The sequence below is a fragment of the Natator depressus genome, chromosome 1, assembly GCF_965152275.1.
Source record: "Natator depressus isolate rNatDep1 chromosome 1, rNatDep2.hap1, whole genome shotgun sequence".
Classification (NCBI taxonomy): Eukaryota; Metazoa; Chordata; order Testudines; family Cheloniidae; genus Natator; species Natator depressus.
In genome coordinates this window covers 133,027,313-133,171,491 of record NC_134234.1, presented here as the reverse complement: position 1 = coordinate 133,171,491, position 144,179 = coordinate 133,027,313, and the positions used below count along the sequence as shown (strand labels likewise).

Here is a 144,179-nt window from a genome sequence, read left to right as displayed (position 1 = left end):
TTGGTCAAACTGGACAGTCTCTACATAAAAGAATAAATGGACACAACACACTAGAAACCTCCTTCCAACTTAATCCTTTGTATTTATCATAACTATTTTATAAACCCTTCAGTAAACATAAACCCAAGCCAATCTGAACAACTTGTAAAGTATGGCTGCCAAAATTTGTTATAGATCTATGCTGCTAACATCCATCATTTAATTATACTGTAGATACCGATTCCTTTTAAAGGTATAGACCAATGTGTTAATAAAAAAATTGTTCAAATAAATAGATTCGGCTACTTTTGGACTAGTTTTTAAGTGATTTCGGAGTATTGATGCAGTATAAAGTAGCCCCTCGTGGCTAAAGTTATTCCCCCCCCCAAAACTGAAATGGTGCTCCTGGATGAACTGGGGGGAAAAGATATCAAGAGCAGGCTGTATTTACATACACACCTACTCTGTCTAGATCAGGGGTCCCCAACGCAGTGCCCGCTGGTGCAATGGTGCCCGCCAGGGAAGTTGTGGGCACCCACCAGGGAAGTTGTGTGCACCCGCAGGACACTGCGCCGCTGAAATGCCGCCGCCGAGCAAAGCCACCTGAGAACCGCCCGCCGTTGCCGCTTCTCGGTGGCATTTTGGCAGTGAGGCTTCTTTCCACTGCCACTTCTCGGTGGCGTTTCGGCAGCGGGGTGTTCGGCGCCCACCACAGTCTGTTGGGAATACAAATGTTCTATTCCCACAGAAAAGTTGGGGACTACTGGTGTAGGTGATCAGCAGACAGGTTTGCTTTGCTACAGTGATCAATTTTGGCTGTTTTGGATTAAAATTTATTTATGAGTGGGGAAGTATTGCTTCTTAGAGGCACCTAGGGGAGGTGTTTAGTGTTCCAAGATTTTTGGGTGGGGGCTCAAGCTGGTTCTGTTTTCCAATGTTAAGAAAATCTCTATGATATTGAACGTGGTTTCCTGGCCCTTGTGGCTGCTGACACCACCTGGCAGAAGGCTCACACAAGAATGAGTATAAGGGAAAATACACTGTTTTGCCCATGTTAAATTTTTCCCCCAGCAGTCTTGATGAGACGATCTATGCTTCCATGCTTTGTAGCAGCGACTTAAAATTTACAGGGGGGCGGGGGAAGGGGTCAGCCTCGTGTCCATTACTACCCTTGTGAAAACCTGGCCAAGTTACCTTTGAAGAATCCCCATGTGCACATGCTCAGAAGAGACTTGTTGAGGGGCATCTAAATTCTCCAAAGATTTCACCTGCCCTGGGCATGCTCCATTCCCTCACCACTCCTATGACCAGGCTGTACATGCATCATCCGTAAGGTTAAGATTTTGTCACAGTTATTTTTAGTAAAAGTCACTGACAGGTCACGGTGTTATACCAATAAAATAAAAACTAGCAGGATCTTATTAAAGGGGGAAAGGCAAAATGCCACATTTATTGTGAATACAGAAAGAATCATAGCAAGCAGTTAGTTATAGCTATAACATTCCATTCAATTTCATATTTATTCACACATTCATTCATACACACACAGGTTCTGCAAGGTTGTTATCATCGTTGCAAGCCTTAGAGTTGCTCATGCCAAGCCACTGGCCAGGTGGCCTGGACATGAGGAGGGAGCAGAGCCTTGTCAGATGCACATCTAATGCTCCTGGAAGTTGGTTTGCAGAATCAGACCCCAGAGTTCTCACTTTCTAGAGTCCATTTTTATAGGAATTTCTTCCTATGCCAGTCTATGGGAATTGCTTCATCATGCTGTTGCTGAATCAATCAGCAGATGGCACATTCCTGACGGCTCCGTGTTGTTCTTCGGTTCTCCCATCCTTGAGGCTGTTGGGTGGATTCCAGTCTACCCTCCAGGGGTCCTCTGGTTGTTTCCATTTGACGCCTTCTTCGACCCATGGACACTGGATTCTTAGGCTGGCACCTCCCTGATCATTCAGTTATTATCCACACCAAGCATCCATCCACATACATCCTCTATCTCTATTTTAATCACAATTGTTAACAAAGCGAGATAAATACAACAAAAGGGCGGGGAGTCTCTGGGTGCTGCTTCTGTTGTTACAAAGAATTGCTTTGAGAACAGACTCTGTCTTAGGATGTACTAACACAATTAGCAGCTTGCAAGTTTCACACACAGAGGGAGAGAAAGAGTACCAAAAACCAAGAGACCTCTTAATTAGTAATACCCTGGAATTTAAACTATGGGGAATCAAACTCATTTGTGATTTTAATACAGAACTTCCTTAATATGATCCAACATAAGGAAGAAGATAATAGAAAAGCCCTTATAAGCTTTATTGGTCCATTTATTCATTTCTGTTAAAGGATCAAATTACCACTCCAAAATCACTGACTAGAGTGGAACTGCTCAGGTATAACTGAGAAAAGTATTGTTCCATTGTGTTCTGTTTTACATTCAGTAAGTTGGATTCTCCCATTTAAGTATCACTAGCTGATGACTTGTACAAACTTTGTTGATTTTGTTGTCATCTAACCTTCATGTCATTCCTCCTGATAAGACAGTTTGGTTTAGATCTTCATTGGGGCCTCTGGGAGTTAGGCACCCCAGTCTTATTGACTTGTAATGCAGTGGCTCTCAAACTTTTTTACTGGTGACCTCTTTCACATGTCAAGCCTCTGAGTGTGACCTCCTTTATAAATTAAAAACACTTTTAAATATATTTAACACCATTATAAATGCTGGAGGCAAAGTGGGGCTTGGGGTGAAGGTTGACAGCTTACGACCCCCTGAGGGGTCCTGACCCCCAGTTTGAGAGCCCCTGTTCTAATGGGATTTGGACATGAAACACCTTTGGGCATACTTGAAAATATCAGCCTATATTAATAGGTCTATCAGTGAATCAGTTTATTAGCATGATTTCCACTAATAGAGTAAAAATTTTTATTTTTATTCCCTATGGTAGATAGCCATTTGCACCCATTAAGAGGAATGCTGATGTAAGAGAAGACCCAATTCTAAGAGTGATCATGCAGTCCACAAAGCTACAGAGCCGACCCCATTATTAGACAGACCAGTGTAGTTTGGAATTTTCTGCCCCATGCCAGTAGCAAGGGCAGCTATAAGACATCTGACATTGGATCCAAGCATGGGTAATTGATGGTCAACAGCCAGAGTCAGGCAGTGAGGTCACAGTGTGTACACTTTCTATGTGTATAACAGGTGTGAAGAAACCAAAAGCTGATTTTAAAGAAGCAAACATTCTAAATCAACACAAGACTAAAACACACAACGAAGCACCACTAGACCACTTGCAAGTGTCCCTGTTAAGCCGCAACTATTGTTAGTAAGTATCATTGGACTGAAGTATAAAAACGGGTTCATTAAAAGGTAGCCAAAGGTAAGACTGTTCTTAATTCTCACTAGCAAGTTAGATAGTTTTGGAAGTTCCATGATGTTAAACATACAATTCATAATGGCTAATTACATGTGTAATTAGTGGTGATAACTGACAAGTATTGAGAAACAGTTTACACAAATCATCAGTACAGCACAGTATCTGTGTATATCATCTTCCACTTGCCTGTAGTAGCATAACTGACATTAATTTAGGCCAAAGTACTGTACTGTTCGCTTCCTTCATACTTCCTCAAACACTTTAGTAGAGAATCAACACTTCCAATGAGGCTGTTTTAACTAGATTCTAATTATGTACTCAAAACTGATAATGTCTCAATACAAAGATATCTGCTACAAGGAAGAAGACAGTCTTCTCTCTTTACCGTCATTTAATGGAATCTGTGTACAATGTATTATATCTTTTATAATTTTCTGTTAGCACTACACTTTTTAGATTTTGCCAGAAAAGGCCTTCAGCATGTGGATTCTTAGGCCAGTCAAGAACAGAGCTCTTGCAGATCTTCCTCCTCCTTTCCCTTTGGAAAGGCTGCCGACCCCTGGGCTAACCTCTTTCTATATACTGTACACCCCATCATCTCGCATGCTGTTATCAGTTAGCACTGCACTTTTTAGTCTTTGCCAGAAAAGGCCTTCAGCATGTGGATTCTTAGGCCAGTCAAGAACAGAGCTCTTGCAGATCCTCCTCCTCAGCCTCAGGTACTGGGAATGCTGTAGCACCGGCTCCAGTAGAATGAACACAATCACATCCGTATTCTCATCCATTAGCCTCTGCAGAGCGATATAAAAAGCGGTTTTAAAGTTCCCATTTTTCACATATCTTTCGGTTAGAACAAAGATGGTCTTTCTGCTGTGATGGATGCTCTGTGCAAGGTTGTCAATGACAGCCTTTCCCGGCTCCCAGTCCCTTTCCTCCAAACAAAGCAGAACTTGCTTGTCTTCACTTTCCTCTAGACGAAATCGTAGCTCATTTATTACCCAGTCAGTTACTGTTGCATCCAGAGTATCATAGGCTATGTAAGCATCATAGAGAGCTTTGGTCATGCCAAGAGATTTATATCCTTTTAGTTTTGCCGTACAAAAATAGTAAATATACCAGGCATCCCAATAAAATAAATGTTTTGTGATAGCTGTTGTCATAATGGTCAGAATAATGAAGAATGATAAACAAAAGCATATTGCTGCAACCTTATCCAAAGTACAGGCATATATGTCTAAACTTATGATGCTCTTCCCTTTTTGATCTCCAGGTGTTGCACAAATGACATCTGTTGCCAGTCGTGGGATACTAATATTAACATAATGATTTATCCAGTTTTTGAAATCAACAGTTGCACAGGTGCATTCGAAAGGGTTTCCTTTTAAGTCCAAAAGCTCTAAATAAATTAAGTTATCATACTGAGGTATTGACTGGTTTATGGAAGGCAGCTCATTGTAACTTAAATCAAGGTGCAGGAGGCTGCTGGCTTTATTAAAAAATCCATCAGCAAGCTGAGAAATCTTGTTTTGTCGAAGCACTAGTCTCTGAAGGGAAGCTGTGCAGTTGGCAAGGTTATCAGTTACAAAAGACAGATCATTTGAGCTCAGGTCCAGTAATGTGAGGTTCTGAAATTGTTGCAAGGCTGTCCATTCAAAGTCCTTTAATTCATTGTTGGTTAGGTGTAGCTCAATTAGGCTTTGTGGCAGGCCACGGAATGCGTTGGTAGGAATTTTATGAAGTCTGTTGTAGGATATGTCAAGATGAGTCAGATTGCAGAGTCTTTTAAAAATATTTATGTATCTATTATCTCCATTTTTCCATAAAATATCAAGGCGGTTTCCTTTGAACACTAACTCTTTCAGGGAGCTGCTAGTTAGATTAGGCTCTGTGAGTGTAAAAATTTCATTGTAACTTAAGTTTAAAACTTTTAGATACGGAAGATTTTCAGTAAATCCCAATCTGTGTGTTATCCCTGACACAATAAAATAGTGTACGTTGTAGCTGAGGTCCAGTACCTCTAGCCTAGGCAGTTCATAAAATGCATATTGATAAGCCAAATCAAGTTTATTAAAAGACAGATCTAAATATTTGAGATTAGGTAGAAAGATAAATTCAGTGCCATTCAAAGCTTGTCCAATGCCATTTGAGGACAAATTCAAACATGCTATATCATGGAAACCTTTAAATTGCTGTTGGTCAATGAAGAAAATACTGTTTAAGCTTAGATCTAATGATTTACCATACATGCTGCATTGGGGTTTGATTAAAGGAAAAATGGGATTATACACACTGCTACTGTCTTTGCCTTCTGCTGGTACCATACTATTTACTGATGGCTCAAGATCAGTATCTGTTGAACGACTTTGAATTACATGATTTTGGACTGATTCTCCTCTAATAACACTGTTATTGCTGCTCTCTAGTATAGGTGATATCCTGTTGTCAGACAAAGAAATTGTAGTCAGATTAGCAAAGAGCTGAAACACACTGAGATCAATTTGCTTGATAAAGTTGACTCCTAAATTGAGGATGTGTAGTTTGGTAAGATTTATGAGGGGCCGAAGGTGTTTGCTCTTAAGTTCCTTGAACACGTAACCTTTTAAGTGCAGTTGCTGGAGAGAGACCAGGTTGGAGAACTTGTCTGAAATATTTATATACCTCGGGTATGACTTCCTTGCATAGTTAAAAGATAAATCAAGCACCTCCAAATAAGGCAGCTGGAGTAAAAACTCTCCAGAGGCTATTTCCTTTATTAAGTAGTTAAATTCAAGATGCAGCACCTTTAACTGTGTTGTGTTATAAAACCAGCTGGCCGGTAAGTTAATGAGAGAGGTGCTGGAGAGGTTTAAATTCTGTAAATTTTTCAGATGCTGGAAAGCAAGAGGATGTATTTGAATGGCGGAGTCCCCAATGCAAGGTTCACATGGGTAGGGGGCATTGTAGCACCTTGGACAGTTCCCACTTAAGTCAAGGACTTCTATATTAGACAGTTCATTAAAATCATCTTGGTTGATGGTTTTGATCTTGTTGCTGCTGAGGTAAAGTTTCCTTAGAGATGAAGGCAGTTTGCTTGGAACTCGGGTCAGGTTGTTGAAGGCAAGTGACAGGACTGTCAAAACAGTGAGGTCCGAGAAAGCCCCATTGTCTGCAAGGAAAGCTTTTTCACAGGGATTGCCATAATAACAATTCCCATCCATATAGAGTTCTTTCAGTTGTGTGAGTTCTGAAAAATTTTGCCGACAGACAGAAAGTATGTTGTTATATCTCAAACTCAGTGAGGTTAAGGACAATGGCATCCCAACTGGTATTTTACATAGGTGATTTTCATCAGCTAGTAATTCCCTTAGCTTTGTTAAGTTAGCAAAAGCTCCATCTTCAATTACCATTCCTTTTTTACACAAATCATGAGCCTCTTCCTCTGCCTTAGAGTAGTGATTTCTGTTTAGATCTATTTTCATAAGATTATTCAGGCCCTGAAAAGATTCTTTAAATACCTCCTTTATAAGGTTGTCTGAGAGCTTTAATTCTGTTACATTACCATGCATTGCAGCAGGCACACTTCTCAGTTGACGGGCACTGCAGTCAAAAATGACGGAGGAGTTATTCACGCTGACATCACATGGCAGGGTTCTAGGATACTTGGTCTCAGCGAGAATTTCTGAAGTACCATAAGCCAGAAGAAGTAGCCATATTAGATTTGGGATTGTGGGATTCATGTTTCCCTTAAAAAAGAGAGTGTGCTTTTTATAATAATAAATAGGTAGCATTAGTATAGCAGTTTTGAAACTAGCATCATCAGTTCATCAATTCATAGTCCAAGGTTTGCAAAATTGGGTGCCTGAATTTCTGGTGCTTAATGTAAAACAAATTTAAAGGGCCTGATTTTTAAGAGATGGAGCTGAGTAGTTTCTGAAAAGCAGATCTTGTCAAGGTTATCTCAGCTTGAATACCCCAAAATATAGGCACCCAAAATCACTAGTCTTTTTTTGTACATTGTAGCTGTGGTTTTTAAGACATTTTAGTTTGTCTTCTTTATCCCTCCCATTACAAGTGCAACCAAAAAGTTTAGTTACAAGGTTGATAGGAAATTATACATAGTATAAAAATTAATTATAATGGCATCTTAGCATCATCCAACCTGTGCACAGAATGAGGCAGGTGTCTTGTACATAAAACAGCATGTGCTCATGTAATTAAAGATTTTGTATCAGAATGCATATGCACAAGGGAACTGAATTAAGGTTAATTAATTCTGGCATTTCCTAATTTTCAGTGATTGCCTTTGGAACCTTCATGTTCTTTTTAATGTAAGTTTTTTTCTGTCACTATCTAAAAAGTAAACTGAGCCCCTCCCCCAAAATCTTGCATCTCATAGAACCATATTGATACCCACAATGGTCATCAGAAGGATGAGACCTTTAGATCCACCACACAGTCCTCTACTGCTTGAGCTACTGGAGTAACTAGCAGTGTTAGTAGGCTGTTCTCCTCTCTGCTGCACCAACCACTGCAGGCAGATGAGAGACATATTTTGTCAGTGCATTTCTCAGGTATTTTCTAGACAGCAGAAGAATATTGGTATACAGGAATCTAGACTCCAGTTGCTGGTTCTGGAGGGGAGTATTCTCCAGTGGTTACAGACCTTTTTGCTTCTTTCCCCACCATCAGCCCCCCCACACACACTTTTGCCTCTGTACCCTAGCATGTATCCTCAGCCTGTCCTCTCTCCTTCTGTCCTATCCAGGTTGCTCCTCTTTCCCTCTACTCCCCATACAACCTGCTCCTAACCCTGCCCCTGCAACTCTGCCCTCACTCCTCTGCATTCATGTCAGGATGCTTCTCCCTTCTCTTCCATGCTGCCTGGATATCATGGGGGGTGGGGATGGGGGAGCATTGAGAACACAGGAGAAGCAATCTCCAGCTCTCAGTTCCTGTGCTCAGTACCAAAATGGCTCCCACAATTACAGGGAAAGCCTTGCTCCAGCCCTGGAGCTGGACCACATTCAGAAATGAACAGCCCCAGTCTTCTCAGTCTCTGGTCAGTGGAAGTCTCTCCATGCCATCTTTTTTGCCAGCTAGGTTTCTTTTTAAAAAAAAAGATTTAAAAAAAATGGACAGCTAAACCTGAAGCCATTTTTAAAAAGCTCTACCTAAAATCTGCATAACAGAATAAATAGGGCAAGTATTTGTCAAAACAAAAGTGGAGAGAAAGTGGCGGGAAGAGCCTGGGGGGAGTATGAATAGGAAGGCACTGGCAACCAGTTCAAAAATGCTCACCTTGCCTCAGCCAGGCTACCAGTTAGGCATATGGATCGGATTCAGACTAGGGTTCCTTATCATTCTACCAGTTCCCTTGAACCCTCCAATTCCTTCTCCCATTTTCTAGTTTTAAAATATTGTAAAATATTTGGGGCCATGCTCATACACAGTGGAGATGAGTACAACTTCCTTGATTTCAGGAGAGTTGCACCCACTTATGCCAAAGCTGCAGTAGACCCCATGAGTGTCCATGTTTTGCCAAGAACCCAGTGTTGATTAGTGCTAATTTCATGTATAAAAAGCTAGGTGGGAGAAGTATGCTTTGTGATTTTCCTATGCAACAAACTAGCTAGCTGAGCTCACATGCAGTTTATGTTAACAGGACCCTGAAATGAAGACAGTAATGCTACACATCCATGTTTAGAAGCAATAATTCAGGGCCCCCTTTCCAACAGCATGTTACGTGCATTTATTATTTGTTGTTTGATTCTTTTCTAGGGCTTAATTACAGGTGCTGAAATAAATGTATTAAAACAATTACTACAATGGCATCATTTGTTAGAAAAAACTTGAAGATACACAAGTCATGCAATTCAGTTTCAATTCAGTGGAGGTTTTGCCTGAGCAATGAGTGCAGGACGTCACTGGGCTTTCACAGCTACTGTACAGGCATCACGTGCCTCCCTGAATATGTACAAACACCATCAGCAATTCCAGTTGTGAAATAGGAAATATGATTTATTGCTAGCAGAAAACAAACAGTTTGGAATAGCTTCTTAGACTTTGAAAAAGCTGATCAGAATTGCTTATTAGGCAGCATTTTCCTTGGAATTCACTATACTACTTTTTCACTGCTTTATTTCCCTTTCTCGGCCTTATTGGATAAAAATTATTAGGGAATGAGCCAAAGCCCATTGAAGTCAATAGAAAGACACCTATTGACTTCACTGGGCTTTGGCCATGAAGGATTTTATGTGACTATTATGGTCACAAAAAGACTCATGCTTTATTTACTCTGCATTAACTGTCTCAATAGCCATGTTGGTTTGAAATCACTCCATGATAGCTGCTTGTGTCATGTTTAGAAATACCTGAAATTCTGAGGATCATTTTGACGCCCTGATCCTACTCCCAATGCAGTCAGTGGTAAAACTTCTGTTGGCTGAATTGGAAACAGGAGCAGCCTCCTTGTCAGCAACTGTGGTTTACAAATGAGATGCCCGCAAAAACCCTAAATATTTGAACCCTGTTTGGGAAACAGAGAATTGAACTTTAGGTAACAAGTCAATTTAGGTTCTCATTACAGTCTTAAGGGTATGTTCACACTGCAAGTAAAGGTGTGATTGCAGCTCGGATAGACAGAGCTGCAGTAGCCTGGCTAAAAATAGCAGTTTAGATGCAACATTGTGAGCTGTACAAGTCTGCCTGGAACCCTGGGTACCAACATGGGTTGCTACAGCCCACGCATCTACCCTGCTGTCTTTAGCCATGTTAGTACAGGCATGTAAAGCTGCTGTGTGCACGTCAGTTTGAGCCATTTGTAATGTTGTTGCAGCCAGGCTGGCCCCAGAATATTAGAGACAAGGTGGGTGAGGTCATATCTTTAATTGGGCCAGCTTTTGAAGTGAGACCTCAGATTGGAGTGTACATCTGGTTCTGATCCTGCAAACATTTAGGCAAATGAGTAACAGTTGTACACAGAAGTAGTCTTACTGAGCTCAGTGGAAATACTCAGCACCATGAATTTATTCACTTGTGTGTCTGTAGGATCAGACACATAGTTTTATCCTTCAGATGTCTTTAATTTTTTAGACAAATGCTAACGAGAGGAAAATTGATAGGAAGGAAACTCTTAACATGCTGAAGGCAAGATTCATAGTGTAACCGATAAACATATAAACAGGAAGAATGAAGGGGTAAAAGAAGTGGAAAGAAGAAAGGCAAAGAAGCCAAGGAGACCATAGTCATACAATTTTTTTATTATTATTTTGTAAAAATTGTGTTCAAGTTATAGATCAGATAAAACTAGGCACTGTATAATCAAAACACTTTACAATTTAACAAAATTACATTTAACTTAGAAAATGATGAATAAAAGCATCCAAGTTTTAGAATGATCTGTAGCAGATTGATAAGCCACAGAAAAAGTAAGACTTAATATTTAAACAAAATATAAAATTGTCTAATCAAACATTTTTTTAAAAAGATTGAAATATTTTTATTCCTTTCGACATGATAGAGTTACCAGCGCCACTTCCTAACATACAGCTGCAGCTTGCACAATAGTTAAAAGCACACATTTATTCCAAACTTCCTGCTAGTTCGAGATTTTCTAACTAGATGCTGTGGTGCTGATTCTGATCTCGTTTACTCTCACATAAATCAGGAAAAAACCCAATGTTTCTTTAAAATTCATGGCTGTATGTATGCACTTTTGCAAAATAAAAATACTTACTTTCTTTATTTTTCTGCTATACAAGATGTCAGTCCAGTGAAGAGTTTTTAAAACAGAGCAGAAGGGGTGAGCACCAGAGGCTGAAAGCACAGAAGGTAACTGAAGTACCCTGCTCAACTTCCCCAAACTGGCCACTACAGTGACAACAGAAGCTGGCTTGTGGTTTGCTATAGCCCAAGTGGGAAGAACAGAAGCCACGCCTATTTTGACAGTATAATTTATTGACTCATTTGGCACAAGAATATGCTGATAAGTTGAAATGACAAAACATGGCCAATTGAAGCATGGTTGAACAATAACTTTGTAAGCCAGGGAAAGTCCATATCAGAGAACAGAAAGCTGGCAAACTATTGGGAAGATAAAACATAAATCAGAGGAAAAATTCACAAAAGCTGAGATTTGCTTAGGCAGCACAAATTGAGGATTATTCTTTGTTGTGTCTTTTGTCCTTTAAACAATGATAATTATGGGAAGAAAGAAACCACATGGGCACAATGGGATCCAGTTTACCATGTTGACTAATGATACGCAACATGCAAGGCCTAATTAACCTATACAAATTGCTGCTTTGGCTGGTTTGTAAATGTCAAATACAGTGAGGCTACTAGATGGCTCCCAAACTACTTAAAGGGATATTGTCCTCTTCAGGGGCAGCTTTGAAAATTTACAGTGAAATACATGCTCAGCTGAAAAGCATAGCTTTCAGATAGCAAGGTGGTATGTGAGTGCTAAGTAAGATCGCTTGGCAAGGTAGTTGTAACATGCATAGAACAGTGTACATATATTCATATGTTACTGTCTTCATGGCTGGAAGAGGTATGATTTGTGTTCCCACCAACTTCACATGATTGAGGACCCCAGCAGGTCCTTCTCTTCCCTCTCCCTTACTGCCCTCCACCCCCACCCCAATCTATCAAGGGAAGGAAGAGAGCCCAGAGACTTCAAAGTGACTAGGTTTTTTGGCTGAGCACCTGTGAGCTCAGGATCATGTAATAAGCAAGGGACTGCCTGGTTTCAGTCTCAGCTCCTAGTCAGAGGCACACATGGCATGTTATCTTGGGGGTTGGACTGGATTTTGGAGAGGTGAAGATATGTTTTTCACTATCATGTCATCTCGTCCTCCACACTGAAGTCAGGACCTATCATGGTGAAAGACCAGTTTTAATTATTAGTTGGGATGCCAATTCTGAGACATTATACTGCTCCGACACACTGTTACAGGCATAGTGGAATTTTAAGGCAACTTGCTATGAACGAACATTGACAGAATGACACATAGATCCGCATGCCCCCCTCCCACTCTGTCACATCATCTTGCCAGGTCTCCAAGGTTCACAGATGACTTGTCACTGATTAAGGGTTTTGGAAACAGTCTTGAGACCGAATGCTCCAAACCAGACCAACTGCAGCCCACAGAACTTTTACATTCCCATGCTGTGGTTGTGAGAGAAACAATACCTCCATTTATGGCCACTGACACAGCTTCAGCAAAAGCTTGACAAGATGAGCTCTTCAGAATATTGAGCAGTTTCTTAAGCTTCCTTCCTGCACCTGTTGAGTCAGCTTAAGCACCTTCTCTTCAGCTCAGTGCTCCAACTTGCCTCCTTAAATACAGCTTCACCTTCTGCTGGATCCACTTTATTGTACAAAACATACCACTGCAAGTCGATCACACTCTCATTGAACTTAATGGGAGTTTTGCTAGTCAACTGGAGCATGACTGGGCCCTGTATTAACAAAAGAAGAAGATAATATGATAAATACAAAGTAGAGATCAGATCTTGCAGACATTTTTGTGCATTGGTACCCATTGCCCTAACCCTCAGATGCATCCAAGCTGCACTTTGGATGAACAGTAAATATTACTAAAAGCAGAAAATTATGTGAGCACTGAGGTTATGCATTTCACTGAATAACTTCATATTATGCGTTTTTAGCTAGAGTGCTTTAAATATGCAAGGCAGAATCTTTGGGACATAAAGCTCTGTCACAGTTACATTAGATGAAAGGCACTTCCCATAAAACAGCCCCATTCAATCAGCAAGGAAAATGATGGGGTAACCCAGGGGTTGGCAACCTATGGCACGCATGCCAAAGCCGGTACACGAGCTGATTTTTAATGGCATGCTGCTGCCTGCCGGGTCCCGGCTGCCGGCCCCGCTCAGCCCGCTGCCGAACCCAGGCCAGGACCCCGGCAGGCAGCAGCATGCCATTAAAAATCCTGCCCGCCCCGGCCCGCTCTTCTCTGCGCCCCCCCCACCCCCTTATGGGCACAGGGTGAAGAAGCTTGGTCCTGCCGTCTACTGCTGCAGGGCAGGCAAGGTTCCCCTCGTCCCCCACCATGCTGGGTTCCTGCCCCTCCTCCTCTCCCTCCCGGCCGCCAATCAGCTGATGGCCCTTGGGAGGGAGGGGGAGAAGCGGAGCCGCAGCCCACTCACTGCTTGGGGGAGGAGGTGGAGAAGAGGTGGGGACGGGGCCTTAGGGAAGAGCGGGGGGAATCAGGGCATATCCCCTCCAGCCCCCTGCCATGAGCTGCTCTGGGCAGGGTCTGGGAGCACCCCCATGCCCTCTGCCCTGGCCCCCCCCCACACCTCCAGCCCTCTGCCCTGACCCCTTCACCCCCCTCACACACACCCAGCCCTCTGCCCTGACTCCTGCACCTCCCCATGACCCCAGCCCTCTGCCCTGACCCCTGCACCCTCCTCACACACCCCCAGCCCCCTGCCCTGATCCCTGCACCCCCCCGACCCCAGACTTTACTCCAGCACCCCCCACACATACCCCCAGCCCTCTGCTCTGACCCCTGCACCTCCCCACAACCCCAGCCCTCTGCCCTGGCTCCTGCACCCTCCTCACACACCCCAGCCTCCCCACGCCCTGACTCCTGCACCCCCCTCATACACCCCCAGCCCTCTGCCCTGACCCTGCACCCCCCACAATCCCAGCCTTGACTCCAGCACCCCCCACACCCCATGCCCTGACTCCTGTACCCCCCTCACATGCCCCCAGCCCTCTGCCCTGACTCCTGCACCCTCCTCACACACCCCCAGCTCTCTGCCCTGATGCTGGCATCCCTCACCCCCCCCAGCCCTCTGCCCTGACCCCTGCACCCCCCACACACCCCAGCCTTCTGCCCTGACCCTGCACCCCCCACGACCCCAAACTTTACTCCAGCACCCCCACACCCTATGCCCTGACTCCTGCACCCTCCTCGCACACCCCCAACCCCATGCCCTGAGTCTTGCACCCCCCACATTTTCTCACTCCTCCCCCCCACATTCCTGATGGAATGGGAACTGCCCAGGTAAGCACTCCACACCCAAACCTCCTGCCCCAACCCTGAGTCCCCTCCCTCATTCCAGCTCCTGGCCAGACTGAACACTCCAACCCCCAATCTGCCCCTTCACCCCCAGCCCTGTGCTCAGTGCACTCCCACCCTCAGCTCAGTGCAGAGAGAGAGGAAGAGAATGGGCTAGAACCAGGGAGAAGGTAGGTATCCACTCTATGTGGGCAGGGCCAGGATCCCAGGCCGGCAGCGGGCTGAGCGGGGCCAACAGCCGGGACCCTGGCTGGCAGGAGCCGGTGGATGGAACCCCAGACCGGCAGCGGGCTGAGTGGTAGCAGGCTGAGCCGCTCAGCCCACTGCCGGTCTAGGGTCCCGGCCGCCGGCCCCGCTCAGCCTGCTGCCGGTCTAGGGTTCTGGCTGCCGGCCCCTTGCCAGCTGCAGGCCGCAGGCCCCCTCAGCCGGCCTAGGTGAACGGAACCCCAGGCTGGCAGCCAGCTGAGTGGGCCAGCGGCGTAAGATCAGCATTTTAATTTAATTTTAAATGAAGCTTCTTAAACATTTTGAAAACCTTGTTTACTTTACATACGACAATAGTTTAGTTATATAATATATAGACTTTTATAGAGAGAGAGACCTTCTAAAAAACATTAAAATGTATTACTGGCACGCGAAACCTTAAATTAAAGTGAATAAATGAAGACTCGGTACACCCCTTTGGAAAGAGTGTACAAGTAAGGTGCCACAAGTACTCCTTTCCCTTTGGAAAGGCTGCCGACCCCTGGGCTAACCTCTTTCTATATACTGTACACCCCATCATCTCGCATGCTGTTATCAGTTAGCACTGCACTTTTTAGTCTTTGCCAGAAAAGGCCTTCAGCATGTGGATTCTTAGGCCAGTCAAGAACAGAGCTCTTGCAGATCCTCCTCCTCAGCCTCAGGTACTGGGAATGCTGTAGCACTGGCTCCAGTAGAATGAACACAATCACATCCGTATTCTCATCCATTAGCCTCTGCAGAGCGATATAAAAAGCAGTTTTAAAGTTCCCATTTTTCACATATCTTTCGGTTAGAACAAAGATGGTCTTTCTGCTGTGATGGATGCTCTGTGCAAGGTTGTCAATGACAGCCTTTCCCGGCTCCCAGTCTCTTTCCTCCAAACAAAGCAGAACGTGCTTGTCTCCGTTTTCCTCTAGACGAAATCGTAGCTCATTTATTACCCAGTCAGTTACTGTCGCATCCTGAGTATCATAGGCGATGTAAGCATCATAGAGAGCTTTGTCTTTGGCTGTAGATTTGTATCCTTTTAATTTTGCTGCACAAATATAGTAAGTATACCAGACATCCCAGTAAAAAAAAATGTTTTGTAACAGCTATCAACATAATGTTAATAACAACAAAGAATGAAATATAAAATAATGTTGCAGCATCTTCCTCCGAAGTACAGGCATGCAGACCAGCAGAGACAACGCTCTTTTTTCTGTGCTTATCAGGGATTGCACAGTTGACTTTTGTTGCTAGCTGTGGTATATAAATATTACTTGACTGTATCCGTTTTATGAAGTCACTATTTTGGCAAGTGCAGGCAAAAGGGTTGCCTTTTAACTTTAAATATTTTACACCTTGTATTTGAACCAGTGTTGACTGGTTCATATATTTTAGCTTGTTGTGACTCAGATCAGAGAACAGAAGGCTGCCATTTGTATCTGAAAAGTCCACAGCAATCTCTGAAATCCTGTTACCCCTCAACAGCAGAGACTGCAGGGACTGTTTGAATGAAATATGAACAGTTCTGAAATTATTTTGACTCAGGTCAAGCAGCTTCAAATATTTCAGTCTGGTGAGGTTTGCAAAGATAAACACTTGCAGTCTGTTGTTGTTTAGGAATAGCTGTGTTAGGTTCAGTGGCAGGCTCAGGAATGCTTCACTAGGGATTTTTAAAAGTCTATTGTGGGATATATCAAGGTATGTTAGACTACTGAGATTCTTTAAAAAATGTATGTATCTTTCATGTTTGTCACCCCATAAAATATCAAGGCAGTTTCCTTTAAACACTAATTCCTGAAGGGAATTGCTGCTTAACTGTCTGTCTGTCAGTGTGGAAATAGCATTCCAACTTAAGTTTAAAACCTTTAGCTGAGGAAGTCTTTCAATAAATGCCAGTCTAAGTGTGACTCCTGCCAGGCGAAAATAATGCTTGTTATGGATCAGGTCTAACACTTCGAGAAGTTTCATTTCATTAAATGCAAAACCATAAGCCAAATCAATTTATTATTTGATAGATCTAAATATTTGAGTTTGGTTAGATTGAATTCAGTGCCATTGAAAGCGTGGTTAATATCATTTGAAGACAAATTCAAGCAGGCTATATCATTAAAACTTTTAAATTGATTTGGATTAATGAAGATGAGGCTGTTTGAGCTCAGATCCAATGCTTTGCCATATGAAGAACACTGGGGTCTAAGAATATAATACAAGAAATGGTCTATTTTTTTGTACTTTTGTGTTACTGAATGGCTCGGCTGGCCTTCTCGTTCCAGAGTTAGATGGCAATATGTTGGGAATGCCTTTTTTCCAACCAGTTCTAAAAGACAATTATTGTCCTCTACAAAAAGTGATATTCTGTTATCTGTTAAGTAGATTTCTGTGAGGTTACTAAAATTCTGGAATACAGCAAGCTCAATTCGTTTAATAAAATTTATCCCAAGATCAAGGATATTTAGCTTTTTTAGAGCAATTAGAGGTTTTAAGTGCTTTTCACACAGGTCTTGGAAAACATAACCTTTAAGATATAATCATTTTAAAGAGACTAGAGAAGAAAAATGTTGTGAGAGGTTTAGATACCGTAAGTATACTTTTTCCTCAAAGTTGAAAGATAAGTCACGTTCCTCTAAAGAAGTCAACTCCCGTAAGAATTTGCCAGAAGCTATTTCATTTTGTAAATAGTTAAATGCCAGGTGTAGCACCTTTAGCTGTGTCATGTTCTGAAACCAGATGGCTGGTACACTTGTAAGTGAGGTGCTGGTGAGAACCAAAGTCTTTAATTTGTTAAGATTTTGGAAAGCAAATTGGTGTATTTGAATGGAAGAGTATATAGTGCAGGGTTCACATGGAAAGGGGGCATTATAACATCTTGGACAGTTCCTGCTTAGGTCAAGAAGGTGCAAATTAACCAGTTCATTAAAATCACCCTGGCTGATTCTTGTTATCTTGTTAAAGCCAAGATAAAGTTCCCTTAGAGATGAGGGCAAATTGAGGGGCACTCGGGTCAGGTTGTTGTAGGAAAGTGACAGCACAGTCAAATTGGTGAGGGCCACAAAAGCCTGATCCTCTATTTCAAAAGTTTTTCCACAGGGATTGCTATAGAAACAGTTCCGATCCATGTAGAGTTCCTTCAAATTTTTGAGTTCTGAGAAGGTGTTGTTCTTAATAGAAACTATTTTGTTGGCATTCAGCTCTAATGAGGTTGTACTAGGTGAGAGACCTTTGGGTACTTCTTGCAGGTGATTGTGACTGTGAGCTAATTTCTCTAATTTTGTTAAGTTTCTAAACAAGCCAAGAGGCTGTACCATTGACTGACTTATTGCATTATAGTTAAGGTTGAAACTATAGTAAAAAACAAAATTGTCAGACATATAGATGAATATGATTTGTTGGGGAAGAGTGAACATAGTTTTTGTAAAGGGAAATCATGCCTCACCAATCTACCAGAATTCTTTGTGGGGTTCAACAAGCATGTGGACAAGGGGGATCCAGTGGATATAGTGTATCTAAATTTTCAGAAAGCCTTTGACAAGGTCCCTCACCAAAGGCTCTTAATCAAAGTAAGCTGTCATGGGATAAAAGGGAAGGTCCTCTCATGGATCAGTGACTGGTTAAAAGATAGGAAACAAAGGCTAGAAATAAATGGTCAGTTTTCAGAATGGAGAGAGGAGAATAGTGGTGACCCCCAGGCAGGGCCATCCCTAGACATGGTGGTACCCTACACAGCCCCAGGCCTCCCCAGGGCTGGGCAGGAGCAGGCTTGGGGGGACAGAGGGGAAACCACTCCCCAACACTTACCGGCGGTGTGGCTGGGAGCCGGCGGAGTGGAGTGGGCTGGGACTGGGTAGCTCTACTTTCCACAGCCCAGTGAGTGCAGGGTGGGCCCAACCCTGCACTCACGGGGCGGCGGGAAGTGGAGCGACCCGGCCCCAGCCTGCTCCACTCTGCTCCTTGCCTCCCAGCCTTGGGACTTGGGGTCAGGAGGGAACCACCCCCCAGCACTCACCGGCGGCGTGGCTGGGAGCCGGCAGAAAGGAGTGGGCTGGGACCGGATCACTCTACTTCCCGCTACCCAGTGAGTGCAGGGCACGCCAGACCTCTGCTGCAGTCCCCTGGGACGTAGCTCGGGGAAGGGGTGGAGTGGGGGCGGGGCTGGGGCAAAGCAGGGGTTGAGTCTTTGGGGAAAGGGTAGAGTGGCGGTGGGATGGGGGTGGAGCAGGGCTTGGGGCAGCTTTCCTGGCCAGCTCAGCCGGCTGGGGGATTGGGCTGGCTGCTGGAGCAGCACACAGCTGCGTAGGGCACCAGGAAATTTGGGGCAATTTGGTGCCCCAAATTTCCTGGTGCCCTACACAGCTGCGTAGTTTGCGTATGGGTAAATACTGCCCTGCCCCCAGGGGTCTGTACTGGGGCCAGTCCTATTCAACATATTCATAAATGATCTGGAAAAAGGGGTAAACAATGAGGTGACAAAATTTGCAGATGATACAAAACTATTCAAAATAGTTAAATCCAAAGCTGACTGCGAAGAGTTACAAAGGGATCCCACAAACCTGGGTGACTGGGCAACAAAATGGCAGATGAAATTCACTGTTGATAAATGCAAAGTAATGCACATTGGAAAATGTAATCCCAACTATACATATGAAATGATGGGACTCTAAATTAGCTGTTACCACTCAAGAAAGAGATCTTGGAGTCATTGTGGATAGTTCTCTGAAAACATCCACTCAATGTGCAGCAGCAGTCTATTATGCTAACAGAATGTTGGGAATCATTAAGAAAGGGATAGATAATAAGACAGAAAATATCATATTGCCTCTATATAAATCCATGGTACTCCCACATCTTGAATACTGTGTGCAGATGTGGTCGCCTCGTCTTAAAAAAGATCTGTTGGCCTTGGAAAGGGTTCAGAAAAGGGCAACAAAAATGATTAGGGATATGGAATGGCTGCTGTATGAGGAGAGGTTAATAAGAATGGGACTTTTCAGCTTGGAAAAGAGACAACTAAGAGGGGACATGTTAGAGGTCTATAAAATCATGACTGGTGTGGAGAAAGTAAATAAGGAAATGTTATTTACTCCTTCTCATAACAAAAGAACTAGGGACCACCAAATGAAATTAATAGGCAGCAGGTTTAAAAGAAACAAAAGGAAGTATTTCTTCACACAGTGCACAGTCAACCTGTGGAACTCCTTACCAGAGGATTTGGTGAAGGCCTAAACTATAGAAGGGTTTAAAAAAGAACTAGATAAATTCATGGAGGATAGGTCCATCAATGGCTATTAGGCAGGATGGGCAGGGAAGGTGTCCTTAGCCTCTGTTTGCCAGAAGCTGGGAATGGGCAACAGGGGATGGATCACTTGATGATTACCTGTTCTGTTCATTCCCTCTGAGGCACCTGGCATTGGGCACTGTCAGAAGACAGGATACTGGGCTAGATGGACCTTTGGTCTGACCCAGTATGGCTGTTCTTATGCTCTTAGATGAATGACTCATTAATAACAATAGTGGCATCTGATGGAGCATTTATGCTCTATTTTACCATATGCTAATTAGTGCACAAACCTACATTCATAACATAATTAAAAAAGGACCAAGTATTTCATAAATATCATGACCTGAACATCATGGATTCAAGCTGTTTGTTATTTTATAAACTTGCCATCCACAGTTAAAAAGTGTCCAGAGGGGGATGAATGTTATTTTGGATGATTTTGGTGTGCAATGATAAACACTGCCTATATCAAGTATCCTATGTTATTATGAAAGCGTCTCAGGTACTGTTTCATACTTAAAAAGCAGTCATAAGGTTACATAAGAAGCAGAACCAACTGATGTTATACAAATTACAATGACTGGAAATTAAATGACCACAGTCCTCAGCTATACCCGGTGTCCACTGGCTACAGCTGAGGGAGGCGGGTATAGTTGCAGCTCCCCAATCCTGGAAGTGGCTAGGGACCAGTTTGCTTTCAATATAGTTTACAGCAGCCCCGCTCTAAACCAGGGTTTCCCAACCCATGAGTCTCTACCCAGCATTGGGTCACCAGAATGTGTCAAAGGGTTGTGTGGGAGTCCTGGGACGGCGTTGAAAGGTAGCTCTTTGTGGCTTTGGTCCTGTGGGGCTGGCTGGGTTCAGCTCCCCACTCCGGGTGTTGTGACCTGCTGCACAGGGCTGCAGTGCTGCTCAGGTTTGACCTGGACACCCTTCCATCATGATCACAGGGGACCCAGGCCAAACCTGAGCAGCATGGCAACCCTGTAGGTCACAATGCCTAGAGCGGGGAGCTGAGCCCAGACAGCCCCACAGGTGTGGAGCCACCACTCTGGTACCTTTGGTGTATTTATTTAGTATTTTTACATGGGAGTTTGGAGGATCTGGGCCCTAGTTATTTCAGTGAACTTAGGGCCTAGTCCAATGTGCATGTGGAGCACATGATCCTGTATATGTACAACTATCTTAGCCTTTGCAAACATTGTCAGTTCTAGCTGGGTATTTATTACAGTTGTGAGTGAATTTAGTCCCTGGGGATCATTGCATTAATAGCTCTGGCGTGGGCCATGTCTAGTGCAGATGTTGGGGAAATTTCTCCATTCAGCTCAGCCACTGTTCACCCAAACTTCTGCTATACTGCCCCTATCTCTCTTGAGCAAAGACTGTTAGTCATAGCAAGTAGACTGAATTATTTGGTGGCTATGCCTTGTTCAGAAATAGGAGCTAGATTAAGATCAGTAAACATAGGGCCTGCTCTCACATCCAGTAAAGTTGAATCAATGAGCAGGGGATCAGGCCCACAAACTAAAGCTGCTGTATTACCCGACTTTACGACTGAGCTCTTTTATTTGCGTATTGCTGACTAACACCCCCAAATTACACCTTTGGTTATAAACACTCAAAAACTTCACATTCACCTCCAATAGATACCAAAAAGCAATGTGCAGCTCAACGTCATCAAATTAGCACTCTAGTACAAAGTCTTCATGGTAATTGGGTGCCCCTGTGTCAACAGATCAACTCGTCTCATTCACACGTTCAGAAAATTATTCTGCTTTAACAACACTGAGGTCATAGAATCATAGAATAACAGAGTTGGAAGGGACCTCTGGAGGCCATCTAGTCCAACCCCTTGCCCAGAGCAAGACCAATCCCAACTAAATCATCCCAGCCAGGGCTTTGTCAAGCCTGACCTTAAAAACTTCTAAGGAAGGAGATTCCACCACCTCCCTAGGTAATGCATTCCAGTGTTTCACCACCCTTCTAGTGAAAAAGTTTTTCCAAATATCCAACCTAAACCTCCCCCACTGCAACTTGAATGGTCACTGTTAATGTTTTGAGTGTGAGTTTGATAAGTTGGTGTATGCATTGCTTTTCGGTATCTGTCTGCTGGGGTGGATGTGAAAGCCTTATGGAGAGTGGTAGTGTGTTACCAACAGTGCTTTTGTGGGCAACACAAAAGTGCCAAGAAACGTAGGAGACTTTTCCCCTAACTTCTTTCCATACATTTCACATTTTCAGTTGGCTGGGAGTGTCCTGAAGCAACTTTAGCTATCATTATGTGAAGTTTTTGTGTGTTTCTTTCCTACCTTTTATATATTTGTAAAATGAGAAGGCAACTCATACCAGATTGCCTGGTAGCCTTGATGAATAATAAGGATGTGAGATGCATGGGAATATAAATTACAGTCAGTAGAGATGAAATTTGAACTCATTGTCTCTTTCCTAATTCAGGGGGCATTCAACTAGACTACAGGAATATTGTGGGGGAGCAGGGTTGCATATGTGAGTGTGTGTGTGTGTGTGTGTGTGTGTCAGTCTCTGGCATCACTGAATTAATCATACAACAAGCACAGATTAGCACATTTCTTTTCGGTTATGTAGGAAATTACAGATCATGACACAAGTTAAACTCCCTTATGTATAACTGCCATTGTATTAATCACTAAATCAACAGAAGAATGAAACACAGATCCCAGAGTGTTTTTGTTTTCTTTTAAAGAGCATCCAGAAAAAAGGTGAAACAATAAGGTGAAAAACTTCAAAAAAGAGGGGTCATTTTGGAGCTCTTATTATTCTTTCTGTATCAAACCAGTTTTCGTCAAATCCCCAGGAAAAATACAGATAGTTCCGAAAGTTTACTTTCTATATTTTGTGTGTTGCTATTTTATTGAGAATGTAATCAAATAGTTTTAATGCTCCTGTTATACTGAACACTCAATCTTAACAAAGGAGTTGCAATCGACAACTCCATCATAAAATGTTTGCCCCTAACATTTTCCCAATCTGCCTGCAAAAGTTAAAATTTAAACAATGTTGCATCTCTAACTCCTTGATCAGGCGATTCACCAACCACCAACCCAGGACTCTGATAAGAAAGAGTTAGGACCTGATTTTTAACTGAATTTAGACATCTAAAGATACAGATAGCTGCCTAGTGTGATTTTCAAAAGCACCAAGGTGCCTAACTTCCAATTCGGTGCCTGAGTGCTTTTGAAAATCCCTTTAGGTGTCTGTCTACTTTAAAAAGCTAGCTCTTAGAGTCTGATTCAAAATCCATTGAAGTCAATGGAGAGGTTCCCACTGACCTCAGTGAGCTTTGGATCAGATCAATATTGCACTGTTCCTTCGCTTTCGTTGTGAGCTCCATTCCTGTAACCTGAAATCAGCAGCATATATGCCTCTCTTTTTGTTGCCAATTAAAGAATAAAGGATAGAAATTGTAGCAGGGTGGAGTAGGAAATCAAATGTTGGAGCTGACAGCCTTGACAATGTCTGTTCAATAAAGAATAAAAGATAAGCAGCAAAAATGATTAGCAGTGATAAAATTAGAACCAAATGTTAATTTTAATACAATGGATACAATGGAGTTTTTTCTAAAAACCCTAAGAATTGCTAGATATTTACTAACTTTAAAATATATATATATATATATATATGTGAAAATGGAAAGTTCTCAACTTGTTCAAATAGAAATAGACAGTCTTATAACTATACCATTTACTTACAGAAATGAAGAATTCTCATTAGTAGAAAGAGATACATGGATAATAATGCGTTCTTGCGGTAAAGAGCATGTCCATGGAAATCAGTTGCAGAAGCCTGACTTGTACATCATTGGAGAGTAGCAGAAAGCCTGCCTTCAAAAAATCCTTTTCTCTAGCATATCAAAAATCACTGCTAGCAAGAAATTAAATGTGAAATTCTCCATCTCCATCTATGTCCGGGGTTGGAAATAAACAGTTAATTTGAGCAGATAGTGCATGCTGCTTTTTTTTTACAAACAACAGAACTGTTTCAGAGTTAATAGACACACACTTCTTACAAGTTTGCACAAAGAGCAGGAGTAGGAAGCCTTCAGAATTGGGAAGTGAAGGAGAGATAAAAGGGCAGTGTCGTGTTTTTAATGGAATCAAGAACTAAGAAACAGGAACAAGATGTTTCACGGTTTTATAATAAAGGCAATGGGAATCAGAATCATAGAATCATAGAATCATAGAATATCAGGGTTGGAAGGGACCTCAGGAGGTCATCTAGTCCAACCCCCTGCTCAAAGCAGGACCAATCCCCAATCAAATCATCCCAGCCAAGGCTTTGTCAAGCCTGACCTTAAAAACTTCCAAGGAAGGAGATTCTACCACCTCCCTAGGTAACGCATTCCAGTGTTTCACCATCCTCCTAGTGAAAAAGTTTTTCCTAATATCCAACCTAAACCTCCCCCACTGCAACTTGAGACCATTACTCCTTGTCCTGTCCTCTTCTACCACTGAGAATAGTCTAGAACCATCCTCTCTGGAACCACCTCTCAGGTAGTTGAAAGCAGCTATCAAATCCCCCCTCATTCTTCTCTTCCGCAGACTAAACAATCCCAGTTCCCTCAGCCTCTCCTCATAAGTCATGTGTTCCAGACCCCTAATCATTTTTGTTGCCCTTCGCTGGACTCTCTCCAATTTATTCACATCCTTCTTGTAGTGTGGGGCCCAGAACTGGACACAGTACTCCAGATGAGGCCTCACCAATGTCGAATAGAGGGGAACGATCACGTCCCTCGATCTGCTCGCTATGCCCCTACTTATACATCCCAAAATGCCATTGGCCTTCTTGGCAACAAGGGCACACTGCTGACTCATATCCAGCTTCTCGTCCACTGTCACCCCTAGGTCCTTTTCCGCAGAACTGCTGCCTAGCCATTCGGTCCCTAGTCTGTAGCTGTGCATTGGGTTCTTCCGTCCTAAGTGCAGGACCCTGCACTTATCCTTATTGAACCTCATCAGGTTTCTTTTGGCCCAATCCTCCAATTTGTCTAGGTCCCTCTGTATCCTATCTCTGCCCTCCAGCGTATCTACCACTCCTCCCAGTTTAGTGTCATCCGCAAATTTGCTGAGAGTGCAATCCACACCATCCTCCAGATCATTTATGAAGATATTGAACAAAACCGGCCCCAGGACCGACCCCTGGGGCACTTCACTTGACACCGGCTGCCCACTAGACATGGAGCCATTGATCACTACCCGTTGAGCCCGACAATCTAGCCAGCTTTCTACCCACCTTATAGTACATTCATCCAGCCCATACTTCTTTAACTTGCTGACAAGAATACTGTGGGAGACCGTGTCAAAAGCTTTGCTAAAGTCAAGAAACAATACATCCACTGCTTTCCCTTCATCCACAGAATCAGTAATCTCATCATAGAAGGCGATTAGATTAGTCAGGCATGACCTTCCCTTGGTGAATCCATGCTGACTGTTCCTGATCACTTTCCTCTCGTGTAAGTGCTTCAGGATTGATTCCTTGAGGACCTGCTCCATGATTTTTCCGGGGACTGAGGTGAGGCTGACTGGCCTGTAGTTCCCAGGATCCTCCTTCATCCCTTTTTTAAAGATTGGCACTACATTAGCCTTTTTCCAGTCATCTGGGACTTCCCCCGTTCGCCACGAGTTTTCAAAGATAATGGCCAATGGCTCTGCAATCACATCCGCCAATTCCTTTAGCACTCTCGGATGCAACCGTCCGGCCCCATGGACTTGTGCTCGTCCAGCTTTTCTAAATAGTCCCTAACCACCTCTTTCTCCACAGAGGGCTGGCCATCTACTCCCCATGTTGTGATGCCCAGCGCAGCAGTCTGGGAGCTGTCCTTGTTAGTGAAGACAGAGGCAAAAAAAGCACTGAGCACATTAGCTTTTTCCACATCCTCTGTCACTAGGTTGCCTCCCTCATTCAGTAAGGGGCCCACACTTTCCTTGGCTTTCTTCTTGTTGCCAACATACCTGAAGAAACCCTTCTTGTTACTCTTGACATCTCTTGCTAGCTGCAGCTCCAGGTGCGATTTGGCCCTCCTGATTTCATTCCTACATGCCCAAGCAATATTTTTATACTCTTCCCTGGTCATATGTCCAACCTTCCACTTCTTGTAAGCTTCTTTTTTATGTTTAAGATCCGCTAGGATTTCACCATTAAGCCAAGCTGGTCGCCTGCCATATTTACTATTCTTTCGACTCATCGGGATGGTTTGTCCCTGTAACCTCAACAGGGATTCCTTGAAATACAGCCAGCTCCCCTGGACTCCTTTCCCCTTCATGTTAGTCCCCCAGGGGATCCTACCGATCCGCTCCCTGAGGGAGTCGAAGTCAAAACAGAAGTGTAATGGTATTCTGTACATCGAAAGTGTGAACAATGTTAAGGATGCGGTCTTGAGTAAAAAGGGAAAGAAAAAGATATAACTTTGTAATTAACTTTAAATTTAAAGTGACATTTACATTTACGGTGAAATTAATATATTGCCGTGTGAGACAAATCCACATTAACAACCTCTGATTGTTAAAGAACAATATTGTGTGCCTAAAATTCTCCCAATCACAATTAATATAGAACCCAAACTTTTTCATAAGGGTCAGATTTGAACCTCTTACATACAGCATGAGCAGTCCAATTGAAGTCAGCTAATAATTTTATTTAAATAGAAGTCAGGGAGACTGTTCATGTGACGAACTGTGAACCCCTCCCTCACAATGGTGAGCAAGGTGACTTTTAGATATTTCTGTATCCAGATGGCTCACTTGATCACAATGTACTTAACACTCCTACAATGCTGTTCATTCAAGGACCTTTCAGTTAAGACACCTCTTAGAGTAACATTGTATGAACGCTGAAAGAATCAGCCTATTTTCTATATCAACCATAAATAACGCCCCACAAAGCTAGTAGACATCCTTAATATCTTTGAGAAAAGCCTATTTTGGGCTAAAATAGCCAGCTTTTCCTCCTCCTTCTGAAAATAAAAGGAAAAGAACAAAATATAAGTTTCAAGTTTTGTTTTTCTTTAAATGAACTAATTTGTTGGTGGATCTGGAGTAAACCCAGAGTGTCCTCCAGTAAAAGTTGCTTTGTTTAAATAAAAGCAAGTTTATTTCATTTTATTTTTTCTTTATAAGTTACTGAAAATGTTGGGCTTTATTCTCTTATTTACACCATTTTTACACCAATGGAACACCCTTGTCTTCAGTGGAATGACACCTGCATTATCCCATCCAAATACACGTTAACGATACTAGCTTGGGTGCAACTGCTCAAATTATGCCCTTTCCAGCCCTATGTCAGGCCTGTCATTTCAATAAACTTATTAGCTTCTATTATTTACAATTACAGTATCATTATCACGGAAACTTGCAAGATCCATGGAATTAATGGCCCCAGGTATCGGTATGTAGCAGGAATGGATTCCAACGGGGTGGGGGTGGGGAATCCAGGAAAACCAAGCTATTCCTGAAAACTGATAAGAACTGAAAAGGCAACAAAAAGGCCGAAGGAAATCTAAGTTTAAACCTAAAGCTTAAAAAGACACATTGTTACTCTCTGTGCAGCTCTCAACAGGTAAGTCACAGCATACACAAGTAGCACAAAAATCAGAATTTCAGGATACTGATGAAATGGCACGTGATCAGAATCTTCAAAATGCCCAAAGCACCACGCTTCTCACCCCCCCCGGAGAAAATTCTAATGGCAGCTAGTGACAGGCTGCTTTTAGCTCCCAGTGCTGACCAGCAAAATGAATTTGAATAGTTCCAAACTCTGTTGGACAGGACAGGGCAAGTCATTCCCCACAGAAATTTCTGGGCCTGGTCACCCATTCACAAACATTTACAGAAAACCTTTGACATAAACCGTAATAAAAACTAGACCTATTTTTATGTCCTGGTGGGCCTTTTCATGAACTTTCATAACAGCACAGGACAATACTCATTCAAAATATTAACAACTACAAGAAAATGCTTAAATGCAAGAAAATATTCTGGCTCATGAAGGAAAGCGCTGCAAATGAGATGTGGCTAAAGAAACTAAAAGAAATATAAGAGATGGAACAGATCACAGCTGGAATTGGGAGTCGTTTCACTGCTGTGTTAGTACAAGATATAACTCAAATGTTGCCCCAACCCAACTCTTGTCCATGCACAAAAGTCTCTCGTTCGAGTTAGGTGGTGCTTCAAACTCAAGGTAGCTGGCCATCAGGGGGGTATGGCTTGAAGCCCAAGTGCTGCTGATGCTTGAGGTAGTAATGTAGTAGAAAGTAGCTGTGTCGGTGATGCTAAATCAGTCATTCTGTGTGGCTCAAGCATTGTTTTGTAGTATAGCTGCTTTCTCTCGAGCTAGGCTAACTCAAGAGACAAAACGTAGTGTAGATCACTTGAGCTAAGGCTGCAGTGAAGACATACCCTTCGACAGTCCCAAGAGCAGTATATACACTGTTAGGCTTTACCTCACACTCTGTGAAAACCATACATGAAACAAAAAGACACGATGGCCCCACCTTAAAACCAGCCAATAATACGTCAGCTTATCATCCATATAATGATCCCCAAACTGAACAAACCCAGTTACCCACACATCTTCCTACCACAAGCAATTTGTAAAACAGCCGCTTGTGTACTTTTCCATGTATAACATTGCTACAACAAACACCTGTATAAATTTATGCTTCGCCAAATCCTACTTTCCTCCCTTGGTATAGAAATACTGCACCAGTTGTTTGTGAACCAGATGATAGCTATAACGCTGTATCAATAACACTTGCACATTCCTATTTATACATTTACCTAGATATTTATTCTTACCTCAGTATATGCACATTAACCTTTATGCCCAATTTTGAATTTACTCTTACAATCACTAGTGAACAGTTTCTAAAGAAAATATAGTTGACAACATAGAAAAAGGAAGATTGGTTATTAGGAAGCATAGGCCAGTGGCCAGAATCAGTCTATCTGTTCCTTTACATGAGGTGGTGTAACATATAAAAATTAATGTCTCATACATATATAAAAAGACATTTTACTAACAGTGTAACAGAAAAAATATGAAGCAATGGCAGATGTCTGAATGACATAACGACCCAAAGAAGGCATCAACTCCACAAAAAAATTTCTAGTGTCATTATTAAGATAGCATCATAAATGTGCACCATGCCTGACAAAGGATTAAACCTGCCATACATGCAGCAGGGCCTGGCCCCCAAATAGTTGACATTCTGAAGGCAATTAGTATGTAAACATAAATTTTATAATAGAATGTTGTATTTCATTATTAATACAAATTTATATAAATTTCAATAAATAAATGAATAAAGTTGTAATAAATGCATTGCCTATAAAGATACAGAAAAAAGTGACTGTCTGATCAAACATTGCCTTGTTAGAGAATAAACTTTCTTCCACTACTGAAAAATGTAGCACAGGAATAGAAAGAAAAAAATACTGTTTATATGCAGCAAGTTTGTGCATGTTATTAATTCTATCTCTATGATTTTATATCCGCTCTTTTACTTTAACCTCGTAAAGCACACTTTCTTCAGTACAATATAGCAGTGTAACCGGTACATTCAACTGTAAGTATTTACCATAGAGTACACCCCATAAAACTTGAAGAAAACCACCCAAAGTTTTCTAAGGTGACCAGTGATGTTGGTTGTCTAGCAAGGGAGAACCTAGAGCAGCCTGATTTTCAGAAAATGCTGAACAACCCCCCTTCCCCTCAAATTAGGACTCTTTTTAATGCATTTAAAATTTGGCACCCAAATACTGAGGCACTGAAAAGCACAAGTTACTTTTTGAGAACTGAAGCTAACTGTTGTAACCCCTTTCTATATACTGTACACCCCATCATCTCGCATGCTGTTATTCGTTAGCACTGCACTTTTTAGTCTTTGCCAGAAAAGGCCTTCAGCATGTGGATTCTTAGGCCAGTCAAGAACAGAGCTCTTGCAGATCCTCCTCCTCAGCCTCAGGTACTGGGAATGCTGTAGCACTGGCTCCAGTAGAATGAACACAATCACATCCGTATTCTCATCCATTAGCCTCTGCAGAGCGATATAAAAAGCAGTTTTAAAGTTCCCATTTTTCACATATCTTTCAGTTAGAACAAAGACGGTCTTTCTGCTGTGATGGATGCTCTGTGCAAGGTTGTCAATGACAGCCTTTCCCGGCTCCCAGTCCCTTTCCTCCAAACAAAGTAGAACGTGCTTGTCTCCGTTTTCCTCTAGACGAAATCGTAGTTCATTTATTACCCAGTCAGTTACTGTCGCATCCTGAGTATCATAGGCGATGTAAGCATCATAGAGAGCTTTGTCTGTGGTTATAGATTTGTATCCTTTTATTTTTGCCATACAAGAATGATAAGTATACCAGACATCCCAATAAAATAAATGTTTAGTAACTGCTACCATCATAATGCTAATAATAGTGGAGAAAGAAATATAAAATAATATTTTTGCAACGCTATCCAGAATGCAAGCATGCAGGTCAATTAAGAGAACGCTATGCTGCCTTTGGTCCTCAGGGTTCATGCAAATGACATTTCTGGCTACTTGTGAGATCGGAGTTTTGGTTTTCTGTATCCATCTTATGAAGTTGCTGTTTTTGCAGGTGCAGTCAAAAGGATTCCCTTTTAATTTTAAAACCTTCAAATGTTGTATAAGTCCTGATAAGACAGTTGACTGATTTAAGACTTGCAGTTTGTTATAACTCAAATCCAGGTACAGGAGGCTGCTGACTCTCTCAGGCAACCCAACAACAATCCTGGAAATCTTGTTCTCCCTCAGCAGCAGAGTCTGGAGGGACTGTGTGTAGTTGTACTGGATATCAACAGCCTTCAGTTTGTTCTGACTTAAGTCAAGCAACTTCAGAGACTTAAAGTATCTAAGATTTTCCCAGCTGAGGGTATGTATTTTGTTGTTATTTATATACAATTTAGTTAAGCTCTGAGGCAGATTTTGGAAAGCCCTAGTGGGGATATTTCGAAGTCTGTTGTACGAGATATCTAGATGTGTCAGCTTTTTTAGATGCTTAAACAATTGTATGTGATTCATTTCTCCATTTTTCCATAAGATATCAAGACGGTTTCCTCTGAAGTCTAGTTTTTGAAGGGAGTCACTCCTTAGTTCAAATTTTGTTAGTGCAGAAATGTCATTCCAGCTTAAATTTAAAATTTTTAAGTTAGGAAGGTTTTCAGTAAATAGGAGCTGATGTGCAAAACCTGTCACTAGAAAATAGTGCTTGTTATAGCTAAGATCTAATACCTCTAGGTTAGGTAGTTCTTTAAATGCAGAGGAACTGGTCAAATCCAGTTTATTAAATGAGAGATCTAAATATTTGAGATTAGATAAATAGATTAATTCAGTGCCATTGAAAGCCTGGCCAAGGGCATTTGAAGACAAATTCAAACAAGCTATATCCCCAAAACCTTTAAACTGATTTGGGTTAATGAAGAAGATATTGTTTAAACTCAAATCCAAGGCTGTGCCATATGAGGTACAAAGCTGGTGAAGGAAGTCATATGATTGCTTTTTTTTATCAGAATATATGACAGGAGGGTTCAACTTGTATTTCCACACCAAGGTACGATGATAATTGATCAAATAGTCCTCTTTCTCAAATGATTTTAAAAAAACATGCTTTTCTGTTGTTTGTGGGAATATTTTGTTTTCTTTCAAGTATATTTCCGTGAGGTTTCTAAAAGCCTGGAAGACAGACATATCAGCTCTCTTAATAAAATTTATTCCAAGGTCAAGGACATTTAGCTTTCTCAAAGCAAACAAAGGTTCCAAGTGCAGTTTATCTAATTCTTTGAAGACATAACCTTTAATATATAATCGTTTTAGAGATACTAGAGAAGAAAAGTATGTTGAGAGGTTTAGATATCGTGAGTATATTTGTTTCTGGTAGTTGAAAGATAGGTCAAGTTCCTCTAAAGAAGATAAATTCTGCAAGAATTTTCCAGTAGCTATTTCGCTCATTAAGAAGTTAGATGCAAGGTGCAGCACCTCTAGCTCTGGCATGTTTTCAAACCAAATAGCGGGTACACTAGTGAGTGACATGCTGGATAGAACCAAAGTCTTTAATTTTTTAAGATTCTGGAAAGCCAGAGGATGTATTTGAATGGCAGAGTTTCCAGTGCAGGGTTCACAAGGAAAAGGTGTATTGAAGCATTTTGGACAGTTCCCACTTAAATCAAGAACTTTTAGATGAACTAGTTTCTTAAAATCATTTTGACTGATGTTCTTTATCTTGTTATGGCTCAAATAAAGTTCTTGTAGTGACACAGGCAGTTTGGGTGGCACCCGGGTCAAGTTGTTGTAGGAAAGTGACAGCACAGTCAAACTGGTGAGGGCTGAAAGAGCCCCTTCTTCCATGTTGAAAGGTTTTTCACAGGCATTACCATAGTAACAGTTCTGGTCCATATAGAGTTCCTTCAATTTTGTGAGTTCTTTGAAAGTGTTCTTGCTAATAGTAACAATGTTATTGGACTTTAGACTTAGCGAAGTAATGCTCGGTGAAATCCCTGCAGGCACTCTGGTTAGCTGATTGCCATTAAGATGTAATTCCTGTAAGTGTCTTAAGTTTGAAAAAGTTGCATCTAGTATTTGTAAAGGTTTTGGAGACAAATCAAAATTAGATTCTTCTGGCTTAACATGCCAATTCCAGTTTAATTTAAAAAATGTAAGGTCCTTAAAGTTGTGAAAATCCTTCTTAGAAATCGCTTCAATCCAGTTGAAAGACAATATCAAGCCAGTAACATTTGTATATATTTCCTGAGGGACTGCTCTCAGCTTTTGTTTACTGCAATCAAGGAGAATGGAGGAGCTATTCTGTTTTGCTTTTATTTTACAAGGTAGAACCTTAGAAACCCATTGATGATGAGTGGAGAGACCAAACTCAGGTTGAATCAGGAGGAGTAAGAAGAACAGGTTGTGGGGCATGGTTGCCATATTTACCTAATTAAAAAGAAACAAAGATTAGTGGTTTTGGTATATTGTTGATGACAAGTGCTGTTCATGCGCATATAATATTTCACATTGTAATCTTAATAATTTTTAAATGTGTGTGTCCAAACCACAAAAATACAAACAAAACATACTGCTAGTATAGTGTACAGGTAGTTTGTGATTATTATCAAAATTGACCAGCAACATAATTTCAGTTATTTTATTACTGTTGTTACATGCACTATATGCTGCCCAAAATGGAATAAATAAATTTTTAACAGAAAGCACTATTTCTGAGGGAAATTTCTGTTAAGTTCTTTGAGCAAGAAGGACATTGTAAGATTTTGACCAGTTGTAATCATTACCCTGGTTTTGTTTAATCGCTACTATACTTTTAGTATTTTAATGAAAAGGGTTAGGGTGTGGAATGTTTAACAAATGCTTCCTTTATCCAAAAGGCTAATTAATCGTTGATGTTAAATAAGTGTTTACAAAAACAAGCAGAGAGTTTTAAACAGTCTGACTAAAAATCCCTTCAGCTTTCACTCTCTTGGCTCTTGTGATGTCTCCATTGCACTACTTCTCCTGTCATCATAAGACTTGCTTAGATGAGGATTTTGAGGGCCTTAGCTAGCACGTATTAGCTAGCATGTGTTAACAGCCTAGTATAGACATGGCAGTGTGCCTTTAGCATGTGTAAAGTGGTCAAATTAAAGTTAAACTCTACTCTAGAGATCAACTTGTAGAGTGTCTTTAAATTAATTAGGTGAGAAATGCCAAGATGATCCTGGCAGGCAACCCACACTCCATGCTGCAGAGGAAGGCAAAACAAAAAAACCAAACCCAGGTCCCCGGCAATATGACCTGGTGGGAAATTTCTTCCAGATCCAAAATCTGGTGATCAGCTTGACCCTGAGCACATGAGCAAGACACACTAGCCAGGCATCTATGAGAGAGGATTCTCTGTGCCACCTCAAAGCATCAGTCCACTCTAACCATCTCTCGCCACGGCTGATCTCTAATGCTTCAGAGGAAAGTGATAAATTATATCTATTCAGGGGACACCGTCATAGGGCCTAATCACATGAGCCACAATAGCAGAGGCTCGTTCACCTGCACATCTACCAATGTGATATATGCCATCATGTGCCAGCAGTGCCCCTCTGCCATGTACATTGGTCAAACTGGACAGTCTCTACGTAAAAGAATAAATGGACACAAATCAGACGTCAAGAATTATAACATTCAAAAACCAGTTGGAGAACACTTCAGTCTCTCTGGTCACTCGATTACAGACCTAAAAGTGGCAATACTTCAACAAAAAAACTTCAAAAACAGACTCCAACAAGAGACTGCTGAATTGGAATTAATTTGCAAACTGGATACAATTAACTTAGGCTTGAATAGAGACTGGGAGTGGATGGGTCATTACACAAAGTAAAACTAACTCCCCATGTTTATCCCCACTCCCACCCCCCACTGTTCCTCAGATGTTCTTGTCAACTGCTAGAAATGGCCCACCTTGATTATCACTACAAATGGTCCTCCCCCTCCCTCCGCTCTCCTGCTGGTAATAGCTCACCTTAAGTGATCACTCTGGTTACAGTGTTTATGGTAACACCCATTGTTTCATGTTCTCTGTGTATATAGATCTCCCCACTGTATTTTCCACTGAATGCATCCGATGAAGTGAGCTGTAGCTCACGAAAGCTTATGCTCAAATAAATTTGTTAGTCTCTAAGGTGCCACAAATCCTCCTTTTCTTTTTGCGAATACAGACTAACACGGCTGCTACTCTGAAACCTGTAATTATAACTGTGCATCTGGGAAAACAAATTCTTCCTGATCCCCGCAGGCAACCAGCTGAAGCTCTGAAGCATGAGATCAAGCCACCTCTCAGCTGTCTCTTCAATAAGCTGAAAAAGTTGATCTCTTTAAGCCTCACATTATAAGCCTTGTTTTCCAGCCCCTGGATCATTTCTGTGGCCTCCATTGAACGCTCTCTAGCATTTCTTCATCCTTCTTGAAGGGCAGACACCATGAGTACACATGTAATCTATTAGCAATCTGACCAACGCTGCATACAGAGGCAAGATCACTTCCCTACTTCTACCTGAATTTCCTCTATTTATACATCCCTGGATCACAGTACTCCTTGTTGCCACAGCATAGTCCTGAGAGCTCCTGTTGAGGCAATTCTCTGTGGTGACCTCTGAATCCTGTCCTAGTAACTGCTTTCCTCTGTCTTGGAAATGCTTCGGGGAAAGTAGGTCCATTAATTAATGAGAAGGGGAACAAAATGGTGCCTCAGCAATGGCTGAGGTTCTGAACCTTTTCTTTAACAAGAAAAATGTACTAAAAGATCATATCACACAGTACACTCTCACACACACAAATAAATGCATACATGAGATTCTAACTCAATGTATTGCGTTTTTATAGTGTTCTTAGTAACTCCTATGGGAGCCACACAAACAGGGAGCTGGGACCTGAAGTGAGTGCAGAGGCTCAAGGCAATGATCTCCAAAATAGGTGCTTAAAGTTAAGCTCCTAAATCCCATATTTACACCCATAAAAAAGTGGCTTGATTTTCAAAAGCACTAATCATTTAGCAGCTGCCTTCAATGAGAGGGGCTGAAGGCTCAGCACTTTTGAAAATCAGGCCATTTATTGAGAAGTCTAGCTTTAGGCACACAGCTCAGAAAACGTTGTCCACGTCCTTCAAGTAGATGGTTCAGCGACTCCAGCAGATCCCTTCTGCCAGTCACAGATTTGGAGGATGAACCACTCTCTAGTCTTCGGAGTCCAAACTCTGTCACCTTCCTTTGATGGCAGAATTTGGAGGCAATTCCTTGATCTCATAGAGTTTAATTCCCGTGTGTAAAAGAATCTTGCTTTGTGTAAGGCCTTCAGTACTGTCCCACCTCGTGTGTGTGTGTGTGTGTGTGTGTATATACACACACACATACATACAATACTCAACTGATATTAAAATATCTCCTGATTTCAGGTTCAGTATGGGTGTATGTAAGTGAGTGTGTGTATACACACGGACACACATTAAACAGGAGATTAGGAGATATTTTGAATACCAGTTGAGTATTGTCAAGAAAGGGCAGATACTATGCTACAAATCATATGCATTAAAAACTTGATGAGAGCATGTCCTAAGAAATAACAAGAAGTTTGGCACAATGTGTAATACTCCTGTATAAACATGTCTAGATATCACTCTGTCACACACACACACACTGGCACAAGCTCACAGAGAGAGAGAGAGAGAGAGAGAGAGAAAGTAATAGTCAAATACATTTGTGTGAAAGAAGAACTGTTGAACTGTGAGTTTCAGCAGAAGGATTGAATCACTTACTTGCGGCAATGAAGAATCAACACTAGCAGCTAATTAGATGATTCTAGTGTCGTGGTGCAGTCAAGAGAATGTGCACTTTCCTATGTGGTCTTCTACATTGTAGACTGGCACAAAATCTGCCTTCAGGGCATCTTGTTAAGCGATACAGATAAAGCATCTCACTGAGTGGTTTGCATGAAATACCTTCTCCATCTGAAAGCAGGTGCAAAAGAAGTACGGATGAGGGTTAGAGAGACTATTCCAGCGTTAGGGTTGAGGCACATGATTTTCTTTACACCAGCCCCCACAAAACAGGAAGTGAAGGGGAGGTAAAGAGGAAGGACCAAGAGTAAGTAGAATCAAAAATTAGGAAATATGAAGAGGGTGACCAGACTTCCCATTTTTAAAGGGACAGTCCCATATTTAAGCCCTCCTGCAGCTGTCCCAACTTTTTCTTAAAAGCGGTCAAATTGTCCCGTATCTTCTGTCTCCCTCCCCCATCAGTACCGGCGGGTCCTGCTGCTGGCCGGATCCCTACTCGCCAGCCGCCCGCCCACCAGCGGTGAGTGGGGTGGGGGGGTCGAGTGGCTGACGATGGGGGTGGGTGTGTAAGGCTGGTGGCGGGGAGAAGATGCAGCGCGTGGGGCCAGCCACTCCCCCTGCTGGTCCGTCAGTGCAGCCCCTGCCGCGTGCCGGCTCTCAGCCAGTAGGGCCCCGCCCCCCCGTCCCGTTTCCAGCTGGCACTGGCTGCGAGCTGCAGTGTCTGAGTGCAGGCAGGTGCCAGGCGGCCACCGGTTACGTGTCACTTCTGCTGCCCACACAGCGGCCCTTTATGTGCTCCCCCTCTCACTGTCCTCTCCCTGCTTTGCCCCTTCACCACCTCAGCCCCGTTGCTCCTCCATATCCTCCCCGGCAGGGCGTGCCGCTCCCAGCGCTGTGCGGAGAACCAGCCCCTGGTCAGAGCGCTCAGCTCACCAACACCCTGGCCATCAGGCTCCTTCCTTCCCCCACTGCCTCTGGTCCCTGCATGTGCCAAAGCCCCACACAGTGCTGGCACGGGGAAGCCTCTCCCCCCTTCAGCTAAGCTCTGGAGTCAGGGTGGGCAGGAGGGGGTGATTTCGAGCCTGTTCCTGCCCTGAACCTACAGGTTCCATAACAGTCCCTGGGGCTTAACAGACCCACCCCCACATCCCGCCCTGGGTCCTGCCCCCAGGGAGCGTGGGGCTGGCTGAAGCCCCTGCAGTCAGGTTCCCTGGGCCCTGGTACACAATGCATCCTTAGGGCTTAACCCCTTCCTACCCATGCTGTAGCCAGAGGTGGCTGGCTTATGTTGATGGCCAGCAGCAGCCTGGAGGTGTTAGCTGCCTTTCAACACTGTGTAGGCAGTAAGGGACAAGCTGCTTCCAGCCACACTGGCAGGGGATGGGGGGTGAGGGGAAAGAGAGAAACTCTGCAAAGACATGGGCCAGGTCATCCCTTCCCTCCCGCACAGTGCCAAAAGGCTGCTGCTGGCCACATTTTGGTGTGAACCCTGGCAGAAATCTGGGTTGCGGGAGGAGTGACCCTGGGTGCCCTTGCCCCCACGTGTTGCCTCAGGAAGACGTGGTGCCAGATACTAGGGGAGGTGGGTCTGTCCCAGGAGCCCAGCCAGGCATGGAGGGTGGAGAGCACTGGGCAGGGAGGGTCGGGTCGGTTGGTTGGTTACCCCCCTCACCACCCCCAACCCCCTCGCTGTGTGAAAGAGGTATACGGAAGTGTGTGTGTGTCACTTCTCTCTGTGTGCATGTGCAGGGGTGGAGAGAAATAGGGGTGTGTGTCACCCCTCCCCATGTGAACCCTAAAGCCTTAAAGAGAAGAAGGTGGATAAAAAGAATCCAACTACCCAGTATTTCTTTTTAGCAGGGACTCAGTCAACTTGATGTTAATATGAATGTTTGTATTGCATAGTTCTGATTGATCGCTTGAATACGAGTAATTTTACCAGGTGTCCCGTATTCAGCATAGGGAAATATGGTCACCCTAAGTATGAACTACATGTCTGCATGGTGAGGGGGGAAAATAAAGGCTCAGACCAGTTATGGTCAATTAAACATCACATGGAATTATTCTACAAGACTAGGGGTATATTCCTGTGGCCTGGCTGAATTCCAGTTTTGATAATTACATTCTGCTTACATAAATTCACCGTTTAGTTTTACTAGAAGTTTTTGTTCATTCCTTTCCTGTGACACTGTTGTGTAATGTTGCTAAGATAGAATAGCTACCATACTTGTAAAATTCTTTAAAGCACTTTGGGATCCTTCAGGGTAGCAGTTAACCATATTTAGAAAATGCTATTCGTTATCAGGAACTTATGAAAGCGAAAGAGTATGACTAAAGAGCAATCGTAGAAAAGACAAAACAACATTAGATGTAAAAATGAGAATAACACATTGAAACTAACAACAAAGGAGAGAGAATGACCTGGAAGTAAAAGAGAGCGGCATTAAAATTAATTATTTAGTAAGGAAGTAAAGATTTAAGTGGTTGTTTCATTTGAAGTCAAAGCTAAATGTTGGTCATAGCATGATCTGTGGGTTTTGTTCTGTTTTTTGCTGGAAAAGATTCTTTAGGGGTGCCAACATTCTATGCATTACTTAATTTGCCTTCTCCACTTATCTGTAGGCCCTATGTTATGGCAATCCTTCCTCTAGCCAAGGGAGACAGATATGGCTATGTCCAAGGCCCATCAGCATGATCTGGCCAAGAGTCATTCGACAGTGAGGTAATGTACTCCCTTTTAAACAAGAGGCTGAGCACTCTGCCTCCATAGCAGCTCAATTTATCCAAAGGTGTCCAGTCCGATTGGAAGCTCTCATCACCAGGTGTTTTTGCAAAGCTGCACTAGACCAGCTCCCAAGCATTGTTTATTATTTGTATCGCGGTGGTTCCCGGAGGCCCCACTCAGGACCCATTGTGCTAGACACCCTAAAGGCAGATAGGAAGACATTCTTAATGGAAATTGTGTACAATGCTGGGCACTGTAATGAAAAATTCTACCAGACCTGTTAACCAAACTCTTCGGTAGAGCAAGACAACAATTCAGGATAAATAATATAGTTGGGAAATGTAGTTCCCTTTTCCGTTGTCTTCTATAAATGTAGACGTTATTCATAATTGTTTGCCAAATAGGTTAAGCAAACTGATTTCAACCTATGGATTCTTTATGATTATGATGATTTGGTACTAGTCTCCTAATATGGCATTGTTTCTGTTCCCTGATTGGCAACCAAAGCTTAATACATAAAAGCAGTGCCTAATTCACACCCCTGAGCAGCATAACATATCAATTGAAGCTGTAGTATGGCCATCGCTGAAGTCAGGAGTAGGAAGGAGTGTGGAATCTGGCACATAGACTCAGTTGCTGCACTGATGCACTTATTTGAGGTCTGGAAATTCTGCGTTACGGTGAGAGAGCCTTACAAAGCTCAAGCTATGTATTTTATTAAAGTGAAGGTTAGGACACTCTCTCTCGTGCAAAAGACTTTAAACATTGGAACAACCTACATAGGGATATGGTGAATTCTCCATCATTTGAAGTCTTTAAATCGAGTTTGGATGTCTTCCTAAAAGATATACTAAAAGAGAGAGGCATTAAAATTAATTATTTAGTAAGGAAGTGAAGATTTAAGTGGTTGTTTCATTTGAAGTCAAAGCACCAGAAGCTATGGACTTTATGCAGGAATTACTGGGTGAAATTCAGTGGCCTGTGTTATGGAGGAAGTCAGATCAGGTTAGATGATCACACTGATCCCTTCTGGCACTAAAATCTATGAATGGTTTCTATTGCTCCTCTGCCTGACTGGTATTGCCCTGCTCATAGGGTTTTATGCCAGAGGAGGAAAGTATGAACTGCCAAAAGATTAACAGGACTAAAACATTGTACATAGGATATTTAAAATTTTTTGCACGAGAGAGTATGTGCTTGGATTGAATCCACAGATCTTTATATATGTCATATTAACATGTACCAACCACACACCCCTTATATACAATATATTCATGTACCTTTGTTAGTCTCAATGTATTAGCTGTCTTTATGGTAGATATCTGGTCTACAATTGGCAGGAAACACTGTCCAACTGCTTCTATGAAGTTGCCCCCACAAACGCAACCATGACAGGTTTCAGAGTAGCAGCCGTGTTAGTCTGTATCCGCAAAAAGAGAAGGAGTACTTGTGGCACCTTAGAGACTAACAAATTTACTTGAGCATAAGTCTTCATGAGCTACAGCTCACTTCATCGGATGCATGCAGTGGAAAATACAGTGGGGAGATTTATATACACAGAGAACATGAAACAGTGAGTATTACCATACACACTGTAATGACAGTGATCAGGTAAGGTGAGCTATTACCAGCAGGAGAGCCCGGGGGGGGGGGAAGGGAGGGGCGGGAAGAGAACCTTTTGTAGTGATAATCAAGGTGGGCAATTTCCAGCAGTTGTCAATTTGTTAGTCTCTAAGGTGCCACAAGTACTCCTTTTCATGTAATATCAAGTGTCAATTATCCAGTCCAGACTAGATTGTATACAACATTATTTCATATATTTGCCAAATGCATGGTTGAATTTACTGTTTTCCATTTTTCAGCTCTTCTTTTCACTACAATCACTGTAGATCATAGTAACAGTGTAGTAATTGAATGTGTTCCCAGTGTAAATAACTAATGACTGTAGAATGCTGTGAATATGTAAAGTGTTGTTAAATATTATTTAATAAAATAAATGTTATTATTAAAATATTATCAGCAAAGGATACAGTCATCAATTTTGTGCATCAAAGATAACAGCCATTTATGTGAAGTTTCACACATTTGTTTTAGAGTAACAGCCGTGTTAGTCTGTATTCGCAAAAAGAAAAGGAGTACTTGTGGCACCTTAGAGACTAACCAATTTATTTGAGCATGAGCTTTCGTGAGCTACAGCTCACTTCATCGGATGCATACTGTGGAAACTGCAGAAGACATTATATACACACAGAGACCATGAAACAATACCTCCTCCCACCCCACCCCACTCTCCTGCAAACATTTGTTTGCGTTTTGCACATATTGTTTATTTTGTTGCACATTTTGCAGTCCATATTTTTTCAAGGAATTTTCAAATTCAATCAATACATACTTTAATTATAGATACTTTTGTGTAACATTTGGTTTTGCTGTCTCCAATCTGGGAAGAGATAAAGCCAATTAATATCCATTTGGATTGTTGCATATCTATTGCTGAGTATTGGGAACACTTTGTTGAATTTTGCAGTAGTTCTCTTGACATAAAATTCATTATATAATGATAATTTAAACACAGAATCCCAAAATATGTTGAATTATTTAAAATACATGCATATGAAATGTATAACAAAAGCTACAGATTTCATTTTCAATATTCATTAATAAAATGATTCATTTGTCAAATTACTAATATCAGAAATAACGTAGGGAACTTAAAGGAACAAAAACTAGTTTGTGCAACCATTGTAGTCCAAGAAATGACTATATTTCTTTGCTCTCACATTTTTGTTATGTAATCTTACATTTCGTGTCTCTTTTGAACCATTTAAATACCTTTAGTTTGTCTTTAAAGGTCTTATTTTAAAAAAAGCTATCCAGCATGTCACTCTTTCTAATATTGTGATTATAAAAATAACATTTATTGGCTATTTTTTTTCACTCTTCTGTTTTAAAAGTTCTTGTGATGAGTTCAAGCATTGTTTTGTGTACAAGAAATAATTCTTTTGTTTATTGTATAAGTAGAGAACAATTTGGGGTAACATTGTAACACATTCGAAGTGCCTCAGTGACTTAGGTGTCTAAGTCCCATTGACTTTCAATGAGACATAGCCCTGGTCTACACTAGGAGTTGAGGTTGAATTTAGCAGCGTTAAATCGATTTAACCCTGCACCCGTCCACACGACGAAGCCCTTTTTTCGACTTAAAGGGCTCTTAAAATTGATTTCCTTACTCCACCCCCGACAAGGGGATTAGTGCTGAAATCGGCCTTGCTGGGTCGAATTTGGGGTACTGTGGACACAATTAGATGGTATTGGCCTCCGTGAGCTATCCCAGAGTGCTCCATTGTGACCGCTCTGAACAGCACTCTCAACTCAGATGCACTGGCCAGGTAGACAGGAAAAGGCCTGCGAACTTTTGAATTTCAATTTCCTGTTTGGTCAGCGTGGCAAGCTGCAGGTGACCATGCAGAGCTCATCAGCAGAGGTGACCATGATGGAGTCCCAGAATTGCAAAAGAGCTCCAGCATGGACTGAACGGGAGGTACGGGATCTGATCGCTGTATGGGGAGAGGAATCCGTGCTATCAGAACTCCGTTGCAGTTTTTGAAATGCCAAAATATTTGTCAAAATCTCCCAGGGCATGAAGGACAGAGGCCATAACAGGGACCCTTAGCAGTGCCGCATGAAACTTAAGGAGCTGAGGCAAGCCTACCAGAAAACCAGAGAGGCGAACGGCCGCTCCGGGTCAGAGCCCCAAACATGCCGCTTCTATGATGAGCTGCATGCCATTTTAGGGGGTTCAGCCACCACTACCCCAGCCGTGTTGTTTGACTCCTTCAATAGAGATGGAGGCAACATGGAAGCTGGTTTTGGGGACGAGGAAGATGATGATGAGGTTGTAGATAGCTCACAGCAAGCAAGCAGAGAAACCGGTTTTCCCAACAGCCAGGAACTGTTTCTCACCCTGGACCTGGAGCCAGTACCCCCCGAACCCACCCAAGGCTGCCTCCCGGACCCGCCAGGTGGAGAAGGGACCTCTGGTGAGTGTACCTTTTAAAATACTATACATGGTTTAAAAGCAAGCATGTTTAATGATTAATTTGCTCTGGCGTTTGCGGCTCTCCTGGATGTACTCCCAAAGCCTTTGCTGGGGAGGGCAGCCTTATTCCATCCACCATGATAGGACACTTTACCACTCCAGGCCAGTAGCATGTACTCAGGAATCATTGTAGAACAAAGCATTGCAGTGTATGTTTGCTGGCGTTCAAACAACATCCATTCTTTATCTCTCTGTGTTATCCTCAGGAGAATGATATCATTCATGGTCACCTGGTTGAAATAGGGTGCTTTTCTTAAGGGGACACTCAGAGGTGCCCATTCCTGCTGGGCTGTTTGCCTGTGGCTGAACAGAAATGTTCCCTGCTGTTAGCCACAGGGAGGGGGGAGGGGGGAGGTGCTAGCCATGCGCTGGGGGAAGGCAAAATGCGACCTTGGAATGAAAGCACATGTGCTATGTATGTAATGTTAACAGCAAGGTTTACCGTGAAAGAGTGTACCCATTGTTCTATAAAATGTGTCTTTTTAAATACCACTGTCCTTTTTTTTTTCTCCACCAGCTGCATGTGTTTCAAGGATCACAGGATCTTCTCCTTCCCAGAGGCTAGCGAAGATTAGAAGGCGAAAAAAACGCACTCGTGACGAAATGTTCTCTGAGCTCATGCTGTCCTCCCACACTGACAGAGCACAGACGAATGCTTGGAGGCAGACAATGTCAGAGTGCAGGAAAGTACAAAATGACTGGGAAGAGAGGTGGCAGGCTGAAGAGAGGGCTGAAGCTGAAAGGAGGTGGCAGCATGATGAGAGAAGGCAGGACTCAATGCTGAGGCTGCTGGAGGATCAAACTAATATGCTCCAGCGAATCGTCCCAGACCTGCAACACCATGCGGTCCCACCAGTCTGTGCTTGTTTCCCGAGCCCAGAATCGGCGTTCCACAGCATGAACCTGCCCCATTAGGCATGAACCTGCCCCACATGAACATGAACCTGCCCCATATGCAGCATGAACCTGCCCCACATTGCCAGGGCCCGTGATTTGAAAGAAGTCTGTATCCATGTCCTCATCACTCTCGTCACCGCTCTGACATTGCCTACTCTCCCAGTATCGCTTTGCCAGGTTCTGGTGCTGCATATACTGCTGGATAATGCGCGTGGTGTTTAATGTGCTCCTAATTGCCAAAGTGATCTGAGCGGGCTCCATGCTTGCCGTGGTATGGCATCTGCACAGAAAAAAAGCGCGGAATGATTGTCTGCCGTTGCCCTGACGGAGGGAGGGGCGACTGACGACATGGCTTACAGGGTTGGCTTACAGGGAATTGAAATCAACAAAGGGGGTGGCTTTGTGAGAAACTGAATGGCCCCCCTCGAGGATAGAACTCAAAACTGGGTTTAGCAGGCAGTTGATTTCACGGAGGGAGGGAGGAGAAAATGAATACAAAACAAATCTGGTCTATTTCTTGTTTTGAGCCACTTTATCTATTTTTATACATCTTGCTGACAGCAGACTGTGCAGTTCGACCGCTAGCCATCCTCATCTCCTGGGTGCTCGGCAGAAGACGGTGCAGTATGACTGCTGGCCATCGTCTTCTGCTGGCTGCTGATTAAAAGACAGTGCACTGCCGGTAGGACTCAATCGCCATGAGCCAAAACTTAAAAGGGAAATGACCTGGTTGAGTCACTCCCATGTTTGCCCAGGCACCCCGACCTCATCGAGGTTGGTTAAAAGAGCACCCAGGACTACGTCGACGACGGCTACCAGTCATACTGCACTGTCTGCTGCCAAAAGGCAATAAACTGCTGCTGCGTAGCAACGCAGTACCACGTCTGCCAGCACCCAGGAGACATACGGTGACGGTGAGCTGAGCGGGCTCCATGCTTGCCGTGGTATGGCGTCTGCGCAGGTAACTCAAGAAAAAAGGCGCAAAACGATTGTCTGCCCTTGCTTTCACGGAAGGAGGGAGGGAACGGGGCCTGACGATATGTACCCAGAACCACCCGCGACAATGTTTTAGCCCCATTAGGCAGTGGGATTTCTACCCAGAATTCAAATGGGTGGTGGAGACTGAGGGAACTGTGGGATAGGTACCCACAGTACAACGCTCCAGAAGTTGACGGTTGCCTCGGTACTGTGGACACACTCTGCCGACTACATGCACTTAGAGCATTTGTGTGGGGACGCACACAATCGACTGTATAAAAGCGCTTTCTACAAAACCGACTTCTATAAATTCGACCTAATTTCGTAGTGTAGACATACCCTTAGTTTCCTAAGTCACTTTTGAAAAAGGACTTTGCTTATTAAGTCCCTTCGGTGCTTTTGAAAATGTTTCCCTTGTTGAATCACACTTTTCTTGCAGCTCAGTGTTTGCATTAAGGAATTTGTGTCATTCTAGTAGGATTGTTTACTAAAATCACGAAATTTCCACATAGAAGAAAATGAATATATTTCTTTGTAAAGGTTAAAACAAGAATGGTGTGATATGTATTGGTTATCTGCTGCCAGCTGTGGTCCCTGCAACACATAAGAAATATTATTTCCACACTATTTGGTCTTTGGGGTACTGAAAGCAACAACAAAAGTGTCTGTATATGTTGATCTGAAATTAACAACAATGCACCTGATTGTCCCCTCATATTTCCTGTGTGGAGGGTAACCTCTACAGGGGCAGATCATAGAATATCAGGGTTGGAAAGGACCTCAGGAGGTCATCTAGTCCAATCCTCTGCTCAAAGCAGGACCAATCCCCAATTTTTGGCCCAGATCCGTAAATGGCCCCCTCAAGGATTGAACTCACAACCCTGGGTTTAGCAGGCCAATGCTCAAACCACTGAGCTATCCCTCCCTGGTCAGGTACTTCTGTGGCCTGGGCCATCACTGCCCCCATTAGCCTCCTGCAGTGTTCCATGGCTGGGGATGGAACTAGAGCAGGAGTGGGCAAACTTTTTGGCCCGAAGGCCACATCTGAATATGGAAATTGTGTGGTGGGCCATGAATACTCGTGAAATTGGGGGCTGGGGTGCAGGATGGGGCTCCATGCTGAGGTAGGAGGTTGGAGTATGAGGGGGTGAGGGCTCTGGGTGGAGGGGGGTGGGCTCTGGGGTGGGGCTGGGGATGAGGGTTGAGGGTGCAGGAGGTTGCTCCGGGCTGGGATGGAGGGGTTCTGTGGGAGGCAGATCAGGGCTGGAACAGGGGGTTGGGGCGCGGGAGGGGGTCAGGGGTGCAGGCTTCACGCGGTGCTTACCTCAAGCACCTCCCAAAAGAAGCAGAATGTCCCCCCTCCAGTTCCTATGCAGCAGCGCAGCCAGGCAGCCCCTGCAGCTCCCATTGGCCGCGGTTTCCGGCCCATGAAAGCTGCAGGGGCAGCGCTTGGGGTGGGGGCAGTGTGCGAAGCCCCCTAGCTGCCTCTACAAATAAAGCCAGAGGGAGGACATGCCGCAGCTTCCAGGAGCCAAGCAGGGCAAGCCCCAGTTCTCTCTCCCTGGCGGGAGCTCGAGGGCCAGGTTAAAATGTCTGGAGGGCTGGATGAGGCCCCCAGGCCATAGTTTGCCCACCCCTGGACTAGAGGGAAGTACAGTGTCTTACCACCACCATGACATACACACCAGTCCCAAGGCAAAGCAATGGGAAAAAATTAATGCAGCCTGCATCATTAACTTTTGTGCAGGCTTTTTTCCATGCTCGAACATCTCCTTTAAAGCAGAAGTTGAGGCTTTACTCAGTGTCTTTGACATATTTATTTATTTGTAGCAACTACAGTGTGCCAGTTGCGTTACAGACCGACACATTTCCTCCCCACCCCAGGTCCCCCTAAAGAGCATGCAATCTAACAGTAAACATAACCCATGCCTCTCCTCTTACTCCTTTGCTTGGATGGTATTACCTAACAAGACATTTTACAAGCCATGTCTGGCGAAATAGGGGGATGAGCTGATGAGGATTACAAAAATAAGGTTGCAAGGTTACTTACTTGTTATGCACGTCTTATTCCACAATATTTACAAAAATTGAGGGTGTGTGGTCCCAGCCCGCTAAAATTCCCTTCCAGGGTCCAATGCTCCTGCCTCAGCCCCCCTCCTAACACCTTCTATCCTTATTCCACATGGCAACTGTACACATGCCATTTTGTGACCATTCCTCCTCTCCCACAACTAGAAAGCTGGCAAAGCCATTCATCCAGGAGAGGAGCGTTGCCTGTTTCCTTTTCTGTCTGAGGGAGAAGGGCCCGTGTCAAGAGGTCTGCTGCAGGTGTTCAGGAATGTCATGGGCCAGTGACTGACAGGCCCTAGCTAGGACACATTCCCCACACCTATGGGCTAGGGAAAGTTTGGGCCAAACTGCCTCTGCCTGCTCTTGCAGGAGCTCTAACTGCTGATTCAATACCAAGGATGGTTAGCTCTGCCCCTGGGAGTTCTTCAGTCAGCCTGCATGACTGGCATAGGAGACTATTGGAAACCTTGTGTGACTGGGGGGCCTACTGATGTCTGGCTCGGAGGTCCTGGAGGGGGCCCCCACCTAAGCCACTGTTTTCGCCTCTCCTCCTCCCCACCCTACCTAGAAGAATAGCTTTGGTTGCAGCTGGTCTAGTTTCTCACTCCCAGTGGTGGCAGGCCCCAGCCCTGAGAGAAGCTATTCCTCCCCAGCATACCTGGCTTGAGGGGGTGGGTGTGTGGAATGACTGATTGCAAGTAGACTGTTGCCAGCACAAAGCTTAGGAAAGCTATAGAATTTGGCTTATCGTTATATATAGAGGCCCTTCTGCCTGGATGGCATTGCCATATGGGTTTCCATGCCAGTTACAGGAGGGCATAGATAACAATCAAAAGCCTACATAACACTGCATATATCACTTCTGCACAGTGCCCCTGTCCGTGTTAGTGCAAATACTGGTGCCATCTACCCTGCTTGAGATTCTCAGCTTTGACTCCTCTCTTGGTAGTAGGCACCTATACTGTTAGCAAGACGAGAGGGGAGAGGAGGACTGTCCTTGCAACTTTTAGCCCCATGGTTGGAGTATTCACCTGGGATGTAGGAGACTCTCCTCTCTCTCCCAGTTCAAATACCAGCTCTGCTCAAGGGGAGAAAGGGCTTGAAGGCTCTGCCACATCTCACGTGAGTGCCCAAACCACTGGGGCTATGCCAGACGCTCATGGAGGGCTCTCTCAGCCTCTCCTGCTGAAGATGTTCCGCAGTGAGTGACTATTGAAAGCGTTATTGGTGCAAGGGGACTGAAGCCTGGCTCGCTTGCCTCCCAGATGAATGCTCTAACCACGGGCTAGAGAGTCATTCTTCAACTTGTGCTCTCTTTCTTGTTCTTGCTCCGGCCCAGTGACTCTTTCATTATTTCATAGTGGAACAGCTTCAGTAGGCGAGAATGAGACTCCCTTGCACCAAAATATTCTATACCGCAGAGGTTAGGGCATGCCCTTGAGAAGTAACAGACCCTTGTTCAAATCCCATCTCACCAGAGGGAACTTTACTGCAAAAACTTAGATGTCAAGTGAGTTTAGGCACCTGCAGGATTAGGCAGCAGCTGAGCAGGAGTCTTGTGAATGCCGTGAGGCCTATTCTGGGTTTAGGTGCCTAAAGTGGCAGCTAATTCCTTTTTGTCACTCTACCCCCCCCAAGCTTCTCTTAGCCAACAATGACATTATGGAGATAATTATAGTCACACATTTTATTATGAACTTTGCTTCCTCATATGCAGAGCATCCAAGAGCATTACTGCTAAAGGAATTATGGGCTTTCAAATACACATTTGGGCCTGAAACACTGGAAAAGAGTGATGTTGTGGCAGTCTCATGTGACAACCAGAAAACAAAATACTTAAAATTCATACACACTCTGCTTCAGGAACTTTTTTTTTCAGTCTCGTATGTTTAAATAACTGTTTCCATTGAGTCATTTCAATGAAAAAGCAGCTCTCCAATTAGGAAAGTAAAAGTGAAAAAGAGTTTTAAGGAAAAAAGACCTATGCTTGATAGAGTGCTTACAAAAGATAATCACTCTCTTTAATGTGGAGTATAATATATGTAAGAAAAGAGCAGACCATGGATTATATTTTTTGCTATGTAAACAGCAGGTACTTTCAGATGCATTCTCACCACTGAGCTAGCTTAGTAGAAGCCTAGTAAAAAGAGGACGACTTGTGGCACCTTAGAGACTAGCAAATGTATTTGAGCATAAGCTTTTGTGAGCTACAGCTCATTTCATCAGATGCATGCAGTGGAAAATACAGTGGGGAGATTTATATACACAGAGAACGTGAAACAATGGTTGTTACCATACACACTGTAACGAGAGTGATCAGGTAAGGTGAGCTATTACCAGCAGGAGAGGGGGGGGAAAAAAAACCCCTTAGTGTAACTGATGTAATGTGTCAGGTGTGCAGCTGTTACTGAGCTGAGAATGGTGGTGATAAAGGGGATGGAACAGTCAGGAAAAAATGTTTGAGACTGAAGTTAGACCCAGTGTCTTCAGTTTTGCAAATTCACAACTTTGCAGACAGTATATGAATTGGTTGCAATTGTTTTAAAAAAATCCCAGCCATCTGCAATATAGAGATTTAAAAAAAACCAAACCCTTCATTGTCTCAATTTTTTCTGAAACTGCACTAGCAAAAAAACATATTTTTGTTTGTTTCTGTCATCTCTTCAAAAGGCCAAATCTACCAGGTTTGCTTCCACTGAGATGTTTTGCTGCCTGCAACATACCTTAGTAAGAGAGAGAACGAAAGAAAGAAAGAAAGAACCGGTGGAGAGAGAAAATCACTAATTTAGGATTAGCCGCTGCTCTGCCACCACTCCTTCATATCAGAAATTGTTATCTTGTGGGGTTAGGGAAACCCTACATTAAAACAAAAAATTCATTTTGGATTCCAAGGGTGTTTCTATTGATGAGCCCAGAAAAGACAAGAGAGGATTCAGACGTGCCTTCTTTAAGCCTCTCATATGGGTTCAATTCTCTCCTGTCCCAAATTCAGAACCTCATGCCCCCAGCTCCCAAATTTGACACAAAAAAAAAATCAGATAACTTCATAAATACACAACAATGTTTAGACATCAGTAAGTATGTACTAATGAGGTGGTAGCACAGGTTAGTGGCTAGATTACTAAACTAACAGCCAGAAGCCCTGGCTTCTGCTCTTAGGTCTGCCACTGGTTTACTGCGTGATCTTGTGGGAATCACTTGACTGAGCTGTTTCAGAGTAGCAGCCGTGTTAGTCTGTATTCGCAAAAAGAAGAGGACGACTTGTGGCACCTTAGAGACGAACAAATTTATTTGAGCATAAGCTTTCGTGAGCTATAGCTCACTTCATCGGATCGGTGCATCCGATGAAGTTAGCTGTAGCTCATGAAAGTTTATGCTCAAATAAATTTGTTAGTCTCTAAGGTGCCACAAGTACTCCTTTTCTTTTTGACTGAGCTGGATGTCAATTTCTCCATCTGTAAAAATGGGGATAATACAACTAGTAAAAGTAATTTGAGATCCCTGGATGAAAAGTGCTATTATGACTTATTATCATGAATCAATGGGCAAATTAGACTTGGGTCTCTGGTTTTTCAGATGAGTGCTCTACTACAGATCTTGTTTTGAGAGGCCTTTGAAAAGCAAGGTTCAACAAGCATTGAGGCAGGAAATGATGAGGACAAGGCAAGAAGTGCATTTTCTATTTTTGGTGTGCAATGTTGCTTAATAGCTGGTTCCGTTGGCAGCCCACACACAGCCAGCCTCCCGCCCTCCTTTTGTTTTTAGCTCTCAAATATTACTGTTATATTTCCTCATAGAACACCCTTTATGCAACATAATATGCCTGCTTTATATTTACAGTGTATCTATCGCCTGAGGGATTCCCACATGTTATTGCTGTAGAACAAAAAGCAAGATGATCTGGGGTTTCTAAGCATAGCACCAGCTGCACAACAAGATGTCTTATGTAGTCTACAACCTGCCCCTTAGTCCCACTCATGTTAGCATGGCACCAGCTAAGGCAGGATGGGTCCTGCAATTAATCAGCTGTAACCAAAGATGTATTTCCAATCAAGATGCTCATAGTATTATGATGGTCACACTATAATTAAGGTACAGAAGGGCACAGCCCTACAGCACATGTGACTGCTAGTAAAATATTGATAATTCTGTCAAAGCCATCCCATTAGATGGCTAAGAAGTGTTGAGTGTAGTCAGTATTTGGCTGGGCTCTTTCCACAGAAATAACATATTTATGAAACATGTGGGGGCTTTGTTCACCAAAATGTTGCTAACAGGCTTCCAGATTTACGCCACTCTCTATGTGCTAAATTAGGACCAAGTTGTCATTACTCCCACATGGAGGCCCACTGACTTCAAAGGATCAAAATCTAACTATCTAGGGACTAAAACAAGCTTTGCAGTGTGACCTGAAAGTAAATAGTCAGACCCTGGGAGCCAGATTCAGAAAGGGGCTGAGGCATTGTGTTGCAACACCTCATTTTTAGGCTCATAGAAAATCACTGGGATCCACAAAGCCTGAGCTAGGCCCTAGCCCAGGGGTCGGCAGCCTTTCCAAAGTGGTGGGCCGAGTCTTCATTTTTTCACTCTCATTTAAGGTTTCACGTGCCAGTAATACATTTTTAGAAGGTCTCTCTCTCTCTCTCTCTAAGTCTACAATATATAACTAAACTATTGTATGTAAAGTAAATAAGGTTTTTTAAATGTTTAAGACGCGTCATTTAAAATTAAACTAAAATGCAGAACCCCCCCGGACCGGTGGCCAGGACCCGGGCAGTGTGAGTGCCACTGAAAATCAGCTCACGTGCCGCCTTTGGCACACATGCCATAGGTTGCCTGTCCCTGCCTGATACAGTGAATGGAGAGAGACGGGCAGCTCAGAGGGGGCCCCACAAAAGTCAGTATGCAAGGCAACTCCTGGCCTAACGAGCCAAATGAAGATGTTGACAAGAGGGTGGGTCCTAACCCACACCCCCTCAGGGAATTCAGCGCTTCAGCTCACAACTGTGAACCCTCTCCGAGAGGCAGGTGCCTAAACCGTTTTGTGCAAGAAATGCCAGAGGAGATGCCCAGTAATTAGAGCACTCATCCACCCTGCAAGAGACTGAGGTTCAATGCCCCTGGCCCCCATGTCTGACTCAAATAGGGGTCACCCACAGGCCACAAGTGTGCCCATTCGACTGAGCGCTGGGATAGTTTGGTATGCAGCTCCTTCCAAGCTATGCCACTTGGACTAAGTACTGGAATAGTCACTGGAGCAGAGAGACAAAGAAAATGACTTGATCGCTTGGTGAGGATGGCACTGATAATGAGGAGATGAGGTACACTGCCCTTGCTCCAGTGAGTTAGTTATCTATAGTGCAAAAGCTTCAACACAAGAGACTGAGGGAATTTCCCATCAGAATACCCCATAGGTCAGTGGTTAGAGCACTCTCCTGAGATGGGGGAGACCTCTGTTCACCCCCTTGGGCAGAAGGAGGAAGTGAACCTGAGTCTTCTACAGTCTGGCTAAGTGCTCTAACCCTTGGCTAAAAGTTATAAGGTGGGTGTCAGAGTTTCAGTGTAACTGCACATGTATTCCCCCTCCACTTAAAGTTTCCTGTTCCCAGCCATTACCGCTCTGGCGGAGAGGTGGGGGCAGAGAGGGGTGGAGCTAGAGGTGACGCATGGGGGGGGCCGAAAGGGGTCATGTGCCACCCCACCCCAGATTTTCTGCTTGGCTTCTACTGAGCATGCTCGCACAAACTGAGCATGCTCAGGAACACCTGCTGAAGCTGCTGCCCTCATTCTGCCCCCCACTATTGGCAGGTATGGGTCAGCGTTGGGCAGAGCCACTTCGCTCTGCCTTCTATCCATGAGTTTTTAAGGCTGCACCACCCCCTGCCTTAGAGCATGTCTATACTCAGGGGGTGAAAGTAAGTTAGAAGACTTACCGGTACACCGGAGTCCTGAGCAGGGGCCTTGGCCTCAACTGGAAGAGGCGTGGCCTTAAATCCCCGGGCCCTTTAAGATTTAAAGGGCCCGGGCTCCAGCTGCAGTAGTGGCAGCTGGGAGCCTGGGGCCCTTTAAATCATCCCCAAGCTACCAGCTGCAGAGACAGCTGGGAGCCCCGGGGCTCGGGGGCGATTTAAAGGGCCCAGGACTCCAGCTGCCACCACCGCAGTGGAGTCCCGGGCCCTTTAAATCACTGAGGAGCCCTGGGGGCTCCCAGCTGCCACTGCCACCCCAGGGCTCTGGGCTCTGGCAGAGCTTTAAAGGGCCTGGGGCTCCTCTGTGGTAGCGGCTGCCGGAGCCCTTTAAATCCCCACCTGAGCCCTGCTGCCCGAGCCCTGGGGTAGCGGCGGCCGGGCTCCATCGGGGATTTAAAGAGCCCCGGGGCTCCAGCCGCCGCTACCGCCCCGGCACTTTAAATGCCCGCCGGAGCCCCATCGCCGCTACCCCAGGGCTTCGGCAGCAGGACTCCAGCGAGGATTTAAAGGGCTGGGGCAGTAGCGGTGGCTGGCACCCTGGGGCAGTAGCAGCGGCTATAGCCCCTTCGCCGCTACCCCAGGGCTTTAAATCGCCCTCTCGGAAAGCTGGTCCTGGTATGGTGCACTGGGTCTTACTGGTACGCCGTACCGGGGTGTACCGGCTTACTTTCATCTCTGTCTATACTACAGGCTTAAGTCCATCTATGTTAGGTGGCTGATGACTAGATGATGGGCGCTGACAGGACCGCGGTAGCTGATGTCCACACTACCCTCCTTCTGTTGGTGGTGGGCTAGAAGTGCTTCCACTGACTGAAGAGGTGAAGTGTGGGGGACTGAGAGCCAGGGCTCTCAGCCCCATGCAGCCCTCACAGGGAGCCCAGCTGCCCCCTGGGCTCTCAGGTCTTGCTAGCAGGGGCCAGCCCCTTGGGCTTCTCACCTCCCCGTTCCCTGCTAGGAGTGGGTGTCAGCTGCCCAGGCTTCTTGGCTCACTGACCGGGGAGCCTCCGGGCAGCAGGCCCCCTGGGAGTGGGGAGCCGGGGGCAGCCGGACTCTGGCTGCTCAGCTTTCTTGTCAATTTCACGGCTTCAGCATGGAGTTCTGAAATGGAAAAGGCAGCCAACAGCCCATGTAAGTAAGGCAGCGTCTACACAGACACTGCGTCGCCTCGTCCTAACTACACTGACACAAATGCTGCGCCTCTCATGGAAGTGGAGTTATGATGTCGGTGTAGTAGAGCGCTTACATCGGAGGGACAAGGCTGTAATGTACACGCTGAGCTTCCTTACATGGACCTAACTGCGTAGTGCAGACCAGGCCTTACACTGTGATATCCCCAGCAAGCGAGTCTGCTTAACAGCCAATGCCTGTGCTTTGCTTCCTCTCCCAGGGCTATGACCAGTGTGTTGCCAGCAGTTACCAGTAACCAGATAGCTCTTTCTACACAAGCACATTTATTCTTCAGGTTAAAAGTATTGCAAAGAAAACGTACATTAAAAACAATAAAAGTTCATGTAATCATGCTGAAAGCTTACCAGTGGTGACCCAGCCATCTTATAGAGTCCTAGTAGGCCAAAGTCCTTCCAACTCTTCTGCAAGGTTCACACCTCACCCCCGCCCTCCATTCCAACCTGGATAGAAGTTCCTGTCCGTTTCCTGGGTCACAAAAAAGGCTCAGAGTTAGTTTAAACCCAGACTGTTTATTCTTTGTCTGTAGGTCTCTGGAAAACCCAGCTTGAACTCGTATAGGCCAACCTCCCCAGGGAGTGGTACCTCTGTGGAGATGATTCATCTTAACCACCCATACTGTTTCTAGTGGAGCTGTAGCAACCCTTCCCCCTGAAGTTACATGCAATCCCTGGCCCACAGTGTTACGTAAACCATTCATATATTTACCACCAAATGGTTTCCACAGCTATTGCGTACAATTGCAATGTGTGTCACAGCATGGGAGAAGGATTGAATCTGGATCTCCCACAGCCTGGGTAAGTTCTCTAACCACTGGGATAAAAGTTATAAAATGGGCACTTCCTTCTCATGGATTCTGAATGGGCCCCGATCCAGTAGTCTTGCCCTGAGCACACCTACCAGCTCAGGCACTGCAGGTGGGTGAGGTGGAGGAATGCCTAGCTTCCCAGTGCACTTCTCAGGCACTGCACCTTTGGCATGCGGACAACCAATGTGAGGCAGCAGTGCGCATGCCCAGAGGCAGACACATAGGGGCCTAGGGAACTTTTACAGTGAAAATTTAGTCATGGAGTTAGTTTATACGCTTACAAGGTTAGGCAGCAGCCAAGCAGGTGTTCTGTGAATGCCAGTGGCACCTAAATGTTGATTTAGGGGCCTAAAGAGGCAGTTAGGTGCCTAAGTCTATTTGTGAATCTGGCTCTGGTAGACCAACAGGGTAAACAAGTTCCATGCTGAGGCCCTCTCACAGTTAAGGCAGAGGGCTCAAGCCCCTCAACTGATCTTCACTGTCATTCTCTTCTCTGAGGTATCCAAGATCTAAACAATTTAGGGCATTTACTAACAATCTGTTGCATATAATTATGTTAATTTCCTTTTTTTTCTTACAAGCAGGGGGTAGGTGGGGCTGAGATCCACCAGGACAGTGACCAGGGCCCAGACCTTCAAAGTTACCCATTGAAATCAGTGGGTAACTCCTAAATACCTTACAGCATCTGGGCCCAGGTACTTTTTTCTGGGAGTTGCTATCTTGTACTTTAACTAAACATTTTTTTAAAGTCTTTAGATCTGATGCATGCAATGATCCTCTTCAGAATGTGACCCAACTATAAACCAAGGCACAGTCTGTGGTTTAGTCCATGAGCAATCTGCAGCAATAGTTCAGAGAGAAGCATGAATTGCTGCTTCATCTGAATGGGTTGGTAGCTCGTTATGAACTCACTGTAACTTCCCAGCTGCGAGAATGGAAATGAAGAGAAGGAGGATGTGGGTTAGTTTCCTTTTTTCCTAAGTTATTCACAGCTGGTTCTCCTCCTCCACCCCCGCCACCCCCTCAGCTCAGGTTGGATAGGAGCTGTTCCCTTTCCTCAAACCCCACTTTCTTTTTTAAACATCTTCTATGGTGTAACTGAATGGAAAAATCACAACTTGTAGTAAAATGCTTGTTATCCCATGGGTGAAATGCTGTACTATTGAGAATGCAGAACATTCCACATGTGGAGATTGACGGGAGAATGGAACAACAGTTGAATACAGTAAACTACACAGGTTCAGTTACATACACAAATATTATAGGGCATCCAATAAGGAGCAGGAAGGGAATGTAAAGGTTTTGGCATTTCAGTCGTCTCTCAACCCCCATGTCTGTGTATTTGGCGCAGGGGGCGGAGGGCGAGCATGAGAGGGTGGTGACATGTGAATGCTGTTATTTGCTACTCCTGCAATGATTCACGTGTAGACAATGAGCGCTGGCTCAGTCTGTGGTTAATGCGCTGCCTGGGAGAGGCGCACTGATCACTTCTCAGAGCGGATCGTGCTGTGCCTGAACATTTCCACACCAGTCACTCCTAAGTTTTGCTTATCGCTGCTCCTGAGTTGTGTCTGGGAATCATCTATACAACCCGAATCAACACTTATGGAACATCACCCTTCTTTACGCTCATCGACATACAGACTCCACACCCTTCATGTGGCCTCCAGCTCAGTGAAATAGGGGGAGAAGCACAGGGATGTCTTCTCATTCTCTCCCTGATGTGTGACAGGGCTGAAGACGGGGCCTAGGTGCCACTAGCCCAAATCAGGTGGAAACAAAGCATTTTCTCTCACCCTCACCCTTGGCAAGTGAAAATAGGAGGCTGGAGCAAAGAGACTTCTGTTCCTGCCCCCTTCCCCTGTGCCCAGCAATGGGAGGCCATTCCACGTATATGGCATATTATGGAAAAGGGCATGGAGATGGTTGTGGGGGAAGCCAGTGAACACAGCGTCCTTTGGCAGAACAACCTCCTGCACTTCATGTTACATATTACACTTCATGTATGCATGTACTGTATGCAGTGTTGTAGCCGTGTCGGTTCCAGGATATTAGAGACAAGGTGGGTGAGGTAATTATTGTTTATTTGCCCAACTTCTGTTGACAAGAGAGACAAGCTTGCAAACATCCACTCAATGTGCAGCGGCAGTAAAAAAGGTGAACGGAATGTTGGGAATCATTAAGAAAGGGATAGATAATAGGCCAGAAAAGATCATATTGCCTCTATATAAATCCATGGTATGCCCACGTGTGTAGATGTGGTCACCCCATCTTAAAAAAGATCTATTGGCCTTGGAAAGGGTTCAGAAAAGGGCAACAAAAATGATTAGGGATATGGAACAGCTGCTGTATGAGGAGAGGTTAATAAGACTGGGACTTTTCAGCTTGGAAAAGAGACAACTAAGAGGGGACATGATAGAGGTCTATAAAAATCATGACTGGTGTGGAGAAAATAAATAAGGAAATGTTATTTATTCCTTCTCATAACAAAAGAACTAGGGACCACCAAATGAAATTAATAGGCAGCAGGTTTAAAACAAACAAAAGGAAGTATTTTTTCACCCAACGCACAGTCAACCTATGGAACTCCTTGCCAGAGGATGTTGTGAAGGCCAAGACTATAACAGGGTTCAAAAAAGAACTAGATAAATTAATGGAGGATAGCTCCATCAATGGCTATTAGCCAGGATGGGCAGGGATGGTGTTCCTAGCCTCTGTTTGGCAGAAGCTGGGAATGGGCGACAGGGGATGGATCACTTGATGATTACCTGTTCTGTTCATTCCCTCTGGGGCACCTGGCATTGGCCACAGTATCAGAAGACAGGATACTGGGCTAGATGGACCTTTGGTCTGACCCATTATGGCCATTCTTATAAGCTTACACAGAGCTCTTCTTCAGGTCTGGGAAACATACTCAGTGTCACAGTTAAATACAAGGTGGAACAGATTGTTTAGCATAAGTAGTTAACACATATTTCAAGGGACCATTCAAGGTGAAGTGCCCCATTAACACTCCTACAGTCATTGCAGAGAAGGGAGGTGAGAAGGCAGGGAGGGGAAAAAAGGCACCTGGGGGCAAGAGAAGGGGGTTGTTAGTGGCTTATAGATTGCTGTAATAAGCCATAAATACAGTGTTTTATTCAGTCCATGATTTTTAGTGTCTAGTGAAGTTATGGATTTAAGCTCCCAGGCTCATCTTTTGAAGATATTGGGCAGGTTTCCTTCGAGAATGAGGACTGAGAGGTCAGATGTAGAATGATTGTTCTGTAAAAAGTGTTCACCCACAGGCGATATGGTGTTTTTGTCATTTTTCAGTATGAGTTCATCTGAGAGCATAGCGATTGTCTGGTTTCACCCACACAGTTGTTATTGAAGCATCTAGTGCACTGGATGAGGTACATCTTGTGATAGGCATGTGTAGAACTCATGGACCTTGAAAGGTGTGTTGTGGGGGGTATTGATCATCGTAGCAGTGGAAGTATGTCTACAGGTTTTGCATCTTTTGTTCTAGCAGGGTTTGGTGCTGCTTTAGGTTGGTGAGCTACAGTTTTATATGAGAATACTATTTAATCTAACAATGATCCAAAGAGCACCAGTTTCAGACACAGCTAAACTTCTCCTTGTAGTCCATGTAATACAGTAACACAAGTAAGTGGTCTCAGAGATATTTGAGCCAACCTAGAGGAGAAGCTCTCCGCCTCCACTGAACTGAAAACTGGAAGCTATGATTCTGTTCCAAACCTGAGTCTTCCAGCTGGTAGTGCGTTTTATCTCTATGTATAGCAGTAAGTGCCTGGTAAGGTGCATGTCATTGAAACAGTCTGGTTGGCAACTGGTGATGATTAAATGTAAGGCCGTCATGTTGCAGGGAGACAAGTAAAATACTGTCTTTCCAATATTATGTGCATTTAACTTTTGATATAATGTCAGGCTTAAGTTATCTCCCATGCTTTGAAACCTTCTTCAAGTAAAATTTGAGTTTCAGTATCACCCAGTCTACTCAGCCGTGTTAGTCTGTATTTGGTGCATCCGATGAAGTGAGATGTAGCTCACGAAAGCTTATGCTCAAATAAATTGGTTAGTCTCTAAGGTGCCACAAGTACTCCTTTTCTTTTTCCAGTCTACTCAGTATCATACTAAGATTGTACAGGGCGTGGGAGAGCTACACAGTCTCTTGGAACAGTTTGTTGTAGGTCATGTCATTGTTTGTCGCCAATGCATTTTTCAGACACTGCCAGAAATAACACTGGGACTGAGGATTGGTTGGCCACTCTAGGACAGAGCTACTACACAGCCTTTTCCTCAGCCGGAGGTACCTGGACTTCTTCAGAGCTCTCTCAAGAAATATCAAGATAATCACATCTACTTTTTCATCCATAAGTCTCTGGTGTGCCATGTAAAATGCTGTCTTAAAGTTGCCACTTGTTGTGTACTTGTTAGTCAGCACAAATACGGTTTTTCGGCTCAGTTGTATGCTCTGGGAAAGGTTGTCCAAAACTGGTTGCCCCGGCAGCCAATCTCTTTCTTCCAAACATAAATTGAACTGTTTATCTTTTTGATCTTCCAGGTTTTCAACTAATTCTTTCAAGATCCATTCAGCTACAGCTGGATCTTCGTTATCGTAGGAAACGAAAGCATCATAGCAAGTTTCTGGTGAATGTAAACGCCGATAGCCCTTTATCTTGGCAGTGCAGAAATGGTAACTATACCACATATCCCAGAAATAGAGGTGACTTGTAACTGTAAACACCATCAGACACAGGATAGCTGATGCTGTCAGAGAGTACAGGATCACATGAGAGGAGTCCAGTTCGCAGGTATACAGATCCAAGAAAATCACACTCTTACCTTTATGTGCTCCTGGGCCTGCACAGGTCACATCTGTGGCCAGCAGAGGAATTGTAACCTCAGTCTGGTTGATCCACCAAACAAACCACACAGCATCACAAATGCACTTGAAAGGGTTGCCATGTAAAAGCAACATCTCCAGATTGCTGATAACATTCTCTGGGAAGCTAGATTTCTTAATTATTTGGATTTTGTTTGAGCTGAGATCCAAGTGTTTTAACTGGAAGGCATCTCTGAGAAAGTACTTAGTCAGCCGTCGGATCCTATTGTTCTGTAGTATCAGTTTGTGGAGGGTTGCAGAGCAACTGGACAGCTCCCGGGGGACAGTACTCAACAGATTGTTGCTAAGATCCAAGGTTTCCAGTTTCTCCAAAAAGTGGAGTTTCCCCCAGTTGAAAGTCTTCAGCATGTTATTGGTTAAGATGAGTACCTTGAGCCGTGGAGGCATGCCTTCAAAAGCACCAGGAGGCAAAAAACTCAGAGAGTTGTAGGAAATGTCCAGTTGCTCTAGGCTGGTCAGATTCTTGAAAAATGACAAGTATCTAGTATCCCCATCCCTCCATAAAACATCTAAGTGATTTCCTTTGAATTCCAAAGTCTGAAGAGAATGACTTTCCATCCCCATATTAGTAGAAGTGGAAATTTCATTCCCATTCATCATCAGCTTCTTCAGAAAGGTCAAATTCTTTGTAAAATCAAGCATGTGAGTAATACCTTCTGCCAGAAAATAATGTTTGTTACCGCTCAGGTCTAGAATTTCCAGATCTTTCAGTTCCTGGAAGGCAGTTGAGTACAACAAATCAATCCGATTGTTAGAAAAATCCAGATATTTCAGTCCAGACAGAGGGTAGAACTCACTTCCATTCAAAGTCTGGCTGATAGCATTACCTGACAAGTTGAGGCATTTGAGGAAAGTGAGATGCTGGAAGTCAGAGGGGTTGATAAAAAATATGTTGTTTCTGCTTAGATCCAGAGTTTCCCCATAACTGAGGCAGTCCTCATTAACAAAAGGTTGGAAGGAAGCAGCCTCTTTGTCTTTGGATTTACAACTTCGCCCATACTCATCATACCGGAAATAATGCATTTCCTGCAGCATTTGGCTTTTGTATTGGTCTACTGAAGCCATGGGGATAGAACAAAAACCATGATTATTGAATTCACCTGAAGAAGGAGATATTTTATTTACTGAGAGGTCTATCATTTTAAGAGATGGGAATTTTTTAAACATACTCAGGTTAGCGAGTTTGATAAAATTAGTTCCCAGGTCCAAAACTGTCAAGTTTCTAAGATGAAGCAATGGACGTAGGTTTTCTTGACTCAATTCTCTGAAGACATAACCCTTAACCCTCAAAATTTCCAGGTGTGTGAGAGAGGAAAATGTCTTAGACAGGTTCAAAAATGAAGAATAAACCTGAAGTTCGAAATTAAAGGACAGATCCAGCTCTACGAGGTTGGGGATAAAGTTCAAAAAACAAGCTTCTCCAATTTCTTTGGCCAGGAAATTTTGGGAAAGGTCAAGCACTTTGAGATTCTTGGTGTTCTTAAACCAGCTACTGGGTACATTGTGAAGGGAGTTACTGTGAAGGCGCAGAATTTTTAATTCTTTTAAGGCATCGAAGGCCTTGTGATGGATCCAAATTGGGGCATTATTAGGGCACGGAGTACACGGAAATGGGGCATTGTAACAGCGAGGGCAGTTGCCACTTAAATCAAGAATTTCCAAATTGTAAAGGTCATTTAAATCATGCTCCTGAACTTTTTGAATCATGTTATTGTAAAGGTACAGTTCCTTTAAAGTGGATGACAAATTATGTGGAATGTAGGTTAAATTATTGGCTTTCAGGGATAATACTGTTAAATTTCTCAAGCCCCGGAAGGCTGCTTCTTCAATTTCAAATGAAACATTGCACGGATTACGGTAATAGCAGTTCTGTCCCAGGTACAACATTTCTATGTTTCCAAGTTCTGACAGATTCTCTTTTGTGATGGAAAAAATGCTGTTTGCTTCGAGGCTCAGCAGGCGTAAATTAGAAGGAAGCCCCCGAGGTATTTCTGATAGTTGATTTCCATCCAAGTACAATGACTCTAACTTTGTAAGAGTGGCAAAGCTGCTGTTCTGGATTTGCAGTCTCCTGGTGCACACACGATCCTTTGGCCCCAGTCGAACAGGCACACAGTTGCACCTGAAATCAATCTCCAAAAGATTATCAAGATGGACAAAGGATGTTGGGTAAATGTTTGGAATATGGTTAATGGTGAGAGTCAGGTTGGTGGTGTTCAGAGGAATCCCGTGTGGGATTTCAGTGAGGCGACGATCACTGCAGTCCACTATCACATTGGCTTTTGAAGCTTCTACTTTCACATCACAGGGTAAGCTTTTAGGAAACCATCTGGCTGACAGCAGCTTGGAAAACAGGAAGAGCAAGAGGAAGCGCAATCTGTTTGAGGGCCATGTGTGAAAGGCCTGAAAAGAAGGAAAGAAACGCACAATGATTTAGTACAGCTGCAATATACATCTACAATTATTTTTCCCTTTTAACTATTAAATATTAGATCCCAAAATTCTCTATTCAACAAAGCACTAAAGAACATTAAAGAACTTACTCAAAAGTGTTGTGAAAGACAAATGAAATTCACGTGCCTGGGAATTCTCTTTGGTTAATCTCCATTTCCGTGCACAGCTACGTTATACTCATGTAGGCCCAGAGAAATCCATCTGAAAACTTGTGCGGAATTAGAACAAGGAGTCTGGTGGCACCTTAAAGGCTAACAGATTTATTTGAGCATAAGCTTTCATGGGTAAAAAAACCCCACTTCTTCAGATGCATGGAGTGAAAATTACAGATGCAGACATAAATATACTGACACATGAAGGGAAGGGAGTTACCTCACAAGTGGAGAACCAGTGTTGACAGGGCCAATTCGATCAGGGTGGATGTAGTCCACTCCCAACAATAGATGAGGAGGTGTCAATTCCAGGAGAGTCAAAGCTGCTTTTGTAATGAGCCAGCCACTCCCAGTCCCTATTCAAGCCCAAATTAATGGTGTTAAATTTGCAAATGAATTTTAGTTCTGCTGTTTCTCTTTGAAGTCTGTTTCTGAAGTTTTTTTGTTCAAGTATGGCTACTTTTAAATTTGTTTTGTGGATACAGACTAACACGGCTACCCCCTGATCCTTGACATTGTGTGGAATTAGGTAGCTCAATTTAAAAGGGTTAAATAAACCCCACATAGAAAGCTATCAAAACAGTCCAGCTGCATATGTTAACTCAGCAAGGAGAGATCTGACATTTGTTTCTTTTCATACTCATGATTTTCCCCTATATTGTACTTCTGTATATCGTTTGAGAATGCAGTAATATTACATTTAAACGTATAGGAGAAATGTTTCAGAGTTCATTTTCAATGCATGGTAAGTTGTAGCTGTACAAAAGGAAGCAGTGAAATGACTAATGCACAAATTGCTGTCAAATGCACAAAATAAACAAATGGAAAAAATAGGGTGGTTTTGTTTTTAAGATACTCGGGTTCAGTTTACAGTGGAGTAAGGGCTTGTCTATGCGGAGACTTAGTAGGTGGCAAGCTGGGGTGTACGTCTACTGCACACAAGCCTGCTGTGCGCTAACTGGCCATATGGACCCCTTGTCACACACTAAAAGTTCCCTAGCGTGCTTTGATCTGCAGCTTTGCACTATAGAACTTTCAGTGTGCGGTAGCGGATCCACTCAACAACTTCGTGTGCAGCAGGCTAGGCTAGTGTGCTACACATTCACGTCCTGGGTTGATCTCCATGTGGTCAAACTGTAAATTTTCAAAAAGTGACTAGTGACTTGGGTGCCCAACTTGACACACGTTAAAGGGGCCTGATTTTCAGCAGGTATGTGATCAGCACCCTTTAAAATCAAAACAAAATATACTATCACTATATACTTTTGAAAATTCAGGCCAGTAAACTAAGGTGCTGATGTAACAATGATAGGTTAAAAAGAATCAAGCAGAGGTGTACTTTTAAATAGGCTGTGTCCCTTTAACAAATAATAATAGCTAAATAAGAGAGCCAAAACCCACAGACATTTCAAAGTTCACAGAATCTCCCCAAATGAGCTCTCTTTTCACACCTATATTTGTGATTTTGGCTACTCTTTTTATTTATATTTGTATTGGGGAGGGAGGGGGACTGGAATGGGGAAGTAACATTTCTTAGTATTCTAGTGGATATTTCCTTCTTTCATGTGCAGTCACTATTTTTTTGTTCAAGTAATATTATTCATTGAAGTTGTCAATCACCTGAATTTCAATACAATTTTAACTATCCTTATTTATTGTGTTATTTTGGGACTGGCTTTGATCTGGATTTTTTTTGAAAACTTTAAAAAAATTCATAATTAAAATTTCTCCCTCAGTAATTTGATGTGTAAGGAATGGAGAACAAAACATTACACCCAGTGCTTTTTAATGAATCAAGTAATTACATGAGGGAATGTATTGACTGAATGTGGAAGTTCAATTAAACAGCTAATTACATTGAGAATCAGATACTTAAACAGATGCCACTAGGTATGCCCAAGTGTGTCTTCACTCCTGTTTGATCATGTGAACATCTTTTTGTTATTACAAGCCACCTGTTAAACTGAAAGTCTGGGAAAATGCTGTTGAGCACTGATTCAGACCCACTTGGTAGGTAACATAGGCATTTTGAATATTTAGGCTTTCGTGTTATATATGTTGTGCTCACTTAAGTTGCTCCCCTGCTGCTCCTCCACCCTGGCCATATTGTATTTCATTGTTACCTAAAATAGCCAGCCCAGATGTCTACAAAGGAGTTAACAAGAACTGAAAGGAGACCAACCATAAGAACTAGATGGAACGGCTCTCATGTGACACTGCATTTCTGTTCTCTAAAATCAACACTTGGTTTAAGAACTTCAGGAGATTTATTCTGTCAACTTTCCAATATAAAGCTTCAGTACTAAAGTAGGAACATAAAAAGTCATTTACCTGATCCGCATCCAATTGAAGTCAATAGGAGTTTTGCCATTGACTTCAATGGCAGCTGGATTGTTTCCTAGGAGATGTTTTATGTCAATGAGACAAATTTCATTTATTTTCACATGAGGTTCAGATCAGTTCTCTGCATTCCTGAGGAACCTCAACCTTTCACTCAAATGGGTGACTCCATCTGACAACACCAAAAGGTGCCAGAACCCTCCCACACTTCCATATAGCCTTAGAGTAAGAGAAATTGGTTGCAACCTCCAGGCTGAGGTAATGAGGTAGTCTGTAGAGGAAAAAAAAAAATCACTCCCCCAACTCAATATTTTTCATTAACAAACAACAGAGGTGGTGATGGAGGAGGAAAAAAGGGAGATAAGGGGGTGGGGACACATTTTTTTTTAAAAAAATTAACTGAAAACCAAATTAACTGGAAAAAAAAACCCTGAAAAAATTAACGGAGAACTTTGAACAAGATGAAAAATTACCCATTTAAATCTTCATTTGGTTGGAAAAGGAATTATTTTTGTTAAAAAAGTTGCAAGAGAAAAATTTCAACGATATTATGCATCACTTCATTTTAAGGAGCACATTTAGTAAACTCAATAACAGCACATAAGCGATTGGTAACTTTTATAAGGGATGAGAAAATACATAAATGATTATTAGAATAATGAAAATTGCTACCAAAAGGGTAAGCTATAAAAAGCTGCTCCTCTACTGACAGCAGGGTCTTCTCCAGAACCATGAGCAGGATACCTGAGGCTATACACCAATCATGAGAGCTGGAAGAGATGTTCACAATCTCTAGCACAAGGTTACTAAAGAAGCCTCAGGCTCCCTAGCTCCTCTCCAGAATTATTGGGTGTGTCTGCCATGGAGGTCACTCAGTGAGTGGGAGTTTCTCCACAAGCACTATTATAGGGGAAGACATGTCTAATTACAACCCATTGTGGGTAGCTCAAAGAGCCTGCTGGGAGTGGGAGCAGTGTGTTTCAAGGGGCTTACCTGGCAGAAGACCAGAGAGGCACCATCACATGTCAGGATGAAGAGAAGAACAGGGCATAAGGATGCCAGTCCTTCTCCCATTCCCCAACAAAGACCAATGTATGTGTGTTGGAACTCCAACTTTCAAGTTCAGGTTTGTACAGGTCTTGCTGTAACAGAAATGCTGTTGGATTCTTCGCTATGATAGTTCACTATGGACAATTTAGACATTTTATTCAAACCTGATCTTTGACACTTTTTAGATACATTCCTTAGAGAAGAAGGATGGTGCTGTGATTAAGGTATTGGACTGGTACTTGGGAAACCTGGGCTCAATTCTTAGCGCTGTCACAGGCACAGACTTTTGGTTTTGCTGGTAGGTGATTTTGAAGAGGGGGGGGGGGGGACAGGAGGGGAGTTCTGCCAGCTTTGGGGGAGGCTATTTTCAGCATATTTATACACGTCTTTTATATTCTAGTTATTGAATATGTGTCTATCATTGGTATCTTAATAATTTAATCATTATTAAGATAGTAATGAACTACATAATTATATTATAAATGACAATATATTAAAATCATTGCACTCACCTACAAGCTGTCTTCAGTAATAACCCAGTTTAAACACATTACATCTCACTGTAACTTTCTAGATGAAACGGTCAGCAACACTGTGGCTCGTGAGGGCAGTACTGGGTTTACAATGGCTCTATACCCACATGTAGGAGGGGCCCAGCTCCACCTGCATTCTGCCCTGAGGCCCCATCCCCACTCAGCCTCTTCCCCCTGAGGTCCCGCCCACCGCTCACTCCTCTCCACCCCCTCCACCCTATGTGAGTGGCGGCAGGAGCCCTGGGGACAACAGGCCAAGTGGGGGCGGGTCCTCAGGGCAGATCGTGAGCGGAGCACCCTCCCCCCTATTTTTTTTCAGTGGGTGCTTGAGGCCCGGTGCACCCACAGAGTCAGCGCCTATTTCACAGGCTTCCTGTGTGATCCTGGGCAAGCTACTTAGGGCCAGATTTCTAAAGGTGTATTAAGTGCTTAAAATGCAGCTAGGTACTTTTGAAAATCTCACTAGGCACCTATCTCCTATTGATTTCTGCATCTTTAGGTGCCTAAATACCTTTAAAAATCTGGCCCTTAATGTGTCTGTGCTCAGTTTCCCATCCATGAAATGGGGGAAGTGCCACTTCCTTTCTTTCCTCACCATTCATCTGTCTTATCTATTTTGATTGTAAGCTCTTTGGTTAAGAAACGGTCTCTCGAATTATTTGTCCACACCACAGACTACGATAATACAAACAAGAACAGTGTCTTTCCCAGATTGCTGTAGAAAGGAGATGGCATTAGCAATAATAATTTGTGTCAAAGTCTTCAGAGTAAAAGAAACTGAAGTTAAAACCAGTAGCCGCAACCGTTGCCGTTGTTTTCTGCATAGCCAGTTTGTTGCTATTGTAGGAAGTGCAAAAAGGGCCTCTTTCTGCCTGATTAACATTTGATCAAGTGATCTATTCTCTAGGCAAATGCAGGCATTTCACTGATACACGTAAATAAACGTATTTTTATAATCTGACCATGTGGCTGTCCATGACAATGGAAGGACCAATTATGACTTGTATAAACCCGATCGAATCCACATCTGACTTACAGTATTCATCAAATATTCAGAAACAATGCACTGGGGATATTTTCTAAATGGACTTTTATCATCCTTCTTTGAAGTTGTTCATACAGATTTTAAAGGCAAAATATAATTGGAGCAGAGAGAGAAAATAGCATCCCAAGGGATATGAACATTCTGGAAGAGGATATTGTTATTAACATGCTATCATACTAAAAACTTGCAATAAAATAGTAGGCGCAAACGTTATCTGTCCCCTGATCCGTGTTATTGTGTAATGCCAACTATGATCATTATGACAAATTATGAAATTGGTGTTGGGAAGGAAAGGGATAGTCTGAAAAACCCCTCTCTCACCCACGTTGCAGTTCCCGTTCCACAGAGCTCTAAGAATATGCTTAAAGTGGAAGCTGAACCTACCATTTCCTGTGTTCTTCCAAGACTTAGAGATGACTTTTCCCTGGCGAAAACTGCAAATCAAAGGGAGACACAACAGCTTGAAAGGAGTGCCCACTGCTTTAGCTCAGGTACAGAAGCAAGCACAAAATGGCATAACTCACTGAGACACCAGAATAACGTTCGGATACTATCGTTTCTTCAGTCAAGATGAAACTTGAGAAATCAGTTACATGTGAAACAGCTGCTGCTACTCACTTCTTCAAAGTTATATTTAAATTAAACCTTTGGGACCTCATTTATTCCAGCCCACCCTCTACCCCCTGATAAAAATAGCTCAGGGTTTTACCTGTACTTATTTCCCCCTTTGCTCATGAAGAAGAGGTGCACTGTCACAGATTCTGTATAGCAATTCATTGTCAAGTTTGCCATGTTTTTGTATAGCTTCCTTTTCAAATGGTCTATTTTATCCAAATACAATCTCTCTTTCTCTCTCAATCATACCTTGAGCGGCTGGATTGGCTATGATGACTCCTTCTCCAAGAATCTCCTAAGAAGCCCAGCTGAGGCAACATGGGTGACCACAATGGGTGCGCAATGCCAAAATACTTAAGGAGTATTTACTGGGTAGGGAGAAGAGGGTTGCTAGAAAAGAACAACATCCACTCAGATGACCCAGATTTGCACAAGTTCAACTTCCTCTTTCTAAGCTGGCAATGTTGTTAGAAGCAGCGTGAATAGAGAGAGGATCCTGACATTAAGAGAGTTAAATTTCCAGTTCTAAACTATGATTAGTTAGGGTTCAATCCTGCTCCTAGCAAAATCAACAATCAGGCCCCTTTTTGACCACCACCAGTATATATGAAGTTGTATAATAAACAGACATATTCCCAAGCCTAAAAGGCTTACAGTTTAAATAAAAAAGGTAACAGGAATCAGACGCAAAACAGACTGGCTCACCGCTGTGGATTATTTTGGATTTTTAATTTCTTGCCCTGGTGGATTAACAGTGAAAGACTTTGGGGAAGAAATGTCTTTTAAGGATGGGGGCATTGAAGGAAGGTAACTAAGATGTGGGACACTGTAGTAGCTGATGTAATTACACTGGTGCAAGCACCTAACATAGATCAATCTAGGGTACTAACATGGCTCCCATTACCATAGTATCTGAGAGCTTCACAGTTGTTTAATGCATTTAAACTCATGGTTTTACAGATTGAGATCTGAGGCATAGAGAGACTAAGGCCCAGATCATCAAAGGGAGACATCAATAGGAGTTAGGAACCCAAATACTTCGGAGGATCTGGGCCTAAGTGACTTGCCCGTGGTCACACAGGAAGTCTGTGGCAGAGCAGGGAATTAAACCTGGGTCTTCCAAGTCCAAGGCTAGCACCCTAACTACTGGATCATCCTACCTCTGAAGTCCTTTTCCCCCTCCCAAGACAGGAAGAGGCGTAATGGTATTTTGTTCTGAGCATTAAGTGACCACAATCAGGCCTATAGCTGCCTACATTCTGTACTTGATTCCTAAAGATATGTTATCAATACAATAACATTTGGTTTTGCTGATAGACCCAGGCAGCTAGACATTTCTTTTCATAGATGGTGCATTTAGTCTTTCACTTTCAGGTATTATAAATAATGCATCAGCTTTGCTAAAACTCTGCTTAGTTCTGTGAGACCTGTAAACAACATTTTTATAGAAGGAAAAATACTTTGTAAGTGGTTCCACTTAATTTATGTAGGCAGTCCAGTTAGAATACTTAACAGACTATCAGTCCTGAGCGCCTGCATATGTCTAACTCATCTTTAAAGCTCATTGCATGCCTTTAGTGCTGTGGAAATAATCTGTTTGATGCATTTATTACTACAAAATGGATGTTCATTAAGGGACTGGTCCAACACCAATGGAAGTTTAATGGGAGACTGTCCATTAAACCTGCAAGGTGTGTGTCTGGAGTGGCCCAGCTGTGAGTGCCAACTTCAGGGCAGACTGCCAAGAAGCAGAGCAGAGACCCCAAACTGGTTGTATGTTCTTGTGACAGAATGCATCCCATAGTCACACCCTACACATAATTGTAATAATCTTTGTACTAAGTATGCCTTCTAAGGTACTATTTGAAAACTCATAACTTGCTGATCAGTCATATCATGGTAAAATCCATGTAGCAACATTATGTATAAAATCAATGAACTTATGAACATTATGAACAAACTGAAAGCATGACAGAACTGTTTCCCAAATAAGTCTGGGGAGTGGCTAAACCAAATTTCTCAAAGATAAAGGGAAAGCTTATGCCCCAGCCAGGTGTCAACAAAATTAATGGGCCCTCATCTGTGGCAAGTGGCTATTCTGTGGCAAGAAAAGGGGGCAGGGACAAAGATCTGCATTTTAGCAAAAAAACAGCATGTCTGCTTCCTCCGTCAGACCCCCTGTCTCTACGTTCCCAGCTGGAAATGCTTTTCAAAGAGGGACTGAAACTATACAAAGGAGGGTCAAACACCCCAAGACACCCTTCTCTCTCTCCCTGGCCCATCTCATTCTCCACATTTGAGAAGACAAAGGAAACAGCCATTGGACACTGGGGGAGGCGTCCTGACCTGAAGAGTTTGATCAGTAATGCTATTGGAAGCATACAGTGAGAAACTTTGCTTGAAATCGAATATACTTAGTTAAACTGGGCACTAGAAAACATTTTATCTTTATTTGGTAACCATTTCTTACTCTCATGCCTCATCTCACTTAAAATCTCTCTCGTTGTAGTTAATAAACTTGTTTAAATTCAAGTGTCTGGGTAATTCCTTTTAGGCTGGCAAGCTGTGTGTATATTATTCCCTTAAAGGAATAACAGATTTAATATATTTGGACTGTCCAGGAGAGGGCTGGGCAGTATAGGATATACATTTCTGGGAGAAAATCCAGGACAGGCGTTTGTTGGGTCACCCTGCAGTATAACCCAGGCTGGTGAGAGCCAGGGTGTGACTAGCAGGCTGAAGTTACACACACACACACACACACAATATGGTAGTGACCTGCACGCTGGTAAACTGTTTGTGAGTGGTGCAGCTTTGGAGCTACAACAGTAAGGCGCTGCATGGCACCCCAAGTTGAAGGGCAAGGGTGACACAGCCCCCCACAGGTCTTGATTTCATTGTTCTATAATTAAATTTCACCAATCTAGTAATAAGTGTGAACTCCTAAAGCACTATAACAGCCTTAACATAGAGTGCAATGCCCAAGTGACCCAATCTTGCCACCCAGGCAAGCTGGACTTAGTGATAGATGGTCGCTATACACCAAAGATCACAAAACATTCAGGTTACTCCCAGTCCCAAAGGACCAGTCATTTACCCCAGGTCAATCTGTACCTTATATCTCACACCAAAGAGAATACTTGTAGTCAATCCTATAGCAAACTAAGGAAAGAAATGAGAGAGTTATTACAAGGGTAAAGCAGGCAAGCATATAGACACAAATGAGTTACAGTCTATGGTTTCAAAAGGTGACAGTTGTAGTAATCTGTCTGCTCTGAATATCTCTTAGGGCTAACCCAGGTTGATTCTGGAGGTCTGCTTCTGTTTTGTAGCTCTGGCCCTGTGAGAATCCAAACAGCAAAAGAAGTGAAAATTTTTCACCAGCTATTTTTAGTTCCTTCTTCCAGAATTCAAGGGATGAGCCCTTTTGCACATAGCCTCTTCATGGGTGTAAGGGGGAAAATAACAGTCTTTGTATTGTGATGTCTCACAAATGCCCGTTTAGTTTTGACAGGCCTTCTTGGTGGGCAGGAGATAATCCTCCGGACTGGGTTCACAGTTTCAGAGAAAACGTTTTTACAGTTACAAAAAACAAAACAAAAAAACCCCTTAAATATTACCTTATAGCATGTGCTAAAGATATTATAAGTGAGATTAATGCAGGCAGCATCTTACAAGCATTTCATAAAGTCTAAACACATGATTATAAGTCCAGTACCCATTTTAACCATATTATCACATAGGTGAACCAGACTAGTTTCCATCAATGAATTTGTCAGTGCTCAGTTGAGTCCTAAAGCTTTGGCAACAGCTGGCATCTGGTCTGTCAGTGTCACAGTGTTAACCACCTCTGCAGAGTTACATGCTTGTTTAAAAAAAGCTTTGTGCAACCTATTGATTTAGGGGAGATTTTCAAAGGGATTTTCAAATGTTGGCTAAGCACCCAACGCTCACTGACTTTCAAAGATGCTCCCTTTAAAAATATCCCCATTAGTACATAGCCACCATTTTAACTCGTTTTAACTACTGTATAAACAAGTTTCCTTTTGGAAACCAGAGTTATGCTGATTTCATTTCTCTATTTTTTTTTTTCTAAACTGAATTTGGCAGTGACCCACCATGTAGCATTTAAGTTTCAATTCACCATCAACTGAAACTGCTTGGTGACTGGAAAGGCACATTAGTGAAACGAAAAGTTCCCCCCCCCCCGGGTGAGACATGTTTCAAACATCACACAACATAAGAATAATACTGCTTTAGAAACAGAGAGAGCGTACAAGCTCTCTCAGTGGTCTGGAACTTCAGACCTAAGGCATGCTTCTCAGAGGCACTGAATCATTATATTCAGTGGGAATTGGGAATGTGCAGAACTTCTGAAAATAAGGCTGCTAGCACTTCTAGGAATCACAGTTTTAATCACACTAGGACAACACAACCTTTCAGCCATCTGAGGTAGACAAATTAAATCCCATGCAATGCGTCATGTGGAGAGAGGAGATAAGGCCCTGACTGCTCTGTGTTGACAAAGAATCCATAGCACTGCTCATAAAAGTAAGCATTTGCCCCATGTCTGGCCAATTCTCCCTATTCAGCAGAAAAGTGCCCTCATTGTTCTATGAGGATATCTTTTCCATCCATGGAAGTGGGCACAACCAAGAAAGACACAGAAAACATATTTCCACCAAAAAAACAAACAAACAAACAAACAAACAAAACTGCTGACCAATCCACAAGAGGCCCGAGACCTAAAAGGTTTATGCAGCATTAACTGCTGTGACACTAGTCACAGAGTAGCTGATGGATATGATCAACTGTCAGTTTTTCAGGGGTGCCCATCTACAAAGCCACCTGCATCTGTTGGAGTGGAGACCAGAGGTTCCCCTTCCCCTGGATTTCATCATGCTCTTACTTAGCCATTTACAGTACTAATGTCACATTGGGTAAAATCTTCAAAGTATGATACTTACCAGGTGATTTAACAGGTAGTCACCAAATTCTTAGAAAAAAATCTTGCTAGTTTTTTGATGAATATACAGTACAATAAAGCTTTACACCAAAATAGACATGCACCATGTGAACGCCAAAGAGAAATGGATAGGAAAATGGAGAAAAACAACAAATGGTCGCAGCAGATAACAGTTACAGAAATCATGGTGATAAGAACTAAAAATACTCAAGACAATACACAAAAGAGGAAACATAGGCCAGATCAGACTACAGAAGCCTCACCTCCAGCTGTGAAGAAACACAAACTTAGCTACATAATTAATTTAGTGCTTGCTTCTGCAACCCAGAATTAAATAATATTGCACTATAAATAAAAAGGATTGATGGTCCAAATTCAGCTGTTTGAGGCCCATGGCAATAAGAATTTAACCCACTTGGTTTTGTGTTGAACAATTGATACGTTTCCCAATACATAAATTTGTCCAAGTACATGCCCAAATAATCTGTTTGCACTGGAAGATGACAAACACTTCATTAAAAAGTCACTTACAGAATCACTGTTCCACTGTCCCATTAAAATGCAGAGAGGCACTCTCAGAATACAGATTTAGACAATGGCAGCTCTTTTGTCTATTTACTAGAGCTGGATGGTGTGGCTAATTGACTTTCCTATTGTCTAGACTTGACTGGGGTTTGAATGAGGTCTACTTAAGTGCAACATGGGTAGGAGACAGGTATTACTGGTTGTCTGGAGGGGAAGGAAAGCTGAAGGAATAGCAAAGGAGCATTCCTTCCTTGGCTGAAGAGGCATTCCCATCTGCTGTTACTGTTAGTTGGTATCTGGGGAGCCTCAGAGCAAAAATTCCCCTGCACCGTGTGTAAGGAGGGTGCAACATCTTGTTTCAGATGTGGATATTACTACATTTTATTTATAGCATCTATCCCAGCTGCTAAGCATATTGCACATATTTTATTGAGATTGTTTTTATGTAAGTGTCCCAAATCAGGTCCATAGTGAAACAGATGAATCAGAATTTCCTACATCTTTCCAAGCCTGTCTCAGTTATCCTTCTCTCAATCTCCTCCTCAGTCAACCCACATCTCCTCTACAAGGAAAAGCCTGGGGATATAGGTGGTCCTTGTAATAAGTCTACAGAGGTCATCACATATGAGCTGTTGAGCCAAGAAAGAACATGAATTGCAGAGGCAAGTCCTTTTCCACCAGTCACCAAGAATGCTCCATCAGCCCCCTCTTACCCATGCTACTGCAAAAATCCAATCTGCAGGAGAGTTTGGCTGTACTTGAAGACTACTCAAACATTAGTGAGTGCATCTTATTTATTTAGTACACCTTAAGGTGACCATATTATGTATGTTCAACAATGGCACTGGTTTCTAGACATAATTCAAAAAGTGTTGGTTTTGCTCTATAAAGCCTTTTATGAGTCCTGTCTTAAAGACCACTTGTGCATTGCCCAGACAGTGGGGGCACTCAACAGAGCTACAGTTTGTTGGTCTTCCCAAATGACTGTTTACACAACATTTTCCCCCACACAAGAGAGAAGTTATACAAGGTGGGGTGGTAAATTCACTGCTGACCATTTTTAAAATCAAGAATGGGTGTTTTTTTAAAAACGATATGCTCTGGAAATATTTTGGAGAAGTTCTATGGCTTGTGCTATAGAGAAGGTCAGACTAGATGATCACAATGGTCCCTTCTGGCCTTTGAATATGATGTTGTTTGTTGTACTGGCTTAGGTAATTATTGTTTTTACTGTAAATTCATGTACATATTCATAGTAGGAAAATACCCAAGGAGTCTTTACCGCAAGAATGCAGAAATACGTTTTTTCATGTCCGCAACTTAAGCGCTGAAAGGCATGGGCCCTTGGGGGGGAAAAATAGTACATGATCATGTAATTGAAGACACTGCCATAAAGCATACACAAAACAACTTAACATTCCACGCAGATCTTAATTTTGGTGTTTTCAAACTTGCATGCTGTCTAATTTTCAATAAAACACTTTAAAACACAGGGCGGTTTTGTATAGTAAGTTCCTACCAGAGGGTTGTTTGTTTTAAGAAATCCAAGTTCTGTCATGTACAACTGTAACGCTACACCACATAGGTAGGGACTAGACGGCCCGTTTTTAACAGGACAGTCAATGTATTTAAGTCCTCTGCCAGGTGCCTAATTTTTTGCTAAATAGAGGCAAATTGTCCTGTATTTTCTGCATCCCTCCGATTTCAGTACCAACAGATCCTGCTGGTGGCCAGATCCCTGCTTGCCAGCCGCTCACCCAGCAATGGTGGGAGGGAATGGGGGGGGGGTCAACAATGGGGATGGGTTGTTAGGGGGCTTATTCCTTCACCCACTTACTTCCCTGGTCCTTCTCACATGAACAGAGAGCAACAATACCCAAAGTCCAAAGGTGCAAACAATTCAATGTTTATTGGGTGAACTTCCAGCAAGCATGATTCCAGTTTCCTTCCTTAGTATCCTCCTTCCCAGCTCTGACACCACAGAGCCTTACACCTGTGTCCCTGTTCCCATTCCTGCCCTTAGCCAAACATTATTCCAATTTCCTTACCCCCATTCCCTGTTCCCATCTCCCCCACCCACACACCCACCCCCGCCCTCCCATGCCCACTCACTTCCTCATTGACTACAGATTATATAGTAAAACTTGAGTTCTGCTTAGCTATACCTTAACCAATCATTTTCCTGAAATTTAACTAACCAATCCTAACATATTGTAACATGATTATGTAACCAATTATATCCCACCACCTTAATTAGTTTACACCCAGCAAAATTAATTATACAGCAGACAGGAACAATCACAGAACCAGACAGAGATTATACAGACAAACAATAGCAAAGTGGGAACTATGACAAGACAATACAGAAGTGAGGATTTCACATCCCAGCTACTGATAAGTGAGTTCTTGCCAGACGGGATGCTATCAAACTAAGTTTCCTTTTACATTTTCTAGGCACTTCCCTTTCTCTGGAGGTGATAGGAATACAATCCTGTCCTGATAGTGCCTAACAGCCCAATAGCACCTTATTTCAATGTGACTAGTTTGGAATGTGAGGATGTGACTGTTCGCTCCCTAGCTTATGGCTGCCTCTGCTGCTTAGCCAAAGGCCTTAGCCTAAGAACAGGGCCTCAAACTGTCACAGTAAGAGAAGGCCCTTACAGCAGCAGACAGTGATTTTGATTCTCTTTTATACCTCTAGAACTAGCCAAGTGATAAGAATACCCCTAAATTCTTAAAGTACAGGCCTTTGCAGACAGGCCTGAATATCTATATCCTAAAATGGGTGTGCAAGGCTGGTGGCAGGAAGATGCAGCATGGGGACTGCTCCTGCTGGTCTGCCAGCACAGCCCCCGCTGTGTGCTAGCTGTTGGCCAGCAGGACCCCCGCTCCCCAGCCTGTTGGCTGTGCGCTGCGGCGGCTAGTTAGTGGGAGCAGGTGGTGACCTCAGGCTGGGAAGATGCAACACAGGGTAGCAGATAGGGGCCCGTTCTAGGGACCCAGCAGGGCGGGCTCAGTTGGTCACTCCCCATGTGTGAGAGAGGGGTAAGGATGGGTGTAAGGTTGCCAGGTGCCCATGTCGACCAAAACGTCTGGTCGAAAGGGCACCTGACAGTGTCTGATCAGAAACATTGACCAGATACTCAGTCCGGTTGCCAGCCATGCTGGAATCTCCCTTGCCACCTCCTCCAATGTCAGCAGCATGAGTGTGGCAACAGCAGCGCCAGGGATAGGCAGTGAGAGTGCTCCTGCCCTCCCCCCTCCCATTGCTGCTCCTGCTCTGCTGCACCCTCCAGCCAGTGCCCCTACCTTGCACAGGTGAGTAGCCGGAGCACGGCACACTACCGCCGCTCCACATAGGCTGAGCAGCAGGGGCCACAGCAGGTGTGTAGGAGGATCTCTGCTCCCCCAGGCAGTGGGGCTACACTGACCCACTGGTGGGGAAAGCAGGCTGCAAGTATCATTTTCACCATGCACAAGTAGGCAGCAGGGGGGCTCAGACTTGGATTGCAGGTGGAAGGGGGACAGCACGGGGGCTCAGACCAGGACCATGGGGGGGCAGGGAGGGGGATGTCAAGCTGGTCCTGCGTAGGCAGGAAGGACTCGGGCTAGCCACACATGGGTAAATATGGTTACCTTACACATGGGTCATCAGCGGAGTTTGAAACCAGGACCTCAAAACTGTACCACAGACTTCTACCACTACCACATAATTACATTAGCTTGCAACAGTAGAAGGCTGTTCTCTGTGGCTGACTAGCTATGGAACAGACAAAGGTTACAGCCGCAGGAGTAATCTCAGTTTTAAAGTGCAGAGACTTGCCAGAGTTTCTACCCACATAATGTGGCAGAGTTGGGAACAGAGCTCAGGTCTCTAATATAGGAGATCCAAGCCTTATCCACTTAGCCACATTATGTGGCTGGATACTTAGAACATCAGCCCTTGCCCTCTGCTATTCAGCAGAGTACTGTGCTCCTGTCTGGTGTCGCTTGTCTCACACAAGGCTGGTTGATGTAGAACAGGGGTGGGCAAACTTTTTGGCCTGAGGGCCACATTGGGGTTGTATGGAGGGCTGGGTAGGGAAAGCTGTGCCTCCTCAAACAGCCTGGCCCCCCGCACCCATCCATCCCCTCCCACCCCCGACTGCCTCCCTCAGAACTCCCGACCATCCAACCGCCCCCTGCTCCCTGTCCCCTGACTGCACCCCCAGAACTCCCTGCCCCTTATCCAACCATCCCGCTCCCCGCACCTTTATCATACCGCTCACAGCGGCAGGACTGCCCAGCTGGAGCCAGCCACACCGCCGTGCTGCCCAGAGCACTTGCAGTGCAGCAAGCTGAGGCTGTGGTGGGGACAGCAGGGGAGGGGCTGGGGACTAGCCTCCCCAGCTGGGAGCTCAGGGGCTGGGCAGGACAGTCCCACAGGCCATGATTTGCCCACCTCTGATGTAGAGCTTAAAGATATGAATATTGTTACTGGGACTTTACAGGCAACTACAGTGCCAAGGCTGCTGATACTTAGTAACATAGCGCTGCCCCATATTTGTTGTGAGAAGGCCTCTCATGCTGCTGGCCAATATCCATAAGAACAGCGACCTGTATTTGTATGCAGACCTCTTCAACCACCCACCAGCTGGCCTCTCTTCTAGATGCATTTTATGGTAATTTACACCACCAGAGGACATGACAGTGGAATCAGCTTGGCGCAATGAGTGGTCAATGACTGTTCTTAATCACTCTTGTCATTGACCCACCCAGTAAGAAAATGTTAGTGAGTAAAACTATTCCCCCCCGCCAGCTAACATCAGAAACAAATGAACCATTTTTACTGAAAAAAAAAAACTTTAAAATGCATAACCTGAGAAGCAAAAACGGCCCCTGTTCACATAGGTTTAATCAGATGCCCAATAATGATAATTTAAATGTTACTGTAACTATTTCCATGCTTGTCAGAGCATTTGAAGAGGGAGAAGGATGAACCTATTATGAAGATCTGCACAAATTGAGGGGTGTCAATTGTTTTGGTGTCTAGGATGGCTGGGCACAGTTTGTAAGCAGGTCTTGGAAGAATACCACTGCCTATATTTTCCACCCATCCTCCATCCCCAACTCAATACTTGTAATAAGTGGTCTCCATAAACCAATGCAACGAAAGAAAACAGGAAAACAACCTGTAAACACAAGCAGTTTTAAGATTTATTAAGAATACTTGAGCATAGTAGTGGCAAAACAGTTCAAAATTTCATTTGTAACAGAGCCCTGATCTGCAGAGCAAGATAACAGTTATTGTCTATGGTACTACATATACTAGCAAAAGAAGAGGTAAGTTAAAAGAAAGTTTGGTATGATCATGGCTAATCAGCCATAGTTTTGGGGTAGACTTAACTGCAATGTGATAAAGCTAGAAATCTCTAAAATTAAGACTACAAGAGGTTAAATAATTCTCTATAAAACCTTTTCTGCAGCAGGTAGGCCACAAATTCATCCGGCCACAATACAAGATTTGAAAATTAAACCAGGGCTAGAAGTTCTCAGTAGACACAGACACCTGAATTGCATTTTCTTTGGATTACTGACATGGATGTGCTCTCCACCACTATTCTTCTCCTTACTGATAAAAGCAGTCAAGTGGATTTTTTTAAATCCCTAAAAGAGCTGGCATACCCAAACTAAATCAGCCTTAGAATTAGGTAAACACTGGACTAGAACATTAGACTGCCTAAGATGCAACAGAAAAAGCAAGCATATTTAAAGTTATACCATAATACGGTAAGATTGGCAGAAATCAGTTTTTTGGGGGGGAATCCCCACAATAAAACTATTAAGAGACTCATTTCTAAGATATGGAAAATGAAATTGTAATTAACTACATTAGGTGGAAAACTGGATATCCTCCCATGAACTAGGTGTGTGAATGTTATCTTAGCTCAACTGAAGCTCTCTATGCTTTTAGGTTGTCAAGTCCCTTTAGAACTTGGAGTTGTAATCTTCAAGAGTAAGAATTTTGATTTAGTCATAAACCTGTAAAATTTCTAAAGGAATTTACCATCAGTACTTAAGGATAAGGCTCAACATTTTAGTTGCAAACTGTTATTTCCACAATGGTTTTTGCTCCTTTGTTACTGAGTAACTAAGACTGTTGAGCAACCAGACCACTCAGTTAGCTGCACAACAATGAAGATCTCACCTAACAGAATGGTCAAGATCCACTGTCTGCAAGGAGGTGGAAAAGCTTTAAGAAATGTTTTACTATACCACTAATACTAGTGACCATTAAAATTTACATGTTAACAGATGTATTAACATAACAGGTTTGGCTGACATGTCAAATACTGAACTATGAATAGGAAAACTGAAAACTGCAGCTGAGCAACATAGAGCAGAACAGAATGATATAGTGCAATGAACTTTCCAGAGGGGAAAAAAGAACCCATTTTACACACATACACAATCACTGTTTGAACTTTGGAATTTCATACGCTCCAAAATGTAGCACACTGAATATACTGTGTCAATAGTTCACTTTAATTGTGTTATGGAAGTCTCAAATTTTATTGAAAAGACCTACAAAGTGACAGACTCATGGTTAAAACTGAAGATTTAAATAAAGGTCAAACTTTAGTAATTTACTTGAAAGGCCAACGTATACATACAAGTTGCCTATAATTGACATTTCATTCCAAATGAAGCGTAACATTTTGAAACTACCATATGCAGAGAAATGGTGGCTGTGGTCCCAGCTTCAGAGATTATACATTTGAAGCAGTAGTTTAGTAGGAAGAGAGCACAAGCAACTAATCTCTAAGCTACAGTTATGCTGCCCCCACAAAAAAAGTGAACTTGCCCAGCAATTTTTAATCATGAGGTATATGAAGTAGGTGGGCATCAAGCTACCACAGAGTTTCTGTCAAGTTAAAAGAAAGAAAATATTTTACTGTTAAGGGAATACACATTTGACCCTTTTTCCAATGTTCAGTTAACAGCCTAGACAAAGGTTCAGCATTACACAGCAGGAGAACTACATCATTGCCCATCCAACTTATTAAAATAAACTAAATATGAAATATTTTAAAATTGGGCTACCTTTGGCAGCCCCACAAATATAAAGTTTTGAAATGGTATTGACCCTCTTGCTGTAGGCAAATACAGAATCAAAAAGTTACCTGTAGGAATAAGTCACAGGTAAGTATTGAAGCCTCCCCTTCAAAATCCTCAAGTGTATTCATAAGAGATTTTGCAAAATGGAGCTGTATTGCCCATTTACAATGAACAAAGATTAATTAGAAAACAAAAACATCTTTAAGTATATAAGAGCTGAAGCTTTTTACCAAGAGAGTCATCTCATTGTTGAGTTGCATTATTTAAAAAACAGTGACAGTGAACACAGCCAATAGGAAACCACTGATCTCTTGCAGTTATAGTGGAACATGGCTGAACAGATAGGACACAGATTCACCATTGTGTGTTCTTCGGATTGCCTCAGCCAGAATCATGGAAATGTCAATAACCTAAAAGCAAATCAAGAAAATACAATTTACTATACCACTAACACTAGTGACCATTAGAATTTACAGCATCTTTCTTCTAAGGAACTCAAAGTGCTTTACAAACATCAACTAGATAAACCTCACATGTGAGGACTGCTTACTATATCTATTTTAAAAATTGATGAACTGTGCATTAAGATTAATCCAAAACTACACAGCAAGGAATACAATCCAAGTTTCCTGACCATTTTAGCCACTAGATGGCAATGTCTCCTTGAAAGAAGTTTAATTCTAACAGAACTACAGATCTTTACTGCAAGTCTTGTTTCTGTTAATACCAAATTGGCTTTAGTTTATTCATTCAATTGACTACTGTATTACATCAGAACTTAAGGTGTCTTTTGGTGCTCTCAAATTAAGTAGCTTAAAAAAAAACAAACCAACCCCCCCACCCAAAACTGTGCTTTCCCCAGAAGAAACTTCCAAGGGAACACCAGGCTTTGTGAGGTTGTCCTGAGATGCATTAAAATTTTTTGGTACAATGTAACTTCTGCAGTCTGGTATTTCATAAGTTATTTTTAAACTATAACCTCAATCAATACAAGGAACAAATCAAAGGCTTCAACAGAATTATGTTAATTTCTAACATGCAAACATAACATGATGTACATTGGCAGAAAAAAAAAAAAAAAAAAAAAGAGGACTTTAGTTTGACACACCAGTTAAACCACCCTCCCCTGCAATCAGAGGTATTCAGGAGAAGCTGCAGTATATGAAGTCTTTTTTAAAAACGGACTAGATTTCACAATGGTATTTTAAAGGGATAGCAAATTCTTCAATGTCATTTAGGAATAAGTTCTACAAACAAGACAACTGTCCAGTAAATTTGTGAACAGTATCTTCTAGGTCAGTGGCATGGGATCCTAGCATCAAGAACTGAATTCTAGATTTGCATTTTATCAAGCAGATGAAAAGCCACACCAAACACACACAGTACCTGAATCTTGGGACAATTTTTCATTTTCTCATCCTGTGGGATTGTGTTAGTTACTACAACAGCCTCAAATGCAGCATTATTGATCCGAGAAATAGCAGGGCCAGAGAAGATTCCATGAGTCAGAATAGCATAAACTTTAGTGGCTCCAGCAGACACTAACCTAAAAAACATGGGTCAAAAAACAGAAAAGTTTGCAATGTGTGTTCAAGCACAAAATTCTAGTGTTATTTAGGAAACAGCAAAACCAAAATACTCTTGATTTAAGATCCAGTTTACATATGGATTCTTCAATAGACTACAAAAAGGTAATAACCCTTGTAAAATCATGTAGTACAGTTCTGAGCATGTGCTAGCTTGTATGCATGACAAATAACGCAATACCCTCGATAAAGCTTAACTTTAACACCTTTGACGTCCAGTGTATTAAAAATGTAATTTTTATGTGTTATGAGATTATATGTGACTTCTTTAGGAGGATGGGGAATGCTAATATAATTCCTCCAGTCATCAGCCCTTTGAAGCTTGACCCTGGGGAACAGATCCATTGTCTGGCTGTTTATTTATTCATGGTCTCTTCAATGGTTCAAACTGGGTACTGGAGACCAGCAGACCAAAAGAGAACATTGGAATAAATAATCTAGTGGTAAACTGACTCTCAACTTGGAAATTCCATGGTCAGGAGGGAGGGAGAGATGTGGGTCTCCACCCAGCAGGTGACGGCTGGGGAGCCAGAAGTGGGTGCCCCTAGAGTGGGTGCCCCTACTGGACCACTGAGGGGAAAACACAGGTGCAGTTGCCCTGAACTGCGTCAGTATGAATATTGGGAAAGGCTGACCAAAAATACATCCCAGTGAGCTTGCTACACTACACTTGCTGGTGAATAATTGTGAACTAAGTCAATGGGTGTCAGCAGCTATTGTGATGATCTAAAAATAGTTACACTTTAAACCCAGGTTAGTCTACAGTCTGAATTTCAGTACCTATTTTTTAAGTTCAAACCAAGTAGATTGCTGAAGATCCAACTTACTTGAACTGATGTATAAACTATTTAGAAATGGACATTTTCAAACATCTGTGATGATTACTTGAGATATAGGCTACATCTTTATTGTCCCCTGTGACTCAATTAAGTTTGGAAACAATGAAGAAAGGACATGATCCTTCTAAGCTTCAGATTTGGGGATGGAAAAGGGAAAAAAAATAAAAAAAACAACAGAAGTCACAGGATAAGAGTATTGCTTTACTGAACTCCTCAAATCATCTAAAAGTGACATCTATTTGTGCAGGTCAGGATCTTCCTCCTGTTAATGCATTACAGTTTTCACTCTATTGAACTTTTGACAATTAGGCCCCATCTCATCTCTACAGGAGAGGAACCAGGAAACAAGACGTACAACAGTTTTTAGTATCCATAAAGGGATAAAGCAGTGCCTCCTGGTTATCTAGATGCAGTCTGGGATGGAAGACAGGCAGGTGAATGGGTAATAGGTCTTCCCAGGGTCCCAATATGGCCAACGAGGAGGTGAATAAGGCATAGGAGGCGTTATCCAGGGGGGCTGGTACCAGCAAGGTGTTGGTGGTAATTGTGGGCCACGAGTAGTTGCAGCTTTACCAGACACTTCTGGAAGGGGCCTCTATAGAAGTGAAGGGAGAATCCTGAATTGACACTTGAGACTCCGAGGCAAGGTCTTTACCAGAATCCTCTTCCTCAAGCTCAGTCTGGAATGGTGGAGTGCCAGGAGAGATCTGAGGTGAAACCATTAGTACCAAGTGAACTTTAGGCGATCTCAATGTCCTCTGCGTCGACAGCACATTGATGCTGAGGAGCAGAGAATCGGACATCTCAGATATAGCCAGGTCCTGGGGGAAAAAACTCCTGTGGTACCAAGAGTGTGATCAGTAAAGAGCCTGCAGTCTGCACCAAGGTGATTGGGGCCGAGGGCACTGATGGTACCGCAAGTCTCAGGATGCTCAGAGGGAAGCAGTCAGAACTCCATGTTTCTTTGGTACTGAGAAAGCTCTTCTTGGCGCCTCGATCCATTAAGGGTACCAATGATCTCTCCAGGCACGAGGCTTTCCCATCTTTCAGTCTAGCTATGCTCTGGGTAACAGAGGAACCAGTAATCTCACTGGTACATGATTGGCGAGCCAATGGCACCAGAGTAGCTGAAAATATGGATGACCTTGGCTTTTATAGGTAGATTATCTACCTAGTGTGCTAGGGGCATATTCCTTTGACAGGAGTTTTGGGTCTTCCTCTTGAGAGTCCTGGAGGTGTGGGCCTCATAGAGGCAGACTTACTCAGAAACGGGAGGGGCCTTTGACTGGGTCAGAAGCCAGGCAGAGAGAGCTGTCCATCAGGAGATGAAGCCTTCTCTGTTTTTTCTGGCTCTTGATTTTAGTGCCAGACAAAACTTGCACTTCTGTGCAACATGTGATTCCCTGAGGTAACGATGCAGTGAGAGTGCCTGTCGCCAACAAGGATCTCCTCCAGGCATGACAAACATTTGAAGCCAGCCAAACATTTAACCTCCCAGTAAAGCAGAACTAAATACAATGAAAAAAAGAAAAATATACCTTAAAAAAATTTCTAATAAGAAGCTATACTATTACTACTTAGTAACTAATGAAACTCAAACTATTAATAAGGAAAAAAAAGGCTAAAGTTGAGGAAATCTCAACGGGACAACTGCCAGACCTCTGTCTCAGGCCGAGGTGGTTGAGAAGGAATTGAGGGTGGCTCACCCATAAAATGCTATAACAGAACGGCACAGGGCACAAGACTGACTAAAAGCATGCACAGACCAAACGGACACTGCTAGAAGTCTCTGATCAAAGGCACAGGGGGCATTTGTGCACCAGAGTGGAACACCCTAGGGATGCCACTCAAAGAAGAACTGGATCAGACAGAATCATTTAGCTACCGGATTCAAGTTTTAGAATTGCAGATGGTATTTTTGTAAGTTTGATGGGTGGGAGATAGGAAGAGGACTCTACCAATTCCTCTACACTGTTAGAGGCAAACACCACATCTGAGACTAGGAGCCATAATCTTGCTAAGTGATTCTTGCTTCAGTCAATTAATTAGAACAGAATCATAGGACTGTAAGGGACCTCAAGAGGCCATCTAATCCAGTCCCCTGCACTCATGGCAAGACTAAGTATTACCTGGATCATCTTTGACAGGTACTTGTCTAATATATACTGAGGTGCAGTCCACGGGCCTGGCCCCTCCCAATTACTCCTTATGGAGTTGTGACGTTATTGACATGAAGTGTGACCGTATAGATCATTGTTGCAACCAAGGTCCTATAGTTGCATCAAATCTTGTACAAAGGAGGTCAAGTAAGGTGTCTAAGAAAAGGTCGTAATTTGCTGGTTATGATTATGCTGTCTGTATGTGTGTATCATTTTTGTATTTGAAGTTATAAATATTGGCTATGTACTTGTATCTCAATGTGTTTGATTTTAAGTAGTATCAGAGAAGCATTTGGTCAGCTTCTGAGAATGGGCACTTAGTTACTCAGAATAGTCCTATCAAGAAACACTGACAATGGACCTTGGGAGACTCCAATCTACATCTGAGTAACCTTTGTGGGAATGTTCAAGGTAGCAATGGCTGCCACCTGCAAACTGAGTCATGCATAAACATGTGACTCGCCCATGTGACTCCAAACTCCATCTTGCTGCTGTGATTTTCCACAGTAAGAACTAAGGGGTTTCCTTCCACATGGCAGAGGATATCAGAGGCTCTGAAAACCCCTCCATTTAAGTCTTCAATCCTGCTTCTGACCTCTGGAGGAACTGTGCTTGAAACTGAAGCTCTGAACAAAGGACTGAGCGATACATCCAAGCTGGGATGTTTGTACTCCAGAGACTTAACTGGTTTAAATCAGCAGTAATCCCATCAAGCCCGAAACAAACCAGAACTGGGAAGGAGAGATAGCTCAGTGGTTTGAGCATCAGCCTGCTAAACCCAGGGTTGAGAGTTCAATCCTTGAGGGGGCCATTTAGGGATCTGGGGCAAAAATTGGGATTTGTCCTGCTTTCAGCAGGGGGTTGGACTAGATGACCTCCTGAAGTCCCTACCAACCCTGATATTCTATGAACTAAGAACGTTGCAATTGTTGTGTGTATTTGATTCCATGTAACCAATTTTAACTCTCATCTATATTTCTTTTTTTATGAATAAACCTTTAGATTTTAGATTCTAAATGATTGGCAACAGCGTGATTTGTGGGTAAGATCTGACTTCTGTATTGACCTGGGTCTGGGGCTTCATCCTTTGGGATCAGGAGAACCACTTCTCTTTTCTGGGGTATTGGTTTTCATAAGCATTCATCCCTACAAGGAGTGGTGCTGGTGGTGATACTGGGAAAATGGAGCATCTGAAGGAATTGCCTGTATGACTTCTGGTTAGCCAGTGGGGTAAAACCGAAGTCCCATCTGTTTGGCTGGTTTGGTGTGCCTTAGTGAAGGACCCCCAGCCTTGGGCTGTGACTGTTCTGCTCTAAGCAATTTGTCCTGAACTGATAGTCAGTAGCATCCCGCCAAAGGCTGCTTTGTTACAGGAGTAACAACTTGATTCATCACACTCTTTCTAGAGAAGGCAAGACAGACACTACAGTTCTGTCTATTTAAATACACTGACAATAGATTAAAAACAAATCTAGCTGAAAACCTTGTTCGTCCAGACAAAGCCCTTCCCATCTGCTTAGTCAGGATAAGAACCATTTTTCAGTCACTACTGACCCCTTTCGAATAAGGGGTGGAAAAGTAAGTTAATTAGCTTTGTTTTTAGACGTTTGTATTACAGAGTATCCGAAGTGAGCTAGAAAATGCAAAATAAACCTTTGCATTACATATCATATTGAAAAGAATTATGGTTTTGCACATTACTTCTTCCAAATTCACAAGATTTTTCTGAAGACCATTGTGAATAAATATCTAAACTCTAAAAGCTCCATCTGATTTACTCAGCCTAAAAAGAATGGTGGCTAGGTATATAAGGAGAGCACCTCTTTGAGCTGTAACTCTAAACTAGAGCAGAGATCCTTTCCCAGAATTGTTGCATTAGATGAAGCAGGATTTCTAATAGTCAAAACAAAACCAAATTATTTTTCCTTGAGAATTCTTCTAAGTGTTTTTCCACACCACACTATCATTTATTATTTGTATTCTAAGAACATAAGAACAGCCATACTGGGTCAGACCAACAGTCCATCTAGTCCAGTAACCTGTCTTCGGACAGTGGCCAATGCTTCAGAGTGAATGAACAGAACAGGCAATCACCCTGCTGCCCATTCCTAGCATCTGGCAAACAGAGGCTAGGGACACTTCAGAGCATGGTTTTGCATCACTGCCCATCCTGGCTAATAGCCATTGACAGACCTATCCTCCGTCAACTTAGCTAGTTCTTTTTTGAACCCGGTTATAGACTTGCCTTCACAACATCCTCTGGCAAAGAGTTCCACAGGTTGACTGTACATTGTGTGAAGAAATACTTCCTTGTGTGAGTTTTAAACCTGCTGCCTATTAATTTCATTTGACCCCTAGTTCTTGTGTTATGAGAAGGAACCACCAACAACAACATTTCCTTATTTACTCTCTCCACACCAGTCATGATTTTATAGACCTCTATCATATCCCCTTAGATGTCTTTTCCAAGCTGAAAAGTCCCAGCAGTCTTAATCCCTACTCATATAGAAGCATTCCATACCCCAATCCTTTTTCTTGCCCTTTTCTGTACCTTTTCCAATTCCAATATATCTTTGAGATGGGGTGACCAGATCTGTACATGGTATTCAAGATGTGGGTATATCAGGGGTTCTCACACTGGGGGTTGTGAGGTTATTACGTGGGAGGTCGTGAGCCATCAGCCCTCAAAACCGTGCTTCTCCTCCAGCATTTATAAGTATCAAATATAAAAAAAAATGTATTTTTAATTTGGGGGGGCGAGAGGGGCGCACACTCAGAGGTTTACCGTGTGAAAGGGTCACCAATGCAAAAGTTTAAGAACCACTGATTTATATGGAGGCAATATGATATTTTTGTCTGATTATCTACCCCTTTCTTAATGATTCCCAACATGGTTAGCTTTTTTGACTGCCTCTGCATATTGAGTTGATGTTTTCAGAGATCTATCCACAATGACCCCAAAATCTGAGTGGTAAAAGCTAATTTAGACCCCATCGCTTTATATATAGTAATAGAAAGGCTCCTAAGAGGGGTCTGTTCTGCTAGGTGACCTATAAACACACAGGAAAAAAGCTGCCCTGCTCTGCTGAATTTATAGCCTGAGGTCCCAATCCTGCAAATGTTTAAGCATGAGTAACTTTATGCATGCGAGTAGTTTCACTGACTTATGCTATGCATGGAAGTATTGCTCAGGGAGAGCATTTGACACCTCACTGAAGAGCATTAAAAGCCACGACAAAGCAATCTAGGGCCACTGACTCCATGTACTGGCCTACCACCATGGAACAATAGTTCCTCTATACAGGAGCCCACAAGAAGGGGCAAGAACTCCTTGTGTGGTGGGAGCAGATAGCACCATGAGGCTCTATTTAAGAGAGAGAGTGAGGTTGTGGTCTGTGCACGGGGGTTTGACCTTCAATCTGAAAAGGACTTGCCAGAGGAACTCTGCAATCTGAAATGCAGACAGACCTTAGATTCCCGGAAGGGGTCAGATCAGACTCGGGCAAAGTGTATGCCAGAACTTCTATTTTCAAAGATTTATAATTCTCATGTACTTTAAATGTAAAGCCACTGTGATTAAGAAATCTCTTTGCTAAGCCTATGTTCCTTGCTTTGTCCTTGAAGGGGTCAAACTAGAAACTCAAACCACAGCCTAGGTAGAGCTCTAAGAGCATGTAGAAGCAACTAGGGAGCTTGGTAGGTCTCAGACACTGATTTCGAGGGTGATGGCATTCCAGGTCCCAAGGAAGGTTTGAGGCTAAAAGTGTGCCCTACAGACCTAGAAAAAAAAAACTAGACACTATCCAGACCCAGCAGAAATGGAAGCATAGGGGGAGGGGACCAAGCAATTTGGCCAGCTTGCAACAGACTGGTGACTATACACTGGGGTATGGGGTCAATTTGGAACAATACTTACTTGTCTGCTGCATGACATACTGTGCCACATGTGTCAGCCATGTCATCGACAAGAATAGCTATCCTATCTTTCACATCACCAACCAAGACCATTCTGTCCACTTCATTAGCTTTCTTTCTTTCCTTGTGAATCAGAGCAAATTCAACATTCAGTCGATCTGCGATTGAAGTAACCCTAAGTTGTAAGAAAGAGTCAAACATGTTTTAAAATACACTTTTCAGAAACAAGAGGGAAAGAAATTGCATGTGCCTGCTGTAGAAATAATGGTCTTTATATTTTAAGAAAAAAGTTAAAAAACACACCAAAAACATTTTAAAATATCACAAAATATTGATGTGGGTAGTAGCACCAATGCTGCTCTTCTGTTAAGCAATGGGGCTTACAGGCACAGTAGCATAAGACATCCAAAAATCATTCTTCCAGATGTATGAGGGGTTTGGGGTTTGTTTGTTTTGGACTGACTAATTTTCAGGCACTGAACTCCTTCCTTACAGAAGGTCACTACTCACATATATTTAATGAGAACAAGAATGTTTAGCCATTTGGGGCACACAGAATTAATAATCCACTAGTGCTTTTATATGGATGGAGAAGAGTATTCATCACTTCCCCAGTGTAAAGAGTCAATGTCAAAACACATTTTGATCTGGAAAAAATACAGATCAGTTATTACTTCTCACTACCCATCCTCCTCCCCACTCAGACACCCCAAACAGAATTTAAGTCAGTAGTTCAGTTATAATATATTAAGTTTATGATTTAACATAGTCTACTCATATTTGTATTATAAAGATATATGTTTAAGGGTTTACTACAAAGCATTGTAAAATCAGAGAACTGGCCTTGAGCACAATCCAAGCAACTAGCTGTTTAAAGCCTAGTGCTACAAGCAGACTTTGCAATACATCAAGCCCTGATGTCCCCCTAATATGAAGGCAACAGGCCTTTCTTCTTGTAGTGCTGAAAAAGAGCAAAGACATTGTGGCATAGTGAAAACAGATTTATACGGCCTTTCCAAAAGAAAGGCTACTCTCTAGGGGACATCTGGGCTTGTCCTATTGCAAGAAGATGGAAAGAACAGGTTATGTTTTAATTAGGAAGTAAACTAGAAAAGCTACATGTAGTTAAGAAACCCACCTCATCAGCTAAACACCAATATTAAAGGCTAAATTTATATAGGCTGCTGACTTCAAGAAAAGGAGATTTTTAAAACTAACTAAAATATTTAAGTTTGAAACAAGTATTGCACATCAGACAAATACAGGCAAGTGAAAGTTTAGGTTTGTTAGTATCTTGTTGGCAAGTGCTATGCATACACAATACATGCCAACTATTCAGAAGCTTCTAGTACAGTAGTTCTCAACCACAGGTCTGGGGCCACCCTGGGGGGCTGTGAGCAGGTTTCAGGGGGTCTGCCAAAATAAACCAGAGAACAGGGCTAGTAGACTCGCTAGGGCCGAAGCTGAAGCCTGAGCAACTTAGCTTCATGTGAGCCCCTGTGGTGTGGTACCCCAGGCAACTGCCCTGCTTGCTAATGCTCGTCCTGGCTTTTAATCTATTGGATATGCAGAAAAACAGTTGTTGTGGCACAGGTGGGCTATGGAGTTTTTATAGTATGTTTGGGGGGGGGGCAGCGGGAGGCTCAGAAAGAAAAAGTTGAGAACCCCTGTTCGAATAGATTGTTGCAATATTTAAGCACAACTAGATGAGTTAAGTAAATTCAGAATTGAGGCTATCTATACAAAATGACATTGTATTGATAACATTAGAAAATCCTTAATATATAAAAGATCTTCACATTTAAAAATCACATTTCAACTGAAATGCACAGTACCGTAGGTGGGTTTTTTAAATTAACAACCTTATAGGCACTTGTATATTGGAGTAAATGAGGAGGATCTGACTAATTTCATTCTCCATGTCTTTTTTCTGATGTTCAGCACTTGGTTAGTAATTCACAAGATTCATCTATACGCTACTTTTAATTACTAAAGATTTCATAAGATGCTAAGAGTGACCTCTTGTGGACATACTAATCTCTTCTAAAATATTAAATTCTAGCCACTGCATAACAAATTTTTGACAAGATTGATACCTTTTCATATTAAGATTGTAAAAAACTAAACTGTACTTTCCTTTAAAAGTTACACCAATATTCAATCTTAAATAAAATAAATAAAAAAAATCAGGTCTCATGTATTAATAAAGACAGCAAGCATATAGAGGGCAATCTCAATCTTTCTGAAATAGGGATTATTCTTAAATACCACTCAAAACCACAGCTGAACCAGTATTAGAATTTAGTTTCCAGAGGGGTGTCATCTTTTAAATAAATCTCAAAATGACCTCTTTTTGACTACAATGGGATAAGTCAAAGTATTTTCACATTTTCATACACTCGAGCACATATTTTCACAACAGGTCCTGACAATGCAGGAGCACAAATAATCAACAGTAGTTTTATGCTTAACTTCAATCTTTAATAGGCTGGCTAACAGGACAATTGATGGAGTTGTAAGAGGAAGTGACAGAATCCAGATATTCTAAACCTTGGCAATCATATACACGTAAGCAGTGCTGTAGAAGAGTTGGTCCTTCCCTGGATATGAGAGACACAAGCTGGGTGAGGTAATATCGGTTATTGGACCAACTTTTGTCGGTGAGGGACTCAAACTTCCAAGCTTACACAGAGCTCTTTTTCAGATCGCACCAAAAGTTGGTCCAATAACTGATATTACCTCACCCAGCTTGTATCTAATATCTACACAGCAAAACCCCATTTATCCAGACTAATTGGGACTGTGGCCAGCTTGGATAATCAGAATTGCGGATAAACCAGAGAATATGAAAAATGAGACACTGCAGCGTCATCTAGCAGCCACAGGAGAGATCACCTGAGTCTGGCCCTGGAGTCCTGGTTGTTCAGTAAACGTGAGGAGCCAGTTAAGGGAGGGTCTGATAAATGGGGTTCCACTGTATGCAAGTCCTTCTATCCCGTCAATATTTCCAGATCATTCATTTAAAAAAAACCCAACAACAAAAAACCCAACATGCTGCTCTTCCAATAAACTTGTGTTACTGCTAGTTATTTTTAGAAATCCACAGTTAACTGTGGAGCTTGTATAGGTAGTCCTCTCTCTCACACAGAATATAGTAATTAGCTGGGAAACACAAATGTCTGTCTTTCCATCTTAAAGAATAATTTCCCCCCACTTCAAGAGGCAGTGTCTGGTTACTTTACAACATGAAGATATGCTAAATACAAACAAATGTTTCTTGTAAAAAAGCAATTAATCTGATAAAATATATAAAGAAGTTTGCCAGACAGCTTCTCTCTGCCACTCCGTGAATTCTACCACAAGACTGAATTGTTTCAGGCGGTGGGGGGAGGAGGAGAAGAGAGAAGGAACAAATACATCATATTGGACTGAAAAAGGAAGTCTGCCTAATTTACTAGATTATCTCTGGAATGCTTCTTACAGTCTCCCTCCAAATCTATAACTTCATTCTTCAAAATAGATTATGTACATTAAGTAGCAAAGTGAGCCCCTTCCCTTCTCTTTTTTGGCTGTTAATCATCTAAAACTTGTGACAAACATGAGGCTTTGGTCAAATCCACTTTATGGCAGTCCTTCACTGGCAATGAGAGGGACTAGATGACCTAACTGTTCTCCCCCTCCCTGTCACAATCTCCAAGTTTCCAGCTGATGGGCAGGGATTTTTATCAGCAGGATGACCAACAATCTCTGCTTGAGAAGTGTCCCATCTATATGGAATACTTTGTCACTTCACAGATAGCATGATTCAGAATTCTGACATCAATTCATACTTGACCAGAACCAAACAAAAGATGATCTGCTGAATGAGTAATAATGGATGCCATGATTGACGTAATATTCCATTAATTAACACCTCCACATTTCCTCCCCGCCTCCAAGCTTGTTTAATATTTCCACCAGATTATTTTTTTGATTACACATTACTAAACTTGAGTCAATAGATTTTCAGCCAGGAATAAAACTCCCCCTTTTTTTTTTTTTTAAAAAGAAACATGACTCAAGTACGCTCTTACCTATACTCCAGCAGGTACAGTGAGAGTAGGCCACATGCTTGACTAGAGAAGGGAAATGTATGTAGCTCCAGAGAGAAGCGGGAAGAGGTGCAGTAACTGCTAAAAGGAGCATGCAGCAGGAAAAGCCTCTTTCCTCCTACACAGGGTCTCAGCTAATGAGGCCATATTCAGGGAGAGAGAAAATATTTCCTTTAGAGCACAGAAAATTCCTACATATAACTAAGCATGATCTACATTGGAAGGACTATTGTTTCATTACAATTGTTTCATTACAATGGAACTGGAACCATCAGCATTTACAGCCACTGCCTTATACGATTTTCAGCGATAAAACAAATAAATCAACCAAGAAGTATGAGCAAAGTATTCCTTTCTGTGAAACAGAAATAGTTGAACTCGATGGACAATTTGTAGTTTGCACACTACCTTTTTGCTCCACCTGCATCAGGTGAGACTATGATACAGTTTCTCCATTCCAAAATATTCTCTTTAATCCATTGCAACACTGCAGGTTCTGCATACAGATTGTCCACTGGAATATCAAAGAAACCCTGAGAACAAACAAACACAGTTCTTAACATATATTAGCTTTCTGCTATGCTTTGTTTAGAATAAAATTAGAAAACAAAAAACAACCACTTGGTCAACTTAAACATGTAGGGTAGGATTTTCAAAACTGTGTTCTACACTGGCCTAATTCTGCTCTCACTGAAGTCAATAGTAAAATTCTCACTTACTTCAATGTCAGTACAGTTAGGCCAACACAAGCACTTTGTAAAATCCCACTCATTAGCAATAAAGGGAGGGGAAAGCATCACTAATGACTTTACACTGTAAAGCCAGAAGGTAATTTTTTGTTGGGGGAAAGAAGCCTTAAGCACATGGCTGAGTAAATTTATTCTCATGAAAAATTTTATCTAAAAAGAAACATAAGTTAAAAGTAATGTCTATTATAAATTAATTTCTTATTATTTTAATATTAAATTACAATTAATAGTCTTAATATTAAAAGAATAAGTGCTAGAAATGAACACTGATATTTCAAGACTGAGAAGATACAAATATTTTTTTCCCCCCTATAATTCTTGTACAAGATTGCAATGCAATAGTCTCCCACTTCTGAGAAACAGGTTAAAGTAAAAAGGACTTTGGTCCACACTTTAACATCTACTGTGACTGGTAGTTCTGGTTAACTAGAACCTCAAGACTGGAAAAAGCAGGTGTTTGCTAGTAAGAAATAAGAAAGCTTGATAGTGCTGTGTACAGGGACACTGAACAGTGACTACCATGCATGTATGGTTCTACCTAAAGCTATAAACTCTTCACTTTCATTAACACATAATTGACAAAATAGAAGTGAAGAAAGAGTCATAGCTTACTGTTACATTCAATTAACACTCATCAATTAGTATGCAAGATTAGAAACCCCCATTATATTAGCAAAATACTTTAGTTGTACTAAATACTTACAAAATACAATAAATAGAAGCCTGCCTGTGCACGGTATGTGCTGGGGGTTCTAGTACACTTTGAAGTTTTACCCAATTCTATCAAACACTCAGATTAAAAATATGAATGAAGTTAATATTAGCAAGTCAGCTACTTAGGTCAGGCCTGGTCTCTATTCAGAAGCAAGGTTTGTTTCTCTTAAATTTTCCCTTAAAATTATGTATATTTAAATAATCTTTGGTACAGTTTCCCTTCTCCCTGGAGCATCAGAATAGCCTCTCTCTCACAGCTGTGAGAAAAGCAGAAAGGAATGTGGTCTGGTAACAAGTTTCCCTATTGAGTTAATGTGATAGGTTAACTCCTAGCTGCAGTCAACAAGAGCTTGTAATTACCTGTATCTGAGAAGCATGCAAATCCATGGTGATGATGTGGTCAGCCCCAGCAACAGATAGCATATTGGCAACAAGTTTTGCAGAGATTGGAGCACGACTCTGGAGGAACAAGCCATGTTTCACAAAATTGTAAAGAGATACAGTCAAATTAAATTTAAGAGACTTATATTAGTTACACATTTAGAGATTTCGCTTTACATCTTCTGTAATATCCCAACCTGATATTGTTTCTTAATCTCAGATAGAACAAAACAAAAATATCAACATAATGATGCTATGGAAAGTCAATAAAGTAGATAAATGGAATCAAGAAATGGGACAAATGACAAAATGGGTACAGAAGAAGAATTCCTCATGTCCAAGAAATGTATCCGAGTTAGACATTTAGTGGCATGTCTTGCTATTAATGCCATGAGACCCTGATAGACCATATTACTTCTGAATGTTGTTTAAATTAGTTTGCTCATTCCACTTATTTCCTGGGTAAATCAGGGAAAGGGAAGGGGATGGGGGAAAGAACTCTAAATTAGCAAGGTAAGGCAGAGAACACATTCATTATTTTAATCTGAAGAGAAATCTACTTCTTGCTCACTATTTCAAGTTTCAATGCATCTTAAGTCATTGCTGGCTTTCCTTCCAATATTACCACTAACAATGCTAATTTTATTTTAAGCAGCTGAATATTTAATACATTTGCCATTACCTAACTTCCCAATTTCCTCCTTACATAGTCAAAATATTTCAAATTTTAAAAGTTTACACATACATTACTATTGGCAAAATTTAGAAGCTATTTTTTTTTAAATGTTAAGCATGGCATTTAATAATTTCAGAAACATTGCACTAATATTAATAAGCACTCAAGATGGTACAGTCTTAAATCAAACCTAAATACACTCTTTAGTTACATGAACACAACACATACAATTATTTATTTTACATACCTATATAGAAGAATATCTACTTAGAGGTGATATTAGACAAGAAAAATTCACCCCCCCACCAAAAAAAATTTAGCCACAACTTCCCACCCTCAAAACTTTGTCTAGCTCTATAGCAAGTAGAGGAAAAGGAGACAAAACAGCAAGAATTCCCAACTGTTTTAATTACAAAGTTGGTTAAATTTTTTAAATTTTAATCAGCTCTGATTTTACTTGTATATACTAGTACCACTGTCATACAGGTGTGATTTTTTTAAGCGACATTGCACTAAATTCTGAGGATTGGTAAACACCTGCAACACCAATGATTTCATACCTTGTGGGATTTGATTCTTAGGGCATGGCTACACTTGCAGATGTAGAGCACTGAGTTAAGCCAACCCTCGGAGACGGCAGTTGGGAAAGTGCTGCAGTGTCTTCACACTGTCAGCAGCAAGCATGCTGGTGTGGCCACATTTGCAGCACTTGTAGTGGCATTGGGAGCAGTGCATTATGGGCAGCTATCCCACAGAGTACCTCTTCCCATTCTGGCGCTGTGCCTTGTGGGAGGGGGCAGGGGAGTGCAGGGCATTCTGGGTCCTGTCCCAATGCCAGTGATGCATTGGTTTGCATGCCAGCAATCCCTGTGCTTCCGTCCACATTGGGCGCCATCTTTCAATGGTTTTTGTACTGCGTACTCTGTCTTCCCTTTCGGTCTGCAGGAATGGAGCCCGAACTGTTGAAGAATATGCTGATGGGTCTTGCCAGCATGTCACGAATTGCAGTCGAGTTACTCCTTAAACTACAAACTGACAGTGAGGAGTCAATGATGTCGACTTGCATAACGCATACAACACAAGATTGCTTCTGGCATTCACAGACATGTTCACCACTGTGGAATGTGGCTTTTGGGCTTGGGAAACAAGCACTGAGGGGTGGGAATCACATCATGCAAGTCTGGGATGACGAGCAGTGGCTGCAGAACTTTTGGATGAGAAATGCCACTTTCATGGACTGTGTGCTGAGCTCACCCCCACCCTGTGGTGGAAGGACACAAGATTGAGAGCTGCCCTAATGGTGGAGAAGTGGGTGGCTATTGCAATCTGGAAGCTGGTAACTCCAGACAGCTACCGATTGGTCGCTCAGTTTGGAGTGGGAAAGTTGACCGTTGGAATCGTGTTGATGCAAGTTTGCAAGGCCATTAAATCAGATCCTGCTCAGAAGAACCAGGACTCTGGGTAACGTGCATGACATTGCGGATGGCTTTGCACAAATGGGTTTCCCTAACTGCAGAGGGGCGACAGATGGGATGCATATTCCAATTCTAGCACCAGCCCACCTAGCCTCCGAGTACATTAATAGGAAGGGGTATTTCTCTATGGTTCTCCAGGTGCTTGTGGATCACGGTGGGCTTTTCATTGACATTAATGTAGGCTGGTCCGGAAAGGTGCAGGACACACGCATCTTTCGGAACACTGGCCTGTTCAGGAAGCTGCAAGCCAGGACTTTCTTCCCAGACCAGAAGATCACCGTGGGGAAGTCAAAATGCCCATTGTGATCCTTGGAGACCCCGCTTACCCTTTAATGCCGTGGCTCATGAAACCCTACACAAGGAGCCTTGACAGCACCAAGGAGCAGTTCAAACAGGCTGAGTTGGTGCAGAATGACTGTGTAGTGTGTTTTTGGCCATTTAAAGGGCCGCTGGCGCTGTCTGTATGGGAAGCTGGACCTGACCGATGACAGCATCCCCGCGGTTATATCCGCATGCTGTACCCTCCATAACATTTGTGAAGCGAAGGGTGAAAGATTCACTCAGGCATGGACCTCGGAGGTTCAACACCTGGGAGGCTGAATTTGAACAGCCAGAGATTAGGACTATTAGAGAAGCCCAGCGCAGGGCTGCAAGGATTAGGGATGCCCTGAGGGAGCAATTTGAGGCTGAAAGCCACCACTAATGTTTGGTGCCCTGCATGGGAGTGAAGTGCAATGGTTCCAATGTTAGTAGGAATTGGTGTTTGCTACATATGATGCACTGAGTTGCAGTGCCTGTTGCTTTCCTGGGCTATGGTATCTTTTACTTAATGGTGGCTGGGTGGTGAAGCCACAGGTGTTGGAGGCACCTGGTGGTGATAACTACCCGTATGTTGGGGAAAGTGGGTTCAAGGTGACATGGGGTCACAAGGGAAAGAGTTTTGGACAAGGGCTGCGGGGGTGGGTAGGGGGAGCAGCACAGAAGTGCTCCGCCTGCATGGCTACGAGCTCCTGTATCGAGTCCACTTAGTGCTCCATGATGCTTAGCAGCCACTCCTTGCTTTGATGCCAGTGATCTGCATTCTGTTGGCGGACTCTCCTTTCGCTCTCCCACCACTCCTGCACTTTTGATTTTCATTAATGGACTGCTACATCACTTCATGCAGCATGTCCTCTTCACTTTTTTGAGTATGCTTCCCGATTCTTTGGAGTCTTTTGGTCTGATAAAAAGGACGGTTGGGATCTCGAGGTTGCACCTGTAAAGCCAAAGTGCAACACTTAACAGAGGCAGCATTGTTCACACCAGACAGAGCAATGATTTGACAAGCACAGTGTATACAATAGCAGAAATTGCCCATCCCGAAGGGATTGCACATAACCCACAGGAGCCCCAAAATGGTGAGTAAGCACAGGGGCAAGGGGGACTGATTGTTTCACAGCTGTACTGTCCTCTGGGGTTCTGTGCCTTGGGGAGAGCCAACAGCTGCAGGGGGCCCCTATACTGAACACTGTCCCCACATTTTCCACAGGAGTTCATCCTGGAAGATGTCGCTGCTGAGGGTGACTTGGGAAGCAAGGGAGAGTCTTCTTCTACAATGCGGCTTCCGCCCTGGCCCATATGCAGCTTGCCTGTGTACAGCAATGGTCCTCCCGCCTCTCACAGCACAGTGGTGCGGATATGTTAGCCTTACTGGGACAAGGAGCACAGTAGCTCTGCCAAGGAACCTGAGCAAGCAGATTGCCCAGCTTCTGCATGAGACCTTTGAAGAGATCACTGAGGCCAATTACCACGATGTGCGAGAGCACATCAATGCCCTACTCCGCATATAGGCATGCATGCAGCCCTAACCCTCCTTGCCCCAAGGGCCCGCACCGAACAACTTCCTTCCCAAAATAAAAGCTGCATACCAGGAACCTCCTCTGGTGTTTGCTGCAACTGGCTACCTTCCTCCTGGCTTGAAAACATCTCCTGGCTGCATGCATCTATGGATGCCGGGCTGTCTCCCTCCTCCACAGCACCCTTGCTCCCGCTTTACTCCTCCTGCCTTGTTGAACTGGGCTCTGAAGTGTCCATGGTGGTCTTTGGAGTGGAGGTGGGGTTGCCCCCAAGTATTGCGTCCAGCTCTATGTAGAAATGGCATGTTGTGGGGGCAGCACCAGAGTGGCTGTTTGCCTCGTGCGCTTTGCAGTACACATTCCTCAGCTCCTTCACTTTAACCCTGCACTGCAGGGCGTCCCAGTCTTGGCCTCTTTCCATCATGTTCCTGGATATCTGCCCGAAGGTATCGTAATTCCTACGGCTGGAGTGCAGCTGGGACTGGACAGCTTCCTTCCCCCAAACACTGATGAGGTCCAGCACCTCGCCATTGCTCCATACTGGGGATCGCCTGGCACGTGGAGGCATGGTCACCTGGCAAGATTTGCTGAGAGCACTCCATGCCTTGCTGAGCAAACAGGAAGGGGATTTTCAAAATTCCCAGAGAATTTAAAGGGCGAGTCTCACAGCTGGTCTCCTGAGGGCAGGGCAGTAGAGTTTGAAGTGATGACCCGAGTGGCTAGAACACTGTGGGACACTTCTGGAGGCTGATCAGAGCGCATTAATAGACCAGGGCGTCCACACTGGCACTCTGGTGCTCCAGCCGGGCCGCAGCAAGTATCGTGCTTCTCGTGGAGGTGGATTACCAGGAGCGCTCTAGTCGTGGAGTCTGGGCCCTCTACGTGCCTTGCCAGTGTGGACGCATTATGAGTTAGGATGCCCGGAGCTGCTTTAATGCGCTCTAACTCGCAAGTGTAGTCATGCCCTTAGAGGAGAGGGGGAGGAGAGAGGGAGAAGAGGTAGTTGCCAGAGAGGAGGTGGAGTGGAAGGGATATGATCCTTGAGCGGTTCCTTCAGGTTCTCAGCACTGGTAGCAAACCTACTTCCTGGTGGAAGATGTGCTGTATGTATGATCCAGGGCATAAAACTGTCCTTTTCTATTTGGCATTGGTGAGGTCTCAGCTGGAATACTGTGCACAGTTCTGGGTGCTAACTTCAGTAAAGATGTGGACGAACTGGAGAGAAAATCCACAGGAGAGCAAAACAGGTTTAGAAACCTTGACTGCTGAGGAAAAGTTAAAAACTGGGCATTTTTAGTCTTGAGAAAAGATGAATAAGGGAGGGACCTGATCAGTCTTCAAAAAAGTTAAGGGCTTTTATACAGAATTTGGTGATCAATTGTTCTCCATGCCCAGTGAAGGTAGGGCACTAGTAATGGGCTTAATTTGCAACAAGGAAGACTTAAGTTAGATATTAGGGAGCACAGATCCAGAACATCCAAGTAAGTGTTTAACTTGAAAGTATCAGTTTTCTATTAACAAATCATCTTACAGCATTAATACCACATCCTACTCAAAACAAACAACTAAATATCTAGCAGCATGACTGAAGAGTTTTCCAGGCAAACAGTTTCATTAGTACAATGACTGTTCCTTCCCCTTCAAGGGGATGTTAATGGAATGTTTTACTGTTAGATTACACAGAAAAAGGGATAGCTATCTATCCAAGGCTCCCATTCCCACCTTCACTAGCTACCTGAAGAATGGTTAGAGCACTTCAGTTTTCCCACTCTAGTGGTCGTTCTTCACTTCTACTAACTTCTTCTCTTTTCCTACATCTCTATGACCTCTATTATGTTTAATAAAATATATCATGCGTTTAAGTATTTATTTATTAAAATGTAACAACTGAATTAGTTTAGAAAGGGTATACTCTTCTCTTTTAATGTACAGAAGTGTTGAATTACAGACAGACTCTCCAAAACAATATAGCCCTCAAAACTGAAGTTAACTTGTTGTAGGAGTTTTCCAAACTAGAAGACTGAAAAAACACAATACCTGCACCTGTGAACAGAATGCTAGCTGAAATTGTCTATCAAAATATAAGAATAATGTAATGGCTTGTCTTACTCATTTTGGTTACCAACAGTCCTTTAAGGATTACATAATTTTTGAGAAAGGCAAATATTGGCAATGTAAAGAAGTCTGGTCAGTCTCCTAGAAGCATTTACAAAAGTATTCATAGAATATCAGAGTTGGAAGGGACCTCAGGAGATCATCTAGTCCAACCCCTGCACAATCCCCAATTTTTTTTTTTGCCCCAGATCCCTAAATGGCCCCCTCAAGGATTGAACTCACAACCCTGGGTTTAGCAGGCCAATGCTCAAACCACTGAGCTATCCCCTCCCTGATTAGCTTTAAAAATTTTGATTGGGACAAATGGGAAAGAAATTAGAGTGTAGTTTGATATTGGCTTTGTAATTTCACACCTCACCTACCTTGTCTTTCTTATCTTGCCTGGCATATGGAAAACATGGAATTACTGCAGTCACTCTGGACGATGATGCAATCTTGCAAGCATTGATCATTATGAGAAGTTCCATCAAGTTATCATTGATTTCTCCACAGCCACTCTGGATAATATACACATCTTCCCCTCTCACACTTTCACCAATCTCTACACTGAAAAAGAGTAAGGTTGGGCCAATGAATTATTTAAAGTACTTAAACAGAAGAAAGAATTCTAGGATCAAACAATTCTGAGTTCATGAAATGGATTTTTAAAAAGAAAACTACTAATAGCTCTCGGTAGTTCTAATAGTCCAATATGTATAGATTATATAATTGTTCATTTAGCACATACAGTACATTTTACTATGTCTACTGCAAAAACAAAATCTCAACTTTGCTATTTTACTCTAAATTCACCACCTAAAAGGTTTATACCAAGCTGCATAAAATAATTATTGTTGATAAAGAGCAGAAGTCACTCTCATTCAGTGAAACACTGAGGCTATCACTACAGTAGAAAGTTTACAGCAGCACCACTGTAAGCTCTTTAGTGTGGCCACTTTAAGACAACAGGATAGAGCTCCCCCGTTGACTTAATTAATCCAACTCCAATGAGTGGCAGTAGCTATATCAGTAGGAGAAGCTCTTCATCTGACATAGCACTGTTCACATTGGCACTTAGGGGTATGAATAAGCCACCCCCCTGAGCAACAGAAGTTACACCAACCTAAGTCACATAAATTATGCTGACATAAGTGGTAGTGTAGACAGTGAAAAGAAAATCTTAACCTGTTTTACATGGTCTCATTGCCGTCTCCAAAGGAAGTTTGGAGCACTAAAAGATCTTGTTAGATGTTTTAATCACTCCACTCCATTTGTTTCTTTAGCTAGAGAAAATATTTGCCTCTAGACAGCTTTATAAAAAACAAAAAATTTTTTCCTCCACACTAAAACACACCATTCAAATCAAGAAATGGATACTGTTCTCAAATGCAGGTAAAAGAAGCTTTTACTTCAGCTCATAATTGAAAATGCTTAAAAACAGCCTGCTTTTTCTTTTTTAAACTGGGTTTGCTTTCTTTGTTTCTCTACACTGGAACACAAGAGGTTCCCTTTATTTTACTCTCCCGTCTTCCACAGATTTACAACGTTCAGTTTTTACACAAAATTAATGCCTTATGCTTCCCAAGAAACTGCAGCATGCAATGTATGACATCCTCTACCACAGCTAAAGCTGATTTAAGAGGGGAAAGCAAATTTTTAAAAAATATGATAGGCTGAGCATGGAACAGTACAATACTTTTGCTCCCTACAAGCCTAAAGGGCAAGAAATCAAACTCTTGAACCAAACAGAGACCTTCTACATGGTACAGTACTAATCAGACATTAACTTAACACAGTGTTGGTGTAGTCATGTCAATCCCAGGATGTGAGAGAAAAGGTGGGTGAGGTAATATTTTTTTATTGGGTCAACTTCTGTTAGTGAGAGAAGCTGTAGAGCTTACACAGAGCTCTTCCTCAGTGTCACTCTGAATAAATTTCCTAGACCTAAAGAGCAGTTCTCTGTAAGATCGAAGGCTTGTCTCTCTCACTTACAGAAGTCAGTCCAATTGAAAAAAAAAGTTTATAGCTATATAGCCTCAACACCTTGTCTCTCTCTTCTTTAAGCATACACAACATAGTATTCTTGTCTTAGTATTACCATGCAGGAAGTACTTTTTCTATCAGCCCATTTAAATCCATGTCTATATTCGGGTTCATAACCCAATGAGCCAGTCATTTATAAAGCTTCAAATGTCCTAGCCACACTGCCACAAATGCAATCACAAGGAGCTGAAGCCCTGCTCATAAAAGACTAGAGGGAGAAGTCAGTTTCATGAGGCCGTATAGCCTGGGAACTCACCCTAGTCCTAGTTCACCACCCTTCAGACTGACCCATTTGTTTTCTGTAACTGCAAGAAAGAAGGATGACTCTGGTGGGAGACCATAAAATCATAACTATATTTTCAGATGCTTTATTATAATTATGAGGACTGTAGAAGTATAGACCCTCACTATATCATAATTGATAATTACAAATCTTAGTCTAACAAACCTGTACCTAGATCCCATCTACAGTACAGTACTGGATGTTGAACATGCATGCACAACTGGAAAACAACAACGACTAGCTTCTGCTGGATATCCGGATACTTTCATTTGCTGGATGGAGTAGAGCAGTGGCTCTCAACCTTTCCAGACTTTCTGGATTGATTTGTCTTGCATACCCAAAGTTTCCACCTCACTTAAAAACTTCTTGCTTACAAAATCAGACATAAAAGTACAAAATTGTCACCGCTAACTATAACTGAAAAATTGCTTACTTTATTGTAAGAAATCAGTATAAATATTGCACTTACATTTCAGTGTATAGAGCACTATAAACAAGTCACTGTATGAAATTTTAGTTTGTACTGACTTCACTAGTGCTTTTTAGGTAGCCTGTTGTAAAACTAGGCAAATATAGAGTTGTCCCTCTGAAAGACCTCTGTGTACCCCCAGGGGTACGCATACCCCTGGTTGAGAACCATTGGAGTAGAGGATCCTGAAGCTGTAGTGAATGACTGGCTTCATGTAGATAAGTGTACAGTGATCACCATGCTGACAGATGAAGACATCATTGCCGAAGTGTTGGGAGAGGGGCGGGGGGGGAGGGGGCGAGAGATGTCAAATACCCAGAAAAATGAAATTAAGGAGGCAGATGAATCAGTGCCCCCTGCCCCATTTGCATCTGAGGTAGTACAGGGGTTAGAGACTGCTATTGCATGGATGGAAATACAGGTTGAGGCAATAAATATCTTACAACTCTGTCAAATGCGGATATTGGCTCAGAGAGCTTCCATGCAACCAGCATGGCAAAGCAAAACTGATAAGTCTCAATTCTAAAAAAAAAAAAAAATTTAATGTTTAGAATTTTTTTAATTGAACCAAAACTGAAAATGTTCGACTGGTTTTGAATGTTCCGTTTCAATTTGGGATTTGTGTTTGTGTGTTCCTCAATAAATTAACAGTACAGGATGCATGTCACAAGTAGTTATGTTATTAATTTAGCTAACACCTTTATCCAAAGTGATTTCATTAACTTACTCCAGCAGTTTATCATTCGTGTTTTGACTGTCCTTTCACTGTAACGAACCCCTGGCTATAAACAGACAAAAGGCTTGAATCCCAACAGGTTTATTATAGCGAGGGTGTACTGTAGTTTTTGGGTTTTTTTAAAATGTGTCATAAAGCACCTACAACAAGGATAGGTACACCTTGTATTGCATGTATACACACATGAACATTACAAACAGAATGGACTGTGCTCACTATTCAATATTTTGTTTTCTCCTCACTGTTCAATGTGTGGCCCCATTCTGTGCACTAAAAGCAGGGGTCCTGTGGAAAAACAGGAAGTGAACATGTAATTAAAGACTGCAGCATAATGCATATGCACATCAGGTCTGATTTAAGAATGCACAGGCAACCTTAAATCTGGAATTTTCTAACTTTTGTGTGCTTGACTACGCAAATTTAGTGTTCTTTTAACATCACTGTTTGGTGTGCAATTTCCTAGGTTTTTAAAAAAGGCAAAATGGTAAAACAGAAATCCCACTGGGGGCATCATACTGATGTTTAGATCCACTATAGGCCTCAGTCACTTGAGCTACCAGACTAACTGACAGCAATAGTAGGTTTCATCTTCTATGCGGCCCGGCATTAGAGGCAGATGGGTCAGTGGGTTTCACAGATATGTGGTGACAGCAGAGGAACAGTGAGACTGCAGAATCTTGGGTTCCATTCTAGGATCTTCAGCCTGTTTCCCCCCCACCTTCCCCAGCTTGACTAGTTCCACCTATCCCCTCCATCTGTCCCTGTCTCTTGTCTCTTCTCCGCCCCAGCTCCTCATCCCAGTCCCATTCTCCTTGCCTACCCAATCCCAGTCTCCACCCCTCAGGCTTCCCAACCCAATCCTAAAGATCCCCCATGCCCCAGGACCTTCCCCCACCATCCTCCAGTCCCAGTCTCACCAGACTCCTTGTCCTAATCTACTTCTTTCCCTCCCTTCTGCATTTGATGGACTGCTTCCTCCTCTATGCTACCTGGGCACCAGCAGGCGGGAGGATCATTGACAGTACAGGAGACAGACACTTCCTCCTGTCAATTCCAGTGCCCAGTCCCAAACCAGAGCAGTCATTACAGGGAAGGTCTGGCTTCACCCTGTAACCCTGAGGAAGAAGGTTCATGCATTTTCACTCTGCAGGCATGGCACATGAACTCTGGTCAACACTAATAGCTGTGAGAAGCTTGAGCACACTCTGCGTGGATGGAATCTTTGGTAATTAGCTTGTAAGCTCTACCAAGTCTCTACTGGTCATATGCAAACCAAGAATTTTCAAAGGCTTATAACTTGGCCAATATTTGGGAGAATTTTCATGGGGATGGGAAAGGCACATCCCTCAAAGAGGCCACACTATCAAATTTCAAGTCCCTGCTCCAAAGCATGGGGGAAACTAGGACTGTTTAAAAGAAAGGTTGCCAGAATTCTATAACAGACAAAACAATATTTTTTCCTAGCCTCATTCTCAGAACCATTTTGGCTGCAATTTCCACACACAAAAAAATTCACCCTAAAGCAGACACCCAGCATATAACATTTCATCCTAAATGGTTAAAGTCTGACAAAGTTATAAACAATTGAAGACAGTGCCTTATAATGGGAAGTGTCAAGCAACCTTAAATGATAGTGATGGTAATGCCAGGGTGGAGAAGAGACAGATGGAAGGGATAGGTGGAACTAATCAAGCGGGGGGGGGGAGGAGGGAAATGGGCTGAAGAGCCTAGAATGATAATATAGGCCTGTCAAGGTTCCTCCCCCACTCTGAACTCTAGGGTACAGATGTGGGGACCTGCATGAAAACCTCCTAAGCTTAACTTCCCCAAGGTACAAAATATTCCACCCTTTGTCCTTGGATTGGCCGCTACCACCACCAAACAAATACTGGTTACTGGGGAAGAGCTGTTTGGACATGTCTTTCCCCCCAAAATACTTCCCAAAACCTTGCACCCCACTTTCTGGACAAGGTTTGGTAAAAAGCCTCACCAATTTGCCTAGGTGACTACAGACCCAGACCCTTGGATCTTAAGAACAATGAACAATCCTCCGAACACTTGCACCCCCCCTTTCCAGGGAAATGTTGGATAAAAAGCCTCACCAATTTGCATAGGTGACCACAGACCCAAACCCTTGGATTTGAGAACAATGAAAAAAAGCATTCAGTTTTCTTACAAGAAGACTTTTAATAGAAATAGAAGTAAATAGAAATAAAGAAATCCACCCTGTAAAATCAGGATGGTAGATACCTTACAGGGTAATTAGATTCAAAACATAGAGAACCCCTTTAGGCAAAACCTTAAGTTACAAAAAAGATACAGACAGAAATAGTTATTCTATTCAGCACAATTCTTTGCTCAGCCATTTAAAGAAACCATAATCTAACATGTACCTAGCTAGCTTACTTACTAAAAGTTCTAAGACTCCATTCCTGGTCTATCCCCGGCAAAGACAGCATAAAGAAAGACACACAGACCCTTTGTTTCTCTCCCTCCTCCCAGCTTTTGAAAGTATCTTGTCTCCTCATTGGTCATTTTGGTCAGGTGCCAACGAGGTTACCTTTAGCTTCTTAACCCTTTACAGGTGAGAGGAGTTTTTCCTCTAGCCAGGAGGGATTTTAAAGGGGTTTACCCTTCCCTTTATGTTTATGACAAGGCCCCACCTATAATAAAAATTAATTTCATGTTAGCAGATGGGAGCATCAGTTTAGGCAGGGACAACAGTGACACATGTACATCAAGTATCCAAATATCCAAGCGCCATTAAAAAAACCACATTGTGTTTGTGCTCACCCTACTAATCTAGCTCTAAAGTAGACTTCTCTCATACCCTTGAGAAAATAACAAAAGACAAAACAAATATAATAAAAATGTATGAACAAATTTCAGCAATGGCCACCTAAGGTCCACTTGTAAGTGCTGAATAAGGATATTCCCCGCCCCCCAAGAACATGGTAAATGATCAATAAAGAAATCACCACAGCTTTGACTCAGTGCTCTTGCTGAAAACAGCTTAAACAAAACAAACACGTGTTGCCCTAGCATGTGAGAACTTTGGGATAGGTCTGAAGGAGATTAGGAAAATGGTTCCTAATATCACCATGTGCAAATACCCTGTAACATTTCTTCTGAACAACATCTTTAAAGTTAAAGACTTATTTTTATGCCTATCAGGAGAATTATTACACAAGGGAAAGAGAAGGAATAAGTGAAATGTAAAAAGGAGATATTGCCAAACTTGAGAAATTCTCAGAATGACAGAGAGAAGGTTTAGTGGAAGAAAGATTGTAGCACTTACAAGTAATCAATAATTTGTAAATAGTTATGTAGTTGGGGAAAATTTTTTAAATGAAGTGTATTCATTTTTACTACATGTAGAAGACAGTGTATTATAACATTTTAACTTTCTTTATGGCCATTACTAAAATACTTCATTAAGATAGAACAGCTCACATGAGTCCAATAACGTAGCTTATGCATTCTGTACGTATATACCTTTGGGAGAAGTATATTCCAGTGATTAGAGCAGCAGTTCTCAAACTGTGGGTTGGGACCCCAAAGTGGGTCACGACCCCATTTTAATGGGGTCACCAGGGCTAGCTTAGACTTGCTGGGGCTGAAGCCTGAGCCCCTCGATGCAGGGCCGAAGCCCAAGGTTACAGGCTCTCTGCCTGGGGGTCATATAGTAATTTTGTGGTCAGACAGTGGCTGTGGTGCAATGAAGTTTGAGAACACCTGGAAAGAACATAGCACTGGGAGCCACGTTGCCTCTGTTCTCTCTCTCAGTATGCTAATGACTGTTGCTTACCAATGTCCTTCAGCTAGCCACAACCTTTAAACCTACTGACCCATTTGGAAATGAGAATAACGTTTCCTTCACTCAAAGTGTATAGAGATTTGAGGCCATGTTTTTCACCTCAGAAATACACACTTATTTTGTAGGCGTAAGTGTGAGCTGTTAGGCCATGTGTACGCAAATCTCTGCAGCAACGTGCACACAAAGATTTAAGGACTGAAATCAGGCTGAAATTAATGTTTTCATAGTACTTCGTGATCATCTAATTCAGGGGTGGCCAAACTGTGGCTCACAAGCCACATGCGGCTTTTACCATTAAAGACCCTCCATTCTCCACCTACCAGACTAGGGGAAGGGAGCGCGCTCAGGACCTCCGCCTTTGAGTGGGGTAGTGCAATAGAAGCTTCTGCCCTGCGAGGCACACCTACCAGGGCCCAGGTCTTCAGCAGGAGTGGGGCTGAAGCCCTGGCAGGTGTGCCCCAGCCCTCGAACTTTGAAGATTGAAATATGTGGCTCGAAGGGCCATTAAGTTTGGCCACCCTGATCTAATTATAGGTACCACAGAATTATAGGTGAAAAAGTATGATTGCCTACAAGAGGGTTCTCTCACAGCTAGCTGAAGACAGTCATGCAACATGTTAGTACCCTCAATGTTTACCTTCTCAAAGTTCAGTATTGAAGTGTGAGACAGCAACAACTAATCAGATTGGATATGCAGCTCATTCCTTAGCCACTATACAGCAATTTAATAAAGGATAAATTAGTCAGAATTTTTCTTCAGAGAAGTATGATCTTCTGTCAGTTGTTTGTCTAATTCTTGGTGTCTTCAGTTTACACACAAGTGTATACAAAGTTCCTAGAAAGATTCAATAAAACCATCTATTGTGAAGACAAATGAGAAGTACAACAGCACAGAAATAGAGCAGGAATGAAATCAGTAGACACTTTTTTCCTTAAAATACTAAGCTAACACAAGTGAGATTTTGTAACAGATACCCTAGATATACTTGGGCTTGAAAGTATTAGATTTTTAGTTGGTAAAACAACAAATACCTACTTCATTGTACATGCGCAAAACAAAAACATATTTCCATAAATAATCAAAATGTATAGACAAGCAAAGAGAAATGCTGCTTGAAAACAAGAGCTTAGGGATATTCACCGTGTGTATTTTGACATGTGACGTTGACAGTTTGTTTTAGCAGTTCTAAAAACTTTTTTGAATCAATATTTGACATTAAATTGTCTGATCGCCTCCCATAACATCCCACAACTGTTAAAATTAAAATAGAAAAAATGCTTAAAAATAGATACCCAGTCAAAATGAAAAATAGCTGAATTCTGAAAAGCCTAGATATATTACTGGAATAAAGTGACTTTTGTAGATGTATCAGGGCCTAATTACTAATTAATCCATTTTGGATTGTTTATGCTTACACAATGTAATTTAGTGAGGATGTACAGAAGGGGCAAGATCCATGCCTTTGCACTAACATTACAACTATGTTAGTTTTGGGTAGTTTAATCAAATTCAACTATTTGGTAACTCTCTGTTTACCTAAACTTCTCACACAGATTGTTGACTCTCACGGAGTAATTTTACCTTAGTGATATCTTTCACAGTAGATTACAAACAAACCAACCAAAGTCCTAGATGCAGCTTTATGCTTCACCCATCTGCTTAGAATTTGTAGCACTTGTGGCATTACCCCTGGTCGAATTCTGCACCAAAATATTAAAAATTCTCCGTACTTTGACAAAATAATGCAATATAATCAAATCAGATTCAATTATTCTGGTAATTTAGACTACAATACAGAAAAAAGTTACAATAACTATTCACCATTTCCTAAATACATGAAAGTTAAGTTACAAATACTTGGTAACCAAATAGCCTGCATTCCAGTGATAATCCTGTATTTTCATTTAAATTACATTATAAAACACCAAACAGCAATACCTAAAATAAAGTAGAATGTCCTTTTAAATTGCTCAGGCTTTTGCACATGAAAGTCATACGTCTTTGCTAATCATTATCCTCCATTTCAGTACAATCTAGTATTTTCGTTTATAGTGCAGAAAACAAAGCTTTCAAGTTTTTCTCACTTAGTAATTTCCTTCTGGCAGAAAGGATCAGGTTCTTCAGTGAAAAACCTCTCTCTGCATCTGCTAAGTTTGAGACAGCATTTACACAATTCAAGGCCAGCTTGGCAATATTTAGAATTCTCTCCTTCACTGAAAGCCAAAACACTTGGAGGTCTACAGAAATAGGTAGACATAGCTTCAGGGGCAATCTTTTTTCTCGCTCTTGTTCAGGAAGAAAAAAAAACGAGATATTGCTTGAAAATACTCAGTATTCTGGCAGGATATAAACATAAGGAGGATCAAATAACTTACAAGCCTTCAGATAATTCAGACCTGGTTGTCCAAATGACAAATATTTGTTAAGCTTTTCAGAAGCTTTGTGGAATACCTCTTTAAAAAGAGATCTAGACAGGCAAGTTTTTCAACAGGAGGTAAATTTTCTGCCTCCCTAAATTTGAAGAACTAGGAGGTGCTTTCTGAAAGGAGCTCTAGATAAGAACTAAAGAGATATCTGCAGTTCTTCCTGAAGGTTAAATGCTTTAATAGTACAAGGCTTACTGCTCTCAAAATGCCAGATTCAAACTGAGAACATTGCAGGATGTGCAAAATAATTTGTCCCCATCCACATGCAGTTTTGTAGGGAATTCTCAAGCACGAGAAGCTGATAAAGCCATTTTTTGATGCACGTCGTGATGGCTGTTCACGTTGTGCAAAAGAATGAATATCCCTTTTTGTAACTTCATCTGGACCTGGCTGATTACTTTGAGAAGTGCTTGGTTTGGACTGTCCTGTCATTTTATTGACTGCTTGATAAACTTTTTTTTGTTTTTTTTTTTTTAAAATGACTAAGTAAAAGATCCTGAGCTGTAATCGAACACCATTGCCCCACTGTGGCACAGGTCAAAAGTGAGACAGCACAGATCTTCTTAGCTGAGGACTGTCATTTACAATAAGGCTCCTTTACGCCGCTCTGGCAATGTAAAGGAGCCTTACAATTTTTACATGTATTTTATGCTCCTGGAGGAACTGACTAAGAATGGGAACAATTCACTAACAATAGAAACATTAACAACTATGCAGGCAGGCTGCTATATTTTCTGCTATGAGGGGACAAAGCCTGCATCACACTTACCTCCAAACAACCTGAAGCCCTACCCCTCCACACCCAGCATGCCACAACAGACAGCAAGAGGGACGTCTGATGTCTCCCCCGCACTGATTTACATCTCCGCCAGGTGCCCCATTTTTCTGTGGGGAAGCAAAGAAATCTCTGGGGGACATGAATTCTGTGCGCATGCATTGCACAGAATTCTCCCAGGAGTGGAGTATGCAGTTTTCTACAACTACTTGTAACAAGTAGGCACAAGGTACAAGAACAAATTTTCACTGTTCTCCTGGACCACAATACTGAAAAGACTTGTGCCACGTTTAACTTTACTCACTGCAAACTTCACCATAACTTCAATGGGACTACAAGCGAAGGCTTGTGAACCATCCTTACACACACCTTTTGCATTAGTCGAAGGGCTGAAGCATGCAATCATTACTCAAGGGAACTCAAAATCAGGGAGATATTGAAATATTTTGATACATTGTATGTTCCAAGCAGAATTAGCATTGATGGGGATTTAATCAAAATGTTAAAATGTGTAAAAATCCTGTGGCAGAACGGGGGGGGGGGGAAGAGATGCACGTATTTGAAAACAGATTAAAGTACAGGATTGTAGGATCCACCTTAAGTCACATAATTAAAAACAAAACTAAGGTAACATTTTCAGGAGTGTTTAGGTTCTATTTCAAGAGTGACTTAGGCAATTTGGAGTCTAAATCCCCAGTGAGACTCTGGCTCTTAAGTGCCTTGTTCACGTTCGAAAATGGCTCAGTCCAAAGTCACTTAAGGCACCTAGGTGCCTTACTCCCATTTAAATTAATGGGAGTTAGGCCCTTTAGGTGCTTTTGAAAAAAATCTCAAAGGCACCTAATACCTTTAAAATCTGGCCTTTTGTACCCTTCTGAGAATCTTAGTCATTTTACAAATGATAGTATTTTGACATACCCATGAGAAGCACAGTAGATTTTAGTTCAATTTTACAGCTGAGTAATTTCAGGCACAAATGTTCAGAGATTTGGTGCAGATCCAGAAATAGAACCTTTTGACTTGTGCTCCTATCCAGTGTGTCCCAGAGTATGGGACATGTCTTCATGGGAGATTAGTTGGCTTGGGGAAGGGGAAAGCAGAGAGACACCTCTCATCTCTTCTTTACTTTTTAAAAAAATAAATAAAGTCGCTAACCATTAAGACTGCAAAGAAAGCCTTCAAAAATGGAGCGTTCATATTTCACTACACTCCTCTTTTCCATATGCAAGGCTTCTGTTCCACCACCACTCCAAGTATTCTTATATATTTACAGCCCAAATTAAGGCAATCAGGATTTTAAGCACATTATGACACAGGACCTTCCTGTGGCCTAGCCCCACACTTAGTGGCAGGGTTGCCCTCCTCCTGCTTTCATGATTGTACAGCCTTAAAAATCTGTCCTTGTGCATTATGATAGTCATTAATTACATGATCACATGACCCAAGCAACCTTAATTATGGCATTTACTAACTGCTGAATGCTTAACTCTGAAATCTTAATCTTCTTAAATAATTCTGTGTGTATCTATATGACCTGCAAAACTAGATATGGCTGATAAAACTATTTTAATATGGAATATGATTGTCTACATTTTAAATAGTTTTATGAATGCAATATATTAAAATTTTGGCTGCCCACAGCACACTTGCCACTCTTACAGGGCCCACAACTCAACTCCCAGACACAATCACCACCTAATCAAATTCAATTATTGATGTACTGGTTTTTTCCAGTGGTGATTTTTTTTAATATAGTCCTTACTGGTCTTTGAGAGGGTAGGTGGTGTGATGAAACAATAATAATACATTTTACAGTGTGTTATTTTCCATACTGGGAATAGTTATTTTTTGAAGATGAAGTTGTTAATTCATAACGACCCTGTCAATGGAGAACGAACACTAAAATCCAAAATTAAGTACACAGGATCATCATCATAGAGGTCTTTCATCCAGATCTCATTCAATAACACTTTCATTTAATATTAGAAATCAATATCCAGTATCTTCATATGTGGGGGTAAGAGGTGCATGTAGAAAATAAAAGTTTAACATTACAAAAATCTCAAAGCTCTGTTTAGATCAGGAGCTGACCAACAATTGCTGAACTGTTCTTACACTTCTTGTTGTCCTGAAATTCAGATTTAACAACAAGCTGATCAAGAACCACAGAGCATTCACCTTCAAAGAGGTTTGATCCTTACACCTAAACAGAATAGGTAACCTCAAAGGCGCTTCTGTCACCTATTTCTACAGCATAGATATTAACCAAGTTCAGGTTATTTATCTTTAAATTATATTCACTTCTGAACCTTAATTGACTGTTTCATAGAAATTAGGCTGAAGATCCCTACAGAAGTTTCTTGTGAAAGAGTGCCCACTTTTTTCTAGTATATGAAAATGCTTCCTTTGGTTTTAGATTAAATTTCAGTTTAACACACTGATGTTCTCCACAGAAGTTGAAAGTGTATGTTTCAACTATAAACAGTATTTTTACCATACATCTTCCCTACTACCCACCTCTCGAATGGTCCTCTTTCTAGTCACCTCTATATTGAAATATTGCAATGTACTCTACTTGGGAGCTACAGATTCAGACCTTTCAGAAATTTCATGGTGTACAAAATGTCACTGCCACACAATGTCCCTTTCAGGGCTCAGATAATATTAATTTCTGGATACAATCCAAATTGTTAGCACTGACATTCAAAACACTAAAGATTGGGGTTTGGCTACCCTATGTGTATTTTCTATTAAGATAGTTAAAAACAGAACAAAAAAACTTTAGTGTGCCCATTTACCCATATTCTATCCTGCAAGCAGAGCTCTAACTGTGGTTCTCAGGAAGACTGAAGATTTGGGGGCATTTTTTTTCCTCCAGATTGTATAGCCAATATGATTTTCATATGCTTCATTTGCAAGTCAGGGGTTACATAAGCATATCAGCTGACCTGCACACAAAAGCATGTATGCACATATTTTTGAAAAGACTTAACTGAACAGCAGCAATGAATTTATAGTTAAGGTCTTTCATCCATGGGACTTGCTGCCATAGCTGAACATGAGTTAGTTGACCCTGAGGGCAAGGCTTATCTACCTATTTACACAGGTTTTTGCCTTAGTGTTGTGTGAAAAGAGTCTGAGGTTCTTTTATGGGATAAGATTGAGTATTTTAATATTGAGTCAATTGTTTAATTATTGACTTCTGTGTAATGTGTTCTGTAATAACGCACATTTACTTACTTACTTAAAGCAAAACTTAAAAAAACTAATACAGAAAGAGGATTACTGTTATATGCAATAAGTTTCAGGAAGATATGCTTCTGGTACAATTTAGGTTTTGTTTATACAAAATGAGAAATCAGTGTTCTTTTCCTCATGATCATTTTAGAAAATAAACCCAAAGGTTCCCTACAAAGCAGACTCAGAGAACTGGTAGGTAAGGTCTCATGGGAAGAAAATCTAAGCAAAGAAGGAGATCAAGAGAGCGGGCAGTTTCTCAGGATGACAATATTAAAGGCACAATTGAAAACTATCCTGTTGCAAAGGAAAGAGGAATAATAGTAAGAGGCCAATATTGTTACAACAGGATCTCTTTAACGATCTGAAAAATCAAAAAAGGAATCCTACAAAAAGTGAAAACATGGACAAACTGCCAAGGAGTACAAAAGAATAGCACAAGCATGTATGGGCAAAATCTAAGGATAAGGCACAAAATGAGTTACTCTCTGCAAGGGACACAAAGGGCAATAAGAAGAGGTTATTTAATAAATTAGGAACAAGAGAAAGATGAAGGAAAGTGTAGGCCCCCTAATTAGCAGACGAGGAGAGTTAACTGATGACAACAAGAAAACTGACGAGTTTAATGCCTATTTTGCTTCAAACTTTACTAGAAAAGGTAATAGTGGCCAGATATGCAACACTATAACAATAAGAGGGGAAGGAATGCAAGCCAAAATAGTTAAACAGGTTAAAGAATATTTAGGTAAGTTAGATGTATTCAAGTCAGCAGGGTCTGATGACATTCATCCTAGAGTACCTGTGGAACTAACAAAAGCAATCTGGGAACTGTTACCCATTATCTCCCAGAACTCATAGGACAGGTGAGGTACTAGAGCACTGAAAAAGGGCAAACACTACCTATCTTTAAAAAGGGGAACAAAGAGGACCAAGGGAATTATAGACCAGTTAGCCAAACTTCAACACTGGAAAAGATACTGGAACAAGTAATCAAACAATCAGCTTGTAAGCACCGAGAAGATTTAATAATTTTATTAAGATAATGTTGAAGTAAAAAGAAAACGGTACACAGAGATTAAGCATAGGAGTTTCTGGTTATCGGAGAATAAGGTACAGATCATCAAGGGGTGCGAAATTTGGTTTAGGAATGCGTGGCGTAAGGAATACATAATCTGCAATCTCCCCGATTGGGGGTGAAAGTTTAACCGGTCAAAGTACAGACGTTGAGATATGGGGGTATGTTGTCCATATAATGGCTATGTTCAGGTGTGGAGTATAATGAGCGGATACGATGACGGGGATGCACTTAGAAGGAACAGCCAGATTGGGTTTGTCAGGAACTAAACATGCCAAACCAACCTAATTTCCTTCTTTGACAGGGTTACTCGCACAGTGGAAGCAGATGTGATTTTAGTAAGGCTTTTGACACAGCCCCACACAACATTAGCATCAGCAAAGTAGGGAAGTATGGTCTAGATTAAATTAGTAGAACCTGGGGAATGGAGGTTGTTCGTAACTCTGAACAAGACGTTATGGTGGTTTTTCAAAAGTTTACAACTGAACATTGACTTTGAAACTTTAATATGCAGAAGAAAAATGCTGCTTTTAAACATCTTAATTTAAATTAAACAAGCACAGAAACAGTTTCCTTACCATGTCAAATCTTTTTTTTTTTAAAACAATAAAACTTTTCCCTTTATTGTTTTAGCAGTTTACATTTAAAACAGTACCTACTGTATTTGCTACCCCCCATCTCTGCTGCTACCTGATTGTGTATTTCTGGTTCCAAATGAGCTGTGAGGTTGATCAGTCCCTAGTTTGTAACTCCGGTGTTTGTAACGGAGGTTCTACTGTACTATAAAGCAGGTTCACAACTGGTTGAAAGACCATACTCAAAGAGTAGTTATCAATGGTCCACTGTCAAACTGGGAGGATGTATCAAGCGGGGTCCCCACAGGGGTCAGCCCCGAGTCCAGTACTATTCAATATTTTCATTACTGACTAGGATACTGGAGTGGAGAATATATTCATAAAATCTGTGAATGACACTAAGATAGGTGGGGTTGCAAGCACTTTCAAGGATGGGTTTAGAATTCAAAGTGACCTTCACAAATTGGAGAATTAGTCCAAAATCAACAAAATGAAAAATTCAATAGAAACAAGTGTAAAGTACTACACTTAAGGAAAAAATCAAACGCACAAATATAAACTGGGGAAGAACTGGCTAACTTTTTTTGTCTGCTCCCCCCCCCCACCACCCTTCCTGGTTCAGGAGCGGGAGCCACAAACTGGGAGCTGTGGCCGAGAGCAGAGCCATGGCTAGGATCACGACCAGGATCTGGTGGCCAAGACCGGGGCTGGACTTGTGGCTGGGGGCAGAGCGGCTCTCAGTAGTGGTCTTTCCTTGCGCCCCAGTGGGGCCGACCCAGGCCTCACCACACCCCCAAATGTTCCTCCATGCCCCCCCTAGGATGGCATACCCCACATTTTGGGGACCACTGGGCTAGGCAGATGTACGGATGAAAAGGATCTAGGGGTTATGGTGGATCACAAAGTCAACAATATGATGCAACTGTTGGGGGGGGGGGACAGGAGACAGAACACTTAATACACCCCAGAATAGTTATGTAAGAGGTGGGAGAGAACTGTCCCACTCTAGTTGGCACTGGTCAGGCCACAGCTGGAGTACTAGGTCCAATTGCAGGCACCACACTTTAGGAAAGATGTGGACAAATTGGAGAGTCCAAAGGAGAGCAACAAAAATGATTAAAGGTTTAGAAAACCTGATCTATGATGAAAGGTTAAAAACCTGGGCACTTTTAGTCTTGAGAAAACACGAGGGGGGACCTGATCACAGTCTTCAAATACATTAAGGGCTCTTGTACAAAGGACGGCGATCAATCGTTCTCCGTGCCCACTGAAGATAGGACAAAAAGAAACATGCTTAATCTGCCACAAGGAAGGTTTGGGTTAGGTGTAAAAGAACAAAAAAACAACCCAAAAAACCACCTAACGACATAGGTAGTTAAGATCTGGAATAGGCTTCCAAGGGAGGTTGTGGAATCCCATAATTGAAGGTTTTAAGACCAGATTGGACAAGTATCTGTCAGGGATTGTCTAGGTTTACTTGGTCCTGCCTCAGAGAAGGGGACTAGACTAAATGACCTTTCGAGGTCCCTTCAGGCTGTACCTCATAGAATACTAGACTATGCAAACTCATAGCTATTTAGTCACACAACCCACTATAATAGATACAATCAAGCAGGACTTTACAGCAGGAGTCTAAGGGTATGTCTTCACGAGCAACGTTAAAGTGGTAGTGTAGTCGCGGCACCAGCACTGGGGGACAGCTCTCCCAGCCCTATAAAAAACCCACCCCCATGAGGGGAGTAGCTACCAGTGCCCAGAGCTCAGCTACCAGTGCTAGTGCACTGTCTACACTGCCACTTTACAGCACTCAAACTTGCAGCCCTCAGGGGGGTGTTTCACACCCCAAGCGAGAAAGTTGCAGAGCTGTAAAGTGGTAGTGTAGACAAGGCCTAAGATGATGTTCTCCAGTGAGAGCATTCTCTGCCACATACTCTCAACTGTTAATTTAACAGCTGTAGATAATTTACCTACTAGTTGACAGCAGAATCATTCATATGCCTTCCCTCTAAAAGGGAGGTTAGAGAAAGGCCAGCAGCATCCTTCCAGGAGACAAAGTAAGGAACGGAGCAAAAGAAAGCAGCAGCCAATAACGAAAAATACTAGGCTCTTTTTACAAGGAACAGATGTTCATTTATGGGACACCTACACACCGCAGCAACGGGGGGAGGGGGTCCTCAACACTGCGTAACACACAACTCTTAAGCTTAAATGCTTAAGACACACAACTCTTAAATACAATTTCTTCTCCTCCCTGCCTCCCCGCCCCCAAATATCAAGACGCTGTAACAGATCTAAGCAAGGGGGTGATTTTTAGCCGCCTCATCGGTGCCATAAGGCTTCGGTTCATCCTTCCTGCCGGCAATTTTTAAGTGCCCCTAACGCGGGGGGGGGGCGGCTGGATAACGCGCTTCCCACCACGGAGGGAGCGTGTGGGGTTGGTACAGAAACACAGGGACCCTCAATCCCACAGGTGGTGACCCCGGGGCCGCTCCGCGCGTGATGTGGGGGAGGGGCAGCCCGGCAAGCGGGGGGGGGGGGGGCAGCCAACTGTCACGGCTCAGGTGGCGGCGCCAGGGCAGGGCGCAGGCTCAGCGGGGCGGGGGGGGGCAGTTTGCCCGGGCTGGCGGCACGGGGGAGCGGCGGGACCAGGCCGGACACGGCCCTGGGCGCTGGCCCGGAACCCGAAGGCGCGGGCAGGTCCAGGGACGCACGCAGGCGGGGAGAGCAGGTAACGCGGGCCCTGCCCCCCCGCTTCATTAACACCTCCCCCCCAGCCCCCCGATGCCTGCGTCACCTGGTTTCCTGGTTGCTGAATTTCTTGGTCACCACCTTGCCCAGCTCCAGCCCCAGCCGCTCGGCCACCCGCTGGGACAGGTCCTGGTGCGAGCTGCCGCTGAAGAGCACGATGTTGGGCATGGCCGCGCCGCAGGGAGGGAGGCAGGCGGCGGCGGCGGGAGCAGAGCGCGGGCTGAGGCTCCCGGCGGAGGCGGAGAGAGCCGGCGAGCGCGCGCGCGGGTCAAATAACAGGGCGGCCCCGGGCCCGCCCCCGCCTGCGCGCCGGCAGGAGGACGGGGCGGGGCGGGAGAGGCGAGCGGGGCAGGGGGCACGTGACGGGGAGGCTGGGTATGGGGGCGGTTGGGATGAGGAGAGGCCGTGTTAGTAGACGGCCGTGTTACAGCCGTGTTAGTCTGTATCCGCAAAAAGAACAGGAGTACTTGTGGCACCTTAGAGACTAACACATTTATTTGAGCATAAGCTTTCATGAGCTATAGCTCACTTCATCAGATGCATGCAGTGGATGAGGGCAGGAGCCCTTGCGGCACCTTAGAGACGAACAAGTGTATTGGAGCCTAAGCTTCCGTGGGCTACGGGAGCCCGCTTCATCGGCTGCATAGAGTGGAACCGATAGTAAGAAGATTATATACGTGCATACCGAGACCATGAAAAGGTGGAGTAAGAGGCTAATTAATTAAGATGAGCTATTATTAGCAGGAGGAAAAAAACGTTTGGAGTGCCAATCAAGATGGGCCATTTAGGCAGTTGACAACAAGGCGTGAGGATACTTAACGTGGGGAAATGAATTCAATATATGTAATGACCCAGCCGCTCCCAGTCTCTAGTCAAACCCAGGTTAATGGCATCTAGTTTGCATATTAAAGCTTGGCAGTTTCTCGCTGGAGTCTGTTTTTGAAGCTTTTCTGTTGCAAAATTGCCACCTTTAAATCTGGTTTCAGAGTAGCAGCCGTGTTAGTCTGTATTCGCAAAAAGAAAAGGAGTACTTGTGGCACCTTAGAGACTAACACATTTATTTGAGCATAAGCTTTCGTGAGCTACAGCTCTCACAAAAGCTTATGCTCAAATAAATGTGTTAGTCTCTAAGGTGCCACAAGTACTCCTTTAAATCTGTTACTGAGTGGCCAGAGAGGTTGAAGTGTTCTCCTACCGGTTTTTGAACGTTATGATTCCTGATGATTCCATTTATTTACCTAGAGACTGTCCGGTTTGGCCAATGTACATGGCAGAGGGGCATTGCTGGCACATATCAGTGGTCTCCAAAGTGGGGTGCACGCTCCCCAGACGATCCCTGTGGGTGCACACCAGGAGGAGCACCGTCGGCACGCCTGCGGCAGCTCTTCAACCTTAGATTCTGCAGCGGCAGGTGGAGCTCCTTCCACTGTTCCGGTCTTCAGCGGCACGCCTGCAGTGGCCCCTCCCTTTTCTTTTCGTCGGCGGCATGCCTGCGTCAAAAATATTTTTTCCCTGGGGGTGTGCTATCAAAAAAGTTTGGAGACCACTGGCATATATCACATTGGTAGATGTGCAGGTGAATGAGCCTCTGATGGTGTGGCTGATGTGATTGGGCCCTATGATGGTGTCACTTGAATAAATATGTAGACAGAGTTGGCATCGGGCTTTGTTGCAAGGATAGATTCCTGGGTTAGTGGTTCTGTTGTGTAGTGTGTGGTTGCTGGTGAGTATTTGTTTCAGGTTGGGGGGCTGTCTGTAAGCAAGGACTGGCCTGTCTCCCAAGGTCTGTGAGCTCACGAAACCTTATGCTCAGATAAATTTGTTAGTCTCTAAGGTGCCACAAGTATTCCTTTTCTTTTTAAGGTCTGTGAGAGTGAGGGATCATTTTTCAGGATAGGTTGTAGATCCTTGATGATGCGTTGGAGAGGTTTTAGTTGGGGGCTGAAGGTGATGGCTAGTGGCGTTCTGTTGTTTTCTTTGTTGGGCCTGTCCTGTAGAGGTGACTTCTGGGTACTCTTCTCGCTCTGTCAATCTGTTTTTTCACTTCAGCAGGTGGGTATTGTAGTTGTAAGAATGCTTGATAGAGATCCTGTAGGTGTTTGTCTCTGTCTGAGGGGTTGGAGCAAATGTGGTTGTATCATAGAGCTTGGCTGTAGACAATGGATTGTGTGGTGTGGTCTGGATGAAAGCTGGAGGCTTGTAGGTAGGCATAGCGGTCAGTAAGTTTCTGGTATAGGGTGGTGTTTATGTGACCATCGCTTATTAGCACAGTAGTGTCCAGGAAATGGACCGCTTGTGTGGATTGGTCTAGGCTGAGGTTGATGGTGGGATGGAAATTGTTGAAATCACGGTGGAATTCCTCAAGGGCTTCTTTTCCATGGGTCCAGACGATGAAGATGGCATCAGTGTAGTGCAAGTAGAGTAGGGGCATCAGGGGACGAGAGCTGAGGAAGCGTTGTTCTAAGTCAGCCATAAAAATGTTGGCATACTGTGGGGCCATGCGGGTACCCATAGCAGTGCCACTGACTTGAAGGTATACATTCTCCCCAAATGTGAAATAGTTATGGGTGAGGACAAAGTCACAAAGTCAGCCACCAGGTTTGCCATGACATTATCGGGGATACTGTTCCTGACGGCTTGTAGTCCATCTTTGTGTGGAATGTAGGTGTAGAGGGCTTCTCTATGAATGAGAGTGACGGTTCGGGGAGGGAGTTGGGGAGGGGGGCTAGTCAGGTTGGCTGACAGTCAGGGGGGTTTGGGGCCCAGGAGCGGCCCCTGGGGGCAGCAGAGGGGGGCTGGGAGGATGTGAACCCAGGATCTCAGCACCAGCCCAGGTCATCTCACCACATGGCCCAGCCTTTGCCCTGGCAGTGAAGTGCACCATTATCCCATGCAAAGGTTGGGCCATGAGATGAGGAGCGCTAGGGAGTAGCAGCCTCATGCCAGCAATGTACAGGCCTGGCAAGAGGCATTTGGGGCCCCAGGGGTCATTATAATCACAGACAGTTTGGGGGCCATGGTACAATCGTTCCCTTTCTTGCCATCTCTGAACATAGGAGCTATTATTTATCTGCATTGGTGACACAAGGGGACAGGGCCACCATTCCCTTACCCACCTGCATCTCCTTCCCACTCAGATGAGAGGGATCCACTTGTGCAATGACATCTCCCACACTTGTAGCTTTGTGTTTTGGGTGATGCCATCAACTCAAAAGCTAGTCATTACAAATAACAAAAGTCTGAAGTAGTCTGAGGTGCTGCACCTGCCCCTGACCACTCTGCCAGTTTTTCTAGGTTTATAATCAGATTTTCTGTTTTTTAAAAATTATTTCTCTTTCCCCTTCTGCTGTGTGAAATGCCCAAACGGCCAGAGGGATTATACACACAAATTGCTTTCAAATGCAGGAAGTAAACAAGAGAAAAAAGTATGTTTGCTTATCTTTTGGTTACAGCATTACTTGTAACAAAAATATGTAAAAAAAAATCCAGATATAGTATAATTTAACCTGGTAGTGTCAGATATCTGCGAGTTTGAATGACCTACAATTTTATTCAATTATAAATCTATTTTGGTAGTTTAAAAAGGGAGTTTTAAAAACATAATAGTCTGTTATCTAATGCAGTGGTTCTCAAACTAGGGCCCCGGTTTGTTCAGGGAAAGCCCCTGGCGGACCAGGCTGGTTTGTTTACCTGCCGCGTGTGCAGGTTCGGCCGATCGCGGCTCCCACTGTCCACAGTTCACTGCTCCAGGCCAATGGGGGCTGCAGGAAGCACGGCCAGCACATCCCTCGGCCTGCACCACTTCCCGCAGCCCCCATTGGCCTGGAGCTGCAAATTGCTGCTAGTGGGAGCTGTGATCGGCCCGGCCCGCCAGGGGCTTTCCCTGAACAAACAGCGGCCCTAGTTTGAGAACCACTGGCCTAAGGAACTTACTGTTGGTGATGATATGCACAAGGAGCAGTACTGAAGGGCCTGTTCCTGGCCCTGCACTCAAATTATGGCTATCCTGTTCCCTGGATGTATTAACTGCACACCTATACAGACCCACACAAAACTACCAGAACTCTAAGGGTATTGTCAGGGCTGCTTTAATTTAACCATTTGCTTTGCATTGCCTCAGAGCAAAATTGAGCCTTTTTTGCTTTTCCCTATTCAAAGGGTTAATTATGTAAATGAGAAGTACACTCAGGCCTGGTTGACACTACAGAATTAGATCAACATAAGGCATCTTACGTTGACCTAACTATGTAAGTGTCTATACTAAGGTGGTGCGCCCACCAATGTAAATTGCTCACTACATTGACTTAATAACTCCACCTCCGTGAGAGACATAGTGCTTAGATCTATGTAGTGAGGGCAATGCAGTGTCTGTGTAGACACTGCATTACTTACATTGCCTGTTGGCTGTCGGACCCGTGAGGGGCTGACAGCTGGCACCGGATCCCTGCACTGACAGCTGTTGTCCCTCCTCGTCCCCATGCTGACAGCCCAAGGTGTGAGCTAAGTGCTGGGCTCACAGCTCAGGCTGTTGGCCCTTGGAGCAGATAGGGGCCAGCTGTGAGCCTTGTGCCCGGTTGAGAGCTCAGGCTATCAACACCAGGGCTGAGGGGCTCCAGCTGTCAGTGCCTCACATGCTCCTCTTCAGTCAGTGGAAGCACTCCTGTTGAGGACACACACCGCCAACAGAAGGAGTGTGGTGTGGATGTGAACCACTGCTTTAATTACGGTGATGGCTTTATGTCAACTTAAGTCGACTTAATTTTGTAGTGTAGAGAAGCCATCAGATGGATATAGGAAAAAAGTTTTATTTTCGCTAGTTCCTCCTTTCTCCCAACCCCTGAAAGCAGAGAGATTCTTACGTGATGTGGGACAAAGGAATTTTTCTCTTTCCTTGATCAAGGGAGATTCCTATTTCCTGATCATTAGCTGGTAGTAGACCCAAGTCAGTTCAGCTGTGGCTAATTTAACGCACCACAGTTCTAGCAATTACCAACTAGCAGAACTGGGGCAATATAGGTAATTCTGCTGCGGAAAGGTATTGTTGGAGAAACCTGTTATTGTCTTCAAGACAGAGTTTTAGTAATTTAGCATAGTGAAGATAAGTTTTTCCTAAGAACTCAAGAGCTGAACTCATAATCGTGATGTAATCTTATTTCTAGGAAACTGTAAACTATTTTTGTTTTTCTATTATTGCTTTTTTCCCCTTTCACCTGTTTTACCTCCACTTGTTTTGAACCAACATTTTGCAAACCTTTCCTGGTAAGTCAGCAGTGACACTCCTCTTTCAAATTTCCTCAAAATAAAACTGTTATACTCTGAGAAATGACTCAAAATGTTACTGTGGGTTTCCACATTTATTGTCTCACAATGAATTCTGGTCAAAATTTGCTCTTAGTTTAAAAAAATTAAAAATTGTTATTTACAATATCAGCCTTTTCAGTAAGGCCTGGGAACTAAATGTCAAGCTGGTTCTTTCTTGCCTTTCACAATCATCTCTGGTAAAAGATTCTGTGGGCCAAATTCTGCCCTCATTTACAGTATTGCCAACCCCAAATGTTCATAAATCATGAATCATGCCACAGACAGAGTTATGAAATTGATTTAAAATTTGTGAGATTTAAAATAAAAAAACAACTAGGATCATTTTTATTTGCATTGAATTACCAGGGTACACTTGGGTCACATTTTCAATCTTTTCTCTCCAACCCTGAAGCTAGAAACTTCTTCTTCTTCTTCTTCTTCTTCTTTTTTTTTAATGAAAGCAGAGATTTTCACCTAATCACTTTTCTCTTGAAACTGAGGCTTTTAAAGGTAAACATCAAATATTGTGAGATTTGTGGAGAAAAGTATCAAGAACTGGCAACACTACAATTATAACTGTGTAACCCTACTGTCTTCATATTCTGGCATGGCAATTTCATTGTTTTCAAATGATGATCCAATTCTTCCAGAGCTGTACTGGTTTTTAAGTACAAATTAAAAATAATAAATAATAAAAATAAAATAATTTTAAAAGGAATAAGAGCCTCAGGGAGGTTTCACCAAATTCTCAGTACCTTGTTCTCAATTTCTTGCCTTAATGGAGATGTTGTCTTGTGAGTTATTTTAGCAATATTTTCAACTGCAAATGTTCAAAAACATGTCAGGCTCCTCCAGTCTCATGACACAAAAATAATACATTTTAGGTTCTTTTTATTTGCCTTCAGCTTTCTGAGCCTTTAGGGTACACTCACTTCATGTTTTCAAGTTTCAGAGTAGCAGCCGTGTTAGTCTGTATTCGCAAAAAGAAAAGGAGTACTAGTGGCACCTTAGAGACTAACCAATTTATTTGAGCATAAGCTTTCGTGAGCTACAGCTCACTTCATCGGCTGCATTCTCTAAGGTGCCGCTAGTACTCCTTTTCTTTTCATGTTTTCAAAACTTTCTCTGCAATTAGGAGGGCTGTAAACTTACTTTTTTTTTCTTTTTTCATGGAAGATGTTATTCTCATGCAATCTCTTGATTCTAGGAGTTGGGCTTTAAAAAACACATCAGTTATCACCAGATTTGCAATAAAATCTTCAGAGTTGGCAATAAGATGACTTTTGAGGATTTTTGAATTTTTTGTTTTGTAAATTGCTGCCTCCATTTATGGTGCTTTATAAGTGATTAGTAATTTAGAGGCAAACTGTCAGGTTAAAAGTTATATTTAAAACATTCAAAACATTATTTTTGCAAATAACATTATTAAAACTGAAAAAAAAATCTCATTTACTTTCCACCATTTGTGACATTGCTTAGTTCTTTTGGTCTGGAGAATGAAAATAAACTAGCCCGTTTCACTTGTTTTTAGAGAGAAGAGGTGGGTGAGATAATATATTTTATTGCGCCATCTTCTGTTTTTAGTCAGTTTCTAGTCCATTTCAGTTTGCCACATGCTGGCACAATCCTGCATTGTTTTGGTTGCAAATACCAGCAGAAGGAAATTGGAAATGTTTTTTAAAAAAAACCTTCCCTTTTCCATTGGATCAGAGGACAACAAGGTCCAGCAATGCTGCTTCTTCCCCACCACACAGATATACATTAAGGACTTGACTACATTGGGAATTAGCCCCAATTTTGGCCTTTGGCATAGCTGCAGGCTGCAAACTCTTAGTGTAGACAAGGAGAACAGGGATTTATACAGGTGGAGTTTACCCTGCTTGAATGGATATAGGCTTAATTGGAACAAAATCATTATGAAAAATTTCATTTCAGGGAACCAAAATGGAGTTTTCAGCTTTTTCCCCAAATTTCCATAGAGTCTAACTCCCCAGGCAACCACCTCTCTGGGCTGCTTGACTACCTGGGGCATCACAGAACCCAGGAAGGCAGTTGCCTCGGGAGTAAGGAGCCTTGGAAGCCAGGAAATTGGACTGCTCTGAGTCTGGCAAATGGGCAGCTTGGAGAGGCAGCTGCCTGGGGAGTCGGGTAGCCCTAGGAGGCAAGTACCTTTGGATTTGGGAAGTCCAGAACCCCGCTGCGCAGAGATCCCAGGCTGGCAGAAAACCAGCCTGCCTGGTTTCTGTTGAAATTTTGACAGAATTGACACATTCCACAGGATTCTGTCAAATCACCATTTTCCAGTGGAAAACTTTCATCAGAAAATTTGTGACCAGCTCTAGGAAAGACACCAACATGTTAAAATAATCTGAGACTGCACTCACTTTTCTACATCTTGCTTTATATGGTTGAAAAGTCTTTTCAGTGTTGCCAGGAAGCATGTGCAGAGGCAGAAGGCCACAGCTTGTCTGAAGGCATTAAGTCTCATTGTAGATGGCCCTGCTGCCTGTGGATCTCAGGATCTCTGTGTTGGTAAAATACTACCCATTGTGCAGATGTTATACCAATAAAATAAAAACCAGCAGGATCTTATTAAAAGGAAAAAGGCAAAATACCACATTTATTGTGAATACAGAAAGAATCATAGTAAGCAGTTAGTTATAGCTATAACATTCCATTTAATCTCATATTTATTCACACATTCATTCATACAAACATACACACAGGTTCTGCAAGGTTGTTATCATAGTTACCAGCCTTAGAGTTGCTCATGCCAAGCCACTGGCCAGGTGGCCTGGACATGAGGAGGGAGCAGGGCCTTGTCAGATGCTCATCTGATGCTCCTGGAAGTTGGTTTGCAGAATCAGACCCCAAAGTTCTCACTTTTTAGAGTCTATTTTTATAGGAATTTCTTCCTATGCCAGTCTATGGGAATTGCGTTATCATGCTGTTGCTGAATCAATCAGCAGATGGCACATTCCTGACGGCTCCGTGCTGCTAGATGTTATCTTGTTCTTTGGTTCTCCCATCCTTGAGGCTGTTGGGTGGATTCCAGTCTGCCCTCCGGGGGTCCTCTGGTTATTTCCACTTGATGCCTTCTTCAGCCAACGGACACTGGATTCTTAGGCTGGCACCTCCCTGATCATTCAGTTATTATCCACACGAAGCATCCATCCACATACATCCTCTATCTCTGTTTTAATCACAATTGTTAATACAACAAAAGGGCGGGGAGTCTCTGGGTGCTGTTTCTGTTGTTAGAGTATTGCTTTGAGTCTCTCTCTCTGTGAATTGCTTTGAGAACAGACTCTGTCTTAGAATGTACTAACACAATTAGCAGCTTGCAAGTTTCACACATAGGGGGAGAGAAACAGTACCAAAAACCAAGAGACCTCTTAATTAGTAATACCCTGGAATTTAAACTATGGGGAATCAAACTCATTTGTGATTTTAATACAGAACTTCTTTAATATGATCCAACATAATCCCCCTTTTGACACTAAGATTTATAATCTTCAGTGTCACTTTCTATGTAGCCTATTCAAGAGAAAGTACTGTGAGGTAATTTGAGTTTGTGATTCCAATTCATGCCACATACATGATCCTAGTGATGTATCTTTACTACAAGGTTCTGGGGCAACAGGCAAGGTGAGGCACACCCACTTTTGAGGAGTCCATTCGGTACAACCTCTAGTGTCGAATAGCTTCCTTTCCTCCCCAGCCCACTGGCTCAAGGTCCAGGGTAGCCAGAAGGATCCCATGTGTAATATGGGGAGTGGGTTAACCTTCAATACCTTTGCCTCCAGGGACTGTTGGTGTGCAATTTTGACAACAATTTCTCCCATTAACAAATCTGGTTTACAATACTGGAAACGTATTGCATCCATTCATATTGATAAGTGTCAAACAATGATCTCTTTCTTTGTTTTAACAAATGCATCAAACCTTAATATTTCCCAATATGACCCAGAACATTTTGTGTTCCAAAGTAGCTAGTGCAAGTATCTGCAGTTCAGTGCATCCCATAGCTATGGCTGTGTAGTTTCCTATTTCTAATATTTTTTTTCTTATGGATAAGCCATGTGGTAGTATTAAGCCATTACTAAAGATTCCATCGGCCTTTTAGGTTACCCAGACCAATTTGGACCAAGTCTACATTGGCATGTACTTGTTTTTGTATCAGGCTGTCCTGTAGCTGGGACAGAAAGCTTAATTTATTTTTAAGTTCCTGCAGGTCTTCAGTATTTTTTTTTTTAAACACACAACAGTGCTAGCAACAAGACAAAACGTAGAACACAAAACACAATTTCTATTGTGACAGTAGATTCATGGTATTGGGTTGCTTTTCAGCTGGCATCAGCTTTTCCTGATTTTTCTGAAAGACAAAAAGAACATGTTTCTACCCCTTTTGGGGTGGCAGATTATTGCTTAAAATATTTCTTTTACAAATACGCTTGCTGATTGCAGGCAAAAGAGAGGAATCCCCCCACATTTTCCTGTTTTTGTTCTATAGGCAGGCCAGGTTTCAATGGCTTTTATATTTTAAGGGTTATGGGGAAATTATCCCACTGTTTAGTCCCCTGAGTTTTCCTTCTTATACAGCAGACCAAGTTTATAATGTTTTTCCCTGTGTTAAGCTTTAAGTTTTATTTACAGGTAATAACTGAGAAGCATCATTACCATACGACCTTAAAGGGTTTTTCCAAAAATCATACACACTATACGTTGTTACAGGGATACTTATTATCATTAAATTTATTAAAATTATCTTGTTATCCAATGCCTTTTATTTAGACAATTTGTTTGCTGACCAGGTATGTCCTTTATCTGCAGCTCCTTTGTGCTGCTAGTTCTTTCCTTCCTTTATCATTTAAGTAATTTGCATTTTCACAGAAGCTTCCTGCTTTTGGATTTAAAGCCATCAGCAGCTCAGAGACTCTATCTTAAAAGGGACACAATCAACTTTCACCAGAGTTTTGATTACTTTTAACTTCTGCTTCCAAAACACACAGCAATCTGGAAAAGAAAACCCAACCTATTGTGGCTCCCTTTGGAGCCCTAATAACATTTTAATTAAGTAGCATGGTATGTTTGCATTTCTTTTGCCCCTTCTACAATATACCTTACACATGTTCTGGGGCAAATGCACATTCCTTCCATAGTTTAACTTCTATAACATTATCCAGATCCATTTTTACATAAGGTGTCACTATTTCTTTTTTTGCTTACAGAGTTTTCATGTACCTTTATCAAAGTGACAGTCTGATTACTCAGAGCCATTTTAAGACTCAGTGTTTCTAACATTGCTTCTTTTTGTTTTGTGCACCTCATCCCTGCTGTTGCTTCAGAGAGGCACTGTCTTTTTAATTTTTTTTTTTACTACAACTCTCATCTGCTATTTTGTTACAAAAACAAAAACAAACAAAAAGAATCCAGAATTTTTTTTTTATATATTCTCCTGATTTTGACTGCCCTGCTGCAGCCACAACTTAAAAACATTTTAAATTTTGTAAAGAATTGAGTTACCTTTTAAGGGTTAAATGCCAAATCCCAAAGCCAAACAACACTAATTACCTGTGTCTAGAAAAAAGGTCTGTCAGTTTTGCAACTTTGAATTAAAGCGTCAAATGGATTTTTAGTGGCATTATTTAAAACAAAAACAAACCAACTGGTCCTTAGAACTTTACATATTTACACACACACAGATAGATACATACACATTTTCTTTTCCTTAACATCCCTTCCACACTGCTCTGTTTTTTTTACATCTTACATTCCCTTTATACATTTGAGGCAGCTAAATTCCAATAGAACCCCCTTATGTTCTTTTAGCAAATTTGACTAAATTGTTCAAATGATTTTAATCAGATAGTTTATTTTTGCCTGGCTAATTTACAGACATTCCTTTGGAAAAGGGCCCATTTTTCTTTCAGAATGGCTGCAAAGAAACCAAGAATGTGAAAATGTTAAAAAGGAAAAGTGTTAGAGAAAGAGCAAAGTTTAGCTGCTTAATTCCCTCCAGCCTCTGCAGAGTTAACTTTTTTTTACTCTCTTTTCTCTTTGTAATTATGCCTGGGGGTGCCGTACATAGGACCTTCTCCCCCTTTACCTGCCTCCCTCCAGCCTCTGCAGAGTTAACTTTTTCACTCTTTTTGTATTCCTGGAGTGCCTCTTTCACTATTTTCAGCTGGCTTTGGGTATTTGTAGCCAGCACCTTCCAATTTCAGAGTAACAGCCGTGTTAGTCTGTATTCGTAAAAAGAAAAAAGAAAAGGAGTACTTGTGGCACCTTAGAGACTAACCAGTTTATTTGAGCATGAGCTTTTGAGCATGAGCTGTAGCTCACGAAAGCTCATGCTCAAATAAACTGGTTAGTCTCTAAGGTGCCACAAGTACTCCTTCACCTTCCAATTGTCTGCTTCCTTTTCCGTTTGTGCCTTTTCCTCTTTACATGAAGACAAGCGGAGGGAAGAATCCTTACATGCCTCCCACAACAACCAAATTGCTGCTGCATCTCTTTTGGCAGCACTAGAAGGTTTGTATATGAGGATATACTGAGCCAATCTATCCTCTAGGTCCGAAATAGTGCAGGCATCAGCGAGGGCTTGTTTAGTCCAAGGACTGTGCCCAAATTTTTGAAGGATTTGTTTAAAAGGTGTAATTTCTTTAACAAAAGGTGAGGTTGGAGTTCCTTCTGACTCCATTCCTCCCTCTGGTTCTGGCTTACCCTGTTTTCTTTTAAACATCTTAACATGGATATTTCAATCTCTTTGTCGCTGCTGGTATTACTTAGCAAGTGACACAGCCTAGATTCTGAAATCATAGTTTAATCTATGCGTTTTTCCCCTGCTACCTTCCCGGAGGCCAGCAGGTCCCCTGCTACCTTCCCGGAGGCCAGCAGGTCCGGTTAACCTATTTCTCCCTGCTACCTTCTCGGAGGCCAGCAGGTCTGGTTAACCTGTTCTTCGCTGCTACCTTCTCGGAGGCCAGCAGGTCCCCTGCTACCTTCCGGAGGCCAGCAGGTCTGGTTAACCTATTTCTCTCTGCTACCTTCCCGGAGGCCAGCAGGTCCGGTTAACCTATTTCTCCCTGCTACCTTCTCGGAGGCCAGCAGGTCTGGTTAACCTGTTCTTCCCTGCTACCTTCTCGGAGGCCAGCAGGTCCCCTGCTACCTTCCCGGAGGCCAGCAGGTCTAGTTTAATCTGTTTTCCCTGCTACCTTCTCGGAGGCGAGCAGGTCTGGTTTAATCTGTTTTCCCTGCTACCTTCTCGGAGGCCAGCAGGTCCCCTGCTACCTTCCCAGAGGCCAGCAGGTCTGGTTAACCTAATAGAAATGCCTAGCTCAATAGAGCTGGCGGTGTGCACACCAATATTTACAATAACTGAGGTGTTTTACCAATATTCCCCCTTTCGCATTTCTCCACCAAAATGTTATACCAATAAAATAAAAACCAGCAGGATCTTATTAAAGGGAAAAGGCAAAATACCACATTTATTGTGAATACAGAAAGAATCATAGTAAGCAGTTAGTTATAGCTATAACATTCCATTCAATCTCATATTTATTCACACATTCATTCATACAAACACACACACACAGGTTCTGCAAGGTTGTTATCATAGTTACCAGCCTTAGAGTTGCTCATGCCAAGCCACTGGCCAGGTGGCCTGGACATGAGGAGGGAGCAGGGCCTTGTCAGATGCTCATCTGATGCTCCTGGAAGTTGGTTTGCAGAATCAAACCCCAAAGTTCTCACTTTTTAGAGTCTATTTTTATAGGAATTTCTTCCTATGCCAGGGTGGTGAAACACTGGAATGCGTTACCTAGGGAGGTGGTAGAATCTCCTTCCTTAGAAGTTTTTAAGGTCAGGCTTGACAAAGCCCTGGCTGGGATGATTTAATTGGGGATTGGTCCTGCTTTGAGCAGGGGGTTGGACTAGATGACCTCCTGAGGTCCCTTCCAACCCTGATATTCTATGATTCTATGATTCAGTCTATGGGAATTGCGTTATCATGCTCTTGCTGAATCAATCAGCAGATGGCACATTCCTGACGGCTCCATGCTGCTAGATGTTATCTTGTTCTTTGGTTCTCCCATTCTTGAGGCTGTTGGGTGGATTCCAGTCTGCCCTCTGGGGGTCCTCTGGTTATTTCCACTTGACGCCTTCTTCAGCCGATGGACACTGGATTCTTATGCTGGCACCTCCCTGATCATTCAGTTATTATCCACACCAAGCATCCATCCACATACATCCTCTATCTCTATTTTAATCACAATTGTTAATACACAAAAGGGCGGGGAGTCTCTGGGTGCTGTTTCTGTTGTTAGAGTATTGCTTTGAGTCTCTCTTTCTGTGAATTGCTTTGAGAACAGACTCTGTCTTAGAATGTACTAACACAATTAGCAACTTGCAAGTTTCACACATGGGGGAGAGAAACAGTACCAAAAACCAAGAGACCTCTTAATTAGTAATACCCTGGAATTTAAACTATGGGGAATCAAACTCATTTGTGATTTTAATACAGAACTTCTTTAATATGATTCAACACAGGAGTTGAGGAAGAGAATCTAACCACCCACAGGGTTTTCTTCCTTCCATTAGTATCTCTGCAGGCTTTTCAGAGTCCAGGCTGCACCTGAGCCCAAATGTCTACACTGCAATTTTTAGCCCCATAAGCCCAAGTTAGCTGACCTGGGCTAGTCACAGGTTTTTTACTGAAGTGTAGAAATACCCTAAGGGTCTGATTTTTATCCTGGGCAGGAGGTGATCAAGCCTTCATCCTCTTGTCTGAAGAAGGTTGGTGGGAAAGAGTATTATATGTTTTACAGGTTTTGGCTATTGGTTGGAGATGTTTACTCTGAATTTTGTTTTACTGGAGCAGTTGCAAAACTTGCATGAAAATAGTTGTTAGCAGCATAGGCGCCAAGTCCATGGGTGTTCTGGGGCTGGTGTTATACCAATAAAATAAAAACCAGCAGGATCTTATTAAAGGGGAAAAGGCAAAATGCCACATTTATTGTGAATACAGAAAGAATCATAGTAAGCAGTTAGTTATAGCTTTAACGTTCCATTCAATTTCATATTTATTCACACATTCATTCATACACACACACACACACACACACAGGTTCTGCAAAGTTATTATCATAGTTACCAGCCTTAGAGTTGCTCATGCCAAGCCACTGGCCAGGTGGCCTGGACATGAGGGGGGAGCAGGGCGTTGTCAGACGCACATCAGACGCTCCTGGAAGTTGGTTTGCAGAATCAGACCCCAAAGTTCTCACTTTCTAGAGTCCATTTTTGTAGGGATTTATTCCTAGGCCACTCTATGGGAATTGCTTCATCATGCTGTTGCTGAATCAATCAGCAGATGGCACATTCCTGACGGTTCCGTGTTGTTCTTCGGTTCTCCCATCCTTGAGGCTGTTGGGTGGATTCTAGTCTGCTCTCCAGGGGTCCTCTGGTTGTTTCCACTTGACGCCTTCTTCGGCCCATGGACACTGGATTCTTAGGCTGGCACCTCCCTGATCATTCAGTTATTATGCACACCAAGCATCCATCCACATACATCCTCTATCTCTATTTTAATCACAATTGTTAACAAAGCGAGATAAATACAACAAAAGGGCGGGGAGTCTCTGTGTGCTGTTTCTGTTGTTACAAAGTATTGCTTTGAGAACAGACTCTGTCTTAGGATTTACTAACACAATTAGCATCTTGCAAGTTTCACACAGAGAGGGAGCGAAACAGTACCAAAAACCAAGAGACCTCTTAATTAGTAATACTCTGGAATTTAAACTATGGGGAATCAAACTTATTTGTGATTTTAATACAGAACTTCTTTAATATGATCCAACACTGGAAGACCCATGGAAAAAAATAGTGGGTGCTTAGCACCCACTGGCAGCCCTGCTGATCAGCTCTTCCCCCTCCCCTCCAGCGTCTGCCTCTGCCATGGATCAGCTGTTCAGCAGCGTGCAGGAAGCGCTGGAGGGAAGGGGGAGGAACAGGGGTGGGACGCTTGAGGGAGGGGGCAGAACGGTGTGGGAAAAGACGGGGCAGGGGTGGAGTGGGGACGGGGATAGGGACTTGGGGAAAGGGATGGAGTGGGGGCAGAGCCTGGGGCAGAGTGGGGGATCGAGCATCCCCCAGCAAATCACAAAGTCCGTGCCTCTGGTTAGCAGTATGTTAAATTTTTGGTATAATTATTATAAATGTTGCCAGTGATTTAGGTAATGGGGAAACAATTCTCATATAAGTACAACACTAAACAAAAACGTAAAAAATAAATGAATGCAACGCGAGTACAAAACAAGTCGAAGCTTGAAGCAAATGCAGAAATGATACCAGAATTAAATCAGGGGATGTTAATAATTGATATTGCTAAAGGTAAAGTTTCCAAGTCAGTTTACATTCTGATACAATTTATTACAACAAGGAATGGAAGAAAAAACTGGAGAAAGTTAGCCAACTGCAACATTGGTTATACTCATTTTACACTATCAAGATATTCTCCATGACCAGAAGGGCAAGAAACTTTTAAATAAATTAAAACAAGCTTGGATTGTTGATAGTAAAGTTGATACATTTGTCATAATCACCAAAGAAAGAGTCCTATTTAGCTCAGGTGAGTGGATGAATGGAATTCTGCAAGGCTTTTTTATGCATCTCAGATTACCAAAAAGTGTGGTGATTTTGTTGAATTTTTCAGAAATGAATGAAAAAAATTTCCCTTGTTTTACATCAGCACGAGCTGAGCAGTTGCCTATAATGTTCACTTTTAGTGTGATGCTCAGGGAAGAAGCCTTTTAAAAGTTGAATAAGAAAGCATGTACTTTTTTACATAATTAGTTAAGAACTTTATAGCATACTCAGTGGTCTTTGTTTTTACTATGGGTTGTCACATTGCAGACCCTTTGAAAAGACCTACCTAAGTTTGCTTTCTGGTATTGTAGTCTGATCCCAAATTACTCATGAGACACTGCTCTAATACACCTACAGATACTCTGTCAAGAATATTAGCATATAAAATAACTTGTAAATAAGACACACAGTAATAAATCAGGTGAGGAGCTTTATTATTTTCATAAAGACTTCAAAATTTTTATATATAAAGTTATTGCCTTGTATTCCCACTTCATAGAAATCTCTAGACATGTTCTCCAGGATTCATTTATTATTTATACAGAAAAGAGACATATTTTTCATCACTCTTTCCTCAAAATGTAATCTGGTTTGTGATTTATCAACATCTTTTCTTTTTTCTTGTTCATTCATCCCTGTGGAATCATTTCCTAATCATCCACCACACAGATGTACAGTACCCAAAGGAAAAGCAATAAAGAAAACATTCACTGTGGTGAAAGAAAAGCTCATTTGAAAAAAAATACTCCATACAAAAAGTGACTACATAAGGGAAAATTCTCTGAGCAATTCAAGTAGAGGAGGGGTGGTCAACCTGTGGCTCTGGAGCCACATGCAGCTCTTCAGAAGTTAATATGCGGCTCCTAGTATAGGCACAGACTCCGGGGCTGGAGCTACAGGCGTCAACTTTCCAATGCACCAGGGGGGTTCTCACTGCTCAACCCCTGGCTCTGCCACAGGCCCTGCTCCTACTCCACCCTTCCCATCCCCTCCTCTGAGCCTGCCATGCCCTCGCTCCTTCAGTCCTCACTTGGACTCAGTTTTCTGTGCTCATGAGTCTAGCCGTTGAATCTCTTGATCTCTCTGGCACCCACTCTCATCCCCTCTTACTCTTCTCTTTAACCTGTCACTTTCCTCTAGCTCTTTCCCATCACAATTCAAGCATGGTTTAGGCTCTTCCATCTTAAAAAACCCAACCCTTAGTCCCACTTGCCTCTCCAACTACCGTCCCAGCTCCATTCTCTCTTTCATCTCTAAGGTTGTTGAATGCACTGTCTGCAATCACTGGCTGTCTCCATTCGAGTTTATGCTCTTGGACTCCACTGAATATATTCATGCTAAAGTCTCTAATGAAATCTTCCTAGGCAAAGAACTCCCTCCTTGATCTGTCAGCTGCCTTCAACACAGTCAACCGTGCTCATCTTCTTGAAATCTTGCCATCCCTTGTTTTCCGTGACTCTGTCCTCTCCTAGTTCTCCTCATACCTCTCTAACTGCTCTTCATTCCCCCTCCAACTTTCTACGGGGGTTCCACAGGACTCTGTCCTTGGTCGCCTTTTCTTCTTCTTCTACAGTTTATCTCTGAGTAATCCCCTCTGGAAACCAAATGCAACTACTATCCCCATGCTGATGATTCATAAATCTACCTCTCTACTCCAGAGCTGTCTCCTTTTGTCCAAACTAAAATCTCAGCCTGTCACTGTGACATCTCCTCATGGGTATCTAGCTATTAACTCAAGCACAACATGGCTACAACAAAGCTCTCACTCTTTCCCCCTGAGCCCTTTCCCTGACCTCCTTTCTCGATCACTGTGGACCATGCTACCATCCTGCCAGTCACGCAGGCCCATAAGCTGGGTGTTATCTTCTGTCTCTGTAGAGCCCCACATCCAGGCCATGTGTAAGGCTTCTGGATCCTTTCTACATAATCTCTCTAAGATACAGTCTTTCCTATCCATCTCCAGAGCTAAAGCTCTCATCCAGGCTTTCATCATCTCCTTGTTGTACTTATAAGAAGCACACGGGGAGAAGACAGCACATCACATTTATTGAGAATACAACTGTTAGTATATGCTTTTCAATCACACACACACACACGCACACAGTCCCACCAGTTGATGTTTATAGTTACCAGTCCAGAGTCTGGATCAATCTAGTGGTCAGCCAGATTGGTCACAGAGGGGACCAGGGCTCTGCCAGTCGCGATCCGATGCTCCTGGAGTGTGGCAAGATGAACCCAAAGTCCAATGGCCAAGCACCCTGTTCTTATAGTCTTTTTTTTCTGTTGAAGTCTATGGATTTTGCTGTGTCAGTTTGTGACCGGTTACTTCTTAATTGATGTATCTTTTGATGTTAACAGTCCAATATACCTCCGAGAGGGTCATCCTGTCCTCGTTTCGATTTAATCAATTGTCCTGTCTTTAGGGGTGCCAGCCTCCACCTCAGGGTCGTCAATCTGCCCTTCCTTCATTATGGATGTTTGTTGATGGTTCTCTGGTGTCGTTAAGTGTCTTCACTCCTTCTTCCTTGACCATCTGGCTATAACAATGGCCTTCACACATTATCTTTTCCTGACGCATACATTCCTCATTCACACAAAAAGTCTTTTACAGAGACCTTTGAGAATACGAACAGTGTCAGTTTATATTGAGCAAAAGACATTGTAAATTAAGCATTCCTAAAATCTTATAATCAAAACAATTCACATTGGGGCCCAGGCCATCAACGTTCCTCTAATCTCCTTAACATAGACACAATACAAGATCCTGTCTCTTACTTACTAAACTTTAAAACAAAGAAATGTATATTTAACTGGAGTGCCTAATTTGTAACACATATATGAAACCATAGTAGACATTATAACTTATCCTAAAACAAAAGGAAAAGGAGTACTTGTGGCACCTTAGAAACTAACAAATTTATTTGAGCATAAGCTTTTGTGAGCTTATGCTCAAATAAATTTGTCACTCTCTAAGGTGCCACAAGTACTCCTTTTCTTTTTGTGGATACAGACTAACACGGCTGCTGCTCTGAAACCTAAAACAAAAGGGTGACCATAATCTGTCATAAGGATTGTTCTGGTCTTTCCCTGCCTTAACATCAGTACAAACACTGACAGTCTGTCAGATGCATTTCTTCCAATGTCCCAGAGGGTCATTCTTTTCTGCTATTCAAAAAGGGTGGCTGGCAGGATGAAATCAAATCATACATTTTTTCTTATAGTACAAATATAAAATCCTGCTCCTACATCCTCACATTTTAATTACTGCAACATCCTTTCTAGTCTTGACAGATGCAAGCTTATATCCATTCACAATGCAGCTGCAAAGAGCATCCTGTCACTTTGACCATGTCACCCCTGTCACAGGGTGACTGGCCGCTTTGAGAGGGAATAGGGTCCATTGCACCTATAACTGATTAGCTGCCTCCCAGTTGGGGTGAAAAGAAGTCAGTTGGGCAACATATAGGGAAGACAGGAGAGAGCTGCCTGAAAGCACAGATTGAGAGCAAAGAAAGGGGCAGGAGAGTGCTACCTGGGAGAAACAGGGAACCTGGGGGAGATGAAAACTATGCAGTCCCTCTCTGGGAATAGGGAAGAAGGTCTACAAGCCCAGTGGAGGGGATAGTTTGCTGACCTTCTTGAGCTGGAGAGCCAGCGCCAGGATGCTGAAAAGGGCCGAGTTGTTGGACTATATTTTGGGCCAAAGAGTCATGAGACTGCTGGTCACTCTCAGGTGGATGGCGGGGTGGGGTAGGGGCCCGAGAACAAGGACAGAAAGGAACTGGGAACTGAGTGCTAGTGGACTTATAGCTGGGTGACATGACAGTGATGTCCCTGAGGAGGAGAAAGGAAAATCGCTGTACCTGTTTATGTTTCACTGTGGGAATTGGGAGAACTGTTTTACCATGAGGTTTTTGCAGACTATTGTATGTGTACAACCCCCCTTTCTTTGAATCCCTCCACTAGCTCCCCTGTTCTATTGCACCAAACATAAGATGCTTGGCTTCACTTTCAGGGCCCTTTATGGCCTATCCACATCCTACCTCTCATCTCCCAATTACTGTCAAAATGTTGACTCCAACCTCTGATCAGCCCATGATGTTAGCCTCTATCACCCATGTGTACATTTGCATACAAGCACCTTGAAAAGGAGAGTTGCAGTTGTTCCCATAATCCAATATTCTGCACCATCAGTTCCCTCTATAACCTATTTGTAAATCATAATACTATCTAGTCTGGTTAGCATTGCAAAAAGTACATTTTCTGTTTAAGATGCATGACTGTATGAACATTCCCAAAAATGAGCAGCAGTGTGAATGCAACCTTGGAGGGAAAAACTCAAGCTAATTCTCAGAACAAACAGAAGACATATTTTTATTCCTTCCTCAATTATCATCCTGCCTCTCCTCATCCCAGTAGATCTGACTCACAGTTGGGAGCGGTAGGCATTGGACTCAGTTTTCTGTGCTCACGAGTCTAGCCGTTGAATCTCCTCCTGGCCCAGCCACTCGCTCTACTCTGCATCAGGGACAGAACTATAGCCACAGCCTAGGCAGGCAGCCTTCTGGCGAGAAGAATCCCTGCTACTGCAGACATGGAGATGTCAGCCTCTGGTGACAGTGAGACAACCACTACAGGAAGCAGTCAGGATGGAGCTGAGGCTGGGGAGCTGGAAGTTGGGGAAATTTCTTGCTCACTTGCTGATGCTTGTGACCTCTCTGAGTCCAGACTTGCAACTAAATGGACTTTCCAATTCTCCTGTGGATCTACAAAGAAAATCGTTAGTCTCTAGAGAAAACCCCATCTGGTTGGCTGCCTTTCCCTATTAGGGTTGCCAACTGTGGTTGGACGAATTCCTGGAGATTTCATCACATGCCATCATCTTTAATTAAAGAGTAATCTTTAATTCGTGGAAACTCCCAGAAAATCCTGGTGGGTTGGCAACCCTATTCCCTATCCTCTTACATTCTAGGGCAAAGCAGCCAAACACAGCTGGTACAAGCTGCTGAGGGCAGAGCCTAGTTCACTGGTATATGAAGTAGCCAGTGCTTTGTTCCCCTTTCCCTGAAAACACTGGGGAACAACAGCTTCCTGCTGTTCTGCCAACCACCCAGCAGCGATAGGGAGAGGACAGACCCGCAATTGTGACTGGGGTGCTGCTGCTGGGGTCCCTCCCGAAAGCCAGAAGGGGGAGCTGAAGAACCAGGTTAGTAGACCCTTAGTCCTACATCACAGCAGCTGAAGGCACTGCTTTTTTCATGGGACAGGAGGGGGAGGAAAGACCAGATCCCAGTAGGAGAGGCAGAGCTGTGACTGAGCTCAGGGCAAAAGCTGCAGTGAGACAATCAACACAAAGACAGAGGCAGAATTAAATGTGTGTGTATGTCTGGGGTGTTTGTACATGTTGGGGAGAAGAGGCAAAATGAGATGTGGTGGAAGATAGAGGGTGTTTTTGAAGGGGGCAGAATAAATTGGTGTTGGGGAGTGTAGCAGAGTGCTGGTACAAAAGCACCTAATTAGCCCCTGCCCGGTCAGCTCCAATCAAGGGAAGCAGATTGGGGATGATGGAAAAGGCCTGATGTCGGTCTGCGGATTGGCAACACCTGCTGGCCTGACAAGTCAAGGGCTGTAAAGGCTCGGAGGGAGCCAGAAGGTAGGGGGCAGCAAGGGAGCAGTCAGTCAGTCAGGGAGAGTACCGGAGGCCTCTTAGCTAAAGGCTGACTCTTTCTGTAAAGTTTGTACATAGATGGACACTGGTGGTGGGACAACCTTAAGTAAATAAAGATGTGGATGTTGCACAACACTGAAGCCTCTCTGAGCCTTATTGGGGAGAGCAAGCAGGCCCCTGGAAGAGGGGCGGGTTGTGAAGCCTGTTACAGGGAGACAGAATTATTGTAGAGTTTAGAATTAAATGGTCTGCATTTCTAAATTATGCACACTTATGCAAATTAAAATTCTATTTGTTTTGGTCTGTCAGTGTTAGCAAGTATGCTGAGGCCCCCCTTGTGACACCACTGCATCTTACAAACAACTAAACTGCAAGCAAGCACATGGCGCAGCAGCTCACTACTGAGCATATGGCATTGACTGAAGCACAGGTGTGGCTGAAGTAGGAGAGAGAGGGTGTATTGACAGGACACTGCTGGCTCTATATCCTTGCCCTCACCCTCACAAGAGCTCCTGGTGCTGGAGGTATAGCTGAGGTGAAGGATAACTGGTGGGAGGAAGGTGTGCTGGGGCAAGAAGCATCATGGCATGGCTAGGGCATTTTAATATCCTGGCTATTCCCCACAGAGGGGTCATGGCAGCCAAGGTGCAATTTAGGGTAGCCCTAAACTCCACCTGCGGCCAAACAGACCTCTTCAGTAAGTTCAAGATATGGGAGACCCAAGCTGCCTCCCATTGGTCCTTGCGTCCCTAGACAAGGGATGATTCTGGGCCTAAGAATGTCCACTGGAGTTTCTCTGTCACTGTTTTTACAATTAATTTAGAATATTTGCCCTGTGGAGAGAGGGTGGGTGTGTCTGTCTGTCTGTCTTTTCTCTGAAGAGTTCGAACTGGTCTATTAATCCAAATTTATGACTCATTATTGAATTAATTTATGTTCAACACCTAAGTACTTTTTGAGTGACAGGCAATATAAAAAGTATTTAACTAACTGATGAATGTGTATTGTATAAACTACATTTGAGAAAAATGCATAGATGTTTATCTATTCTGTACAAATATTCACAGTGTACCAAATCAGAAGACTCTCCTCACACGCTCCAGCAAAACTAAATGGTATTAGTGAGGGTACAAAAATGCTGCTGCTGTGTCCAATCTGTTTTCTGCGGATATGAAGCTGTTGAACTTTCCAGTGAGGAAATGTACAGTAATTCCATAGAGAAAGATATCAAATATTACTCCATCTTATAGAGACCTGCAGCATGTTGTTGTCATACTGCAGGACTTTGCTGCTGGCCAACAAGGTGATCTTTTATTAGATCCCTGTTTTATTTTCAGCAATTGTGTTTATCTTATGTTCTAGCCATTAAAAAAACTTTAAACAGCTTAATTCAAGACAATTTTATACTTGTGACGTTGCACTCCATATGCTTATTAATGTGAATATGATGTATCTGGAATATGTTTTATGCAAAAGGTCTCTTCTAAGGTATCATTACAAATCTTATAATCTACTGAGTGTGTTCATCCTATTTGTGTGCATGTATCATTCTTGTATCTGAAGCTAGAAATATGAAGTGTAACTCTGAGGTCCTATTGTAATTATGCAAAGTGTGGGCTATTAATGGTGGTTTAGAATCTTGATGGCTCCCATTGACTAGGACAATTGGTTGTAAATGGGTCTGTTTACTTGCAAACCTTCCTGTGGATGTGTGGGCCAGCCCATGGATAATGAAGAATGAGGTCTTACAGTGACATGTGACCATGTCACATGACGCTGGAATCCATCTTAAATCTGGTATTTTTCCATTTAGAAGGTGGGGTGGGGACCCAGAGAGACAAAAGATTCCCGCCTTGTGCCAAAGCTATAAAAGTCATGAGAAAACCCCTAGTTTCCACCTAGGATGTCTGCTGAAACTAACAAGGACTGTACCAGGGGAAAGGATTGGGCCCACACTAGGAAGGAGTCTAGTCTGTGAAAGAAGCTTATTGGAACATCTTTGAGGGTGAGATTTTACCTGTAATCAGTTTCTTAATGCTTAGACTTGCGTGTTTTTCTTTATTTTGCTTGTGACTTACTTTTCTGTCTTTTATTACTTGAAACCTTAAATCCTACTTTTTATACTTAATACACAGAGTAAGTGATTAATACCGAGGGGAGCAAACAGCTGTGCATATCTCTATCAGTGTTACAGAGGGCGGACAATTTATGAGTTTACCCTGTATAAGCTTTATACAGAGTAAAATGGATTAATTTGGGGTTTGGATCCCATTGAGAGCTGGGTTTATCGGTGTTGGAGATAGGTGACCTGCTGAGCAGTTTTTGGTTGAAGTTTGCAGCTTTGGGGGCATGGACCAGACCTGGGTCTGTGTTGCAGCAGGCTAGCATGTCTGGCTCAACAAGGCAGGGTTCTGGAAGTCCCAAGCTGCCAAGGAAAATGGGTTTAGAGGTAATTCTAACACCTCAGTCAGCAAGGTGACTGAGGGTTGCCAGGGAGGTGGGGGATGCTGCTGGGGAGATGGTTGAGCAGCCTGTTATATAGATGAGGGGAGAGATCTATGCATGGAGGCACATGCATGAACTGGGGATACAATCTCCTCTCCATCTTTATGTAGATAAAGAATCTAGCAGGAAAAGGAGGGGAACCTTTTGTTTCTCTTTTGCCCTTGGCATAAAGGTTTATATAGCCCCTGAGAGCCTCTGAAGAAAGGCATTTTATATATACAAAGTATTTGTTGTTGATATTAGCGTTAGGCAGGCCTCTGGTCTGTGCACAGAACACAGTTTAATTTAAGATATACAAAATTTTAATGCAGCATTAATGTTGGGAGTAACTTAATTTAGTTTGTTGGGAAGCCCAGAGAAGCTTCTTGTCATACTTACTAATGATAGTGTGAGTTACTATATTCAGTCTCTATCTCAACTATTTTTTATTTTATTTTGTGCAAAAAATATCTATATACAATATAGTATTTGTAAAATTAATCTCCAAGCAAGGTGAAGTGGTCCAATTATTTCCTTTGTGTCACGCTGTCATATTATGGTCTGGCATTGTAACTCCCTGTAGTCTAAAACAACTGTGGATTTGGGACTCTGGAAGATAAAATCCTGGGCTATCTCTAATAAAGGGAGAGCCCACTGTGACATTCTATACCTTGAGGGAGTGAGCTGTACCCCCTATATTCCTCAT

At 42.7% G+C, this 144,179-nt stretch overlaps 5 protein-coding genes across 7 annotated transcripts; all 5 read right to left on the bottom strand.

The window, feature by feature from the left end:
- Nucleotides 1-3,743: 3,743 nt before the first annotated feature.
- TLR8 (toll like receptor 8) lies at nt 3,744-7,072 on the bottom strand. Its single transcript, XM_074945870.1, has 2 exons — nt 4,009-7,072; nt 3,744-3,829 (listed from the first exon to the last, which is right to left on the bottom strand). Exons 1-2 carry the CDS (start codon nt 7,070-7,072, stop codon nt 3,744-3,746), a joined length of 3,150 nt encoding a protein of 1,049 aa, XP_074801971.1.
- Nucleotides 7,073-15,150: 8,078 nt separating this feature from the next.
- LOC141981675 (toll-like receptor 8) lies at nt 15,151-17,925 on the bottom strand. The gene is given in 3 exon segments (XM_074943340.1): nt 15,151-15,711; nt 15,713-16,623; nt 16,626-17,925. Coding segments are annotated over 3 exon segments (2,772 nt in total).
- An 11,498-nt stretch (nt 17,926-29,423) lies between these two features.
- Nucleotides 29,424-36,365, bottom strand: LOC141983117 (toll-like receptor 8). The gene is made up of 2 exons (XM_074945857.1): nt 36,239-36,365; nt 29,424-32,877 (listed from the first exon to the last, which is right to left on the bottom strand). The coding sequence occupies exon 2, from the start codon at nt 32,869-32,871 to the stop codon at nt 29,749-29,751; it is 3,123 nt and encodes a 1,040-aa protein (XP_074801958.1). The 5' UTR covers nt 32,872-32,877; nt 36,239-36,365; the 3' UTR covers nt 29,424-29,748.
- A 22,217-nt stretch (nt 36,366-58,582) lies between these two features.
- On the bottom strand, nt 58,583-67,869 carry LOC141983110 (toll-like receptor 7). Its single transcript, XM_074945845.1, has 2 exons — nt 67,858-67,869; nt 58,583-62,302 (listed from the first exon to the last, which is right to left on the bottom strand). Exons 1-2 carry the CDS (start codon nt 67,858-67,860, stop codon nt 59,153-59,155), a joined length of 3,153 nt encoding a protein of 1,050 aa, XP_074801946.1. The 5' UTR covers nt 67,861-67,869; the 3' UTR covers nt 58,583-59,152.
- A 10,913-nt stretch (nt 67,870-78,782) lies between these two features.
- On the bottom strand, nt 78,783-119,656 carry PRPS2 (phosphoribosyl pyrophosphate synthetase 2). 3 transcript variants are annotated; one of them, XM_074966744.1, is made up of 7 exons: nt 119,423-119,656; nt 101,575-101,758; nt 95,091-95,189; nt 93,676-93,800; nt 89,178-89,351; nt 82,064-82,223; nt 78,784-81,087 (listed from the first exon to the last, which is right to left on the bottom strand). In XM_074966744.1, exons 1-7 carry the CDS (start codon nt 119,542-119,544, stop codon nt 80,995-80,997), a joined length of 957 nt encoding a protein of 318 aa, XP_074822845.1. In that variant the 5' UTR covers nt 119,545-119,656; the 3' UTR covers nt 78,784-80,994. The 3 variants fall into 3 exon arrangements, with proteins under 3 accessions (XP_074822856.1, XP_074822845.1, XP_074822849.1); XM_074966748.1 differs by having other exon boundaries at nt 101,575-101,753; nt 119,423-119,540; XM_074966755.1 differs by lacking the exons at nt 93,676-93,800; nt 95,091-95,189; nt 101,575-101,758; nt 119,423-119,656 and adding an exon at nt 93,250-93,401 and having other exon boundaries at nt 78,783-81,087.
- Nucleotides 119,657-144,179: the final 24,523 nt, after the last annotated feature.

Coding starts and splice junctions, on each gene's coding strand:
- TLR8 (XM_074945870.1), bottom strand. CDS start 7,072: ATGAATCCCACAATCCCAAATCTAATATGGCTACTTCTTCTGGCTTAT. Junction 3,830..4,008: donor TAAGAATCCACATGCTGAAG/GCCTTTTCTGGC, acceptor CACATGCTGAAG/GCCTTTTCTGGCAAAATCTA.
- LOC141983117 (XM_074945857.1), bottom strand. CDS start 32,871: ATGGCAACCATGCCCCACAACCTGTTCTTCTTACTCCTCCTGATTCAA.
- PRPS2 (XM_074966744.1), bottom strand. CDS start 119,544: ATGCCCAACATCGTGCTCTTCAGCGGCAGCTCGCACCAGGACCTGTCC. Junction 101,759..119,422: donor TTCAGCAACCAGGAAACCAG/GTGACGCAGGCA, acceptor ACTCTTTTTCAG/TGTAGAGATTGGTGAAAGTG. Junction 95,190..101,574: donor GGCAAGATAAGAAAGACAAG/GTAGGTGAGGTG, acceptor TTGTTCCTCCAG/AGTCGTGCTCCAATCTCTGC.